Source organism: Eumetopias jubatus, unplaced genomic scaffold (assembly GCF_037043125.1).
Source record: "Eumetopias jubatus isolate StellerSeaLion01/CBP00866 unplaced genomic scaffold, mEumJub1_p1.0 scaffold_14, whole genome shotgun sequence".
In the NCBI taxonomy this organism is placed as follows: Eukaryota; Metazoa; Chordata; class Mammalia; order Carnivora; family Otariidae; genus Eumetopias; species Eumetopias jubatus.
In genome coordinates, this window is record NW_028274820.1 from 102099052 (window position 1) to 102225552 (window position 126501).

The 126501-nt window shown below is 47.6% G+C and overlaps 5 protein-coding genes and 1 long non-coding RNA gene across 22 annotated transcripts; 5 read left to right on the forward strand and 1 right to left on the reverse strand.

Moving 5' to 3' along the window:
* Nucleotides 1–7145: 7145 nt before the first annotated feature.
* LOC148162556 (uncharacterized) lies at nucleotides 7146–7757 on the forward strand. The gene has a single exon (XM_088018462.1). The coding sequence runs from the start codon at nucleotides 7146–7148 to the stop codon at nucleotides 7755–7757; it is 612 nt and encodes a 203-aa protein (XP_087874588.1).
* Nucleotides 7758–41299: 33542 nt separating this feature from the next.
* GIMAP8 (GTPase, IMAP family member 8) lies at nucleotides 41300–58962 on the forward strand. Of its 6 annotated transcripts, none has more exons than XM_088018292.1 (5): nucleotides 41300–41475; nucleotides 47299–47956; nucleotides 51366–51411; nucleotides 53942–54568; nucleotides 56516–58962. In XM_088018292.1, the coding sequence occupies exons 1-5, from the start codon at nucleotides 41420–41422 to the stop codon at nucleotides 57202–57204; spliced, it is 2076 nt and encodes a 691-aa protein (XP_087874418.1). In that variant the 5' UTR covers nucleotides 41300–41419; the 3' UTR covers nucleotides 57205–58962. The 6 variants fall into 6 exon arrangements, with proteins under 6 accessions (XP_087874418.1, XP_087874419.1, XP_087874420.1 ...); XM_088018293.1 differs by having other exon boundaries at nucleotides 47302–47956; XM_088018294.1 differs by having other exon boundaries at nucleotides 41300–41454.
* Nucleotides 58963–77941: 18979 nt separating this feature from the next.
* Nucleotides 77942–82715, reverse strand: LOC114204204 (GTPase IMAP family member 1-like). Of its 11 annotated transcripts, none has more exons than XM_088018603.1 (4): nucleotides 82605–82715; nucleotides 80437–80498; nucleotides 80216–80262; nucleotides 77942–79205 (listed from the first exon to the last, which is right to left on the reverse strand). In XM_088018603.1, exons 3-4 carry the CDS (start codon nucleotides 80256–80258, stop codon nucleotides 78337–78339), a joined length of 912 nt encoding a protein of 303 aa, XP_087874729.1. In that variant the 5' UTR covers nucleotides 80259–80262; nucleotides 80437–80498; nucleotides 82605–82715; the 3' UTR covers nucleotides 77942–78336. The 11 variants fall into 11 exon arrangements, 10 of the variants coding, with proteins under 10 accessions (XP_087874729.1, XP_087874726.1, XP_087874723.1 ...); XM_088018600.1 differs by having other exon boundaries at nucleotides 80437–80714; XM_088018597.1 differs by lacking the exon at nucleotides 80437–80498 and adding an exon at nucleotides 81126–81247.
* A 3245-nt stretch (nucleotides 82716–85960) lies between these two features.
* Nucleotides 85961–88056, forward strand: LOC114202944 (uncharacterized). The gene is made up of 2 exons (XR_003607895.2): nucleotides 85961–86507; nucleotides 87662–88056. It is a non-coding gene; the product is annotated as an uncharacterized LOC114202944 (long non-coding RNA).
* Nucleotides 88057–96148: 8092 nt separating this feature from the next.
* LOC114202942 (GTPase IMAP family member 7) lies at nucleotides 96149–105244 on the forward strand. Its single transcript, XM_028096332.2, has 2 exons — nucleotides 96149–96256; nucleotides 103765–105244. The coding sequence occupies exon 2, from the start codon at nucleotides 103805–103807 to the stop codon at nucleotides 104678–104680; it is 876 nt and encodes a 291-aa protein (XP_027952133.2). The 5' UTR covers nucleotides 96149–96256; nucleotides 103765–103804; the 3' UTR covers nucleotides 104681–105244.
* Nucleotides 105245–105333: 89 nt separating this feature from the next.
* LOC148162558 (GTPase IMAP family member 4-like) lies at nucleotides 105334–117198 on the forward strand. 2 transcript variants are annotated; one of them, XM_088018606.1, is made up of 3 exons: nucleotides 105334–108746; nucleotides 113380–113442; nucleotides 115425–117198. In XM_088018606.1, exons 2-3 carry the CDS (start codon nucleotides 113394–113396, stop codon nucleotides 116354–116356), a joined length of 981 nt encoding a protein of 326 aa, XP_087874732.1. In that variant the 5' UTR covers nucleotides 105334–108746; nucleotides 113380–113393; the 3' UTR covers nucleotides 116357–117198. The 2 variants fall into 2 exon arrangements, with proteins under 2 accessions (XP_087874732.1, XP_087874731.1); XM_088018605.1 differs by lacking the exon at nucleotides 105334–108746 and adding an exon at nucleotides 110692–110781.
* Nucleotides 117199–126501: the final 9303 nt, after the last annotated feature.

Genomic DNA, 126501 nt, shown 5'->3' on the forward strand with positions numbered 1-126501 from the left:
GTTTATTTCTCAGTGTGGAGGCAGGGAGTCCAAGATCAAGGTGCTGGCAGATTCGGTTATTGGCGAGGGCCCACTTCCTGGCCTGCAGGTGACCACCACCTCCCTGTGTCCTCACATGGCAGGGGGAGGGGGGAGCGGGGAGCGTGCCCTCCGGTATCTCTTCTTGTAAGGACACTAATCTCATCAAGGAAGATCCCAGTCTCACAACCTCATCGAAACCTCATTGCCCTGGAAAGGACCTAGCTCTGAATGCCATCACATTGGGGGGGAGGGGTTCAGGACTTCAATATATGAATTTGGAGGGGGACACAATTCAGCCAATAGCAGCCATGGTCCCTATTCCTTAAGGAGTTCACGCACCTTCATGGGAAATCACTAATACACCGTAGCTCAGTCAGCTCTTGAATAAATTGTCCCAGCCCCAGCTCCCTGACAAAAACTTTCTTGTTCACTATGTCATTTAGCCTCACCGTGAAGTCAGTGACCGTGGCAGGGCGGTGATACAGGGAAGGGGGATGCTGTGGTGAGAATGGCCCACCAGGTCATGTCACAAACCAAGGGCAGATCCCAGGCCTCCTGTTAGCCAAGCCCCTTCCACTGCCACAATTGCCGGCTTCTCCAAGGGTGGCCTGGCATTGTCGACTTCAATTGTCATCCCCCTTCATTGTAAAATAATAAAACTAGGCCAGGGAATGCTTAGGAAGAGGCACGTCATAAAATCAGACAAGAAGGTCAGATCTATCTTAGTGGTTTACAATCCCACATACTCTAGAGTATACTGAGATAAAAGGGTTTCACAGGCGAACAGGAAACAACCATAAGCAGATCAAGATCTTAAAGGACTTCTATCCCGTCCACTTCCAGGTAAGTGCAGGTCTGGGGTGGGGACCCACAGCCAAGCTTCTAACGGGCCAGCTGAGCTTGGTGGAGCTGCGGTTCCTGGAACTGCCTGCGTCATCCTGCGTTAGAAGCAGGCTGGGAGCTAAGAAAAATTACCTAGGAACTGGGAAAATGGTGGTTCTTTGGCAAGCAACCTAAGCTTCGAGTCGGCCAGCCAGCTGGCAGCCTCCTCAGGAGGTTTGGGCTTCCTGTTTGCCCAGCCCCAGCCCCGGGGAGCTGCCGGAGGGAGATGAGGCTGGGAGGCCAGTGGGCAGGTGCACGGACAGGGAGAGAGTGGGACCTTTTGATAAGAGGAGAAGAGTTGGGGCCAGAAACAGTATGTTCTCACATGTCACTGCTCCTACTGGATCATGGCAGAGAAGAAAATGAATGCCATCCTATAGGTTGTCCCTTGGGTTAAAAAGAGAGTGGTGCCTTCTAGGTTACTCAGATCTGGAGGGGGTGGGGCCCTAGACAGGCACTGTCCGGGTAGAAATTTCTGGAATGAGGAAAATGTTCTATAACTGGGCCATCCAATACCATAGCCACCAGCCACGTGCGGCTACTGAGTACTTAAAATGTGGCGTGTGAGGCTGAGGAACTGAATTTAAAATTTAATTTTAATTAGTTAACTAAGCCACGTGTGGCTCTTGGACAATATAGCTCTAGGAATAATGCTCCTATTAAGAAGTAGAAATGTTGTCTCTCTCCCTGCCACCACTCAAATCTAGAAAGAGCTTTCTCTTGTCGTTGGGAGCCATGGATGTAGCCAGACAGTTCTGGGGCTAAATTCTGGCTTTACCGTGTAGGCTGTGGAACCCTGTACAGGTCACCTCTGTAAAGCTTGTAGTACAGCGCCTGGCACAGCAAACACAATAAGTAGCAGTTACCATCATTATTTTAACAAGCCCCATGTGTGGCTACATGCACAGCATTTATACAAGTGCAAGTTTACTATGGAAAGAGAAGAACAGGGTTTTCCCCAAACAGAGCTCCATCCCATAAGGAGGAAGTCTCCACCTGTATTAAATAGGCTAGCTGCATGTTTAAGAACTTGGCTGAATTGACCCTAGGTCACATCTTGGGTTTTAATGTCAAGGAAAGAGAACTTTGGAGCAGATGAGACCTTGCACCCACAGCCCCACATATCCAATGGGGCGTCTGCAGTGTCTCCCAGTCCTCGATGCCGGGGCTGTGGCTTTGCCTGCCATCTTCCCTCCTTGGCTCGCAGCTGTGGCTTACGGACATGCATTCATTCATTCATCAGAGATGGGCTGCGGGGCTATTAGATGCTGGGGGCACTTGGGATCCAGAGATGCCGAAAACAGCCCCTGCCTTTGGAGCTCACAACCTGGTGGGAAAACAAAGGTGTGCCAAATCCCAATTTGAAGTCAACACAAGATGCTTTGGAAGGGGATATGTAGTGATTGCTGTCCAATTCGGGGAAGTGGGAGGAGTGAATCAGGAGGGAAGTGGTGGCCCAGCTGAGCAGGAAAACCCTGGGGATGCAGCCTAAAGCAAGAGGAGTTGGAGGAAGGCCAGGCTGGGATCTGCAGGAGCAGCCTGGGGGTGGGGGGGGGCACACGGGGTGACTGTCCATCTAGCACGGCCCCGGCGAGTGGGACAGATGCAGTGCAGGGCCCTGGGCAGGGCTCCCTGAGCGGTCCACACCTCTGCCCACAAGGGGGCCACGCCTTGTGGAGTGGCGGTGAGCCTGCCATGCCTGCCACGGGCCCCGCCTGTATGAAGAAGAATGTCTCCTTTTGCAGAAGTTCTCCCCATCTCCATTCTGTGGTGTTCACCACAGCACATGAGAACCGTGGGCGGGGGGTGGGGGAGTGTGTGTGTGTGTGTGTGTGTGTGTGTGTGCATGTGGGGGGGGTGCATGTGTACGAAACCAGAGAGATGAAGTGACTCAGCAGAACTCATTCATTGGCAGAGCAGAGAACGGAGGCCTCTGGGAGCCCCGGGCCCTGGGCATCGCTCACTGAGACGGGGTGGGTTTTAGGGGGTGTCACCTCCTTCCCACGCCCGTTCCCTCAGCTGTGTGCCTTGCCACTTTGGCACAGCTTACTTAGAAAATGCTGCTAAAAATATGGGTGACATCCTCGGGTACATTGTTGGTTTTGCTTTTGGAAAACCTGGTCATTGCCTAAGTGTCCCCGTTTCTCCTATAGCCTGTAGAAGGGATGGAGGCCCGTAGCTCTGGCAGCTGACAACTTTTGCAACAGGAGCTGGACAGGTGGGAGGTGTGGCTGTCCCGTGAGCAAAGCTCCAGCCCCTGGCCATCAGTGGTTAAGGGGGTCCTTTTGGCAATGTCACGGGAACATCTGTCCTGATGGATTCATTTCTTTTGGTTTCCCAGAATTCCCTCCCTGGTGCCTCTATTTTAAGTGCCAGTCTCCTTGGGATGTCTAGCTCAGGAAGCCCCACTTAGCTCAATGTGCTGCTATGGGAGCAGCATGGATGGGGTGGGGTGGGGGGTGGGTCCTGGAGAGGCTGAGAGGGCCAGGGGTGGACCTGCTGGGGTGGACTGGTCCACAGAGCAGGCAGGGCTGATCTTCAGGTCTGGTGTTGAGACTAAGAGATTGAGTGTATTTTCAGGTGGGCACCGCCCAGGAGGGCACACTGAACAACACCTGCCGGGTGACGGGAGCCGCCTCATGGGGCCAGGAGGCTTGCGGCTCCCAGGGCCCCTCGTCAGGGATGGCGCCACCCCAGCAGCCACATCCACCATCTGTTGTAAGGAGCTCTGCCTGGGCCCACCTGGCAGCTACCAGGGGCCACAGAGAAAAAGGCTACTTGATATTCCTCTAGCACTTTTCACTTAAAAAAAAAAAATCACTTTCCCTTTTGGCCTCAGTTTCTTTATCTATGAAGTGTAAATTCTGAGGCACTTTTTTACCCTGGACAAGATTATTTCCAGTCCTGATCATTGCACCCTGTTTCTGTTGGGGGTCTAGGTACCAGAATGGTGTCGGGGAGAGTGCGCCGGCTGGTGGGCCTGCCTTCCCATCTGGCTTCAGCCACTTAGGGCTGCAGGTCTCCGGGGAAGCTGCTCCGTTTCAATTTTATTTTATTTTCCCATCTATAAAATAGGATAATGATACCTGAACAACCTTGATGGCACACGGTTATTGGAAGGCTCCCACGAGATAACATATGCGAAAAAGCTTTGTAAAAAGACGAGTAATGTATAGGTAAGGGGTATTATTATTGAAGGACAGTTGAAAAGCTGGAATTCAGCCCAGCCCTGTCCACGAGGGTGCGATAGGTGTTAAAGGTAACTCTTTTATGGGCTATCTTTTATGGGATAGCTCTGGCTTGACCGGAATGGGTCCAGTTCGGAAGAGGCGGGGACAGTTGGGCTGTCACTTCCTCCATGTCCCCTGCCGTCCTGGGGGCATAAACCGAGCCACGGGGGGGTGGTGGTGGGGGACGGAGGCTTTGGCAACAGGGGTTAGCTCGGGCAGCTCTGATTCTGCCCCTTCGATGGCCGTCTCGCACCCATGACACCCCGCTCGGAGAGGCTCCGCAGCAGGGGCCCCTGCCTTCCCCCGCTGCTCTCTCTCGCAAGGAAAGTCTTAGGCCGCCTGCGCCCCCACACCCTGCTTCTGGGGCTCTGGGGGCAGTCCGTGGGCCTGGTCAGGGTAGCGCGGCTTTAGGATGAGGGAGGTGAGGAAGAGGCTCTAACTGCCGGCTGGGGGCCTTGGACGATCCTGAAAGGGGAATGGCTGAGGCCGGGGGCCGGGGAACTTGGGGTGTCCCGCCCGGCGGGGCGTTCTGCTCGCGAACCGGCTCCCGCCCGGTTCCCTCGCCTGCCCGGGCGGGCGCAGCGCCCGCAGCCCTCCGTTTGCTGCCGGCCAGGTCGTCGGCGAGTTAGACCTCCCAGCCTCACGGGGCTGCTGTGCGGCTGCGGCGACGCTGGTGACTGCGGCGCTGCGGCGGAGACAGAGGGGCTCGGGAGGCGGCGCCACGTGAGTCCCGGGCTGCCGGGGCTGGGGCCGCGGCGGGAGATTACCGTATTTATCGAGGCCGGTTCCGGACCCTTGGGGGCGGGTCACTGCGGGCGCGCTACCGTATTTGCCGGGAGCCGCGCAGACCCTTTCCCGGAGCGGGGAGCGCCGCGGCTTAATTACGTATTTATCCAGGGTTGCGCGGTCCTCCCGGGGGTGCTGCGGCAGCTGGGGGTGGGTTGCATCCGCGCCCCGAGGGAGCCGGGGCTTGCAGCCGGGTGGGGTGGGTTGCGGCAGCAGGGTAGGAGGCCTACGTATTTTCGTGGGGGCGAGGTTGCGGCGCAGAGTTTACCATATTTCTCCAGGGTCGCTCCGGCCGCGGGAGTTTGCACGGTTGTGTGCGGAGGTTGGGTGGGTGGGGTCAGATGTTTTGATTCATGAAGCTATTTCATAAAAACAGCGGTGCGGGAGGCTGGCCGTCTTTATGGGGGCGAGGGAGAAGGGGCGCGGGAGGCGCTGCGGGAGAGCTACCGTATTTGCGCTGGGCAGCGCAGGCTCTAGAGGAAAGAGCCACTGCTGGAGACCGGAGGAACAGGGGCGCAGCCTGGGCTGTGAGTGCGGGAGGGGATGGAGGAACTTGGGGGAGAAGAGGGGGCCGTTGCTTTAGACCTTCTCCGTAGTCGGGGCCTTAGTCAGGGATATAGCTGGGGAGAGCGGGGAGGCCGCCCAGAGACAAGGCCAGGCTGAGATTGGCCAAGGGACCGTGATGGTCTGTCTTTGCAAATGTCAATGCAGCTGGCTGGGGAAAGCCTCGTGGGTGGGGTCTATTGCAAGTAGTACATGCCCCTTCTCCAGGGTGGCTGTGTGTCCCACCCTGGCCCGAGGGGAGGGGGGGAGACAAAAGGGGTATCTCGGAGATCCCACTCTGCAGATAGGTCGACTGAGGTTGTAGTAAGCACTGCATGGAGGTCTAGGTCCCTGATGGGGATGGAGGGCTGCAGGGGAGTGCCCCCTCAGCCTACTCTGGAGCAGGCCCCAGTGCTCTGCCCCAGCAGGAGCCCTAAGTTTTTTGGGGGGCAAGGAGGTGGGGGCAGCAGACAGTGCTCTCCAGGAGCAGTGGTGCTTTGTGTGTCTCTAACTCTGGTGGTCAGGATAGTGGTGGTGGTCTTGTGTGTGTGTGTGTGTGTGTGTGTGTGTGTGTGTGTGTGTGTATTTTGAGGGGAGTTTAGTTGATGAGCAGCTGGTACACTGAGAAGAGCTTTTGCCAGTGAGTCAGGAAACTTAGGGCCTAGTCCTGGCTCACCTTGTGTGACCTTGGGCAAGAAAGCTGACCTCAGTTACCCCATCTATAAAGCAGGGCTCAGTAAGGCCTGCTCCTTCCCCGGGGTTGCTGTGAGGACAATGGGAAACAATTTAAGAGGAACGCAGTGCCCTGGAGAAGAGGATCCTCAGCAGAACCAGCATGAATGGGATGGAGCTGAACTTGGGGCTGTTTGTGGAGCATTGGGCCAGGCTTTGGTATCTTGGGGATGCCAAGAGGAATGGAGCTGAGACCAGCTCCTGGGAGCTCACACTCCCTTTCAGGGATTTGCAAGCCTTTTACAGGCATGCCTCATTCTGATAAACAAAGAGCTGCTGCTTTAATGTTTAATTGAGATTACTTTCAAGTGTACAGGGTTTTGTTTTTGTTTTTTCTTTTAAGCTTTTCAAAAATATCTGTGAACCACCAGGTGACCCCACCCTTCCCTCCAGATTGGGGATGCACCCCCCTCCTTGAGATTCTAGTTGGAGAGAGAAGACCTATCCAGGGGCAGGCTAACTTAAATACTAGAAGCCCCTGAATATTACCTATCGTCATTTATTCAATGCTTTGTGTGGCAGGCACAGTGCTTGGTGTTGGGAATAGAAGAAGGAGATAGCTCTGTCCTTAAGGCAGGCACAGGGCCAGGAGACTGAGGTGGCGTGACTGACCTGCCATGTGATGACCGAGGGTCATAGGGTTGGGCCATAGGGCTCAGGAGGGGCTGGAGGGTTCAGGGAAGGCTTTTGGGAGGAGGCAGCACTTGAGAAAGGCCTCAAGGAGCCGCAGGCTGTGATTAAGGGGTAGAGGAGAAAGAAGGGCATTCCAGCAGGGAAACACTGGCTTGAACAAGACTGTAGAGGGGCAGATGCTGAAGCTGTGGGGAGCCAGGGCAATGTCCTCCCTGAGGTTGGGGGCTGGTTGATCCTTGGATGCCCCCCTCCCCCGCTTCTGACTCCTCTCTCTGCTTCTGCCTCCCCAGGGGCTGGTGACTGCGGCTGGAAGTGCCCATGACAGAGCTGGCGTCCCCGGGGGGCGGGTCCCCTGCGGGGGACGGGGAGGAGGGTCTGGGGGACGAGCGAGGCCTGGTCATCCACCACCCCGCGGAGGAGCAGCCTCACCGCTGCCCACTGTGCGGCCAGACCTTCTCGCAGCAGCCCAGCCTCGTGCGGCACCAGAAGGCGCACGCTGGGGTGGGCCGCGCGGCCGCCTTCGTGTGCCCCGAGTGCGGCAAGGCCTTCAGCGTCAAGCACAACCTCGAGGTGCACCAGCGCACCCACACCGGCGAGCGGCCCTTCGCCTGCCCGGAGTGCGGGCGCTGCTTCAGCCTCAAGCAGAACCTGCTCACGCACCAGCGCATCCACAGTGGCGAGAAGCCGCACCAGTGCGCGCAGTGCGGCCGCTGCTTCCGCGAGCCGCGCTTCCTGCTCAACCACCAGCGCACCCACGCGCGCATGCCCGCGCCACACCCGCGCCGCCCCGGCGTGTTCGGGGAGCGGCGGCCCTACTTCTGTGCCCGCTGCGGCAAGAGCTTCGCGCGCGAGGGCTCGCTCAAGGCCCACCAGCGCAGCCACGGCCACGGGCCCGAGGGCCAGGCGGCCCATTTAGGCCGCGTGCTCTGATGCGCCCCAGGCCTGCTGCCGCCCCTCCCCCGCCCCGGGCCCGCGTCCACGACTCCCGGAGATGGCGCTGCCCTGCGGCCCCCGTTCTGGATGCGATCCCTGGAGACGGGGAGGGCTGGCTTGGGGTCTTGAAGGAGTGGGCCACTGCCTGGCTTGGGACGCCTCCTTCCGTGTCTCCACCCTCTGGCTGGCAGCGCACAGCTGTTCTGGGCCCCTGCATTGGTTTTGCTCCTCAGGCTCACCCGGCCTAGAGTAGGTGAGACCCAAGGGCCAGCCGGAGCCCCTCTCAGGCCGCCTGGGCAGGAGTTGGCGGGGGGGGGGGGGGGGGGGGGGGCGGGGGGGGGCGGGGGGAACAGGCAGGGGAGGAGGGGTGCACTGAGCTCTGAGTCTATGACTAGCTTCTGACTAGATCTTCCTTCCCAGAATGTCAGAGTTGAAAGCCACCTGGAGAGGGCCACTCTCCACAATGCCCAGGCTGCCCTCAGCCCCCAGGCCGTCCTGGCTCTAACACTTCTTGTGTATTTGAGAAGTCATTTCACTTCATGACTCAGTCTCTTCATCTGTGAATTGCATTTAACAATAGACTTCTCCCTGGGATATTGTGAGGATTGTAGTTAAACATTACCAGGTAAGAGAGGGTGACCTCACTGGTCCAGAAACATCTATTGAGCACCCCGGTGTGTCATGCACAGTGCTGTGCTCTTGGGAGGAGGTACAGACACAAAACGTTGGGAGGGGGGACACTTGGTACCTACACAGGGGATGCAGGCTATCCTGAGGGACGGACTAGAAAGTGCGCTGGGAGGTGGGGGTAGGGGGTTGGTGTCTCCAAGGCAGTCTGATGGCTTGAACTGGGTTCTGGGGATGAATAGAAGTGCTCCAGGGAGAGGGAAGGTGGAAGGTCTCTGAGGCAGGAGTTAGATAGAGAAGGCTCATATTTGTCCTACAAAAGACTTTGTGGCCAGGTAGAGAGGATACCAAGATGTTTAATGAGGAGAGCACGGTGATCTCAGACACGCAGCTCAAGGAGAAATGGGAGCACCGTGAGGAGTGGGATGAGCAGGAAACTCAAGGGTTGTGGGGTCGTCTGGGCGAGAGAAGATGAGACCCCTAGCTAAGGGGCTTGACCAAGGGGAGAGCCGGGACTGGCCCCCAGGCCCCTGATTCCAAGTTGGTGCTCCAGAGCACGGGCTTCTTCAGCCACTTAGCAGATGAAGAAACTGAGGCTCACCCAAGCCTGCTCCAAATCTCACTTAGTACTTAGTGGTAAAACAGTACAAGCCTGGCCCCCAAGACCCTGTATCTCTGCCACACCGCCTGTGAGGGAGGCTCTTACTGGTGGGAACGTGGAGTGTCAAGGATGTGGGAATGTGACTGGAGACCAGGTGGTAGGGTCCTGGGCAGGGGTGCCCCTGGGTGGTGTGGGGGCCTGGCGGGGAGCATGACATCCACAGTAGTGGATTGGGAGGAAGGGAGTTGGGGTCTTGGAAGGGACCTGCACTCACAGAGCCCTTGCTCTGTGCCCAGCCTGTGCCACCACCTTGCTGGGTGCTGGAGACCTGTCCCCACCCTCTGCCCTTCCTTAGAGCTTTGGGGCTCCTTGGGGGTCAGTGGCCCTCTGCTTGCCACTAGGTGGCTGCAGCAATGTGGCCGCTACGCTGTGGACGAGTACTCAGTGGCAGAGATGATGAGATTAATTGGGCCCCGGGACATCTGGAGCTCGAATGCCCTGAGTTCAAGTTGTCTCAGTGGTAAATGGGATCGATAGCCCTGGAGTACCTGGTAGGGGGCTAAGAAGACTGGCTCGGAGCTCCGGACAAGTGCAGGGTGGCCCAGATGACCGCTCCCGCCTAGCCGCTGGGAGGGCGGGTGTGACGGGGGGCTGGGCAGGGCCGTGTCAGAGCCCCGGACCTGACCCTGGTCTCTTTGTCTCCATGAACAGATGTGGAGTGGGCAGGCCCTCTGGGCGGTGTGTCAGGCACATCTGGGCACAGAGCCTAGGAATGGGGCCCTGTGGGGGCCTGCCCACTGGCATGAGGATACATCCCCTAAGAAGACCTACCTCGGGAGGTGCCCTGCAGAGGGGACCTGTGCAGCCTGGAACTGGAGGTGGGTTCTGTGCCCCTGGTGGAAGAACTCCCCAGACCCGGTGGGAGTGACAGCTGGAGAAGAGCTCGTCCTGGCTGCCCGGCCACAGTCCACTCTCCTGTGGCCGCAGGGACAGTGCCTGTGTGGAGAGCCGGCTTCTCTGCACCTGCATGGCCCACCGGAGACAGGGAGTAACTGGCCCTAAGAGAACACAGCGAGTCGGTGCCAGACCTGGCTCTAGAGGCAAAGCCTTGCCCCAGGGGTGACCCATACCTGCAGCAGGCTTCACTCTCAGAGCGATGGTTCTTAGTGTTTGGGGAGCATGAAGCCCTTTGAAAATCTCACAGACGTTATGAACCTTCTCGCCAGGAAAACACGCATACTCATGTAGACATGAGAATCTACAAGCCAGTTCAGAGGCCCCGGACCTAACCCGTCACTCCTTCCTCACCTGGCATAGAGCCTGGGCCACTGTACAAGTAGCATTTCTCCCTCCTCCAGCTGAACTTCCTTCCCTCATTCAGGAACAAAGGATTCTGAGGAGGGGACCCTTCCAGTCACTCTCTTCCCCTGGGCCTGACAGTGCATCAGGCTTCTGGAACCTTTCCTCCCTTCCGCGGACATTGCTGGAGGCTCCCTGGGCTGGGTTTGCTCTTCTCTGGTTCGGGGCTGCTTTGCTCTGGCTACCTGGCTGCTGGTTTTCGCCACGCAGCCTGGACTCCGATTTCACCGTGGAGGTGGAGAGGAAAGCTGGACCTTCCGTGGATGTGGGGTGAGCACGAGCCTGGGCCCAGTCTACCTGGGGGAGGGATCCTGCTTCCAGCAGCCAAGTGCAGCAGGGCTGTCTCCTGCCAGACCAGGGTTCAGCTGCAGCCGGGCATGGTGTGGGGAAGGCTGGGGAGGAAGACCGAGCCTCTCTCCTGGGGCCTGCCAGTGTAACGTGCGTGGACAGTGGGAGCACGTTGGCCTGGGGCTCACTGGCCTCCTCAGAATGAACCACTCAACCTGAAAAGGTGTGGCCGGGTAGGGCTGGGATGGGTTTTTGATGACAACCCAGGCGTCATGTTGCAGGTTATATTTAGTGAAACCCTTGGGGGTGGGGAGAGGCCTATAGACATGGGATTTAGATCATAGCCCAGCAATGTGAGTCGTGGGGGGCACAGTGGAGTTTGTTTAGGTGGGAGGTCCCAGGGCCAAGCCGGGGTTTGGTTAGGGTTGTCGGGAGGCCTCCCTGGCTCCCAGCCCGGGACCTTGCTGGGCCTGTCTCCCATGCGGTTTGGTGCAGAGGTTCTTATGGGCCATCTGCCATCTGCCTCGTCCTGGAATACCAAACCACTCTGGAGGAGCTCAGAGGAAGAGGAACAATCTGCACTCTAGAAGCTTTCACGTGCTCTGATCCTTGGCCCGCCTGGACGGAGCCTCACAGATGGCACCCCTTCTCCGTGGTTGTCCTCTCCTCTCCTCCCTTCCCTGTAACTGTGTGGCCCACAGCCGCTGTTGCCTTCTCCGTCTTCCCTGGAATTGCTCCAAAATGTGGACCTCCCCTGCCCTGCTGAGCTCTCTTCTCTGCCAGGCCCTCCATCCTTGTCCCCCGAACAGTCCCTGTGTGACCACGCCACCTCACCCTCGGGTAGCACGTGCAGCCTTGTACTCGGGTTTTCTGTGCACGTGTGCATGTGTGTGCTGAATCTCCAGCTAGACTGTGAGCTCCCTGAGGGCAAGGGACGTGCCATGTCTTCTTGAACCCAAACAGGGTCCAGCACGGGGCTGGGCTCATAACACTCAGGAAATACTTGTCGAATAGCTGATGGGTCAAGTGCTGGGGGCTGTGGGGTGACTGGTGGTGAGGAGGAGAGGGCCCGTGAATTCACACGTGGGTGCATTTTGCCTGGGCCATGAGCTGGCTCGCCTGGGGCGGTAATGGCTGTAGGAGCCCTCAGGCAGTGGGACAAGAGGGACCCCCCCCCATGGCTACGCAGGAGTGCGCGGGAATGGTGTCCAGGCTGGATATTTCTGTTGGTCACTAAGACCTGCCGGGGCTGACCAGGTGGAATAAATATTCTCTTGACATCAGCGGGAGTGAGCTGTGGTCATTTGGGGCTCAGCCGGGAGCAGGGCGGTGGCTTCTAGTTCTGCCTCCATCCTATCTCGAGGAGTTATGTTCCGTGGTTGCCAAAGCCTTTGGAAAACATAGCTCAGAAGGCACAGCCTCGCAACGATGAATAGCTTAGCCACCGCCACCCCCACCCCACCCCCGGTCTAGGTAACGACTACCGTTTGGATTTGGGTCATGGATACTGGGGCCCCTTCAAGTAGCTTCAGCTGCTTGCTCAGCCGAGAGTGAGGCCAGATCTGCTGAGAAGCTGCGTGGTGATGATCGCCATCACCCGTTGAGAGGTGAGCTGCTTGGGGGTGCTCCAGCTGAAGACCCTCCGTGCTCCAGTGCCACCCCCCCTCCCCCGGGGGCTTGGCCAGCCGTGTGTCCCTCCCGAGCTTCGTCACCCTATCCGTGACTGTCGTGCTCCTCCTACCTCAGAGTTGTGAGAGGCGAGTCAGAATGTGCATAAATTCTGCACATTCTGGGGAGAATGTGGAGGCAGGGGTTTGCTGTCATTGCCCTCAGGCTGAAGGTGGAACCTGGCAGCAGACCCCTTGGTTTCAGAGCCCAGGTGTCTTCTGGAGCAGAAGGTCCTGGAGGGCAGAGTTATGTCAGGTCAGGTCTGCCACCGGGTAGCCTAGACTGGGGTGAGTGATTTCCCTCCTGTGGTTGGTGAGGCGCTGGCCCTGATCATGGCCAAGGCTCACCCCAGAACATTGCTTCTGTGTCCTATTTTGTTTTTTAAGATTTGTTTGTTTGAGGGAGAGACAGAGTGTGAGGGGCGGGGCAGCAGGAGAGAGAGAATCTCAAGCAGACTCCCTGCTGAGTGTGGAGCCGGCATCACCCAACCCTGAGATTGTGACCTGAGCTGAAATCAAGAGTCAGGGGCACGTGGGTGGCTCAGTTGGGTTAGGCATCTGCCCTCAGCTCGGGTCATGATCCCAGGGTCCTGGGATCGAGCCCTGCATTGGTCTCCCTCTCCTCCCTGCTCATGCTCTCCCTTGCTATCTCTGTTTCTCTCTCAAATAAATAAAATCTTAAAAAAAAAAAAGAGAGCAAGAGTCAGATGCTCAACTGACTGAGCCACTCAGGTGCCCCTGTGTTCTACTCTTTGAGTCAGATTTGGGGCTGCATCAGTTGTTTCTATCAGCCAAGGAAGGTCCTGAGGGGACTTTGGAACCTGGGTCTGTTGGGGGTGAATCAGGCAGGGCTCTTGTTCAACTCAGATTGACTAATGCCATAATGGGGAAGTGTGGGCTCGTGGGGCAGCTGTGCAGTGACTTGATGGTGACAGCTGGGACCCCCAGCCCATCTTTGGCTCTGGCCTCCCTCTTGGGGGCCGCCTCCTCAGCTCGCACACATGGCAGGAAGAAGCCCTCGGCCTGCTGAGGCTCGGTCTTCCCCTAACGGTCTGAGCCAGTTGGTGGAGGGCAGTGATCAGAATGGGCAGGCCCGGCCCACACTGCTGCCCGATGGGTCAGCCCTGCCTGGAGCCCGTGGTCTGCCGGTGAGTGAAGGGACAGTTCACCAGGGGATGACCAGAAGGAGAAAGCAGTGAGTAGGGTCCAGGTGGGTAGACCGACGCTCCTGCTCCCCTCCGTCGGAGCCCCTTCCAAACATGGCCAAGCCTCAAAGTCCTCACGGTAATGATGCCCAAGTGAGATGAAATCTACCGCGGATGCTGCTGGTGCTTCGCCAGATGCCCTTTCCGAACTGTTCTGAGTGTTGGCTGCTAACGGTTCACAGCCGGTCTGCCCCAGCCAACCCCCACTGAGGCTGACATGGGAAGGGGGGCCAGCTCTGAAGTGCAGCCTGGGCTCAGAACTCCCCGGGGGTCAGAGGACACCAGTTTCCAGCTGAGACCCCATCACTGGCTCTTTTCCCCACCCGATCTTGCTTCCCACTCCCCTTCTCCAGAGAGCACTTCCCAGTAGTACTTATTCCCCTTGGACAGAATCCTTGTCTCAGGCTCTGCTTCTAGGAAGGCCCCAGACTAAGGCAATGTTTTGAGGAATACAGGCTTAAAGCACTTTGCACATGCAAGAGATCATGACAAGTATCTTTATTCAGTTCTGTGTAGGGCCAGTTACCCGTAGGTTTTTAGCGAAGAACTGCCAGTAGGTGAATAGATTGGGGTGGCCATCTCCTTTGTGAGGGGCCAGGCCAGAGGCCCTCGGGCTGGTGTGCCAGTTCCTCACCAGCTGCTCTAAGGCCCCTCCCAATTGGAGACAAGGTCCAAGAATCTAGATCAAGGGTCAAGGGTTGGGGCCTAGTATAGCTATGTGGCTTTGGCCAAGATCCTTACCGTTTTTAAATTTTTTTTTAAAGATTTGTTTATTCGTTTGAGAGAGAGATCGAGCAGGAGCGAGCCAGGGGAGGGGAAGAGGGAGAAAGAAAAGAGAGAATGTGGAACAGACTCCCCGCTGAGCACGGAGCCAGAGATCGTGACCTGAGCCAAAACCAAGAGTTGGATGTTCAACCCACTGAGCCACCCAGGCCTCCCAATATCCTTACCATTTTGAACCGCAGTTAGTTCTGATCCATGAAATGAGCCGTGTAGACGAGCCACCCCCTGAAGTTTCTTTTAGGGTTGAAGTTCCATAGTCGCTTCCTGACTGCTTGTGTGGGCTCTTTGAGGTTGTAAGGAGCAGAGACCACTCTGTGTGGCAAGGCCTCATGAGATGTGAGGGAACCCCTGGAGCTGTGTCCCCTCAGGAGGGCATTCCTCTTCCTTGGTCCCAACACTGTTCCTGTGACTCAGTCTTGCTCCTTCCTCTGGCTGTCACCTTCTCTACTCCGGAGCAGATGCTTGTAGAACTAGAACTAATTTTTTTTTTCTTTAGGCAAGATGACTGCAGTTTCTAGCGGCAGAGACAGAAAAACACCTTGGAGCAGACCTTTGTTTCTGGAAGGTCATCGTTTAAACCCATGTGAAACAAATTCTCACCGCTCATCCCAAACTAGCCTGGGACTTGGGCAGCGTTTCAAATGCAGATGATTCAAGACAGCATGTTAGCTGTTGTGTTTAATAATCATCATTTTTATTTTATTTTTTTTAAGATTTATTTATTTGAGAAAGAGCGAGCGTGTGCCGAGTCCGGAGCCTGACTCGGGGCTCGATCTCACGACCCTGAGATCATGACCTGAGAGTCGGACGCTCAACAGCCTGAGTCCCCCAGGTGCCCCTAATAATAATCATCATTTTTAAAAGGCTACTGTTAGGCAGAGCTCCTGGGGACAGGGGCCTCTGAAATGTGGGAAGGACCTGAAATTCTTTCATTCGTGGGGGGCTGAGCTGGTCCTTCTCCTGGCACGTGGAAACCTGCTAGGGACAAGCTGTGCCCCCGACATTGGGTTTAAAGCACGTGGGTTCAAGAGAGCTTTCGTTTCTAGGAGCAGTGGGAACTGTGTCTGTGTGTGGGGCTAGGGGCGCTCTGGAGGTGGGCGGCATGGGAGTGCACAGGGGTCCTGGGAGGTGAGAAACACAGGCTGAGGGACAGAGGAGACAGGCAGCCTCCTCCACAGGTGAGCACGCCCAGAAATCCCTGGGGGGGGGGGTGTGGCGTGGGACTTCTGGAGGAAAAATGGAACATATGGAGTTCTTGGGATTGGGGAGGGCTGGGTCTTGATGTGCACCTAAGAAGTGTATTTCGGGCCGGCGAAGGAGGACACACTGGCCATCTTTCCCACGTGCTGTCTGGTATTCTCTGCGGCGCCTGCGCCCTGTCACTCGTGCCGCTTTCTGCCACTGCCCTTGGCTCCCTCACCTCCTGCCCTGTGTGTCCTTCTCCTTGTCTCACAGGCAGAGTCCCCAGGGTGGCTTGGGGTGTGACTGTCCCCTGTCCCCTGAGGGAGTCCCTTGGATACAGTCCATTCTCCCAGCACTGCTGATGTTGTCTCTATGGCCAGGGTGGTGGGGGCCACAGTGTCAGTCCTGGGGGCTCAGGGGGGCATGCCCGAGCACGTGCCCCCGGGCGGGGCTGTCCAGCTTGTCCAGCCAGTACTCTGTTCTCTCCCCGACTTTTACTGTGCTAATCCCTCAGTTGGCAGATTATCCCATATGCCTCGTGCCTCTTTTTTCCTTAAGATTTAATTTCTTGGGGCGCCTGGGTGGCTCAGTCGTTAAGCGTCTGCCTTCGGCTCGGGTCATGGTCCCGGGGTCCTGGGATCGAGCCCCGCGTCGGGCTCCCTGCTCGGCGGGGAGTCTGCTTCTCCCTCCCCCTCTGCCACTCCCCCTTGCTCTCTCTCTCTCTCTCTCTCAAATAAACGAACAAAGTCTTTAAAAAGAAAAGATTTAATTTCTCATGTTTTTGGTTGATCTCCAATGACAGCATTTGAACATCATCTGGTGGTTCATTTTCTTGTGTGTAAAGCCCTCAAAGACTCAGGTGACATTCTGCAGGTCTGGGCCTGGGGTGTCTGACCCTGGGAGCCCAGGGTACAGGTCAGTGGCCTGGTCGCATGAACGTTGGCTTCGACTGGATTTGTGCTCTGGGTGTAGTGCTGGAGTTGGAACAAATATATCCTTTGGGGAGCTTCTTTCACTTCCTATTGCCTACCCCTGGTTGGTATGTATTTATAGTCTCCTTATTGCCTGGAGAGTGTTATAAAATGGGACTCTTTTCTTGGCCATCATTGGAGCATATTCAGGAAATCTTAACAATATGAGAAAACTGAGAAATAGGACCAGTAAATACAACAGTCCCATTTATTAGGCAACTCTCAGAAAACCCCCAAAGATCGCTGAAGGATCACATTCTGTGAACTCAACACAATAAAATGAGAAATAATGAATAACAAAATAACAAAAGTTTCTGTACATTCAGGGACTTAAAGACACAGATCACTGACGAAAATGTAATGGACATGACAAAATATTTATGAACGGATGGGTAGAAAAACACTACATTTCGAGACGTGTGCTGCACAGGGCCGCCTGGCTGGCTCAGTCGGCTGAGCGTCTGACTCTTGATTTCGGTTCGGGTGCTGATCTCGGGGCTGTGGGATCGAGCCCCGCTTTGGGCTCTGTGTTCAGTGGGGCGTCTGCTTGAGATTCTCCCCCTCTCCCTCTCCCTCTGCCCCTCCCCCATACACACACTCTCTCTCTCTCTCAAATAAACAAATCTTTAAAAAAGGGGGGTGTCTGGCTGGCTCAGTCAGTTAAGCGTCTGACATCAGCTCAGATCATGATCCTGCGGTCCTGGAATGGAGCCCTGTGTCGGGCTCCCTGCTCAGTGGGGAACCTGCTTCTCCCTCTCCCTCTGCCCCTCCCCCTGCTCGTACCCTCTCTTAAATAAATGAATAAAATCTTAAAAAAATCCAACTTGTGTTGTACAATGAAAGTAGTAATTAGAGGGAAACTTTAGCCTTAAACCACTCACTGAAGAGAAGAAAGTTTGAAAACCAAAAAGTGAAGAGCTCAGTTTAAAACGTTAGAAAACTTATAGTAGAATGTGCTTGAAGAAGAATACGGATAGAAGTTGATAGGGTAGCAGACAAAATACTATTAAAGACTCAATAAAACCCGAACCAGTTCTCTGAAAAGACATATAAATATAAAATAAAATATAATAAGACATATAAAATAAAATAGACAAACCTCTGGCTAAAAAGAGAGAAGGCACATGAAAATGATGCTGGAAACGGGAAGGAGGTTGTAGCTACGGGCACAGCGGAGATTCTGAAAAATCACAAAAGAATACCACAACTTATGACAATATACAGTCACAGGAAATGAATAATTTTTAAGAAGAACATAAATTATCCAAAGACACTTAAGCAATCTGAATATGAGCCTAGAGTAATTGAATTAGTTATCAACTATAACACCCCGCTCAAACCCCCAAATCAAGATGGGAGGCCCGGGTAGCTTTAACTGGGAAGGTGTTTCAAGCTTTCATGAAGAGATGATCCACAGTCTTGCGGATCTTCATCCACAGTCAGTTCCAGAGAATGGGAGAAAAACAGTTCCAGACTCTTAATGAGGTCAAGCAAAACCTGGAAAACGAAACCAAACAGGGACAACACAATGAAGGAAGATTTTTAGGTCAACGTCACTTAGGAATATAATCACACAAATCCAAAATAAATGTTAGCAAATCAAATCCTGAAATCTATTGAAAAATATGTCATGGCAAGAAGATTTTATTGAACAAATATATGGGTTGTTCAACATCTGGGAAAATCTGTTAGAGAGATATACCCCTTTAACAGATTAACGAGAAAAAACACGGTCATCTCAACAGATAAAGAAAAAGCTTTAGCTAAGCTTCAATACATTTGTAATTAAAAACCCAAACCCAAACCAAACCCAAACACATCTTTCCATCGTTACCTCTGTTGTCTGTTCCTATGAATTGTTTCAAATGTAATGACATATTTTTGAGACGACATTTCAAAGTTAGCAAATTTGATACACTGGTGGTTGTAGATATTTCACTGAAGATTTATTGATTTCAATTTTGCAGATTTCTTTTGGTATTTTGAATTAAAAATAGTCTTCAACATCCTTGTAATTTTCCAAAACCCGTAAGCCTTAGGCTTTGTACCTATGGCTAATGGATAAATGGACCTGTCTGGGGGAATTATAGAATTCCTATCTTTCCCTCTTTATCTATGCATCCAGTAAATATGGAGTTCTTTCTTTCTTTCTTTTTTTAAAGTGATAGCTTTGTTTTTTTTTTTTTTAAGATTTTATTTATTTATTAGAGAGAGAGAATGAGAGAGAGAGAGAGAGCGCATGCGGGGGGAGGGTCAGAGGGAAAAGCAGACTCCCCGCTAAGCGGGAAGCCTGATGAGGGACTGGAGCCCGATGCGGGACTCGACCCTGGGACTCCAGGATCATGACCTGAGCCAAAGGCTGTCGCTTAACCAGCGGAGCCACCCAGACGCCCAGGAGTTATTTCTTTATTAAGGTGCAAGATGTGTGAGATTCTTCATTTGGCTATGTGCTTAGGTATCCAGAACCTAAACAAGATAAAGGGGATCAGACTGACATTGTTTAAAGGGTACAAACTTGCAAGGCATAGTAAATAAGCCCCAGAGATCTAACCCCCAGTACAGTGAGTATAGACAATATTGGACTATAATTAGGTAATGTGATAGATATCAGTAGAACCGCAATCATATTAAACTATAGAAATATATCCAAGCAACACATTGTACCTTGAACTTCCACATGTTATGTGTAAAATGTATTCAAGTAAGAAAACCCTAAATAGGCTGCATAGTCACGCCACTTTCGTAGCAGAGGCGGATGGAAGAGTGGTGCCCTCTAGTGCACGTTTGGAGAACTGACGTTGAGTGCCTTCGACTTTGTAAGGAGGGCTGTTTCCCTGAAGGTAGCCCGGCGAAGTTCATATTAGAAGGCGCAAGTCAGGGAGCGTGTAGGCTGTCAACAAATATTTCTTGAATGAATAAATAGAACCATGAGGTTTTTCGGAAGGTTCCGTGGAAGTGAGTCAAAAAAGCCGGCTTGTCAAAGTCAGTTGTCCCCTTAGAGATGAACTGAAGGCTGACAGCTAATAGAGGAGAGAAGGGAAAATTCCAAGCACAGAAACTTGGTGCGTGTTTCTTTCCTGGGTTTCAAGAGGAAATAAGATGGAAACTGGAGTCACTTTCTGAAGAGCATTAGCCAAAAAAGCTAGCAATCAAAGTTTGCTCCAAATAGCCTAACAAGTCCTAAGAGGGCATAGGGGTGGATATGGGTTGGTGCCCCGAGTCCCTGGCTGAGCCAGCCTCAGGACCAGAGGGAGGGAAGCTTGCAATAAGAGTGGGGAAAGCAGTGACACACTCAAGCGCTGTGGGCTGTTTGCATCTGTAAATAAATCTTCAAAGTGTGGATGCTCTGCTCTGCGGGAAGTTTGAGTGCTTGGTGGGTATTTGATAATACAGTTTATTAGCTTCTTTTCAGTTATAATTGGGTTATTGTACTTATGTTAATAAAGGATCTTTAATTTCAGAGATACATACAGAACGGAACGCTGGCTGGGATTTGCTTGGACCAGGACTGGGGGATGGGTGCGAGGGGTGGGAACCGAGGGGGTGGTAATTTGCAGTTGGGCGACAGGTAACTGGGGCTTCATTCTATCATTGTTGTGCATTAGAAGATTTCCTAATAACAGCTAAAACAGTGCTTGCACTCAATTCTTCCAGCCTTTTGAAATTTCCCTTCTTAATACTGCTAGCAAAGTTAGTGTTGGTGGGGGAGAGGAAATGTTTGAGTTCAACCCTGCCTACCACTCGGAAGGAAGGCTCTGGGAGGCTCCGGGCCATCCTGGAAAAGAGCAGCTGTAAAGAAGCCAACACACACAGCTCGCAGTCTGTTTAAAATGGTAATTTCCCTGGTGAAGGTCCAAGTAGCGGGGTGGGCACCCATTCCAGCACCGCATCTTCATCAGGCTCTGTGAAGCCATCCCTAAAGGCTGGCGGTTTGGGGGGAGCATCCGATCCCCTGCCCGGCTCGGGCATGGGGGCGGCCCCTGGCACCCCAGGTGACCTGCCCATTGGAGCCTGGAGCTGGCCGTTCCACTGGCAAGAGATGCTGAGAGATCTTGAGTCAAACGAGAGAAATGCTCAGAGAGGCAGAGGACAGGGAGGGCTGCTCCCACTCTCGGCTCCGCCCTTTGCCTTCACTGGCTTTGGTGGGGCACCAGGACCCACTCCTCAAATTCGACACTCACATACTTCACCAGCCCCTCCGTGCCTGCTTGCTACTCCCTGGGCTTGGGTTACAGTCTGAGCTAGCATTTACTAGGGACCCCCACGGGATGGGCACTTGCTCACTTACAAGCATGGTCTCATTCAGTCCTCCCCCTGCGGCTCTGAAGTGTGTTCCACTTTCCCCGTTTTGTAGGAGAGAACGGACACATGCAGAGCGCCAGCACTTGGCCAGGGATGTGCCGTTCAAAAGTAGCAAAGGCAAGACGCAGACTTCCATCCACCAAGCAGTCATCACGTGCATCAGGAAACACAGGAAGTGGGTCTCCTTACCTCCCTTCTAGAAAGGGGCGAACCATGCTTGGACAGGTGCACAAAGTCCTGTGGGGTCCCACCTGGGAAGGCAGAGCTGGTGTCGGGCCCCTTCCTCCAGCCGTGGGCTTTCTCCTTTGTTCTCCTGTCTGGGGCTTATCCGCTGTCCAGTGTGGAGCAGCTGTGGATCCAGAGCACTCTGCAGGCTTTGGCGCCTCTCTGCCCTTTCCCACCAGATTTGAGTGCCCGCTCTGTCCTTCCCGGAGCAAATTCCCCATCTGGGATTCCACACTCCAGCAGGCAGGGCTCCTTGCGCTGTGGCACCGGCCACGGCCAGCTGGTAAAGCCCTTCCGGCTTTACCTCCAGTTTTCTGCGTCTGCAGCCCCAACGCCCACCTGGTCTGCTCTCAGCCCCCTGAGCTCCAGCTTTCCCTCTTCCTCCACTCACTGAAATATACTCGTCCCATGAGCCATGGCTGAGCCCCCTGCTAGGGCTCATGGAAGTTCTTTCAGGCCAAGGGGTCACAAACGATAGTGGCTTCATGTAGTAGCCCTCCTGCATGAAATTCGCATTCTCACTGGGCCTTTCATGCCTTAGACCAGAGGCCCGATGACAGGGTGGTGTTTGGGACATGGGGGAGAGAGATTTTAGGCCAGAGAGGCCTCTCTCGCGACCCCCACAGGCTATCACGTCCTGGGGTTCTGCCAGGAGACACCTGGGGGGCAACCTTCAGTCGCCTCACTCCACAGTGGAAGGCACACCCACTTCAGGGTGAGAGGACCCGAGGTTCAGCTGTGGAATTTTTGTAGGTGCCCCTTATCAGGCTCAGGAAGTTCCCTTCCGTTCCTCCTTTATAGAGTGTTTTTATTACCAAAGAGCATTGGGTTTTGTCAAATGCCTGTTCTGTGTCTATGATCCTGTGGTTTCTGTTGTTTATTCCAGTGATGTGGTCTATCGGGCTACTTGGTTTTAAGATGTCAAACCAACCTCGCATTCCTGGAATAAATCCCACTTTTTCATGGTGTATAATTTTTTTTTTGTATATTTATGGATTTGGTATGCTAGTATTTTGCTGAGGATTTGTGTGTCTGTATTTTGCTGAGGATTTGTGTGTCCGTATTTTGCTGAGGATTTGTGTGTCCGTATTTTGCTGAGGATTTGTGTGTCCGTATTTTGCTGAGGATTTGTGTGTCCGTATTTTGCTGAGGATTTGTGTGTCCGTATTTTGCTGAGGATTTGTGTGTCTGTATTTTGCTGAGGATTTGTGTGTCCGTATTCCTAAGATATATTGATATGTGTTATATTGGTATAATCGGTATATGTGGATATATCTATATGTGTATATATAGAGAGAGAGAGTGTGCGTGTGTGTGTGTGATGTCTTTGTTTGGGGGGGAAGTATCTTTTATTTTATTTATTTTTTAAGATTTTATTTATTTATTTGAGAGAGAGAGCACGAGTGGGTGGGGGGATGGTTAGGGTAGGGGCAGAAGGAGAGGGAGAAGCAGACTCCCCGCTGGGGAAGTATGTTTTAAACGTAGTTGACCAAAGATCGCTAATTTAGGATGACTGGTTGGTGTAACTGATGAGCGCCAGCAGGTGGCAGCAGAGAGTCCTCTCACCTGGGACTCAGTGCAGCTTTTTTTTTTTTCCTTTTTTTTTTTTTCCGGTCCAGCTTCACCTGCTTGGAAAGTTCAGGCCCTTTCCGGCTGTGTTGCACTGTCTCGTTAAGTAGACGTTTATGGCCCTCATGCTTCTAAGTCATTATGTTCTGGAACGCCTGGAATCAAATACGGGAGTGGTGTGGCAGAAAACATCGTGGGCTGGGAGTCAGGACACCTGGGTGTCACACCTTTGTGGTTAAATTTATTATTTATTTATTTATTATTTATTTATTTATTTATTTATTTATTAAAAGAAAGGGACTTTAAAATTTTTTAAATATTTTTCCAGCTTTATCGTGATATTATTGGCATATAATGTACATAAATAAGGTGTACAATGTGGTGATTTGATACCTGTATATATTGTAAAATGCTTACCACACTAAGGTTAGTTAACACCTCCTTCTCTCACATGATTCCCTTTTTTTTGGTGTGTGTGGTGATAACATTTATGGCCTACTCTTTTAACAACATTCAAGTATATAATGTGATTATTCTCTGCTTCTCAGAAAGGGTTGACTCAGTCTTTGGCCCAAGAGACAGGCATGGCGGGGGGTCCCAAGGCCACCCATCTGCAAACTAGGCTTTTTATTTAGCTCAGAACTTCTCACAGTGATTGATTCTTTATTATTTATCCATATTTGGTCCATCAGAGCCTTAGCGCTAGCCCTTAACTCATGGAGCAGGAGCCCCCAAGTTTGAGAAGCAGGAAGCAAGTGACTCTGAGGTTCTTTCTGGCTCGCGGCTGGTCTGTCGGCTCCCTTGAGTTTCAGCCCCGCTGTCGTTCTGGTATGCCATGTTGCCTCTGTCTGCTCTGCCGTATGGTAAATACCCACCCCACACCACTTGCTGCTGATGTCACTTTAGCGGTGCTAACGGTCTTGACACTGTGAGGTGTGTCTTCAGCAGAGCTGGCCCAGGGCCAGATGCCTGCCGATCTGCCCAGCCCTGATTATTCCCCGGGAAGGAGGAAGATGTAGCTTTCCTTCGGGTAACGTCTAGTTGGCGTGGGGGGTGGTTCTTTAAATGCTCGCACTCACATCCTTGGTCCCCCAAGCCCCACAGAGGGCTGCGTGGCTGGGCGAGCTGGATTCTACCGTCCACCATCCCTGGTACTGGGGGTACCAGGATGATAATACATATGGGTTGATATCAGAAAATGCCATTCTGGCCACATATATAATTATCAAATTATGATGACCCCAGGAGAGAAAGGATAAGAGTGACCACGAGTGATGACTGACTTGCTTCCTTGATTTCTTCTCACATCTTCTGACTTCTTGTCTGCAGGTACAGAAAAGCCACAAACAGAAGTGATTTTGATTAACAGGTCACATCTTAACAATGGGCAATGTGAGAAGGGAAAGATCTATTGGTCAAAAATACAGAGGGGAGGGAAGAAGAGGGAAGGAAGGGTTTCGGAAGCAGGAAGGGGAGCGTGTCCTTGGGGAAGGGGGACAGTTTGCACTTGGAGGTGAGTCGAGCGGTCCCTCTGTCTTTCTGCCCCTCTGCCTCTGTCGACATGAAGTCCCCGCGAGCTCACCTGCGGCACAGACCACGTGAGGCGGTTTGGGGCTGAAAGATGGGGTCATGGCTGAGGGGGTGGGAGGCGTTGGTTTCTACCACGGTGCAGGTTGGCATTTGACAATTGCCGGGCTTGGTTTGGGAACCCGCTGTGTATGTGTTCTGAGTCTCTTGGCTTTCTGGCCTTTTCTGGTTCCCCTAGAAATTACATTCAGTGGAGAACACCAGGATGGTCCACAGTTATAGCAACAATCATGAAATCACCGATCTACACCCCCAAATTGGGGTCAGGGCTGTGGTGGAGAGAGTCACAGCAAAGAAAGGTCCGAAATTTCCTGTCTGGGCTTGGCAAGTGAGGATGGGGCTCACGGTCAGAGAGGACCCATTTCCCGGGTGCTTGGGGCAGGGGCCTGACGCTGGCAGTGATCTGGGTCAGGCTCTCAGAGTAGATGTGACGCCTCAGGCAGTGCCTTGGGCTGAGGCCCAGGGCTCAGCGTCTGGTTCCCCAGCAGAGCGTCATGCTGGAGGTGAGGGAGGTCCCTGGGTCTTACGGTCTCGGGGTAAAGCTGGACTTGCCTCTTGGAACCCTCTTCCTCCAGACACTCATTTTCTGCCCCGCAGAGCTCAGTCCTGAGCTGTGGAGGTCTGACCCACCCCTGCCCTTCAAGCCCTGCAGGCCCGAGTCAGCTGCACTGGCCACTCAATCCCCGAGCCCTGCTTCCGGCAGCTTTTCGGCTGCGGAAATGGATTCAGTGATCAATTTCCAAATGTCATGCGGCCCCTGATCCGGCAGTGGTTAAATGTCATACGGACAGCGTCCTCTGGCTCCTGACAACTGATGAGCTAGGTAAGAGTTGTATCTCCATTATGCAGATGAGCAAACTGAGACCCAGAGTGGCTACAACATGCTCCGGTTCACACAGGTGGTGAGAGAGCTGGCGTTCAGATTCGGGGGCGCATGACTCTGCCCTGATCTCCGGCCTCTGCTGTCCCCAGGGCTCTTGGCCCCGACACTCCTTTCAAGATCTGGGGACCCTCTTGAGTATCTGTTAACAGCAACCAGTTGAGCACCCCGCATGACCGAGGACTTTGGGGTGACAGCTGCATCTGTCTCAAGCACTGACTGGGGCCAGGTGCCCGCTAAAGGAGAGCGTCACCAGGACTCCAAGTTCCTCCCAAGGGCAGTGTGGCTCCCCGGCACTCAGGGAGTGCTGGCCCGGGCCATTAGCCTCCACCTCGAATTCCGTCGCATGGCCACCATCTCCTCAAGTCTCGATTCCCCACTAAAGGACCGGGAGCCAGGCCAGCTACGAGCCCTAAGAGGAGACATCATACGCTCAGGAAGCCAAAATCAGGAGCCAGATGTCCATTTCCTTGCCTGGAGAACAAGTCCCCAGAGATTCCAGCGGCAGTGGCTCCAGACACGGCTGTGGAAGTGTCCTCTGGGGACAGGGGTGAGGGTCTGGTGGGAGCCCAGGAAGCTGGGGTGCTGGAGGAGAGCATGTGCTCATGGGGTCCCTGCGTGCAGCAGCTCGGGGTGCAGCGGGGTGGGGCCAGCACTGGGTCTGGAGCTCCGGGGAGCTGGCCTGGCGCAAGGATCCCAAGGAAAGCCAGAGGCAGAGATTTAAGGAGAGTGTCCTGTGGCTAATTGCATCCCCAGTGATTCGGGAGCTGGCTCAGGACCGGGGGAGGAGTCTGCATCAGGAAGAGGGGTGGGCGGGTGGGGCAAGGGAGAGGGTGCTGACCGCACCTGCTTCCACTGGCCCACCCAACATGCCTCCATCCCAGCTTCTGTTCTGTGCTTTTCTTCAGCAGGGAAGCGGCGGTCGGTGGGGAGTCAGACCAGCTCTCGGCAGCAGGGAGGGTCAGTCCCCCGACAGGGGGCAGAGAAACTGTTGCTTAGCCGCACACGTCTTCTTGCCTGGCTTTTACGCTGGCCAAGGTCAGCAGTCGGAGGGGCCTGGAGGCGACAGCAGAAGGAAGAGGGTGCTGGAGCTGTGGGCAGGAGCAGGGCCCTCTAAGAACTATGCTTCTGGCCACACAAAAATCCCCTCAGAGGTCCTGGGCCACTCAGTGATTGGCCTCAGGGCAGGTAGATTCAGGCCAGGTTTGCTGATGGGGCCTCAGGGACTTCCAGTTGTGAGGGGGTGACTGTTGTCCACGGGTAAATGCCTTCTCCCCAGAAGATTCTGGAACAGAGAGAAGAATGACAATTTAGTGGCTGCCTGAGCTGTTTGGAGCAATGACATTACTCTGGCCGCAGGTAAGGCTGGTCCAGGTGTGTGTAGGCTGGAGCCTCCTGTTCAGGAGACGCTTCCATTTTTAACCCACGCGGTGCCAAGACCTTGGCGGTACCTTCGCGCTGGGCCAGTGGACTGGAGGGCCTCACGGCAGAGCTGTGAGCAAATCCAAAAGCCACAGCTCTCCTGATTTTTTTCCCAAACTTTGGGGGTGCTGGGGTCAAGTGTCAGGGCTGCTGTGCCAAGCAGGGCCCGCAGGTTTTGGATGTACAGAGATAGAAGAGAGAAGAGAAAGAACTACACACCCCAGAAGGTGGGGGAATTAATCCTTGAGGAGACCAGGTGGTATACTCTACATCCACGAGGTGAAGGGGCGAGACCCCTTCCCATAGCAACCCATCTTCCTTTCCCTGGCACTGGCACTCTGTCCTCGTCATCCTGCTGGCTGGCCAAACTCCGAGCTCCCTGCTTCCTTCCTTCCTTTTGGGATAGAAGCTCTGGACACACCTATGGGGCCCTGAGGGAATTGCAGGTTAGATTATGGAAGAGGCACACATACTCTTTATTTATGTATTTATTTAGTTTTTTAAAGTGCATTTTTTTAGTCATCTTTTTTAAAAAAGATTTTATTTATTCATTTACCTGAGAGAGAGAGAATGAGAGAGAGAGAGAGAGAGAGAGAGAGAGAGAGCACATGAGAGGGGGGAGGGTCAGAGGGAGAAGCTGACTCCCCGCCGAGCAGGGAGCCCGACGCGGGACTCGATCCCGGGACTCCAGGACCATGACCTGAGCTGAAGGCAGTCACCCAACCAACTGAGCCACCCAGGCGCCCCTTTTTTAGTAATCGTTACACCCAACATAGGACTTGGACTCACAACCCTGAGATCAAGGGTCGCACCCTCTTCTGACTGAGCCGGCCAGGTGCCCCTACACACACTCTTTAAATACCAAACAAAGGCGGTTCCCCAGAGGACGCCTGCAGCCGGGCTTGGCCAGCGCGGAGGGGGTGGCCGGTCCTCCAGCCCAGAGAGGCAGAGACCGTCATCTTCCCCAGTGTTTTTTCATTTCATGCCCTCCCTCCCCCAGCAGGTCTAGTGGTGCTGGAGGGAAAGGCTTTGTGGAGAGGAGAAAAGGTTCTAGCTGTTCAGACAGTGGCCAAATCCTGGGGTCCCAGGCTGCACCCCTCCCCTTCACGGTCTTCTGAGCGGGTGGTGGCTGTCCCCTTACCACCTACCATTTGTGTGGTTGAGCAGAGTCAGCGTGTGCCAAGTCCTGAGGAAGGCAGACGGAATTTCTGTTCCTCCAGCCACACTATTGAAGGAGGCTCTGGGAGGAATGTGTAACTCCTGGGATGTATGTCAAGCAACCGGAATGAAGGAGCTGGAGATGCAGCTGCAAGCGAGAGGCCACGGGCCTTGCCCGCAGGGAGCTCTCCTCAGTGCGCAGCAGTGTTCTGAAGGTGTGGGAATGAACCAGACACCCCAGAGGAACAACTTGGGGTGGAAGTCGTGTCATGGCCAAAAGCCTTCCCTTTCCACCCCAAATGTGCCCTTGGGCAGGATTCACACAGTCACGGTCACGGTCATGTCCTGCAACCACCCCCGCCGCCCATCCCAGGCACTGGTCATCTGGTAAAGCTGAAACCCTGTGTCTGTTAAACCATAATTCCCCGTTCCCCTCTCCTGAAATCTTTGCTTTTTATAGGTGAACAACTCTGGAGAATTTGGAGAAACTTCTGGAAGAAGAACCAGTGTGACGCTGTCTCCCCTCAGGGGAAGCTCTGGGAGGCCATAAGCTCCTGCAGAATTTCACAGGAATCCCTGTTCCCTTTATGCCGACCCGCTCCTTCTGTCTGGGTGGCTTTCTTTACATCAAAATCAGGTCTCTCACTAGCTTTTAACCGCTCTTGACCTTTCAGAAGTCTGATGCAAACACACTTTTAACCTCCAAAAGGCTGTTTTGCTACCATTATCAATCACTTGGGGTTTAAGAACTTTCTATTTTCGCTGCCAATTCAGGTCTCTGGGACTCTTGTGCCTGGCCTGTGTCTCTCTAGAACCTTCCAGAAGCAATTCAACTCATTAATTTCTTTGCTGCCAGCCGAGGTGGAGACAGAATGACCATCACCATAACAACAAGGGAGCACTTTGTTTTGCTTAGCAATAAACGCAGCAAGACACAGCCAGCCAGCATTCAGGACAGGCCTTCGTGACCCTTCACTGCGGGGGACCACCCCCTGTTCTCCCTGCTCTGTGCTCTGGAAGCTCACTGGAAGAGGCCATCTTGGGCCTCATGGAGTGGGGAGGTGGAGTGTGGGGGGTGGGGGGTTCTCACAGTAACAGAGGCCACAGAAAGGTGTCCCGTGATTGTTTTCCCTTGGGATGTAGAGAAGTCGGAGCAAAACACATCTGCCTCTGGATTTGGGTCGCAGGTGTGTGGTAGGGGTTCTTCTTCTAGGCCTGCCGGGGGCCCCTGGCTAAACACCTCCGCCTGCTTAGCACCTGATGGTAGTGTGGGCAGCTTCCCGCTTCCCTGGGGGAGAGCAAGGTCAGCCTGGTGCTGCCGAGACGCCAAGCTCGCAGCCTGGTGTTCACCCCCTCTGCGGAGTCTCCTTTGGAGAAGGGACAGAAAAACAAAGATTTCAGGAACCCAAACCAAAAATAGCAGCAGCATCAGGGGAAAACAAAAACCACACCTAAACCACTCAGAAAGCCCTAAACCAAAAATACACAAGAAAGAAAACAAATTAAGAGCACCCTGGGGGAATCACAGAGCGGGGTTGGTGGCTGTGGCCCAGAGGCTCCGGGGCGACCCTAAGTTGGAAGAAAGCTCCTTGCAAATGCTGCTCTGCTTCTTCTCCAGCCAGCAGCCGGGTGGGGGCAGGAGAAGATGCCCTGGGGTACCGGAAGAAGCCCTGCTAGGTGCCAACAGCATCGTCTGTAGGTGGAGCAACCCTCCCCCGCAAACACCCCATGCCTAGGGGCTTAAAGCCTGGGGGCAGGGCGCCGGCAGGCTCAGTCAGTAGAATCTGCGACTCTTGATCTCTGGGTTGTGAGTTTGAGCCCTACACCGGGTGGAGAGATTACTTAAAAATAAAATCCTTAAGAAAAAAGTGAAAGAAAAAAAAAATAAAGCCTGGAAAGTTTGCCTCTTCCAAGGCGATCTTGAGTCTAGATACTACATCAGCAAAATTTGTGGTGAAGGAGAGAGAAATTGGGTGGTAGCCTGAGGGGAGAGTCGGGTAAGGGAGTTTTCTTTTTTAAAGATGGGAGGACACGCGTGGTTGCACGTTGTTGGCAGTGGTCCAGGAGAGAGGGGACGCAGATGGCCCGGGGAGAGGGGCACTTGCCAGAGCGAGGTCCCCAGAAGGGTGAAGAAGAGGGGTTGATGTACAATCAGAGGAGCTGGGCTCAGGCCGGGGTCTGGACAGGTCGGTAGAGATGATGGGAAGGCAGGTGGAGTCCGTGGGGAGGGGGCTGGGGGATGCAGCAGTGGGGCTTTTGGACCCACGTTTCTGTTTTCCTAAAGAATGAGGAAGTGAGGAGGAGGGAGCAAGATGGCAGAGGAGTAGGAGACCTGGATTTCGTCTGGTCTCAGGAATTCAGCTGAATAGGGATCAAACCATTCTGAACACCTACGAACTCAACAGGAGATCGAAGAGGAGAGTAGCAACAACTCTCTGAACAGAGAAGCGACCACTTACTGGAAGGTAGGACGTGCGGAGAAGTGAATCCGAGGCGATATTCGGGAGGATAGACGGCGGGGGAGGGGGCCTCCGTCGGCCGCTTCTGGCAAGTGCTAGAGCCGCGGAGCACAAAATCGGACCTTTTAGAAGCTGGCTCCGCGGAGGGACGTCGCTGCAGTGGCTAAGCGGGGGGTGGAACCCTCGCGGGACAGTGTGGTCTCAGGACCCTCAGGGTCACAGAAAGACCGGGGGTGCCTGAGTGCGGCAGAGCTCCCAGGGATCGGAGCGGGGAAGCCGGCTGCAGAGACGGAGCCGAGGCGTGGGCTCTCAGCCCGGGGTGGCCATAAACTGTGATCCGCGGCCCAGTCGGGCCACTGCTCCTCCAGCAGGGACCCAACAAGCGGCAGAGCCGGGGAGACTCCCCTTCCTCCCCCGGGAGGAGCGGCGCGGGAGCGCACTGCAGGGATCTGCTGGGTTTGGAGACTCCACACGGGGTCGGGTGCCAGAGATAGAAACGCTCGGTCACAGGCCGGGTGAGCACGGAGTGCGGCCGGAGACCGGGGACACGGGAGCGACTGCTTTTCTCTGGGGGCGCACTGAGGAGCGGGGCCCCGAGTTCTCGGCTCCTCCGGGTGGAGATTGGGAGGCCACCATTTTCACCCTGGTCCTCCAAGGCTGTACGGAGAGCTTGCAGGGAACAAAAGCTCCTGAGAGCAAACCCGAGCAGCTTCCTTAGCCCGGACCGACAAGGGCGGGGCAATTTCGCCTCCGGCAAAGACATTTGGGAACCACGGCAACAGGCCCCTCCCCCAGAAGATCAGCACGAACAGCCAGCAAGCCAAGACCCAGTTTACCGATCAAGGAGAACGGGCGAACTCCAGCGCTAGGGGAATACTGCACACAGAATTCATGGCTTTTTTTTTTACCATGATTCATTAGTTCATCAAAGTTAATTTTTGTTAACTGTTTTTTTTTCTTTTTCCCTTTTTCAACCAACATCTTATCAATCTCTTTTTAAAAAAAAATTTTTTTTAATTTTTCATTTTTAGAGTCATATTTTATCCCTTCATAGTAGTTACCCTTATTTTTGCCATACATATATAAGTTGTTCTCTCTTTAAAATTTTGAGATACAGTTTCTTCTAACAGATCAAAATATACCCTAAATCACTAGTGTATGGCTCTGTTCTAGTCTCCTGCCTGATCACATTCTCTCCCTTTTTTCTTTTCTTTTTTTTCTTAAATCTTCTTTCTTTTTTCACACAACTTCTTATCTAGTCCTTTTACAAAATCTTTTATAATTTTCATCTTTACAGTCATCTTCTATCCCTTCATTGTATCAACCCTTATTTTGTACATATATGTCTTTCTTCCTTTAAAATTTTAGGAGGCACTTTTTTCTAACAGACCAAAATACGCCCAAAATCTAGTGTGTGGCACTGATCTATGCACTAGCCTGATCATATTTGATCATATTCTGCTTGTTTTGTATTGTTCTGTTTTTGTTTTTATCTTTTTTTCTTTTTTTCTCTTTCTTTCCCTTTCTTTTCCCCTGGTTTCAGGTCTTTTCTGATTTGTATACAGTATATTTGCTGGGGACGTTGTAAACCTGTTAGCATTTTGTTCTCTCATTCATCTATTCTCCTCTGGACAAAATGACAAGACGAAAAAAATCACCTCGGCAAAAAGAACAAGAGGTAGTACCATCAGCCAGGGACCTACTCAATACGGACATTAGTACGATGTCGGACCTAGAGTTCAGAATCATGACTTTAAAGATACTAGCTGGGCTTGAAAAAAGCATGGAAGTTATTAGAGAAACCCTTTCTGGAGAAATAAAAGAACTAAAATCTAACCAAGTCGAAATCAAAAAGGCTATTGATGAGGTGCAATCAAAAATGGGGGCACTAACTGCTAGGATAAATGAGGCAGAAGAGAGAATCAGTGATATAGAAGACCAAATGATGGAAAATAAAGAGGCTGAGAAAAAGAGAGAAACAACTACAGGATCACGAGGGCAGAATTCGAGAGATAAGTGATACGATAAGACGAAACAATATTAGAATAATTGGGATCCCAGAAGAAGAAGAAAGAGAGAGAGGGGCAGAAGGTATATTGGAGCAAATAATAGCAGAGAACTTCCCTAATGTGAGGAAGGAAACAGGCATCAAAATCCGGGAGGCACAGAGAACCCCTCTCAAAATCAGTAATAATAGGTCAACACCCCGATATCTAATAGTAAAACTTACGAGTCTCAGAGACAAAGAGAAAATCCTGAAAGCAGCTCAGGAGAAGAGATATGTAACCTACAATGGTAAAAATATTAGATTGGCAACAGACCTATCCACAGAGACCTGGCAGGCCAGAAAGGACTGGCAAGATATCTTCAGAGCACTAAACGAGAAAAATATGCAGCCAAGAATACTATATCCAGCTAGGCTGTCATTGAAAATAGAAGGAGAGATAAAAAGCTTCCAGAACAAACAAAAACTAAAGGAATTTGCAAACACGAAACCAGCCCTCCAAGAAATAGTGAAAGAGGTCCTCTAAGCAAAGAGAGAGCCTAAAAGCAGCAAAGATCAGAAAGGAACACAGACAACATACAGTAACAGTCACCTTACAGGCAATACAATGGCACTAAATTCATACCTTTCAATAGTTACCCTGAATGTAAATGGGCTCAATGCCCCAATCAAAAGACACAGGCTATCAGATTGGATTAAAAAACAAGACCCATCAATATGCTGTCTGCAAGAGACTCATTTTAGACCCAAAGACACCCCCAGATTGAAAGTGAGGGGGTGGAAAACCATTTACCATGCTAATGGACACCAAAAGAAAGCTGGGGTGGCAATCCTTATATCAGACAAACTAGATTTTAAAACAAAGACTGTAATAAGAGATGAGGAAGGACACTATATCCTACTTAAAGGGTCTATCCAACAAGAAGATCTAACAGTTGTAAATATCTATGCCCCGAACATGGGAGCAGCCAATTATATAAGGCAATCAATAACAAAAGCAAAGAAACACATTGACAACAATACAATAATAGTGGGGGACTTTAACACCCCCCTGACTGAAATGGACAGATCATCTAAGCAAAAGATCAACAAGGAAATAAAGACTTTAAAGGACACACTGGACCAAATGGACTTCACAGACATATTCAGAACATTCCATCCCAAAGCAACGGAATACACATTCTTCTCTAGTGCCCATGGAACATTCTCCAGAATTGATCACATCCTAGGTCACAAATCAGGTCTCAACCGGTACCAAAAGATTGGGATCATTCCCTGCATATTTTCAGACCACAATGCTTTGAAACTAGAACTCAATCACAAGAGGAAAGTCGGAAAGAACTCAAATACATGGAGGCTAAAGAGCATCCTACTAAAGAATGAATGGGTCAACCAGGAAATTAAAGAAGACTTTTAAAAATTCATGGAAACCAATGAAAATGAAAACACAACTGTTCAAAATCTTTGGGATACAGCAAAGGCAGTCTTGAGAGGAAAGTATATAGCAATACAAGCCTTTCTCAAGAAACAAGAAAGGTCTCAAATACACAACCTAAACCTACACCTAAAGGAGCTGGAGAAAGAACAGCAAAGAAAGCCTAAACCCAGCAGGAGAAGAGAAATAATAAAGATCAGAGCCGAAATCAATGAACTAGAAACCAAAAGAACAGTAGAACAGATCAACGAAACTAGGAGCTGGTTCTTTGAAAGAATTAACAAGATTGATAAACCCCTGGCCAGACTGATCAAAAAGAAAAGAGAAATGACCCAAATCAACAAAATCATGAATGAAAGAGGAGAGATCACAACCAACACCAAAGAAATACAAACAATTATAAGAACATATTATGAGCAACTCTATGCCAGCAAATTAGATAACCTGGAAGAAATGGGTGCATTCCTAGAGATGTATCAACTACCAAAATTGAACCAGGAAGAAATAGAAAACCTGAACAGACCTATAACCCACTAAGGAAATTGAAGCAGTCATCAAAAATCTCCCAAGAAACAAAAGCCCAGGGCCAGATGGCTTCCCAGGGGAATTCTATCAGACATTTAAAGAAGAATTAATACCTATTCTCCTGAAACTGTTCCAAAAAATAGAAATGGAAGGAAAACTTCCAAATTCATTTTATGAGGCCACCATTACCTTGATCCCAAAACCAGACAAAGACCCCATCAAAAAGGAGAATTACAAACCAATATCCTTGATGAACATGGATGCAAAAATTCTCACCAAAATACTAGCCAATAGGATCCAACAGTACATTAACAGGATTATTCACCATGACCAAGTAGGATTTATCCCTGGGCTGCAAGGCTGGTTCAACATCCGCAAATCAATCAACGTGATACGATACATAACAAAAGAAAGAACAAGAATCATATGATCCTCTCAATAGATGCAGAAAAAGCATTTGACAAAGTACAGCACCCTTTCTTGATCAAAACTCTTCAGAGTATAGGGATAGAGGGTACGTACCTCAATATCATAAAAGCCATCTACGAAAAACCTACAGCGAATATCATTCTCAATGGGGAAAAGGTGAGAGCTTTTCCTCTAAGGTCAGGAACGCGGCAGGGATGTCCACTCTCACCACTGCTATTCAACATAGTATTAGAAGTCCTAGCCACAGCAATCGGACAACAAAAAGAAATCCAAGGCATCCAAATCGGCAAAGAGGAAGTCAAACTCTCACTCTTTGCAGATGATATGATACTGTATGTGGAAAACCCAAAAGACTCCACCCCAAAACTGCTAGAACTCATCCAGGAATTCAGTCAAATAGCAGGCTATAAAATGAATGCACAGAAATCCGTGGCATTCCTATACACCAACAACAAGACAGAAGAGAGACAAATCAAGGACTCGATCCCATTCACAATTGCACCCCAAACCATAAGATACCTAGGAATAAATTTAACCAAAGAGGCAAAGGATCTGTACTCAGAAAACTATAAAATACTCAGGAAAGAAATTGAAGAAGACACAAAGAAATGGAAAAACGTTCCATGCTCATGGATTGGGAGAACCAACATTGTGAAGATGTCAATGCTACCTAGAGCAATCTACACATTCAGTGCAATCCCCATCAAAATACCATCCACTTTTTTCAAAGAAATGGAACAAATCATCCTAACATTTGTATGGAACCAGAAGAGACCCCAAATAGCCAGAGGAATGTTGAAAAAGAAAAGCAAAGCTGGCGGCATCACAATTCCGGACTTCCAGCTCTATTACAAAGCTGTCATCATCAAGACAGTATGGTACTGGCACAAAAACAGACACATAGATCAATGGAACAGAAGAGAGAGCCCAGAAATGGACCCTCAAATCTATGGTCAACTTATCTTTGACAAAGCAGGAGAGAATGTCCAATGGCAAAAAGACAGTCTCTTCAACAAATGGTGTTGGGAAAATTGGACAGCCGCATGCAGAAGAATGAAACTAGACCATTTCCTTACACCACACACAAAAATAGACTCCAAATGGTTGAAAGACCTAAATGTGAGACAGGAGTCCATCCAAATCCTAAAGGAGAACACAGGCAGCAACCTCTTCGACCTCAGCCACAGCAACTTCTTCCTAGAAACGTCGCCAAAGGCACGGGAAGCCAGGGCAAAAATGAACTATTGGGATTTCATCAAGATGAAAAGCTTTTGCACAGCAAAAGAAACAGTCCACAAAACCAAAAGACAACCGACAAAATGGGAGAAAATATTTGCAAATGACATATCAGATAAAGGGCTAGTCTCCAAAATCTATAAAGAACTTTTCAAACTCAACACCCAAAGAACAAATAATCCGATCAAGAAATGGGCAGAAGACATGAACAGACATTTTTCCAAAGAAGACATCCAAATGGCCAACAGGCACATGAAAAAGTGCTCAACATCGCTCGGCATCAGGGAAATCCAAATCAAAACCTCAATGAGATACCACCTCACACCCGTCAGAATGGCTAAAATTAACAAGTCAGGGAACGACAGATGTTGGCGGGGATGCGGAGAAAGGGGAACCCTCCTACACTGTTGGTGGGAATGCAAGCTGGTGCAACCACTCTGGAAAACAGTATGGAGGTTCCTCAAACAGTTGAAAATAGAGCTATCACACGATCCAGCAATTGCACTACTGGGTATTTACCCCAAAGATACAAATGTAGGGACCCGAAGGGGTACGTGCACCCCAATGTTTATAGCAGCAATGCCCACAATAGCCAAACTGTGGAAAGAGCCAAGATGTCCGTCGACAGATGAATGGATAAAGAAGATGTGGTATGTATACACAATGGAATATTTTGCAGCCATCAAAAGGAATGAGATCTTGCCATTTGCAACGACGTGGATGGAACTGGAGGGTGTCATGCTTAGTGAAATAAGTCAATCAGAGAAAGACATGTATCATATGACCTCACTGATATGAGGAATTCTTAATCTCAGGAACAAACTGAGTGTTACTGGAGGGGTTGGGGGTGGGAGGGACGGGGTGGCCGGGTGATAGACATTGGGGAGGGTATGTGCTACGGTGAGTGCTGTGAATTGTGCAAGACTGTTGAATCACAGATCTGTACTTCTGAAACAAATAACGCAACATATTTTAAGAAAAAAGAAAAAGAAGAAGATAGCAGGAGAGGAAGAATGAAGGGGAGTAAGTCAGATGGGGAGACGAACCATGAGAGATGATGGACTCTGAAAAACACACTGAGGGTTCTAGAGGGGAGGAGGGTAGGGGGATGGGTTAGCCTGGTGATGGGTATTAAAGAGGGCACATTCTGCATGGAGCACTGGGTGTTATGAACAAACAATGAATCATGGAACACTACACCAAAAGAAATGATGTAGTATATGGTGATTAACATAACAATAAAAAAATAAAAAAAAATGAGGAAGTGAGGTCACCCACTGAATGGGGATGGGGAGGTGGGGGAGTATTAGAAGACAGGAGAAGCTAGGAAACAGTTGGCTGGGGCAGTGGTGAGGGGTTAGGGCTGCGACATGGAGCAGGTCCGGGACAGTAATCAAGAACCTGAAGAGGAGCCAGCCAGCAGATGTGTGTCCCGCGCCCCCCCGCCCCGCGTGCCAGGCACTACAGCCAGGCAGAGGCAGGTGAAGCCAGGTGTGTTCACACCCCCCGGGCCGACTAACCTTGAGACTGATCTGTCCTGACTCTTGGCTTCCCGCTCCCCCCACCCCCGCACCCCCGCCACTTAGCCAACCATATCCCCCTTCTTAGACAATTTACTTTAGAAAACTTGTAATTGCAGATTCTGTCTCTGCCCCTTGGAGATGTAAATCTGTTAAAAGCCTCCTGCCAGTGTTACAACCCAGAACTGTCTTTCTCAAGGATGTGGGCGCTATCCCTTTGACATGTACAAATCCGAGGAGATGCCAGCCCATCTCCCAGTCTCTGTGGGAGGGTAGAAGCCTAACTGATGTGGGTGCCTCTCCGCGAACACACGTGGCCTAATCATGTTGACCCGTGCCCCCGTCACATCTTCCAGCACTTTGCCACCAGCTCATGCCAACCCTTCAGCAGCGGGGCTCTTGTGACCACCACCAGAGCCCTGAACAGTCTTCCCTGATGGGGTGGCTTTGTCCAAGGAAGGTTTGCCCTGCCCCTTCCCACTGGGCTTTGGTTTCCGATCCCCCCTCCCAGGGAGGCTGCAAAGCAAAGGTTCTCATCTTTCCGGGAAGGGGGGTGGCACATGCCGCAGGGAAAGCATTCCTGCGTGCATTTCCATTCTTGCTCTGGCTCGGTAGTTCCTTATTGCTTTATGGCTTCCTGGATGCTTTTGAGCAGAAGAAAACATTTTTATCCTGCTTCATTTCAGTTGTTTCCAATGGAGGGTTGTTATGAATAACGTGGGAAGGAGGAATCAGTCATGACCTTTGGGACTTCTCTGCTTACCCTCTCTCCGGTGTCTGAGACCCGGTGTCCCCGAGCTAAAGTGCTCCTCTCTCCCTCCACCCCTCCCAAACATGGGCCTCCCACAGCGCTGTCTCCACGAAGGCCACTAGAAGTGCCCCACATCCCACAGCCAATAGGCCTGGGATGACCACAAGCCTCATTATGTGAATGAGAAAATTGTGTCTCTTCTTCAAGTGAAACATTTGTAAATAAGCATATTATTTCTTAATAATTACTGTAACAAACAAGGACTCTGTTTGAATAAGACTTTTCATTCCAACAGAAAACTGTCAAAATATACAAATTCAGTTACAAGAGACTTCACTACCATCTGCCAAAGTTGTAGTAAACATACAATTCCCACTGATGAAGTTAAACATATAACACAACTTTTTGAAATAAGGCATTGTCTATGCCGTGAACAGCACTCCCTTCGATGTGGTAGCCTGAACACTTGCAAGGGTAACCCTGGATTAGCCTCTTTAAAATTTACTTCATTGTTTTCATCTTTTAAATATATCATCAATCTGTTCCTCTTTCCATTGTGCATCAAGCTTGGACCGTTGCAGTACCCTCTAGCTGGTCTTCCTACCTCCAGCCTGACCCCACCTCCCCACATGCGCATGCTGCTCACAGCACGCTGAACCTGAAAGCCTTGTGGGGTCTGCCATTCTCCCTCCGCCTGAATGTCCTTTGCAGGGAAATTTCTACATACCCTTCACGACTTAGGATAAGCAGAAGCTCCACTGTGCAGATTCTCCTGTGTGTCTCATAATGTCCTCCCATGACAGTACTTGCCACAGAAAATGAATGGTTTATGGATTTGTTTCTGTTTGTTTCCCCACTTGGTTGTTTCTCATCTTGTAGGATTTATGGAGCTTCCTCTTTGCTCCCATGGTGCCCTGAGCACATCTCTATGACAGTACACGTTCTATTTTTCCTTAACCGTAGTTCAGTCCCTGTTCCCATCATTTGACTGATCTTCTTCAGTGGAGATTTGTCTTGCAGGTCTTTGAGCCCCTGTATCTAATATGGTGCCTGGCCTGGTAGACTCCTCCTTGTTTGTATAGTTTGTGTCTCCCAGGCTTACATGATTTTTAGAAGGCCAGCCCTCTCCCTCCTCACCCGCCCCGAGACTAAGTGCTGGGGAAACGGTCTTGCTGCCCCTGTCATTAGCCACAAAGCCACTAGGGGGCAGGAAACCCCCATCCTTTCCTAGATGCAAGCCCAACCAGCCTTCCCCACAGAATTCAATTTTCCACAAGCCCATGTGCTGAGAGATCATCTTGCAAAATGGTCAACTCAGCAGATAATCAGCTTGCTAAGTCCATGAGGAATTACTTGAAGTTGTGGTTTTACTCAGAATGCCCCCCAAATGCGTAATGTTTCAGAAGAAGCGAGCTTTTCCTGAACTCAGTCTACTATTTTCTCTATTTTGGGGAAATGATATTCCACAAGGCTATGACTCTCTGCCTCAACTGACCTCCACCTCTGGGAGTGGCACAGCTGGGATGATCACAGGGTGGGATTGAAGGCTTTTTGTCTGATTATTTTGATGAACTGATTTTAGGTGAATTGACCTAGCACCCCAAAGAGGGTGGGGATTGTTTCTAGAACAGGTCCTTCTTACTAGGAGCATAGATTGGGCGGGGAGTGGTAGAGCCTGCCTTTTTTTTTTTTTTTTAAGATTTTATTTATTTATTTGAGTGAGAGAGAGAGCAAGAGCAGGGGAGGCAAGGGGCAGAGGGAGAAGCAGACTCCCCATTGAGCAGGAAGCCCGACTCAGGGCTCCATCCCAGGACCCTGGGATCATGACCTGAGCCGAAGGCAGCCGCTTAACTGAATGAGCCACCCAGGTACCCCTGGGAGAGGCTTTTCTCACCAAGATGTAGTCTGTGTAGACCCGAGTCCTTGGTGGGCAGGGCCAGTATCTCCAGGTTTTCTTTGGCTTCCTAATGAGGTGGAACATGAAGACCAGCCCAGAGGGGAGGTGGACCCCCCTAGGACAGAGCAGCCCCTCAAAACCTGCTCAGTCCCCCCCCCCCCCCCCGGGTCTCTCTCTGGAATTCTCAGCACCATCTCAGACATTTCAAAGACCAAACCTGGTGTGATAGTGTGAGCTCAAGTCCATGGGTCATCAGCTTCTTCATTCCCATTAAAAGTGTGGTCACAAGGATGAACCTCCAGGACACACACGACCTATGCTAAGTGAATAAGCCTAGTCACAAAAGCGCAAACACTGTCTGATTCCACTCATATGAAGTATTTAAAGCCCTCAGAGTCATAGAAACAGAAAGTAGAGGGGTGCCTTTGTGGCTCAGCTGGTTAAGCATCTGCCTTTGGCTAGGGTTGTGATCCCAGGGTCCTCGGACGGAGCCCCTTGGGGGATGGAGCCCCATGGGGGACTCCCAGCTCAGCAGGGAGCCTGCTTCTCCCTTTCCCGCTGCCCCTCCACCAAGCTCTCTCTCTCTCTCTCTCAAATAAATAAATCAAATCTTAAAAGAAAGAAAGAAAGAAACAGAAAGTAGAGAGGTGCTTACCAGGGGCTGGGCGAAGGGGAGGGGAATTAGGGGTTAACGGGTACAGAGTTTCATTGCTGCAGGATGGGAAAGTTCCGGAGCTCTTTGCACAACAACGAATGTACTTGAGGCTCCTGAACGGTGCACTTAAAAATAGTTAAGATGGTAAATTTATGTAATGTTATGCCTGCGTTGGCCTTTTTAAAAAACCATAATAAAGTAAGTTTTTTATTCAGTGTTCGACTGCCTTCTGCAGCAGGGAGCTTTCCCAAACTATTAGCGCTCACAAAAAGGGTTTCGTTCATAAACCATTGGAAAGCATGGAAGCTCTAGCATTTCAAATGTCTTACTAGCGCTAAGAAGGAACCTCTTGGCCTGGGAAGCAGAGCGCTCCCCAGATCGGGTTGGAGGGTCCCCCTGGAGGGGTGTGAGGAATTGTTGGAGGTGGGGGTGGGAGAAAGAAAACAGCGGCTTCCCGGTTTCCGCAGTCTTGGGAAGGGGTCTCGGAGCCAGGGCGGTGGAGATCACTTGGAGAAGAACCGCCTGCTGGGCGCCGTCCCCGCGCTGGCCTGGCTCAGCTTCTGCAGGCGCCACGACGCCCGTCCCGGGGACGGGGACCCCTGCACAACGATCCTCTCGGCGGACCCTCCCGAAGCTCGGCTTGGGCCCCACCCCGGGCGCCGCAGCCCCAGACCGAGCCTCCGCTCTCCCGTCCCCACTTGCCTGCCCTTGGGTCGGCGGCCGCGCGAACCCGGCACCCGTGCTAACTCCACCCCCCAACCCACCCGACGGCCTGTGTGCGTCCCGTTTGCCCATCAGCCCAGCAACTTCTTCCGGCTCGGAAGTACAGTTTGTCAGAAGGATCCCGCCCCTGCCGCGCCGGGTTCGCCGTTGCTTTCTCTCCACACTGCCCGCGGGGACCTCAGCGACTTCTCCGGAGCCATGGAGCCTGAGACGCCCCCGGGGACGGGATCGAGGTGCGTGCGCGCCGGCGCGAGGTTCGAGGCGGCGGCAGGTGGCGGCCAGGGCGGGCAGGGGGGGTCCCCTGGAGGGCGGGCAGCGGCCTCGGGCTCCTGGGCAGCCAGCCGCTCAAGCCGGGCCTGGGGGGGTGGGGAGTGGGTCTCCGGGGCTGGCGCGCGGGTCGCGGCCTTCCAGGGGGACGGCGTCGTCGCGGGGCGCCCGCAACCCACGTGGGGGCCGATGGCAGGGCCCGATCTGGGCCGGAGGGAGGCCGCGGGAGGCTCTGCGAAGCTGGCAGCTCAGACGCCGGTCTTCCACGTTCACTTTTCTAGTATTTTCCTCCCCGTGCACTGTTGGGTCCCGTTAACTGAGCACTGAAGGTGCCAGTGGTTGCCAAAAACAAGACTCTGAGTTTATCTATATTTAAGCCTCCTAGGCTCTCACCTTTGAACTCTTTCTCCTCCTCCTGATGACTGACTTGCCGGGCTGGGACGGAGTCCTCCCCGGGTTGGGCTCTGGAAGCTTCTCTGGCCGTCTTTTTCTGTGGGTGTGAACTGCCCCTTAATGTGGGACAGATCCCCACACCATTGGGAGTTTGCTTGGATGGCTGAAGCCACGGCCCCCTTGGGCTATATCCTGAGAAGTGCAGGCTGCTGGAGGGTCTCAACTGAAGTTTTGGAGAGAAAGTTGTCTTTTTTCGTCTCCGTTAACTTGCTGGGGTCTCCAGAGCCGTCTGGGAGGTTTTCCGAGGGGCGTGTGGGTAAAGGAGAGAGTGAGGGAGGGGGGTGTTTTGGCTCCTTTTTGTCCTTAAAAGTGTGTGTGTGTGTGTTTTTTTAAAGATTTATTTATTTATTTTGAGAGAGTGAGAATGAGAGAGAGAGTGCATGAGAGCGGGAAGGGTTAGAGGGAGAAGCAGACCCCTCGCCGAGCAGGGAGCCCAATGCAGGACTCGATCCTGGGACTCCAGGATCATGACCTGAGCCAAAGGCAGTTGCTTAACCAACTGAGCCACCCAGGACACCCTCCTTAAAAGTGTTTCTGTATGCTAGGGAGAAAATGCCACAGGTTGGCAACTGTCCACATGGAGGTGGGTGGGTCCTGATGGCCGCCTGGCTGGGAATTTAGCAAAGACTAATTTAGTCACTGTGATGGACAATCATGTAAAACAGTGGAGCTGAGGTGGGAAATAAATTCTTTTCTTCTTCAGACCTGCTGGAGGTGTCTGCTCCTTCAGCTATTTACCCATTAGTGTCTTCTTTTTTTTTAACTTAAAAAAAATTGATGGGCAAAACATACCACTTCACTGGCTTGGGATACAATATAAAGTTTCTTCTCTTTTTTGTTTTTTAAGATTTTATTTATTTGGCAGAGAGAGAGAGAGAGAGAGAGAGAGAGAGAGCACAAGCAAGGGGAGCTGCAGGCAGAGGGAAAGGGAGAAGCAGTCCCCCTGCAAAGCAGGGAGCCTAACTTGGGGCTCCATCCCAGGACCCTGGGATCATGACCTCAGCCAAAGGTAGAGGCATTATTAATGGACTGAGCCACCTTGGCGCCCCCAAGTTACTTCTCTTTTATTATTCAAAGTGACATGACTACATCAAAAACTAATGATGTACTAGATGTTGGCTAATTGAACATAATAATAAAAAATAAAATAAATACCTAATAAAACAGAATGAAAATGAAGAAAAAAGTGACATCACTCCTATCTCCCTCTTCATTTCTAAAAACTGTTTTTCCTCCTTTCGTCACCCCTCTCCCCCATGATCATTCATTTAACACCACTTAGGGAGCATATGCTACCTGCCAGGCACAGTATTAGGACCTCGGGACACAGAACAAGACAGGCGTGGTCTCTGTGCTTATGGAGTTTCATACTAAGAGCGGAAGAGAGAAAAGAGAACATAGAAGCTAGACAGTAAATACTATCAGATAGTAACAGCATCATGAGCAAAACCAAGGAGACTAAGGGGGATGGAGAGTTGGGGAGAGGGTCTCTTCATTCAGGGGTGTGTCGTGGTACAAAGGTACTCTTAGAAGTGTCCCAACAGTGACTGGACCTCATCTACCAAAAAGCCTGTTTCTCCTTGGCATGACAGCTCTGAGGTGTGTGTTCCAGGCGAGGCGGCTTTGCCTCCTGCATCCTGTGGAGATCCAGAGATGCAGATCCAGAGAACAGCCCATCTGTGGCCCGATGAGCTTCTCTGCACCTCACTCAGTCCACTGCATTTGTGTGTGTGGGGGGGGTCCTGGGGGGAGGAGTCTGTGCACTGTCTTCCCTGGCTTCTCCCAGCCGCAGGGCTCTCCTGTCCCACTCTTCGGTTCCTCCAGCGGCTCATCTTTGTTCTTCAAGTCCATAGCCATCCGCTCAGTCACAAGCAGGTACTTAGCAGCGAATGCCTTCTCTCTAAGCTGTAGATGCGGTGGTGGACAAACCAGGGCAAGTCCTCCTTCTCGAGGGACTTACCTTTCAGTGGTGGGGAGACAAAAAAGAAGGCAATAAGCAAGTCAATGCACCGTGTGAAAGGTGGTTGCTGCGGTTGCTGGGGAGAAAAATAGAGCAGGGTGGGAGGGGGCATGGAGTGCTGGTGGGATGCAGCAGGGAGGGTTGCTCTTAATTATAGGTTGACTGCAGAAGGCCTTCTGCACCACAGGGACACTACAGTAAAGACCTAAAAGAAGGGAAGCTGCCGGGCGCCTGGGTGGCTCAGTTGGTTGAGCGACTGCCTTCGGCTCAGGTCATGATCCTGGAGTCCCGGGATCGAGTCCCGTGTCTGGCTCCCTGCTCGGCAGGGAGTCTGCTTCTCCCTCTGACCCTCCTCCCTCTCATGCTCTCTGTCTCTCATTCTCTTTCTCACAAATAAATAAAATCTTAAAAAAAAAAAAGAAGGGAAGCTGCCTTGCACAAGTCTGGGGGAAGAATGTTCTAGCTCAGATGAACAACCGGCACAGAGCCCCAAGGTTGCCTGTTTGGGGAACAGCAGGGAGGCTGATGTGACTAAAGCAGACAAAGCAAGGTGGAGGGGGTTGGGGAATGAGATTGGAGAGGCAGCTAGAGCCCAGATGGGGTAGGGTCTTGTCGACCACTGCAAAGGCTTTGCCTGTTACTTCAAGTCAGTGGGGAGCCATTGGGGGATTTCGGACTGATGAAGGACATTATCTGTCTCTTGTTTTGGTAGGAGCACACTGGCTGTTGATAGGCAGTAGGCTCTAGAAGGGTGGAAGCAGGGGTCCAGTGATGGTGGTTTTGCAGAAGTCCGGAAAAGAACTCATGATCAGTCCAATTTGGAAGAATCACAAAAGGCTTGACATGGAGGGGACACTTCAGCTAAGTGGGAAAGAATGGGGAGGAGTTTTCCAGACAGACAGGAGAGTGGTGCAGAGATGGGCATGTTGGACCTTCTGGATACCTGGAGCCTAGGTGGTAGAATTGAGGTGGGGTCCCTGATTGGGAAAGGCACCCCCAATTGCAGATTATGCATTCTTTTTAAGCCCACATGAAACATTTACAAAAATTTTACTGGGCTAAAAAGTAAATCTCAACCAGTGAGAAATATTTTATACAGATGTTGTTCTCTGACCAGAGAGTAATAATATTAGAAATAAATAAAAAGATAGCAAGTCTCCCAATACATTTTTAAATTTGATAATCTCTTCTCCTAATTTATGGATCAAGAAAAAATAATGGTTGAAATTAGAACATGTTTAAAGCTGACCAACAGAAAGAGTGGGGAGGACCACAATGCTCTGAAAATGTCAGTTCTAAAACTAAGCCACACATTCGATGCAATGGCATTCTAGCTTTCAACAGGGATTTCCTAAAGACAAAGACAACTGATTTTCAAAGTCCTACAGGAGATCAAAAAAACCAAGAAGAGTGTGACAATTTTGAACAATAGCAAGGTCTTGGGACCTACCCGATTGATCATGTAATGAAGACTTAAAGTTATATTTTAAGTAGAATAATATTAAGTCATTTTGGTCTTAGTAAATAAGATTTTCTGGTTCAGGAATAGACTGAGCGAGCATCTAATGGACAGAACAGACAACCTAGGCATAGACTTGAGGAAATTAGGGCCCATGGTATCTGACAGAATCATTTGGAAAAGGATGGACTCTTCAAGAAATGGTGCTGGGAAACTCGGCTCTTCAAGTGGATCCTGATTCAGTTGGGAATGCTGATCTCGGACTAATGGTGGCTTACACCAGTGCTTCTCAAACTTGAGTGTTCGTGAGAAGCACCTGGAACTTGTTCAGTTACAGATTCTGATTCAGGAAGTTTGGGTGGAGACTTGAGATTCTGCATTTCTGACATGGTCTCAATTACTGGCCTGTGAACCACGCTTTGAGTAGCAACAGCTAGATCTTTAGAATACCAGATGTTTATTTAACAAAACGGTGATCTCGGGGCGCCTGGGTGGCTCAGTCGGTTAGGCGTCTGCCTTCGGCTCGGGTCATGATCTCGGAGTCCTGGGATTGAGCCTCACATTGGGCTCCTTGCTTGACAGGGAACTTGCTTCTAACTCTACCTCTACCATTCCCCCCACTTGTGCTCTCTGGCTCTCTCTCTCTCTGTCAAATAAATAAGTAAATCTTAAAAAAAAAAAAAAGGTGATCTCAAGGGTGTTTTGGCAGCTCAGTGATGTCATCAGGGATTCTTTTATCTCTCTGCTCTGCAATCCTTCAGTGTGATGGCACACACTGAGATTCTGTTCTCTTGTTGGTTACCTCATTGCCTTCTGATATCTGCTGTGATTCCAGATATCATATTTATTTTTTTTAAAGATTTTATTTATTTATTTGAGATAGAGAGCGAGAGAGGAAGCACAAGTGGGGGGAGGGGCAGAGGGAGAGGGAGAAGCTGGCTCTCCACTGAGCAGGGAGCCTGAAGTGGGGCTTGATCTCAGGACCCTGGGATTGTGATCTGAGCTGAAGGCAGACACTTAACCGACTGAGCCACCCAGGTGCCCCCAGATATCACATTTAAATTCCAAATAAGAAGAAAGCCCAAGGAAATATTCCCTCAACTGTCATCATGTAGAACTGGGTCACGTGGCCACTCCCAGTTGAAAGGAAGCTGGGAGAAAGAGTGTATTAGTTTCTGTTGCTGCTGTACCAAATTGCCACACAATTAGTTGCTAAAAGCCCACCAAGTTATTATTTTACAGTTCTGGAGGTCAGAAGTCCTAAAATCAAGGTGCTGGGCGGCATCCTTCCGGAGCTTGTGTGGCAGAACCCATTTCCTTGCCTTTTCCAGCTTCTAGAAGCTGCCTGCAGTCCCCTTGACTGGTGGCCCCTTATACCATGTTCAAAGACAACAGTGTAGCACTTTCAAATCTCTCTCACTCTCTGACCTCTGCTACTGTCCTCACATCTCCTTTTTCTTGCTCTGACTTTCCTGCCTTCGTCTTGGCAGGACCTCTTACGGTGCGATTGTATTGGGTCCACCTGAATGAGCGAAGATTATCTCTTCATCTCACCATCCTTAATCACATTGGCAAAGTCCCTTCTCCCACGTAAAATAATGTAGTCACAGATTCCGGGGAGAATCTTGGGGAGGGGCATTATTCTGTCTATGGTAGTGTCTGCATTTCCTCCAGTGTGTATGTGGGGGATGAATATAGACAGAAGGGGGTTGTTGGCTTAGTCAACCAGCAGTGTGTGACATCTCACCAGTACGGATTTATTTCAGAGACAAGAGCACAGAGAGGATCCTGGGAAACAGGATTTCTTATCCTCATCTAGTCTGAGTTGACGTCAGTAGCCCCAATCCTTGGGGAGAAACTAAAAAGAGAATGCATTTTCTTGCTGTTCCTCTATGGACTGTTCATGAGTGGCGCACTAATGAGTTGCTCTTTGTCCAGCAGAACCAACGGGAGCCCATGTCAGCAGAGGGAGCCCGGCTGCCCCATGCAGGAACTGAGACTTCTCCTCTTAGGGAGCAGTGGTGCGGGGAAAAGTGCCACAGGAAACACGATTCTGGGCAAAACCGTGTTTGTGTCCAGCTGTAGTGGCCAGATGGTGACAAAAAGGTGCGAGAGAATGAGCGGGGCCACGGGAGAGCGGAAGGTTGTGGTCATTGACACCCCCGACCTTTTTTCCTCCCTGTCTTGTGCCGAAGACAAGCGACGCAACATCGAACACTGCTTGGAGCTCTCTGCGCCCAGCCTCCACGCCCTGCTGCTGGTCATTCCCATTGGCCATTATAAGGTGGAGGACAAAGAGGCAGTCAGGGGCATCCATGAGTTGTTTGGAGCCGAAGCCAAGAGGTATATCATTATTGTCTTCACTCGGGAGGATGACTTGGAGGATGTCTCTCTGCAAGATTACATCGAAGGGGAGGAGTGCCTCACCGAGCTGGTTGAAAACTATGGAGGCCGATACTGCGCTCTGAACAACAAGGCAAGCGAGGAGGAGCGGGCCCATCAGGTGAAGGGGCTCCTCTGCCAAGTCCAGAATTTGGTGGATGAAAATGGAGGACCATATATTGTGAACTTCAGAAATGAAGGCAGCGGATTCCTGGTAAGACATTCTTAAGTTCTGCAAGGATCTTTCTTGCTAGAGCTCGTGGTGGACGATGGGCACAGATAAGGGAGGTGTGGTGTTGTGTGATGGACCACAGGCTTTGTTTAAGGAGATATTTAACCACGATTTGCAAAGATGAGGCACCACACGGTAGGGTGGTTTGAGTATTAGCCTTTGACCTTTGGACTTTATTACCAAATTAATGGATACGTTTAAGTCCTTACCTGACTATATCCCTCACAGTATTGGACACACAAATGGACCCTCTCTTCCCTTGGCTTCAATACAACTGCACTGTTTTTGTTTTCTTCCTCCTGCCCTTTCTGGCTACTCCAGAGATTCCCGAGCTCTCCTTGCATGGCCTCTGAACACTGGCGTCTTCTAGGCTTTCCTCAACTCTGCCTTCCAGCTTTGAGCTCTGTCGATCGCTAACGGTTTCCAGATTCATTCCTCCAGTCCAGGCCTCTCCTCTGAATCCTATTCCCTTATCTGACTGCTATTTGACATCTGCACTTGGCTCCCGTATAGGATCTCAGACTTCATATGTCAGACTTTTGGTTTTCCCTCTGAAATCTTTAAGACTTCCGTTTTCCTTTCAGCTGGGTACATGGTCGTGCTGCTCACCATGCTCTTCGAAACTAAACCCAGAGTTCAGCTTTTCTGCCACCTACTAGTTGGCAGCTGTTATCTGAGAAGCCATAAAGTCTGGTGTGGTCACGGTGCCTGGAACCCTCCCACTTCTCTCCATCTCTGCTGCCCCCCCCCAATCCGGTCCAAGCCAGCCTCGGTTCTTGCCTGTCCTGTCTTACGAACAACCTTCCCCCCCTGTTCATTCTTGTGCCTTACCCCTCAATCCGTTTCATACACAACAGCCAGAGTGATATTTTATTTAATTTCTAAACCTGAATAGAAAGTGTATTTGTAGCTAAGGAAGATACAAAAATTCAGGCATTTGCCTTTGAGGAGCGTACACTTCGGTTTGAGTGACTCATGCATAAGACACAAACAGTTCCAGATGCAGCGTAAGTAAGTGAATGTTGGAACAGAGGATTCTTAACGCAAGTGCCAGCAGAGGTAAAGCAAGCAAACATCCAGCGTAGGGGGTGGTGTCGGTCGGAGTGAAACTCTGAGAACTGATGAGCATTAAGCCCAAACAGGATGGAAATGAGTACCTACTGAGTCCCAGACACATGAACGGATGAAGTCTTCACAAGCACTCTGTGTACTCATCTTCTACAGGTGAGGACCTTGAGGCGCGAGAGAACTTGTCACTCTCTTATCTCCTAGGTCTGCCCTCCCTCTCTCTCCTTTATAACCAGCTGTCTCTCTCTTGACGGCTGTCTGGAGCAGGGATGTCTGCAGAGAGGATCCGGGCCCAAGATGAGCTCTCTGCAATGTACCCTAAACACGACACCCTCTTGTTTAAAATGCTGCAGTGATTCTCCGCTGATCTTCGGATCAAGTTCAGAATCCCTGATCTGAGCTGGTCCCTCACCCTCTAACTTGCTCTTCATGTGTTGGTCTCACTAGCCTTCCCTGTGGTCCTTGACTTGCTTTCACGTCCACTCTGGAGCTTCCAACCTGTGATTTGGTTCCCCTGGACACTTCCCCTCTCCCATCCGACCCCGTACCATGTCTGCTTTTGTGTATCCATCTGGCTCAGCGTGAGCTCACTTCCTCAGAGGGTCTTCCCCGCCGGCCCCTCCTTCCATTTTGGCGCTCCTCGCGTGGCCACCACGAGTCAAGTGATTGCTGTGAATATACTTGCGGTGGTTGCCTCCCCACAGACTCCCCGAGAGACGGAACTCATATCCATTTCCTTGACCCAGGATCTTATTTTTGTCATCCGTAAAACAGAGATAATAATACGTATCTCAGAGATTTCTGTGAGGAGTCAATGAAATAAATGCTTACAAAGTTATTTGCTAATACTTGAGATGTAAGCATTTGGTGATTATCAGCTGCCGTTAGTATTGTTATTAGTATTGTTATGGATGTGTATAAGGGTCACATAAGTTATGGAGACATTAAGGACTTTAACAACCCAGAGACTGACCCACTTTTAGGGCTATTACCCGGAAATAAAAACATTCACATATATAAAGATGGATGTATAAGGGTATTTATCATGGCATCTTTTGAAATAGTAAAGCCAGAAATAACCTGATAGTCATTACATTAGTACAGGATGTTCCATGTCCATGCTGTGGAGCAAATAGCATCTCCTAAAAAAACGGTATTGATCTACGCACACCGACTTGTACAGCTGTACAGGACATATTATGAAGCAGATTGCAGAACAAGATGCCTAGCAAGTCTCCCTGTGTGTTCGTATATGCTTGAGTGTATGCGTATAAACTTAGAAAAACACAGAAGGATGTATGTTAATTAGCAGCTGCTCCTTTTACAGTGAGTTAGAAATTTTAAAACTATTAATTTTTAGATCGTACACATTTGCATTGTAACAACGCTTGGCATTTAAAACACATGAGAGAATTTGAGTTGTGCCAGGTAAGATGAAAGAAGTCTGATGGTCAGAGCTGCGAGGAGAGGATCCAGGGAGAGGAATCGTGGAAGGGATCCACAGCTTGGGGTACGGCCAGGTAAGAAAGCAGAGGGAAAATTTCCTTGGATGGCATGGTTACAATAAAGTATTGGAAGCTTCTAGGAATAGCAGATTCATCAGCATTGTGTATCGTTTTTACCTCCTCTTTTGATTCCATGACAATTTAAATTTTGGGAGCGAGTCTGCTTTGCCAGGCAGGGGAAAGGAATACCAATTGTGTGTTTGGCTCCACTTGCCCACCTGGATGGGGAAAGTTCCAAATTTCCCTGGTTCTTATGTCAGGAGAGGCTTTATCTCTATCCTGGGGGTGCAGTGTAGGCAGAAGACACCAGAGATGTGTGGGAGCTTCACACCCAATCTCCTCCCTTCCCCCGGTCCCTCAGATGAACATCCAGACATCAGTGGGCTATAGTTTCTTCTTCCAGGAAGTCCAGTAGCTCTTCTTAAGGCTCTGGATTTTCTCCAGGAACAGCAGAAACTCTGGAAGACTTTGAAAGGAATTGCCATTACTACTGGGGACTGGGGAAAAGGAAAGTTGGAGCTTCAGGCTCCATGCCTTGGTTAGATGGCATTTGTGGGGCTCCTCTGAGCAAGAACAAGACCCATCTTCATACTTCTGGGAAGCCTGTTGTGGTGACAGCAGTGGGGTCTCAAGATCTACTGTCATTGTGGATGAGTCTACAGGAGCCAACAAGGAACATGACCACGACCACGGCCTTGATCTGACCACAGCCTCCTCATCAAATTACTCTGAATTATATACTTGTATCTCCATTTCTTTACTTTGCAAAAAGATGAAATATTAGGTCCCTGTGCATCATTTTCACCTTCATTTTCTAGTATTGTGTGAATGAAGCCACGTCTCAGAAGGAGGACAAGCCGCATGGTAAGATGATCCTTAAAAATGCTAGGCTTACATCTGTATCCTTTTGAATGCATCATGCGTCAAAATGAAGTGGAGAAATTAGGTAAGTAGGAACAAAGATGTACTCTGGAGGCCTAGCTCAGGTTGGTGTCCACAGCCTATCCCCCAGGGAACTCCTAACACTTGGGAGTAGGTTCTGGACATGGCGTGGGTGTCCCGGGTCTTCCCTGAAATGTTATGGAGGTGGGCTTGCTCTTTGTGGCTTCTTTCCCGACTCAGCCTTGTCTTTCTGGCCCTGGATCCAGGACTATACAATGTTGACTCCCCCGGGGAAAGCAGTAATCACCTTCATGGATAACACTCATTTGTAGTATTCAGTGGTGGAGGTCAGGATCTGTGTGATGATTGCCATTAATGATACATCCTGCACACTGCACAAGTCCGTTCATATAGATCCACCTCATTCTGTTTGGTAGGTGCAATTTTGTCCACAGTAAGGGCGTACATGACTAATTCAACCATCCCTTTACTGATGGACTTTCAGGTTATTTCTGGACCAGCTCTGTGCAAGAACTGAATATTCAGCAGTGAATAAGATATATGAGTTCTCTGTCCTCATAGAACTCCCCCAAATAATAATGATAATAGTTATTGTTAGTTTAATTTTAGTGATAATAATCACAATTACCATTACGTACTGTAAAAAATATAAATAATTCAATCTTTCCCGCATATAACATAATTCTCATAATAACCATACACATATATTCCTCTTAACAGCCCTATGAAGAGGGTGGTATTATCATTATTCTCATTTACAGATGAATAAACTTAGCCCGAAATATGTGAACCCAGGCAGAAGTAGGGATTTAAAATTCTGTTGATGTCCTTTAGTCAAGACCTCCAGGAACTTTCCTGTTATGTCCCCACATGATCCTCGTGGCCCTGAGGAAATAGCATGCCATGAGGAGCCATGGGGTATCTCAGAATGAGGGCATTGGAAGGGACTTTTGATAGGATGCAGACTTGTATGAGGTGATTTGGGGGAAAGTTGGAGCTATCGAAGACAACATAAGGAGGACACGCCGTCACTGGTGTTTCAGTGGCTTTTTTTTTTTTTTTTAAAGATTTTATTTATTAGAGAGAATGAGAGAGAGAAAGAGAGAGAGCATGAGAGTGGGGTGGGTCAGAGGGAGAAGCAGACTCCCCACGGAGCAGGGAGCCCGATGCGGGACTCGATCCCGGGACTCCAGGACCATGACCTGAGCCGAAGGCAGTCGCTTAACCAACTGAGCCACCCAGGCGCCCCGTTTCAGTGGCTTTCTTTAAAGGATGTTCATTCCATCTCCCAGACCTGCGGCTCAGACACCACCTCCCAGACCTGTGGCTCATAGCGCCCAGGATGCCTCAGACTCTGAATATTCCCTGGAGTGGCTGACTCTGCCATTTGCTCAGCCTGTAGGTCTGGTGCTGACCTCGGATTGAGGAGAAGTGGTGGGGGCAGGGCATGAGGGCAGAGATAGTTTTGTGGCACAGGTTTCTACAGCCATTTATTGCGGTACAATTAACATAGAGTAAAAAGCACAAATCTTAAGTGTATTAGCTCAATGACTTTTTACATATCTGCATATATGTGACCACCATGGAGATAAAGATCTGGAGCATTTCCATCACCTCACAAGTTTCTGCTGGGTCTCCCCAAAGGGAACTGAATCCAGACTTCTGGGAACATAGACTAATTTTGTCTGTTCTTGAACTTCATAGAGCGGGACCCGATAGCGTGTGGTTTTGTGTCTGGCTTCTTTCATTTAGCATGTTTTGAAGATCCCTGCATGTTGCATATCAATAGTTCATTTATCCATTCGTTCTTTTTTTTTTTGATTGCTGAGTAGTATAACATTTTTTTAAAGATTTTATTTATTTATTCATGAGAGACAGAGGAGGACAGAGAGAGAGGGAGAGAGAGAGAGAGAGAGAGAGAGAGAAGCAGAGGGAGAAGCAGGCTCCCAAGGAGCAGAGAGCCCGATGCAGGACTCGATCCCAGGACCCCGGGATCACGACCTGAGCCGAAGGCAGACGCTTAACCATATGAGCCACCCAGGCGCCCAGTATAACATTTTTATAACATTTTATAAATATACTACCAAGGGGCATTTTATTTTATTTTATTCATTTATTTTTTTCGAAGGGGCATTTTAACTGAGATTCTCCCTTGTCCTGCTTTAGCCCATGGACTTCACAGCCCAGGCACTTACCTTTGGTAGCAAAATGAAAGGAACTCTAAGGACCAAGAACACTAAAGGCCCAGTTTAACATTTTCACGCTCCTGGGAAATCTGGAGCGTTTTACATCTCTCTTCACTTATTCATGGCCGCTTTTGTGGCTTTTAGTCGGGGAGGTAGCTTCTGACTGGGTCTGGAGTCCTGCTGCTCAGAACACTAATGGGCATTCTCTGTAAAAACTGACAAGAATGAGAAAGCATAGGACCTGTCCACATCTCTGCATTCAGCTTCCAGAAGAGACTCTGACTCTGCTCTTTTGTGCCCCCCAGGGCAAGAGGAGAAGGCGCTTCAGGCCCCAGGATGCAAGCCGGAACCTGGGCCGTCCAAACTGAAGGTCTTGCTTGTGGGCAAGCGCGGAGCTGGGAAGAGTACAGCCGGGAACCACCTTCTGGGGAAGCGACAGTTTGAGACCAAATTCAGCGAAGAGTCAGTCACCCAGAGGTTTGTGTCTGGAAGCAGAATGTGGAGAGAGAAGAAAGTTGTGATCCTCGATACTCCAGACATCTCGTCTTCAAAGGACATTAGAGCAGAGCTCCAGAGACATTACTTTGGGCGCCCCCACGCCTTCCTGCTGGTGACGCCGCTGGGCTCCTTCGCCGAGAAAGATGAGGCGGTACTGGACACCATCCGGGGCAGTTTTGGAGACAAATTCGTGCAGTACCTGGTCATTCTCCTCACCAGGAAAGAAGACCTAGGGGATCAGGATGTGGAGATGTTCCTGAAAAACAGAAATAAAGCTCTCTACAAGCTCATCAAGGCGTGCAAAGACCGGTTCTGCGTCTTCAACTACCGAGTGACTGGGGAAGAAGAAGAGCATCAGGTGGACAAGCTCCTGGAAACAGTTGAGAGCATGGTGCAGCAGAATGGGGGCAAGCCCTGCAGCTTCAGAGGGGAAGGTACACGGTGTCTAAAAACATTTTCGAGATGCTTTCAGAAGCTAGATATGACAGATACGAGAGGTGGGGAGAGGACATAGAAAGGATGGGTCCAGTCTACTGACTAACTTTGCTCTTTCTCCAAGGTTACTGAAGTTATGTGCCTTTCCATGCACATAGCTGTCTTTAATTCTCTCCTGACCCTTCTCCCTTCTCTCCAACTGGATGGTGAAGGTCTTGAGGGAAGGAAATGAGCTTTTTCCAATCTCTTCTTTTCCCCACTGTGTGTCTGTCGCCCAGGGCTCAAGACTCAGTGCTGGTGATGAGATAGATAGTTCTGGACCGTTGGTTTCATCTCTGTCTCTTTAGCCCGCTCTGACACTCCCTCCCTCTCTCTCCCTCTCTTGACTTCTTGGTTCTTTACGATTCTCTCTTTGGAGAGGGGAGGCCATTTTGAAGAGAGGAGGATGAGGACTGGGAGCCTGAATCCTCACATGGCACTAGATGGGTTTCTTAGCCCAGTCACACTACCCACGGCTTTAGCGGAAGTCCCCATGCCCTCGGGGCTACACGCTCTATTGCCCTGAGCTGAGATTCTTCCAGGGCAGCGTGACTCACCCCTTCGTCTTCACTTCAAATGCCCTCCCTTGAGAAGAACATGGACTCAAAGGAGTGTATCTGTTTACGAGCCCTCTCATTGTCAGCCCAGAGGGCCAGGTGCTGGGGGGGGCCTCCTCAAGAGGTATAGACATGCAGGAAGGTCAGGAGAGGCTGATGTGGGGAAAGCCCAATTTGAAATGGGCTTTGGAGAATGGGCAGGGTTTGGGTGGCCGGCAGAAAGCTGGAAGACGTGGCAGAGAATACTCCAGCAATCGGAAGCAAGGAGGTGGGACTAAGCCTACCGCCAACGGAGTGGCCATGATGGAAATGGAGGGTTCATGCCTCTACTCGATGTGGGATGGGTATTATAGACCAGATCACAGAGGTTCTTGAGAACCACCCCTCTGAGGGTGTGGAAGCAGGGACTGACATCCATGACAAATATGGGACTATTGGAAGATGAATCTTTAAGCATAACCATGAGATTGGGAGTTCAGGATAAGCAATCCAATAATTTCCCCTGGAAGGAAGAGCACAAGGTAGGCTTTCCTCCCTCTCTCTTTTAAGGTGGATATGGGTAACTTGGCAAAGAATGTATAATTGAGAGAATTGTGAAAAGGCCAGCATGGAAGAGAAAGACCACAGTACAAGTGCAGAGTCATAAGGAGCCCCCCCCAACACCCATTGCAAGGTCGCTAGCATCTGTCATTCCATTTTTAGGGACATCTGTTCTCCATCATCACTACAAAAAACAGTGTGAGTGCACATTCATTCTTATAACCACGAGGTGCCTTTTGACTCATCAATGAAAGACACAACTCAGTTTAATGTGGTTTTAATGAGAAATGAATTTTTGGTGATCCAAATGAAGGAACTAGGAATCTGTCAATGATATATGTAGTTGCTTTTTCATGAAAAGTCAATTCTGTGGAATAATTTTTCAAAACCATCAAGGAGATTTTGCTGCAGTTAGCATTAGCTAGCAATAGGAAGACATCGTTGCAGCAGGTACCGAAGACCAAGGGATGAGATGTGGGGGCTGGATGCAGCTGAGCGGGTGATGGGTAATAAAGCCACCAGCACTCACAGGGTGCCAGGGAGTCAGGGAAGTTACTAGAAGGAGGGAGTGAATTCAGAGATAGGAACAGTGCCATGTCATGGATGAGTGCGGGGCAGAGATGGTGGTCCAAGTCATGCTTCTGGTTCTCAGAGCGAGTGCCTGGAACCGTGCTTGGGGATAGAGCTGCCAGGTGAGAGGGTGGCCGGGGTACTCTCTGAGCATCTTCTGCCGTGACATCTGGCCGCACTTTGAAAGCTGCGCCCAGATCAGCCCGTGGCCACCAATCTTTCCTGCTTTCCTTTCGACAGATGCCCTGAGCATTGTCCTGGTGGGGAGCAGCGGCACTGGGAAGAGCGCCACCGGAAACACCATTCTCGGGAACCTCGACTTCTGCTCTCAGTTCCAAGCGCAGCCGGTCACCCAGACGTGCCAGAGCAGCAAGAGGATGTGGGGCAGGCTGCAGGTGGTGGTTGTGGACACGCCCTCGCTCTGCCTGATGACCAGTGCCGAGGGGCGTCAGTTCCCTCTGGAGGAGGAGGTCAGACGCTGTTTGTCCTGCTGTGAGGAAGGGAACAAGGTTCTGGTTCTGGTGTTCCAGCTGGGACGGTTCACTCAGGAGGACAAAAGGGCAGTGAAGGACTTGGAGAGCATCTTCGGAGAGGAAGTTTTGCAGTACACAATCGTGCTATTCACTCGGAAGGAGGACCTCGAGTCAGGGGACCTTAGAGACTATGTCCAGAACACAGATAACAACACTCTTAAGAACATCATTAACAAGTGTGGGGGGCGAGTCTGTGCTTTTAATAACAGAGAAACGGGCCAAGCCAGGGAAAACCAGGCAGTAGAGCTTCTGAAAATGGCTAATGAGCTGATAAAGAGCCACGGAGGGCAGGGATACCCCCACGAATGGGAGAAAGTCAGCAAAATCATTAAAAATGCCCAGGAAAAGTCCAAGCCCAGAAAATTGCTGAGGCATTTAAAAGACACTTTATTATAGGCAGCTGACGTGCCTGGGGATCTCTCTAAGGTAGAGACACCCTCACTTGGGAACGGGGTGTGGTAGGATTTCTGGGATGGGAGGGGGCTCCAGCACGCTGAGGGCTTGGCAGGTGCGTGCAGCTCAGCCTGTGCTGCGGTAGCTTTTTGTGGGTAAATGAATCATCAGGCTGGGGCAGGGGATTGATTCTAAAGGAGAAGGAAGAAATTAGGTGGGGAAATCTGGAAAGAGGCTTCAGAGCTTGGGTGGTTTTGGGGGCCAGAACTAAGTCACATGAATCACCATGCCTGTGTATGTAGAGTGGCATCAGGACAGACACCGCGACCAAGGCCAAGGCCAGCCTGCGGTCAAATACAGAGACCTACCCAAGGATCAGGGGATCCAGATCCATGAGAGCAGAGCAGTGAGCAGTGTCCCGCCAACTCCTGGCATGGCAGAACGGAGAAGCCGGACTCACGTGGGTCGCCACGTGCCCCGGGCTGCTTGCCTGGCCTGCTGCCCGCCCCCCGCTCCCCCCGCCCTCCTCGGGGCTGCCTTGGCACCACTGGGATAGGACTCGGGGCCAGCATGTTCCTTTCCTTACAGGGTGGCTATTCCAAGGCTGAATAGAAAGTGCGACCCAGTCTACTCTTCTTTCTTGTCCCTTAGGAAATGAACATGAGTCTGGGAGGTTTGAAAAGACTTTATTGCTAACCATCGCAGTGAAATAGAGTAGAACAAAAATCAGACACATGGTGAAATTGCCAATTAGCCAATTGGTGCTTACCAATTGGCTAATTGGTGATTAGCCAATTTTGCAAAGTTCCAGAATTCTAAGTAGAAGTCTCGATCACCTCTAGAAAAGTTTATCGAAAACTCCTTTGCACTGGGTAATGGACACTGGGGAGGGTATGTGTTGTACCGAGCACTGGGTCTTATATGAGACTGATGAATCAATGACCTGTACCCCCTGAGACAAATAATACATTAAATGTTAATTAATTGAATTTAAATAAATAGATACACAAAATTTTTAAAAAAGAAAACTGCTTTGCACTTTTCTCTTTTTTTAATCCCTGAGAGTTAGAAATTAGGGTAACGCTCATAGAACTCAAGTAATAATGTCTTGAACACACTAAGAGCTTATTGTGTCTCAAGTCAGGAAGTCCAAGGGGAAGCAGTCCGAGGCTGGTGTGGCCTCCACGCTTATGGTCACTTCTCGGGTCCAGGTGTGGTGGTTTCTGCCAAGGCCGAGCAGATGGTATTGAGGGCTGCCTGGTGTGGGCGATATACGAGGCGAGAATTATGGAGTCTTCTCCCAGGTAGGTGCGGTCAGATGTTATCACTGTTAACCATTTTGTGTATGCTTTGAGGGCAGGATCTATGTCATCTGCTTTTGTCTTTTCAAATTATCCATTGCCGGGGCGCCTGGGTGGCTCAGTTGGTTGAGCGACTGCCTTCGGCTCAGGTCATGATCCTGGAGTCCCGGGATCGAGTCCCGCATCGGGCTCCCTGCTCAGCAGGGAGTCTGCTTCTCCCTCTGACCCTCCCCCCTCTCGTGCTCTCTATCTCTCATTCTCTCTCTCTCAAATAAATAAATACAATCTTAAAAAAAACCAAATTTTCCATTGCCTTCAAGTTTAACCCATTTATCAGAGCATGGACTGTCACCATTAATACTGTTGTACTCTCCATAACCCTAAATATGACAAATTCTGGATAAGGGGTGTATAAATATATTGGGTTGAATGAAGTAATAAAGGTGAATTATTTTATAAACTCAGGTCCTCCTGATTGCTATTTTTCTGACTTGGGGGGAAGAGCCCTCCTCCATGGAGAGGCCATGCAGATGTTTATAGACACGCTGACTCTGGTGAGGTTTTTGGATCTTTGGGGCATGAAGACCTTCAGAGTGGGTGACAGCCACTTCTTTACTGGGCCTCTGCCAGCTCAGGAATCCCCCACTCCGGGCATTTCACTGTGGCAAGGACAAATAAATTAGAACCAGGACCGTGGGAGGAATAAAGTCTAGAAGGCATTTTGTGCCTCTTCCCAGAGCTTCCCTTCTGTTGGAAGGTAGGCACAAAGCCCAGTGTGCTACCCATGGTTGAGCAGGTGGCATTGGGAGCTGCATGAGGTGGGGGATGTGTGGGCTAAGCCATGTGACATTTTCTCCCAGGTAGGACCTAACATCCATCTCCACTTTCCTTTAGGACCATGCTTGAAGGGCAGGACAACACTGCTATGTCAGGTCCCCCAAGGGGCACAGGCTGGGAGCTAGGAGTGCAAGAGGTTTCCCAGGGGCAGGGGGCGAAGTAATGGCTATTTAAGACTAAAGAGGAAGCAGAATCGGGCTGAGAGAGCTTTCACACTGCGATGCAGATCTGACACTTGCCAAAGGGAAGGGGGGAGGTGCTGCCTGGGTGGGGAGAGTAGCGCCCTTGACAAGTCGGCACCGTCTGAATAGGGAGTTCTAGGGCAAAGACGGATGCATAGCAACGATATCCTGCGTTAGGTGGATGCTGGCGGCTCCTCAGTGCTCAGCCCTTGGCTAAGGGCTGCCTGGGAAGGGCATGGCTTTGGCCCAGAAGCTGAAGTGGGTCCTGAAAGTGTTGCAGCTGGAGACTGCCAGCTAACTGCCCTCCTTGGAGCAGAGTGGAAGTTTTCCTTTCTTTTTCTTTTTTAAATGCTGTACGTTAGATCCCCAGAAGTTATTCATCTTATGGCTGGGAGTTTGCACCTTTAGAATAACATCTCTCATCCCTCCACCCCCCCAACTAACCCCCAACAACCACCATCCTACTTTCTGTTTCTATGAGTTAGAGTTTTTTAGATTCCATGTGTAAGAGAGATCATAGAGTATGTCTTACTCTCTCTGACTTATTTCACTGCGCACAATGCCCTCACGATCCATCCATGCTGAGCTGCGCACAATGCCCTCACGATCCATCCATGCTGAGACAAAGGACAGGATTTCCTATTTTTTTTTTTTTTATGGCTGAAGAATATTCCATTGTCTATATACACCACATCTTCTTTATCCACTCCTCTGTTGATGGACACTGAGGTTGTTTCCATGTCTTGGCTATTGTGAATAATGCTGCAATGAACAGGGTAGGGGGTGCCGATATCCTTCAACACCTGATTTCATTTTCTTTGGATATACACCCAGAAGTGGGATTGATGGATCATATGGTAGTTGTCTTTTTAATTTCTTTTTTTTTTTAAAGATTTTTTATTTTAAGTAATCTCTACACCCAACATGGGGCTTGAACCTCACGACTTCGAGATTAAGAGTCCCACACCCTACCAATTAAGCCAGCCAGGCATCCCTATTTTTAATTTCTTGAGGATTCAGACACTGTTTTCTTCGGTGGCTGCACCAATTTACATTCCCACCAACAGTGTATAGGGTCCTCTTTTCTCCACATCCTCGTGGACACCTGTTATCGCTTGTCCTTTTGATAATAGCCATTCTCACAGGGGTGAGGTGATACCTCCTTGTGGTTTGATTTGCATTTCCCTGATGATCAGTGATGTTGAGCATCTTTTCATGTCTCTGCTGGCCATTTGTATGTCTTCTTCGGAAAAATATTTGTTCAGGTCCTTTGCCCGTGTTTTAACCAGATGGCTTTTTTTTTTTTTTTTTTGCTATGGAGTTGTCTGAGTTCCTTATAAACTTTGGATATTAACTCCTTCTCAGATATATAATTTGCAAATATTTTCTCCCATTCTGTACGTTGCTTTCTCATTTTGCTGTTTCTTTTGCTGTGCCAAAGCTTTTTACTTTGATGTTATCCCACTTGTCTGTATTTGCTTTTGTTGTCTGTGCAAAAAAAATATTATTATTTTGTGTGTGTGTGTGTGCAAAAAAAATCATTGCCCAGACCAATATCAAGGAGTGTTTCCCTGAGCTCTCTTCTGGTAGTTTTACCATTTCAGGTCTTACACTTAAATCTTTAATTCACTTTGAGTTAATTTTTGAATAATACAAGTCCAGTTTCATTCTTTTGCATGTGAGTATCCAGTTTCCCAACACCATTTATTGAAGAGACGATCCTTTCCCCATATATTCTTGGCTTCCTTGTCAAAGATTACTTGACTAAATTTTCTTGAAGGAAGAGCCTTCGAGAGTGGTGCACCTTTGTAGCTGTCACAGCTGGCTGGCATGCTTGCTCCCTGCAGAGCCTCTTCTCCATATATGTTTGGAGACCAGTTCCTGCAGGGTTCCACTGGGTCTCTCCTCCTGTGAGGCAACTAAAAGTGGAAGATTTCTAGGATGAACTGCGGCTCTCGTCACTGCATTCTATCTTGGGCAGCATGCAACTCGCGGTCTTCCTCTTCCACCGCTCCTTCCCATTCCCCTTGCCTTCAGCTTTCATTTCTGTTCATGGCCGTGTTTACCTGTTGTGTGACCCACACTCTTGTTCCTGAAGGATCTGAGACCCTGGTAAGACTCTAAGACTCTCAAGTGCATGTGTCTTAGCAAGGCCACTAAATGCTGGCTATGAATTTCTCATCCTGCCTGCTCAGTGAAGTATCATTGATGTAATGGGGTGGCTCCCAACTGAGAATGACCTTGCCCCACAGGGTAGGTTAAGCAACCTCTAGAGACATTTTTGGTTGTCACAGCAGGGGCGTGCTACTCGCCAGAGATGCTGCTAAATGTCCTACAATATACAGGACAGTCTGCATAACAAAGAATGATCTGGCCCAATATGTGAGTAGTACGGAGATTGAGAGACCCAATGGATACAATGGATCAATGTGGTGTCCAGATGTTGTAGCTCTCTTTGGATTAGAGAGTGGGAGGCGTTAACTTCTAATGAGGTGGTTTTTCCTTATTCACAGTGTTTCTGTTCAACTAATGCATTGTGTATATACCTGTTTGTCACACGGGGTCATCCAGTGTCCCCAGACTACCCCCCCAAGCCTCCCCTTCCTCATGGTGACCCCTTTCACTTCCTCCTCTCGCTCTTCCTGCCCTGAGAAAGACCTTGTGCAGAATGTGGCATTTGTGATGAGTTTAACTTCCAGAGTAAAAAACAAAGAAGTGTGCTGATAACAAAAAGACAGAAAATCTGAAAAAAACTTCATCTTCCTATCCCATCGTTACAGTGGTTGATGCCATGGACCCATTGGTCCAGCCTTCCCTACTGCCATATTATGCTTCTCCCCGGCAGACTGAGACATCAGCATGTCTCACCTTCCAGTTTTCCAGGAGAGGCAATGCGATGCTAACAAGAAGACTTTGTGGTCATAATTCTCACACTTACTTCTGAGAATAGACACAGGATGTACTCACCAGATCGGTGTGAAATCTACCTGTGAACAACATGATACACTTTGCTCTTCAGCTACCAACATTTCCTGTTTTTCTCTTCTCACTTAAACCTGTATTCAAAAATGTTAGTGGATGTTAGGGTGGCGGGCCTGTGTTTCCTGACCCCCAGATTAAAAGGGGTCAAGCCCGGGTCAGGTGTTATACCCCAAACATAGCCTTTGGAAATATATTTGTAATTTGTCTGTACTAAGGCTACAGTAATTTAAAATGAGGTCATTTACGTTGTGAATGTTTTCCTAGCTTTCACTCTTCCTGCTTTTGCAGCCCTCCAGAGCCCCTGCAAGTTCTGGTTTGTTTTCCTTGGGTATATTTCTGAGGTTCCCCAAAGGATGAATTCTATAAGCTCCTGAAAACTTCTGGGACCTGCCATGTGGTACTTACCTTGCTTTTCTTCTTTTCCTGATATGAGTCCTCTGCTGGGTACTGCCTACAAGACACTATTATCATCAGGCATGACTCTGAGGCTTACTGGTCACCATGTCTTCAGGTTGTCAACATTGCCAGGTCTACCAGGGGCTGGACCATCCTCCTGTTTGGAGGATGGTCCTCTGTATTTCTTCTGGGCTATGAGGTTCTTGTGGGCACCACTGTGGTTCTGCTGGCCACTCATCCCCTTCCTCCCCCGCTTACCTACCCTGGAAACGGTGACACACTCCATTGAGGCCCACACTAAAATCCTCAACAAAATACTAGCAAATTGAATACAGCAACTTATAAAAAGAAGTGTAGACCTTCTTTAGACTAAATCCTCAACTACACTAAAATCCTCAACAAAATACTAGCACTTAGACTAAAATCCTCAACAAAAATACTAGCAAATTGAATACAGCAACTTATAAAAAGAAGTGTAGACCATGAGAAGTAAGCACCATCTAAAAATACGTATACCTGGGATTTAACCCTGGGGATACAAGATTGGTTCAATATATAAATATCAACCTGTGGGTTTTACCACGTTAATAGAATGAAGGACAAAAATCACATGATTCTCTCAATAGATGCAGAAAAAACATTTGACAAGATCCAACACCCGTGATAAAACACTCGATAAATTAGGAAGAAATATAATCGTGGTGTGCTTCACAATTGTCCAAACTCCTTGGTAGTTGAAGCAAAGCTGTTCATACTGTGGCCTCCATGTAACTCTCTGCCCACAATTCTTACTCCTGTAGTCACCCCCCAGGGTCCTGTCCTCCTGCCTGCAGTGCCTCCCGCCGCAGCCCTCCCCGCCTCCCCAGACACACACTCATGCTGTGGATGACCGCTCCAACTCATCACTTAGATTTAATGATTCATCGTACATCTCATATGCAAGGACCCCAACGCCGGGCTCGAACCCATGGCCCTGAGATGAAGACCTGAGCTGAGATCAAGAGTTGGACACTTAACCAGCTGAGTCACCCAGGGGCCCCACATCTCATATTCTTAAGGAAAGTTTTCTGACCCAGCCAAGGATGGCTTAAGCCCCTCTCCTATTTGATTCTGTCACGTTCTGTGCATACCCAGATCCATGGCTTACTATTTCTTGTCTATATGCCCAAGTACGTTGTAAAATCCTTGGTGACAGAAACTCCTTATTGTTAAGTTACATCCTAATATTTGATCTGTCCAAGGCCCTCAATTTTTAATTTGTCACTCAGATGTCAGTTAACTATCCCCCAGTCCTCGATGAATTGGTTAAATTTGGTCCAAGCCATCATTACATAATATGTGAGGGCTCCAAGTCCTCCCTACTATTTCTAAGAGTTCCCTTCACTTTTTCCTCAGCCTTTTCTGTTTCCTCATTTCTATGAAATTATGCACCGTTTCTGTTTCAGCCTGTGCCCCTGAAAGCCTAAAGCACAGTGTTTTTACTGTTTCTTTTTAAAAAACTGTATTCAAACACAATTATCATATTCAGCTTTTTCTTTTTTTAATTTTAGGAACTTTACTGGAGACTGTGCAGAGTACAAGAGTCAGCCCACAGCCTTCCTCTCTCATTTTGATCACTTTTTTCGCTTCACTCTCCTCTCTTTTAAAAAAATTTTAAACATGCTTTACTCGTGTATATGAGATCCTGTCACGCTGTGGACAATAATGACATTTCTTTTTCAGTCTGCCAAGCTTTGGTGAAAAAAAGCCCCTCACCAGCGTCCCCCCCAGCACCCTGCCCTGCATATTATTGAAAAGTAGGAAAAGTCAATTTAATAAACTTAATTTAAATTTTAACAATTTCCCACATATTTAGAATATTGGATAAAGTATAGATAAATATTGAGTGTGGACCAAAAAATGTGCAAGGAACTCCATCAGGTTCAGCAAGAAGATACATTGGTACTTATTTTTGGTATCCCGCTTGTTTTCTATGAATACTTAAAAGACTCCAATCTAAATCTTCCCGCTCCTGGAGAAGGGCAGTCTTTTTTGGAATGCTCTCCAACTGTTTTATTTTTTTTTTCCTAGCTGTTTGCTCATCTCTGCTTGTTATTTCAGTTGTCTGCTGCCAATCCCTTCTCTAGGTTCTTGCTTTTCACTCTTTCTCAGGGTCTTGTGATGTGGGCTGAGAGATGTTTTGTGCTATGATCTTGTTTTGCAGCTTTTGGCCTCAGTCTTTCTTTGTCTTTTAGGAGCTGTTTTCGATAAGGGGTCATTACTTTGCTCTCGTCGTTTCATGTTCTGAGTGTCTCCTTATGCAGGTTGAGAGCAGGGACTTGTTTGTTTCTTATGCTGGGGTTCTAAAAGGCATTCCCATATTGGCTCTTCACTGGGGATTTTGCCTGGAAGTGCTTGAGAAGTTACTGATTTCACCGGAGATACTACATCTGAAGCTTTCTGCTAAGAAAATGACCATGTTTCTGCATTTGATGGCACATTACTCTTGTGCAGGAAGGCGCTCGTATAATGCAAAATCTTGTGCTTATCTGGACCCCAAGCAAACTTTGTAACATTAGAGGCCACTGGTTTGGAAATAAGTTTGTGTGTGTGTGTGTGTGTGTGTGTGTGTGTGTGTGTGTGTGTGTGTGTGTTTTCAAAGATTTATTTATTTATTTACTTACTTATTTATTTTAGAGATAGGGATAGAGAAAGAGCGAGTGTGCGAGCACGGGGAGGGGTCAGAGGCAGAGGGAGAGAGAGAATCCACAAGCAGACTCCCCAGCAGAGTGCTGAGCCCCATGCAGGGCTCGATCTCACGACCCTGAGATCATGACCTGAGCCAAAACCAAGAGTCGGCCGCTTAAGTGACTGAGCCACTGAGGCGCACCCCAATAAGTCTGTGTTTTTAAACACCACACAGCTCCATGAGTCTCCTTGTCTTCCAAACCCAGGCAGTACTAGAACGGCTATGCGGAAGCTCTAGTGGGCTGCGATATGAGAACCAGCTCCAATGTGAAATTTACAACCACAGAGCACAGGGCACCAAGCAAATTTTTGCTTTGACAAGAGTTTGGCGGTGGGCGCCTGGGTGGCTCAGTTGGTTAAGCGACTGCCTTCGGCTCAGGTCATGATCCTGGAGTCCCGGGATCGAGTCCCACATCGGGCTTCCTGCTCAGCAGGGAGTCTGCTTCTCCCTCTGACCCAACCCCCTCTCATGTGCTCTCTCTCTCTCTCTCAAATAAATAAAATCTTTAAAAAAAAAAAAAGAGTTTGGCGGGAAGGCCAACGTCATCGTCACTAGGGTCATCTTCTGGTAGTTGCACGGTGGCTCTTTGTTCATTTGTGCGGTGTAGAAGAATGTTTGTCATCCACAGGAGAAAATGGTTTTGTTGACATCTGTACTAGCTATTGTCAACTCGCCTGAAGCTCTGAATCCTTACTGGTCTTAGACACTTAGTGGCTAAAGATTCATGATAGCGACCAAAGAAAGGTACAGATTTACTTCAGTTAAAGAAGGCACAGTCTTATTTTCAGGAACATTGCATGATGGAGGTCCTGGGGAGAATATAAAAACACTGATCTTTTTTGCCAATTTATTCATGTCATATATAATCTTATATAGTCATAATGGGTTTGTAACATTTCCTACATTTCATTACCTCTCAAGAACTGGGTTGACTGGGCTTCTGGGATGATTCTACCTCGTGTACCTTGGTGGGAGTTGCAGTCATGTGGTGTCCCAGCTAAGTTGCCATGTACGAGATGCTTCACTCATAGGCCAGGAGTGGATGCAGGCTGTCGGCTGGGAGTCCAGCTAGACTGTGGACTGCAGTGCCTTCGTGGGGTCTTCTCCTCCAGTCTGGCTTTTGAGGGAGACTGTTTAAAAAGCAGCATTCTATGAGTCCCCTACTCTTTTCAGGGAGAATCTCTTGCTCCTCAATTTCCAAAGGAGAGAATATTTAAATTCCACTCTCTGGGAAGAGCATAATATTCACTCCTTCTCATAGAAATAGAAGTAATTTGGGGGAAAGAAGTTGGCGGAAAGCCTGACATCCACTGTTTCCAGACACTGGAGTAGAGTTTCTTTGCCTCAAAGCAAGAAATGAGTTCCATGTCCCCTCGCTTCAGTTCCCGGTCACCCTGGACCCATGCATCTCCTGCCTGGGGCTTCCTGTGTCCACACTCTCAGCTGACCAAAGAAGGCCTGTTTCTGGCTGACTCAGGTGAGTCTTCCTCTTCAGGTTTACCCTTCTCGGTCTCATGTGGTGTGGCCTGACTAAGGGTCCACTCTGGCCCCAATTGCCTCCATTCAGGGAGAGGGTTTGGGGAGCTCCATTTTGACCTTGATTCCTGCTACACTCTCTACCGCAGCATACTAGGGGTGCTGTCCTTTGGATGCAAAGGTGATAGTTTGCCCAAATGACTCCATTCTCTGTGTGTATATGCTTTTATTCAAAACTATGGAGGAAAGAAGGGGCTCCTTGGCATTCTGAATGGAAACAGTGACATCTGGAATAGCAGTTCAAAAATTACTAACACGCTTACTCTTTTGTCTTTCTAAGCGTATGACCATGGCTAAAATCCGTCAGAGGTATACTTTTGGGTTTTACAAACTGGATGGAGGAGGAATCATATCTGAATGCAATTTGATATGCATTTCTTTCCATATGTGTGTGATTAGGCATCTTTTCATATGTTTTTCTGCTGTCTTCTTTCGTCTATTTTTACAATGGGTTGCTGCTCCCTTACCTTTCAATTTCCCAGAAACTTTACTTATTAGGCAGATTAGTCATGTGTCTATTATATGGCTTATAAACGTTATTTTCTAGTTTGTTATTCAAACTTTACTTTGTTTTTGTTGTTGTTGTTGTTTGTTTTTAATGATTTTATTTTTAAGTAATCTCTGCACCCAGTGTGGGGCTCGAACTCACAACCCCGAGATCCAGAGTCTCACACTCCATTAACTGAGCCAGGCAGGCGCCCCTTTACTTTGTTTTTTAACAAAGTAGATGTGTATTGCTATTATGTAGGGATATGAATCCATACATTTGTGTGCTCTGGTTTTTGAGTCATACTTAGAAAGACCTTCCACATGCATCAATTATGGTGGAATACTTTTCTGTTGCCTTCTGGACCTTTTTTCTTTGTGCTAACATTTAAATCTTTTATTCATTTGTAATTTATTCTGGTGTTTATCAAGCATTGATCCTGCATTTCTAGCATAGACTGTACTTCAGGTTACTAAGTAAGTGAAGAGGGAAAGCATATCCTAATACAAAATTCTAGCTACATATTGGAAAGGAAATAGGAGAATAGAATATTACCATTTTGCAACACTTAATAATGGTTTACTCAGTGATCATCACTAAGTTCCCCCTGATGGAAACACAGGGCACTGTTTATGAGTAACATTGCCAAAAATACTGAACTTGATTCTGATGCGTCTGATCCAACCAACCACAGCTAAGTTCCAACTTACAGAAATGTATGAGACAGAGGATCATATTAAATGACATCGTGAGGATGCAAACAGCAAAGTTCAGAATGTGAGAAAGTCAATAGTACAGATGTCCGGTGTCTTCCACAGATAACTCTGCAAAAGAAGACAGGTGGGCGGGGTCTTCTGTTTCAGGGCATGATGGAATAACCGAGGTTATTATTTACCACCCATCCTGTAATACTGTGAATTATAAGACATATGTATTTGATCAAATGACCAAAATATATTTTTCATATGTATTTGGTTTTTGTCCATGGTTCATGGCTCACAGCTCTTAAACCCCTTGAAATTTTCTGTCATACTGGTGATAAAGGTGTCTTTGTTATGTTAATGAAGGCGACTTTCAGACCCACCAAGGTGGGGCACTTGTTGTCCAGAGGACCAACAAGGTGATTAGAGGATTGGAACTCTCAGTCCCAGCCAGACTTCCCAGGACCAGAGAGATGAGGGGTGGAGGTTGAATCAGCCAATGGCCAACGACTTAGTCAATCAGGACTATGCATCAAAGCCTGCACAGAAACTCAAAAGATCTGGGTTTAAATATAAAGACACAGATAGGTTAAGTCGACGAACTGGAAAAGATAGAGCGTACATGAAGTATACGAAGCCTGCAGTGGCTATATTGCTATCAGACAAAACGGGCTTCAGAGCAACCCCATCTCTCCTCCAGGGATAAAGAAGGACCTTTCTCAGGGATGAGGAGGTTAATTCATCAACAAGACACAATAATACTGAAAGTACGTGTGTTACAGGATTTTCTCCTTCGGTGCCCGCAGTTCTCGGTCACGCCCCTTCGAAGAATGAAGAGGGAGACCAGGCAGAGTGGTGGACAGCAGAGCAAGGGTTTATTGAGTTTAGCAATAGTACAAGCTCTCAAAGAGGGAGGGGACCCGAGAGGCTTGCCACCGGAATTTCTAAGTCTAGGGGGTTTTATGGGCTTGTTGGCTCGATGGTTTAATCTGATTAACCCTCCCTGTGCCTGTCATCCAATCAGGTTTCCGTCATCTATCTATCACGCAGGAAAGGGTGGAGGGCTCCTTCCAGGGTGGTGTAAAATCCTCTTACAAGTGGTTTCCTCTTAGGGCGGGGGGCCCCTTGTCCCTGCCTGCCTTTCTTCAACTGTCCTTCATCGCATGCACCTCATAAGTAACCGAGTTTCAGAAAAACAAGAAAACTTCAAAATTAAAGAAGTAAAACTGGCAGAAGTGAATGGAGAAACAGACACATCCATGGTTATAGCTGGAGATTTCAACAGTCCTTTTGCAACAGGGTGTATTATTTCCTTTTCTCCTGAAAACTGAGCAAGATAAGGGAAGAGAAATCGTGTTTCATAATTCAGATTTCTTCCCATTGAACTCTGACTTGAGATTTCACTTCCACATTTCCCACAGTCTCATCGTTGAGTGGATAGGATGGGGTCTGGAGAGGAGTGTGGAGGGACAGACGGAAGGTGAACTGTAGGACTCAGATGATGGTTCCAGGTCTGGTAGGCAGGGTGGCCTGGTGCATGCTATCTAAGCTTTCTGGGCCTCAGGGTCCTCTCTTGTCAAAAAAAGGGAGTCGTTTTTCTCCTGTGTGAGTGGAGTTGGAGTCCCTGACATCGCCGTGAGTGGATGGAAGAGACTGTTGCCAGTGCCCCAGGGCTGTGAGCCGTGGTGTGCCCAGCATCCTGGAAGGCCTGTTCTCACACAGCCTGGAAGGTGTCTGGCCCGACCAGGCAGCTGCCATCAGAATTTCCACCAAGGGGCTAAATTACATAGCTGAGCTGATCATGCCCAGAGGGTTGGCCAAGCCGGAGCATGGGCAGAGGCTGGGGACCGGGCAGAGTATTGGGGCCGGGGACAGACATGCAGTAGGGAAAGTATTCTCCCCTCTTCTCTTCAATAGCAAAGGAGGTTGGCTTTAGCAATGGGTAGAAAAAAAAGAGGAAATGGGTCTTTACCACTTACTTTTCCATCCTTCAGTGACAGAGTCTTGAGTGTTTTCCCAGCCCAGAAAATCCCCTTTTCAGCCTTAGAATTCGACACTGGAGGGCCATCAATAAGGCCTTTGCTCAGATTCCGATGATGGTTTAGGGAATCATGAGGCTGCTAGGGCAGAGAAGAAGACATTTCTGGTACCTCTCTATTACTGATTTCTAGCTGGATTCCACTGTGGTCGGAGAACACACTCCATACGATTTCAACTCTCTTACATTTGTTGACATTTGTCTTGGAGCCCAGGATGTGGTCTATCTAGGTCCGTGTTCCATGTGCACTTGAGAAGGATGTGTCGGCTCCGCTTGTTTCTATCAATATCAGTTAGATCCTGTTGATTGATGGTGTTATGGGGTCAATTCTCCCATAACCTTGCTCATTTTCTCAAAATTGCACTATCAGTGGTTGAGAGAGGGATATGCAGTCTCCAAATGGAATGGTGGATTCCTCAATTCTCCTTTCGATTCTTTCAGTTCTTGCCTCACACGCTTTGTAGTTCTGTTTTTGGGAATACACATTTAGGATTGCTTTGTCTTCTTGCTGGAATGACCTTTCCATCACTGCATAATGTCCCTCTCTGGTTTTGGTAACTTTCTTTGCTCTGAAGTCCACTTTATTTGATATTACTATACCCATTCCTTCTTTCCTTTGCATGTTTAACATTTGCACTCTTTGTGTTTTCTCAGCCTTTTCTTTTCAACTGGTTTCTACCGTAACATCTGAAATTATTTTCTGGGAAGCAGCATATACTTGGGTCACATGGTTGAATCTACTCTCCAGTTTCTATCTTTTAATTTAGATCCCTACATTTAATAGAATTAATCATCGAGGCGTTAGTGCATAAGTCTGCCATTTTTATTTTGTTTTTTCCTTTGTTCTCTCCAGTTTTCACTTCTCTATTTTCTCCTCTACATTCTTGTGGGTCACTTGAACAATTTCGTAATTCTATTCTGATTTTAATATAGTGTTTTTATATTTATTCATTCATTTTAGTTTTTATTTAAATTCCAACGAGTTAACATACGGTGTATTATGAGTTTCAGGTGTACAGTTTAGTGATTCAACACTTCCATACAACACTGGGAGCTCATCCGCCCTCCTTAATCCCCATCACCTATTTCACCCAACTCCCTACCCCCCATCTCCCCTCCGGTAACCATCAGTTTGTTGTCTATAGTTAGGAGTCTGTTTTTTGGTTTTCCTCTCTCTTTTTTCCTCCCTCTGATCCTTTGTTTTGTTTCTTAAATTCCATATATGAGTGAAATCATATGGTATTTGTCTTTCTCTGAGTGAGACTGACTCTGACTTTTACTTAGCATAATACTATCTAGCTCCAACCATGTTGTTGCAAATGGCAAGATTTCATTCTTTCTGATGGCTGAGTAATATTCTATTACATATATGGGCTCTTTTCATAATTTGGCTATTGTTGATAATGCTGCTATAAACATCGGGGTGCACGTACCCCTTTGAATAGTATTTTTGTATTCTTTGGGTCAATACCTAGCAGTGCAATTGCTGGGTCATAGGGTAGTTGTATTTTTAACTTTTTGAGGAATCTCCATACTGTTTTCCAGAGTGGCTGCACCAGTTTGCATGCTCAACAATAGTGCAAGAGGATTCCCCTTTCTCCACATCCTCGCCAACACCTGCTGATTCCTGTGTTGTTGATTTTAGCCATTCTGACTGGTGTGAGGTGATATCTCATTGTAGTTTTGATTTGTAGTTCCGTGATGATGAGTGATGTTGAGCATCTTTTCACGGTTCTGTTGGCCATCTGTCTTCTTTGGGAAAATGTCTATTCATGCCTGTTGCCTGTTTTCTAATGGGATTATTCATTTTTGGGGTGTTGAGTTTTATAAGTTCTTTATAATTTGGATGCTATCCCTTTATCAGATATATGTCACTTGCAAATATTTTCTCCCATTCTGTCAGTTACCCTTTAGTTTTATTGATTGTTTCCTTTGCTGTGCAGAAGCTTTTTATTTTGAGGAAGTCCCCAATAGTATATTATTGCTTTTGTTTCCCTTGCCTCGGGAGACAGATCTAGTAAGAAGTTGTTATGGCCAATGTGAAAGGGGTTGATGCCGGTGCTCTCCTCTAGGATTTTAATGGTTTCCTGTCTCACATTAGGTCTTTCATCCATTTTGAATTTATTTTTGTGTATGGTAGTAAGAAGTAGTCCAGTTTCATGTTTTTGCATTTTGCTGTCCAATTTTCCCAAGAGCATTTGTTGAAGAGACTATCTTTTCCCCATTGAATATTCTTCCCTGCTTTGTCAAAGATGACTTGACCATATAGTTGTGGGTTCATTTCTGGGTTTTCTCTTCTGTTCTGTTGATCTGTGTGTCTGATTTTGTACCATAATACTTAGAACAACCACTAAAATAGTTATTCAGAAAAGAACACTTTAGAAACACTGTTTAAAAAACACTGTTTTAAAGTGTTCCTTTCTGAATAGCTATTTAGTGGTTTAGTGGTTGTTCTAGGTACCACCGTCCATTGGTATTATCATTTTACCAGCCAGGGTGAAGTATATGAACTTAACCCCTCTTCAGAACATTGAAACTCCCCTGTCTACAATGTAATTGTCCTTTTTTAAAGATTTTTATGTATTTATTTGCCAGAGAGAGACAAAGCGAGAGAGGGAACACAAGCAGGGGGAGTGGTAGAGGGAGAAGCAGGCTTCCTGTGGAGCAGGGAGCTCGATGCGGGGCTCGATCCCAGGACCCTGGGATCATGACCTGAGCCGAAGGCAGACGCCCAACGACTGAGCCACCCAGGCGCCCTACAATGTAATTGTGTTGAATTTATTTCTTCTACATAAATTTAGAACCATATCAGACAGTGTTGTAATATATTCCTCAATCATCAACCATAATTAGAACTCAAGGAGAAGGAGAGTCCATTCACCTACATTTTTGCTACTTTCTTTCTTCCTGACGTTCCAAGTTCCTTTTTATTGTTTCTTTCTGTTTCAAATCTTCCTTAGTCTTTTCGAGAAGGTCTCCTGGTGACAAATTCCCTTAATTAGTTTTCCTTCACCTGAGAATGTCATGATTCCCCTTTTATTCTTGAAGAACATATTCTCTGGCAACAGAGTTCTGGGTTGTCAGTCCTTTTCTTTCAACACTTGAAAAATGCTTTGTCACTTCCTTCTGATGTTCATGGTTCCTGATGAGAACTCTGGAGATGACCCTGTACCTCTCCAGGTTCTGCCACTTCCACAGCCCCTGTCTACAGAACGGTAGGAACCAGGCACCTAGCCCCCATCCCACTATGTGTTTAGGGTTAGGGCAGGTATCTTTCCAGGAACTTCCAATTTGTCCACATGTATGATCACCTTGTGCTTGAATGTCACCCAGCTCCACAGTGGGGCTCAGCTCGCTTCGGTTTTGATCCACAGCTACCCCTTTGGGACTGATGTCCTCCCTAGGTCATTACTGCCACCACTGGGACATCCTCAGAGGAGAGTGATACTGGGGCAGCCTGCATTCCCTTACTGCCCTGCCTACTCACATCTATGTGCGACCTGCCATTTCATCTCCTTCAATGGCACAAACATGTAATCCTCGTATGTTGACCAGGGTTAACGAGAGGGAATCACAACATGAAGGATGTTCAGTTGGCTCTTGAACAACGTGAGTGTGAACTGCGTGGGTACACTTCTATGTGAATTTTTTTCAGTACATACTGTACAGTACTATGTGGGGCGCCCGGCTGGCTCAGTCAATGGAGCATGTGGCTCTTGATCTCAGGGTTGTGGGTTCGGGGCCCATGTTGGGCCTAAAGATTACCTAAAACTAAAATCTTAAAAAAATTAAATAAATACTGTAGAGTACGGTAAATGTATTTTTCCTCATTATGATTTTTTAAAAGATTTTATTTATTTATTTGTCAGAGAGAAAGAGAGAGCACAAGCAGGGAGAGGGGCAGAGGGAGAGGGAGAAGCAGGATCCCCGCTGAGCAGGGAGCCCAATGCAGGGCTCGATCCCAGGACCCCGGGATCATGACCCGAGCCGAAGGCAGACCTGAGCCACCCAGGTGTCCCTGCCTTATGATAACATTTTCTTCTTCTAGTTTACTTTATTGTAAGACTACAGCATGGAATACATATGACATACAAAATATGTGTTAATCAACCATTTCCATTATTAGTAAAATTTTGGGGGAGTTTAAAGTTATACTCAGATATTGAATTTAAATAAATTTTGTTTTAAATTGTATCTGGAAAAAAAAAGTTATACTCAGATATTCAATTGTGGGTGAGGGCGACGTCAGTGCTGTTAACCCTCCCCGCCCCCGCCCCGCCAAGTTGTTCAAACATCAACTGTATTATTATTTCCTAGGGCTGCTATAACGAAGTACCACTAACTGGGTGGCTTATGAAGACATAAATTTGTTTTCTCACAATTCTGGAGGCCAGAAATCCAAAATCAAAATGTTGGTAGGGCCATACTCCCTGTGAAGACAGAAGGGGGTTCCTTCCTTGCCTCTTCCGGGTCCCGATGTCCCCAGGGGTTCCTTGGCAGCATAGTCCCATCTCTCCCTCCATCTTTATGTGACTGTCTTCCCTCTGTGTGTGTCTGTGGCCACATTGCCCTCCTCTGATAAGGATACCAGTCATGTGGATTGAGATGACCAAGTGGTCTTATCTTAACAATCAAATCTGCAAAGACCTTGTTTCTAAATAAGGTCACATTCATAGGTACTGCGGGTTAAGACTTGAACATATCTTTTTTGCGGGAACCCAATTCAACCCACAGGAGGGGAGAAAAGCTTAAAAAGTGAAGTTGAGGGGCGCCTGAATAATTCAGTTGGTTGATCTCCCGACACTCGGTTTCAGCTCAGGTCTTGATCTCAGGGTCGTGAGCTCAAGCCCCATGTTGGGCTCCATGCTGGGCGTGGAGCCTACATAAAAAAACAACAACACATTTCAAAAAGTGAAGTTGAATATAAGTGTTGACAGAGTACAAGGAACTAAGGATCAAACCCTCTCAAGGACACTCTCATGAGCCCACTCTCGTGTTTGGACATTCCGTACAAATGGAATCATACCTTTATGTTATTTTTGTGTGTCTGGCTTCTTTCACTTAGCATAACGCTTTCAAGGTTCATTCATGTGGTGGCCTGGATAAATAATATTCCATCCATCCATCCATCAGTTCATGGACATTGGGTTGCTTCCACTTTTTTGGCAATTATGAATCATGCTGCTATGAACATTCAGGTACAAGTTTTGGTGTGAACATGTTTTCAGCTCTCTTGGGTACATACCTAGGAGTGGAATTACTGAGTCATGTGGTAACTCTGTGTCTAACTTTTTGAGGAACTGCCAGACTCCTTTCCATAGTGCTTGTTCCCTTACCAGTAATGTATCAGGGTCCAATCTCTCCACATCTTCACTTGGATTTGTTAGTTTTTCTTTTCTTTCTTTTTTTTTAAATTATAACCATCCTGCGAATGTGAAGTGGTATCTTATTTTGGTTTTGATTTGCATTTCCCCACTGACTCATGATATCGAGCATCTTTTCATGTGTTTATTGACTATTTGCGTATCTCCTTTGGAGAAATGCTGAACCATTTTTTTTACCTATTTAAAAAACTGAGTTATTTATCTTTTTACTATGGAGTTGTGAGAGCGCTTTATATATTCTGGGTACTAGATCTTTATCAGATATAGAATTTGCACATATTTTCTCCCCTTCTGTGGGTTGTCTGTTCAGTTTTGATGGTGTTCTATGGTGGGCAAATGTTTTAATCCAGTTATTCTATTTTTCTTTGATCGATTGTGATTTTGGTGTCATATGTTGGAAACTATTGCCTAAGTCATGGTTATAAAGATTTACACCTGTGTTTTAAGAGTCTTACAGTTTTGGGGTGCCTGAGGGGTGCAGTCAGGTAAGCGCCCATCTCTCAGTTTCAAAGGCTTGGGTCCTGATCTCAGTGTCATGGGATCGAGCCCCACATCTGGCTCTGTGCTCAGTGCGGTGTCTGCTTGAGATTCTCTCTCCCTCTCCCTCTGCCCTTCCCACTTGGGTTCTCTCTCTCTCTCAAACAAATAAATAAGTCTTTAGAAAAGAAAAAGAGTCTTACCGTTTTAACTCTTATGTTTAGCTCTTCGATCCCCTTTGTATACTACTATTTCTAGATAACATGATACAGGGATCCACATTCACATTTTGCCTGCGGATGTCCAGCTATCCTAGCATGCTATGCTGTTTTTACCCATTAATATGTTTCAGATATTTTTCATGGCATCCTTTATCCTTTCGCATATATCCCAGCTTGTAACACACTGCCCACAAACACACTCTCTTCCCAGTGTGTCCTGGATTGCAGCCTTAGTGGGACCCCCGGAGTGCTCCTTCCCACATTTCCATCAGCTCAATCACTGCCCCTTGGGAGCTCCCTGGGATCCCAACCTCCCCAACTAAAAAGAGAAGAATCCAACTCTTCTAGTTCGGTCATGGGTTAAAACTTTCCATTGTTCACACTGGACACCTTGCTATTCTTTTTTTCATTTTTATTTTTTGTATTTATTTTTCCGGTGACCCTTTTCCTCTTTCTCAGCAGAGAGACAATGCCAGCGTTCGGTTTGATTTTGTTTGTTTCTGTTTGTTCATCACAAGAGTCTACTGAAAAGTGAACATGACCAAAATCAAGATTCCCTATCAGGGCTCCTGCTGGGACCTGCACACAACCCTTAAACCAAATTGACCTTTGCAGCTGAGGGAATTTCAAATCTTGGCACTGGGCTTCGGCGTTCCTGTTAGTGTCTGCATGACTTCCATGCAGGACTGTGGGCCTCTCTCTGCAATTTGTGCTCAGTTGTTGCAGCGAGATTGTCCCTTTGTAAGCATCTCATGAGTAATCTGAGGTCATCAGTCATCTGAGTATCATTGGCTGAGAGGCCAACCTGGCAGGGGGCACGGGAGAGGGGAGATTTGGAAATACACAGCAGTATCAGAGAGGAGCTTGAGTTTGTGCGTCAGGCTAGAGGTGCTGGAGAGACAGGGAGGCACAATCAGGATGGACGAGACAGGCTAACCGGGCTCATTTGACCTGGACCAGAGCGCTGACCCTCCCAGAGACACATGGGACAGAAGATGACTTCGCACCTCACCTCACTTCACCAGTTGGCCCCCAAGACTGTCTGCTCCTTTTTTCGAGATTGAAATAAAAGAGAAATTTCCAAACCTCTCCAATGTTTTTTAATTCATCCCTGAGTTGGAAAGTGTAACCTTACCCTGTGAGTGTGTAAACCAAGGAAAACACTCCTCTTCGGAAGGTGAGTCTCTGCAGGGTCTCAATGGCCCCTAAGGAACCCATCTGCCTTCAAGCTGCAGAGGGGTGGGAATGGCCATGCCCAGGGAGACATCGCCTGACTGGTAGATGGACAGGCTTTATGTATTTTGTTCTTCTGATCACATGCCCGAATGTGTGTGGGTGTGTTTGTACTGGGGTGTATGGTCTTTGCAGACGGGGTTAGGAATGACAGGAGTTAGTGTCTGTTCAACAAGAATATAAGGCAGAACAAACATTTACCATCTAAAGGAAATACCGATTTCCTTTAACACAATGTGATTGTTTCCTATATTTATTCAACTCAGAATGAACTCAAATAAACGAGGATGGACTGAGGTTCTGCTCTGTGTTGGCTCTCCCTCTCGGCCTTTTGGGGAGTCCGCGAGACATGAGGGCAAAGACAGGAGGGAAGACAATCCAATGACAGGGGAAGGCAGCCTGAGGTCAGGGAAAACAGATAAAAGCAACTCCGGTTGTTTGGCTTCAGTGAAAGGAGAGCACAGGGAGGGCCAAGTCCCAAGGGTAGGTTTTGCTGAGTCCGGGCCGGGCGGGACGCTGCCTAGGCAATCCCCGCCAGGGAAGGAGGAAAGAAGAGCCTGTGGGCCCCGAAGGCACACCGCACGAGCGGCGAAGTGATCATCAGTCGATGGGCCGAAGTCGTCCTTGGACTGTCAGTCGGGACTGACCTCCTGCAAGGCCTTTGGTCTCAGGCGCCAGAGCAGCAGGCCGAGGAGCAGCGCGCCCCCGAGCAGCACGAGCGCCCGCCGCCACCCGCGCGGCGCCACCTCCAGCCAGCGCCGCCCCCGCACACGCCCCCGCGCCAAGCCGCCGGCCGCCAGCAGCTGGGCCACCCGCCGGAGCCTGAGGTCGGGGGGCGCGTGGCGCAGGGACTCCGCCAGGCCGTACACGGCGTTGGTGAAGGGCGCGCCCGCGTGCTCCCGCGCCAGCCGCTCCACCAGCGCCAGCAGCTCCTCCACCTGCGCCTCGCGCGCCGCGCCCGCGGCCCGGTTGCTCAGGGCGCACACGCGGCCGCCGCACTCGGCCACCAGGGCCCGCAGCGCGCGGTTGTCGGTGTCGCGCACGTAGTCGTGCAGCGAGGCCCCCTCCAGGTCCTCCCGGCGGGTGAAGACGAGCACGGCCCGCGCCAGGACGCCGGCCCCGAAGAGCTCGCGGACGCCGCGCACGGCCTGCTCGTCCTGGGCGGTGAAGCGGCCCAGCTGGGTGACCAGCAGCAGCGCGTGCGGCCCGGGCGCCGACAGCAGGTAGCAGCGGCCCCGCTCGGCGCAGTCCGGGTCGGCGCGGCGGCCGTCGGCGCTGAAGAGGTCCGGGGTATCGGTGACCTCGACGCGCCAGCGGGCCCAGCGGCGGCTCCCCAGGGCGCAGGTCCTGGTCACCGGGGTGGACGCGAGCCTGGACGGGAAGCGCCCGTGGCCCAGGATGCTGTTGCCCGTGGCGCTCTTGCCCGCGCCGGTCTTGCCGGCCAGGATGAGCCTGAGCCGGGGCTCCTGCGCAGGCGGCGCGTCGTCCGGGTCCTCGGAACCTGTGAGGACACAGCAGGCGTGGGCTGCCCGCCTCGGACCCGCCTCCCGCTCCCCGGGGCCCCGGGGGCGCCTGTGGAACACGGCAGAGCACCAGGCCTTGGGCTTCTGCTTCTCCGACCGAGCCTTTCCTAGGGGGTCTGGTCAGAGCTTGTTCCGCCCCGGGGCGTCTGTCCCCATGTCTCTTGCGTCTTTGGCCTCAGCACAGGCCCCTGGCCCCGCTCCAGCAGCTGGTGCGCATCTCTCTGGAGGGCACCGCTCCGTGATGGCAGGCCCTGACTCCGCGGACGTGCTGTCTGGGCCCGCACGCGGTGCAGACCTGTTGCTGCTTGACACCTGCCCTGGCCTCTGGGATGCTTCTCCGGGGCGCCGTCCCCGCGTCCCAGCCAGGAGAGGCGGGAGGGCACGGAGGCCTGGGAGTGAGGGGCTGTGTGCAGTCCCGGCCACCGCGCGTTGGAATCACAGCCGCAGCGTGTGCCCGCCGTGTAACCGTGGGGAAGTTGCTCCATCTGAGTGTTAAACGTCTTCCGCACAGATGGGAGTGGTGACAGAGAGTTGTTTCTCCCGGGGTTGCTCAGAGGATTAGGGGGCTGGTCTCTTTCCTTCTTCCCTCCTTCCCAATTGCCCTCCTCCTCCCCAGCTCTCACACCTGCTGCCAGGAAGATACCTGTTAAGCCCCCATCCTTGTTCTCTAGCACATTCTACCTGGTAAATCGTGTTCCCTCTAGTCCATGGTCTCATTCCCTCCACCTACTCTTGTGTGGGGGTCAGAATAGATTTCTCATCCGCGGTTTACCCTCTGGGTTGGGAGGCACAGACTAGTCAAAGCACTTAATATCTCACAGTAGGGCGGGGCGGAGATGCAGCACAAAGGCAAATCTGGGCTCTTGCTGTTTCAGCCCAGCATGGAGACACCTCTGGGACTTGTGTCTGTTCAGTCTTGAGTTGGCACATCCCCTTGTTCCCCAGAGCTGACCCCCGAGGCCAGTATACACCGCGAGGAAATTCTTACCATAGGCATTTTCTTCATCTCTTGCCATCTTCCGTCCTCCCATTTGCCTGAAAGAGCCCCGAAGACAATTTGTTCATTCATTCATTCATTCATTCATCCATCCATCAAATAGGTATAACTACCTTCGTGGGTCAGGCAAGGTCCAAAACGCTGGTAGTACCCCAGTGAAAAGGTCAAGGCTCCTGCCTTCCCCTGACATCAGCATATGGGGAAGAACCAACCTGGGAGGACCTGGCTGGCGTTGGCCCGGTACCGGGAGAGCATTTGGTGACTTTTCAGGGACCTCGAATGCAAAAAGCAGAGGGCAGATGATAGCAGCTCCTCTGTATCAGAGAGTGAGCTTTAGATGCTAATGTTTTCCCAGGTGATTCTGTGTCAGTGACATAAGCTGTAGGTTCTGAGTTTTCCCAGGAGATGCCACAGCCAGGGGAGACTTTGGAAAACCCTGAGCATTGGAAAGTTTGCTCAGTGACTTAGGAACCACCTTAGGGCAGTCGGCCTGGGGCAAAAACAAGAAGAGAATTTGCATTTTGTTTGTGGAAATTGGAAAGAAAACATCCCTCCCAAGCTGATCTGAAGAGCCTGTGATCTGCTCTCAGCAAACCGAGTAACTGGGCTTGTGTCATTTGTCCAAGTTTGATCTGTGCGCCTGGGGAGACGGGCCACTGCCCTCCAGCTCCTGATGGTCTTGCCCCAAATCTGAGGCCTCTCCGACTAAGTGATTATACCCAATTCCCACGTGGTTTAATACAGTGAAACACTTCGCGATGACGTTTGTCTGAGCACACGAGAGCCTGAACACAGGCGCGCAGCCCGTCCCCCGTCCGCCTCCCCGGCCCCCTGTCCCGCTCGCCCCCTACTCGGTGGGCTGCTCCGCAGAGAGCGGGATTCGGCACCTTTCCTTTCCCACCTGTGTGCTTGCTCCTCTGACCACTGATTCTCTCCCACGTGTCTGAGTCCTGTCTGTGCCTCACCATCCATTTCACGTGTACCTCTTCATGGCGACACCTGCTTACTGTGGGTGATCGTGTTCTGTCCCGTGGGCACCACATGAGGAAAAGCAGAGGCAGGGGCTGCTGGATAACTTGTCTCTGGCCAGAGGACTCAGGTGACAGGTTTGCCTGGTACTCAGTCCAAAGTGTTTTGTGTTTCTGCAGCAAACCCTGCCACCCCCCCCAAAGCCCTCAGTAAAGGTCACCCCACACGCCTTAGGTGAGGAGTGGTCTTGTGCATACAAATCAGCGAACTCCCATAACTGACCCCAGAGCAGAAGTGAAGAAACAGCCAGAAGATTCAGTGCAAAGACCAAGCATGTAGCTAAAGCCGGAAGCCCTTGTCCATGCTGGAAATGAGAGGCTGTGGTATAGAATATTCACGCAACTGCTGGGCCCTTTGGAACCTCCCCCAGGGTTTGGATGGGGATTTGGAGCGTTCTTCCAGAGTTTCTGAAAGCTGAAACCCGGGGTCACAAAGCTGTGTAGTCAGTGAAGAATGTAAGACATGGAGACTCCTGTTATCTTAAATGGGATTGTAGATGATTTATCTAGTCCAGTGCTTCTGAACCTGCTATTTTTTGGACATATCTAAGGATCCTTTAAAATATATCTATTTCTTTGACATTTGGATTCACAGATCTGTACTTAAAAAAACAAAACCAAAAAAGGTATGTCTCGCCCCACCCCCCTGAGTGATTCTAATGCCTTTGGTGGGTGCTCTGAGTTTCTGAGCCATTCACCCCGTCCAAGCCCTTCATTTCCAGTGGGGATGAGGGTAGGAAGCGGGCTCGCAGCCCACACAGCCCTGGGCGGCTCGGGCTGGGGGGAGAGACGTGCAAGGGCACGTGTAGGGCAGGGGTTTGAAGACGGTGTTCGTCATGGTCGCTGGCTCCTGCTAGTCCCTGTCGCACACAGGGCTGAGGAGGTGGAGCGTTTGAGGAGGATCCAGCTCATAGACATAATTTTCACTTTGTACCACGGTCTGAGGGTAGACCGGTTTCTTTGTCCTCAGAAATATCTTTCAGCTTTGCTGCATCTGCCCTCGGGGAGTGTCTGCCGGCTTCTCCAGTGTGCTCTGCTCCTGGAGTCCTTCTAGCAAACACCTTTATTACTAGTGGGGGAGTAGGGAAGGAGAAAGGATTTAGTCCCAGATAGGAGTGTGTGCAGGCCACGACTGGAGAAGATGCTTAGCACTTCTTCTGAACTTACTTTGAAAGTCAGAGCATCCTTCCAAGCCTAGAAGTGTGAAGCGCGAAGTTACCTTTCTAGAGCCAGCTCCCCTTCCTCATCCTCAGCGGTAGTAGAAGGCAGGTGCTCGCTCAGTGAGCTCACACAGGCCCCCAAGTCCTCACAGCTCCCACTCCCCAGGCGACCCCCTTGCCCTGTGGGCTCACCTTTCCCGCAGCAGTGGTGACAGGCTCTGAGGGTGGCAGAGAGGCCCCTGGCCTAGTGCTTTCCCTTTGGCTGTGAGCTCAGAAGGATGCCCCTCCCAGCACGGGGAGGAAGTGTCCCAGCCTCTCAGAGCTCAGAGCCCCCGGAGGGAGGGTGTCAATTTAAAGGGACAGGACTGTGGCCAGCCTTTCCGATGGGAAACCCAACCCCTGCTTTGGACTGGGGCCATGTTTTCCAAAGGTCCCTGTAACCCCCATCTTGCCCCCAGTACGGGGCTGTAACCTCAGAGAAGAGCAGTTGAGATTTCTGAGGCCTGTTTCAGTTCCAACCTCTGCCCACTAATCTTACCTCCAGTTGCCTTTTGGTTTTTTTTTTTTTTTTTTTTTTAGGTGTTTTCCTATGAAATGGCCTCTTGAGAGTCTCCTTCCCTCGACTGGACATCAGGTTGGACAGGGTCACCAGCATGGTCCTATCTGCCAGTCCCGTCATTCTTAAAGAAAAGGAGGACTTTTCCAGTCATTAAAGATCAGACAGCAGGCAGAGGAAGGAGATTTTTCATACGAGGCTTAGTCTAGCCTCAGTTGCTCTCTCTGACCCAAGTTGCTGTTTCTTCTCTCAGGAGGGTCATGAGAGAGGTGAGTAAATAGCCAGCTGTTGTGTGGAGAGAAGGCTGCAACAGCATATGGTGATATGGGCCCCGGACCTGGCTAGGTCGTTAATCCACTCTGTGATCTTGCCTAACTCACTTAAACTTTCTGGAGTTAACTTCATCTGAAGCTAATTGGTTGGGGTCTGATTTTTACCCATTCTTGCTAGCTTCTTCTCTCTAGTGACGAGAGCCAACCCACTACCCTCCACCGGTCCCCCCCCCCCCACGCAGCTTTGTTGAGATATAATTGAATTGTAACACTGTGTAAGTTTAAAGGGCACAATGTGTTGATTTGATACACTTACATATTGCAAAATGCTTACCGCTGTAGTATTTATTAAATAACACCCGCATCACATCACATCATTGCCATTGCTTTTTTTTTTTTGAGTGACAGCATTTAAGATCAACTATTCTCTTAGCAACTTTTAATGTATGATCCAGTGGTATTAACTCTAACCACTGTGCTGTGCATTAGACCCCCAGAACTTCCTCATCTTATAACTGGAACTTTGTACTCTTTGACCAATGTCTCCCCATCTCCCTTCCTCCAGCCTCTGGTAACCAACGGTCCACTCTCCATTTCTGTGAGTTTGGTTTTTTAAAATTCCATGGAGAAGCGATATCATACAGTATTTGTCGTTCTGTGTCCGACTTATTTCACTTAGGACAATGCCCTCACGTTCCACCCATGTTGTTGCGAGTGACACTATGTCCTTCTTTCTTGTGGATGAATAATTTTATATATATATATGATTATAAATAAATTATATTAATATTATATTAAATTATAGATAGATAGATTTTTATCCATTCATCTACAGATGGACACTTTGGTTGTTACCAGGTCTGGCTGTTGTGAATAATGCAGGGAACGTGGGAATCCAGATATCTTTTCAAGACTCTGCTTTCAATTTCTTTGGAGAAATACCCAGTAGTGGGATTGTTGGATTGAGCGTTCCGACTCCTGTCTTGTGGGCTTCGACCAGCAAAGCCCACGGTGGCAGAAATAATTACTCCAGACTACGGATCAGTCAAGAGAGGTGAGATGGAGCCTGGGGATAAGAGTCCCTGAGCCACTCCTAGACTCTCCTGTTTATTAATACAAAGACTTCAGGTAACAAAGTAACATACATCATAGGAATTCACGGAAAGTGCAGAGCAGGGGGGTTACAAGGTTCTTGAAGCAAACAAGGCAATTAATCTTAAGCAATTCAAAGGGTAGACTTTACCATTTCTGGAGATGAGTTTTCTATAGGTAAGGCAAAGGCAGGCAAGCCTACGAATCCCCCAAATCTGGTGGAGCCTGTTCTAGATGAGCAAAGCATGTCCTGTTGTTTTCAACAAGACAGAAAGCAGGTCTCTGCTGGGCTATGCGGTCCTATAACTTAGTAACCCATGATTGTATTCCCATACTGGGTCACATGGTAATTCTAGCTGTAATTTTTGGAGGACCCTCCATACTGTTTCCCACAGTGACTGCACCAATTTACATGCCCACCAACAGTGCACGAGGGTCCCCTTTTCTCCACATCCTCGCCAACACCTGTTGTCTCTTGTATTCTTGATGACAGCCATTCTGACAAGTATGAGGTGAGATCTCATTGTGGTTTTGAGTTGCATTTCCCTGATGATAGTGACACTAAATCTCTTTTCACGTACCTATCACCATTTGTATGTCTTCCTTGGAAAAATGTCTATTTAGTTCCTCTGCCCATTTTTTAACTGAATTTATTATTGGTGTTTTTTTTTTTTTAAAGAACGTATTTATTGATTTGAGGGAGAGAGAACACGAGCGGAGGAGAGGGGCAGAGGAGAAGCAGACTCCCCACTGACCAGGGAGCCCGATGTGGGGCTCGATCCCAGGACCCCGGGATCATGACCTGAGCTGAAGGTAGAAGCTTACCTGACTGGGCCACCCAGGCGCCCCTTGAATTGCTTGTTTTTTGATGTTGAATGATATGAGTTCTTTATAAATTTTGGATATTAACCCTTTATCACATATATGATTTGCAAACATTTTCTCCCATTCAGTGGATTGCCTTTTCATGTTGTTGATGGTCCATTACTGTGCAAAAGCTTTGACTTTGATGTTGTTCCATTATTTATTTTATCTTTCATTGCCTTTGCTTTGGGGGTCAAATCCAAAAAATTATTGCCAAGGCTGATGTAAAAGAACTTACCCCTGTCACACTGTATGTTTTCAAGCCTCTTAAATTTATTGAGGCTCATATTGTGGCCTGTTGATCATATTTAGGAAAACATTCCTTGTGTGCATGAAAAGAATGTGTTTTTTACTTTGTTGGGTAGAGTGTTCCAGTGGTAGCCCAGTTGGTTTATAGTCTTGGTCACATCTTCTCTTTCTCTTTTGACCTCTGATTAGTTGCTGTGCCCATTGTTCAAAGTGGGGTATTAAAGCCTACGGCTTATTGTTGAATTGTCTATTTGTCCTTGACTTCTGTTATTTTTGTTTTGTGTGTTTGAGGTCTTGATTGTGAAGTTCACGTATGTTTATAACTATTATATCTTCAAATTCACCGATTCTTTCTTCTACCGGCTCAAATTTATCATTGAGCCCCACCAGTAAATTTTCTCATATCAGTTATTATACTTTTCAACTGCAGAATTTCTGTTTTGCTCTGAAAATAATAATTTCTGTATTTTTTTAAAGATTTTGTTTATTTGTCAGAGAGAGAGAGTGTACAAGCAGGGGGAGGGGCAGGCAGAGGGAGAGGAAGAAGTAGGCTCCCCACTGAGCAGAGAGCCCGATGAGGGGCTCATCCCAGGACCCTGGGACCATGACCTGAGCCGAAGGCAGACGCTTAACGACTGAGCCCCCCATGCGCCCCTGAATGAATATTTCTTTATTTGCTATATGACCTTAGGAGAACTCCTAGGGACTTTAATCATTTTTTTAATTGAGTTTCACCGGCTGTGGCTTCTCCACCGGTAAGAAGCCTGCCGGGTTCCTCACGGTGCGTTCTGGAAGTGGAAGTGCGTCAGCCATTCTAGATAGAACCCCGGCTACATTGCTGCTCCCTTCTTCTTCCTTCTTCCTGGGTGGCTGGATTTTGTATAGTTTTTTTGTTGTTCTCTGTTGTAGCTAAGGCACTCTCGCTGAGTGGGGAGCCAGGTGGCAGGATTACATGCAGACCTGCTCTCCTGCTAAGTGCAAATACCGCATCCTTGTAGAGGGGAGAGAAACGCGGCCGTCGCCCTCCATTTCCAGTCACTTGCGCTCTTCGAAAGCCTACAAGTGAGTCACGTAAATACAATTTTCAAGTTATATGTCTTCCTGACAAATAATAGTCAAAAACAATGAGGCTGCTCAGCTGTTTCTTAGCTACTTGGGCTTTGCGTTAAAATTTGTTAAAATTTTGAAAGATAGCCACCTCCACGTGCACCTGTACCGATTTAGAGCAGAGCTGATTTTGTTCAGTGCACGTCAGAGTCAAAAGTGCTAACCACAGTGCTCGCTCTGACCCCGGCCCCAGTGCAGGCTGGAGATTTCCAGGAAATCCCGCAGCTCATCCTCAGGCCAGCACCAGCCTGCGGAGGGGTGGGGAGAGTGTCCCAGGAAGAGACCAGTGCCATCGCCATCCCGGGATTCCTCCCAGGCCCGCCTTCCTCCTCCAGTGCCCTGGGAGCACAGCAGTGGGCAGGAATAAAAGGACAGTTGGGGGGCGCCTGGGCGGCTCAGATGGGTAAGCATCTGCCTTTGGCTCAGGTCATGATCTGGGGTCCTGGGATGGAACCCTGAGTCAGGCTCCCTGCTCAGCAGGGAGTCTGCCTCTCTCTCTCTGCCTCTGCCCCTGCTTGTGCTCTCTCTCTCTCTCTCTGTCAAATAAATAAATAAAGAAAGAAATAAAATCTTAAAAAAAAGGACATGGGTTCATGACCTAATCTTGTGGTCGTGTTTCCACAGCTCAAAGTGGTGAGGAAGACAGACTCGGGGGAGGTGAGGGAGGAAATGGCTGTGGGTGAGATAAGATGTATGTTTTTCTGTACACACGTGAATTTACAATAAATCACCCTGTTGCTCATTTATCGGAAATGTAGGGGATTATGGAAACAACAAGAAAAAGCCATGCTGTGGTGTGCTGACAGACACATTACAATCGTTCCTTTATCCCTGTAAAAGTCTTTTTAAAGATTCATTCATTTATTTGAGAGAGAGAGAACACGGGGGAGGGGGCAGAGCGAGGGAGAGAGAGAGAGAGAGGGAAGCAGACTCCCCACTGAGTGGGGAGCCAGATGCAGGGCTCAATCCCAGGACCCTGAGATCATGACCTGAGCTGAAACCAAGAGTCGGACCCTTAGCCAACTGAGCCAACACGTGCCCACTTGTCAACGTTTTATTGATCACATTTAGCATGTGCAGTAAAGCACTTAGACGCTCTCTCTTTACAGGAAGATCGGAGTGAAGCAGCAAACGATGTTAAGTTGAAACCGAAAGAAAGGAATGAAGGTAATAGCACCAACTGTGCAAACTTACTTGTAAATCCCAGCAAGTCACTCAGTGCTGTGAGCTGGATCTGGCAGCCGCTGGATTCTTTCCTCGATCCCTGTTCTCCGGAGCAGGGCCTCTTCCACCGTGGAATGCCTAAGAATCCAGGTGCTGCCAAGCAAATGCTGTGGGATTTGGAGGTGTGGGGAGGAAAAGTCTAGGTGGACGAGGAAGGAAGGGAGCTGTGTGTGTGTTGAGAGAAGCCGAAACCTGGTGGGGAAACCTGCCTGTTTTCTTGCTTCTTGCTCCTTTGGCTGTTGGTGCCAGGTGGTAAATAAAGCTGGTATCGGGAACTGTCCGGAACTGTCCGTTACTCTGCGGCCCCAGGGAGTCAAAAGCAGTGGGAGAAGAAGGTGCATCCTCGCACTGCTCCCCCACACCAGACCCCTCAAGCCAGGAGCCTGGGACTGGGTCCCCCTCGTGCTCTCCCTCTGAGGACCACGGTGCCCTGTTCTGCCGTGGAGGTTTTATAACTACAAGCAACCAACATGTGAGAAGATCTGCGGGTCCGCGGGCCCATGCTTCGTGCCAGTGGGAGAGTCCGGGGATTTGTCCTCGCTGGGCGAGGCCCCAGTATTCTCCTATGATACAACTCTGGAGTTGGCCTCCAATTTAGATAATCTAGGACTTCCTCATCTTCTTCACGTAAAGATACTGGGCCTCACGTGGGTTATGGTTTTGTTGGGGGTTTTTTTGGTCTCCTCGAAGCCATAGACAACGATAAGGGGAGAATCAGACCCACACGCTTTTCCACTGCCTGCATTTCATATATTAACAGGAGACATTCAGTGCTGATTAAGATAAAATAGTCCTTTTGAGTGTTTTTGGTACTGTGTAAAGAGCATGGGATTGACTCTTGCTGCTGGGACTGGGTATGCATTTACCTTTTAGGCCGAGGGGGCTCATCACCTCCTCAGCTCACCCCACCTGGACAGTCTGCCTGTTCCCCTGAAGAGTTCAGGAGGCTGCACCTGCACTGCCAGGCCTTAAGTTCCTCTCTCTCTCTCTTTTTTTCTTTTTGTTAAGATTTTACTTGTTTGAGAGAGAGAGCACAAGCAGGGGGAGGGAGCGGGAGAAGGAGAGGGTGAAGCAGACTCCCCACTGAGCAGAGGGCCTGACGTGGGGCTCCATCCCAGGATCTGAGATCATGACCTGAGCCAAAGGCAGACGCTTAACCGACTGAGCCACCCAGGCGCCCCTCTATCTCTCTTTAGAAGAAACAAATTTTTGGTTTTTGTTTTGGTGTTACATAAATTGTTGACAACAACTACATTCTCCAGAGGATTTAAATCTAAATTCTCCTGAGAAGGCTTTCTTCTCTCATCGCTGAGACTTCCGTGGTCTATCTGGGCCAGATACCTGGTGGGAAATGAGGAAGAACATAGTCCAGCGTATTCACCCTGCTCGCATGGTGTGATGCAGGGGGGAGATCTTTGGGACAAAACACGGGCAGGGGGAAAGGTGGAGGAGAGGAGAAAGGGGACATAGTCACCTCCTAGCCCTGTTCTTGCAGATTTGCCCCAACCTCGAGCTTGAAACAGCCGAACTTGATTTCTCGTCGCCCCGAGTCCAAAAGCAAGATGGCCGCAGAGCCGCGTTCTCTCTGCAGGCTCTAGGTGACGACCTTGCTTGCTTCTTCCTGGGCTCCGCTGGTTGCTGGCCATCTTGGTGCTCCTTGCTGGCGCATGCGTTGCCAGTCTCTTTCCTCTTGCATTTTATGAGAAGCAGCAAGGAGAAACCAGCAAGGTGTGCACCTTCCACACTTTTCTCGAAAACCTCCTCTGCTGAACATTCCAGTTCATGACTTACACGGCCTACGGTCCACCCTGCAGTGGAACTCAGTGCAGCCGACTTCTCGCCACTTTGTGCCAAGTGCGGTCTTTCCTCCGGTGTCCAGCAACCTGGTCCCCACCTCTATCTGGGACCTCACCACAAAGTGCCCTTATGTTCATCTTTCCACCAGCATTCTCTTCAGGGAGATCTAGGCCTTTCCTGTCCTGTACCTCAGGATTCTTCCCGCCTCTATCCGTTAAGGAATTTCAAAACCACTTGTAGATGTTAGGTAATTTTAGAGCAGCCACCCATTTCTTGGCCCCCAAATCTATAGTAGTTTCCCAGGGCGGCTGTAACAACCGCAAACCGTTGCTTAAAGCAGCAGAAATTCATTGTCTCATGGCAATGGATGCTGGAAGTCCAATATCAGGACGTTCTCAGGGCCGCACGCTCTCTGAAGTCTCTGGGGAAGGATCCTTCTTTGCTTCTTCTTAGCTTCTGGTGGTTCCTGGCCATCCTTGGCGTTCTTTGTCTCCTAGGTACATCACTCCTTTTGTCGCATGGGATTCTTTGTGTATCTGCGTTTGCTTGTTTATTGGTTTTTAGAGAGAGTGTGTGCAGGAGCAGGGGGCAGAGGCAGATATATATATAAAATCTTGAAGCAGACTCCCCACCTAGCACAGAGCCCAACGAGGGGCTCCATCTCACAGCCCCTAAGGTCATGACCTGAGCTCAGATTAAGAGTTGGATGCTTAACCCACAGAGCCACCCAGGCGCCCCTGTGTATCTGTGCTTACATTTCCTTCATTTTGAAACAATTCCAGTCATTGGATTAGGGCTCACCTTAGCAACCTTAACTGAACTTAATGACGTGGCAAAGAGCCTATTCCACAAAAGGTCACATCTCAGGTACCAGGAGTTCAGATGTGAACGTATCTTTGAGGAGGGCACAATTCAACCTAGTGGGTGGTAGGCAAGGGACAGTGCATGCTGTTTGAGGGTAAAATACCCCCCAATCTCTTCCTTTCCAGTCCTAGTTGCAGTTCTCTGTAAACCCATTGGGATAGTTTTCTTATGTCACTGGTTCTGGGGAGACTTCTACTGCCTAGGGCTGAGAGTCCACATTCCTTGGCCTGGTACTCAACAATCATTACAGTCTGTCTCAGCTTTTCTTCCAAAGCCAATCTTCTACTTCTCTCCTTGAGAAGCAATGTAATACAGTAGTTTCAGCGGAGCTCTCTGTACCCAAATTATCAGTCATTGTTCCTGTTCATATCTGTTTTACACGGTTGTAAGGAGTCAAGGTGGTAATGATGTAATGGCTGGTGCCTGGAACACAGGAGGCCCTTAAGGGGGCTGGCTGGTCACGATTCCTCTTCTCCAAATTGTTTGCTGTTCTCTGCCTGTGCCCAGTAAAGCTCCACCTCCAAGGCTTTGCTCCTGCTATTTCTCCCTGTCTTTCTTGTTACAGTGCTGTTAAAATAAAACAAAAACAAAATCATGGGGCTCCTGGCCGGCTAAGTCAACTGAGAGGCTGACTCTTGATCTCAGCTTGGGTCTTGATCTTAGGGTCATGACGTAGGTCTCTACGTTGGGTGTGGAGCCTACTTTAAAAAAACAAAAAAGGCAAAATCACGGACTCTTGTGCAAGTATAAACAAAGATTTTGCTCGCCTCCTTGGTTAATGAGGGAACCGGTAGGATATTATAATTGGTTCAAAGTTCATTTGAGAATCTAGGGTTGACTCTCCAAGAGAATTGTAAAATGTAACTTCTGAGTTACACTTTCTACTAGACAGAAAATTATTTGCATATCTATAAGGCAGAAATACGCAAAATACCTCTCTTTCCTTATAGAGTTGTAAAGTATCTCAGAGCATAGTGAAGGAAGCACAGCATCACACAGAATGAAAGAACACTCAGTAATCTCTCTTACCTATTTCTAAATTGTGGACCATTTTAATGGTGTTGTCTACTTTGTGATCATAAACAGTCTCCAACAATTATTGTTGGTCCCAGAAGATTGGCTGTATTACGCATGGCCTGATGACTTCCATGGATGCAGCAAGAACCTTAACTGGAAAAACCTCCTTGAATTTGCTCAGCCTAACAGTATTAAGCAGCTATTAATTCCAAAGAACAGACTTCTTTTGGAAATTTTCAAAATGCATCTTGAGTCAGACTTTTCAAAGCCTCTCTCATTCTTCTGTCCAAGGGTAGGAAACCGAGACCCAGACACTTTCTCCAATAAAATTGGCATGCTGTGCCTATCCATCTCCGTGAATTTTCTTTTTTTTTTTTTTGAGATCTCCAAAATTTGCCAAGTTTTCTGAACTGCCAGGGAGTGGACTTTATTTCCTGAGAGACAGGGATCCTGGAAGTCAGATGTCATGTTTTCTTGGGAAGGTTTTGTAGGCATTTGCTCCGTATACAACACCAACCATTGCTCCTTAGTAGTGGTCTGGTTGTCCTTGGTTAAATAAAAATCACTCTCAGATATCACACTTGTAGGGGTCCCTGGGTGGCTCAGTCAGTTAAGCATCTGACTCTTGATTTCGGCTCAGGTCATGATCTCTGGGGTCTTGAGATTGAGCCCCACAACGGGCTCCACCCTGGATGTGGAGTCTGCTTAGGATTCTCTCTCTCCCCCTCCCTCTGCCCCTCCTCCACTTAAAAAAAAAACCACACTGTACATATGATCTTCATGCAGAATTGGTTTTTCCAATTGTATCTTTGTAAAATGAGAGATTTTTACTGACTCTATACAAATGATTCTATCATCATCAAAGTGAACGAGTCTCAGCAGAAGCATTTGTTTGGGAAATGCTGAGGGTAAGTGAAGATCAGATAACATTTTAAAACGGTTGGGGGGGGTGAGGCGATTGGGTGGCTGGGTGATGGACATTGGGGAGGGTATGTAGTTTGGTGAGCGCTGTGTATTGTGTAAGACTAAGGAATCACATACCTATATCCCTGAAACAAATAATACATTATATGTTAATAATAATAAAATAGTAAAAATAAAAATAAATCACTAATTTAATAGGCAAAAAAACCAAAAATAAAAACAAAATAGTCCCTTAATGTTAGTCTTGTGACTAGGTGGATTTTGCCTTGATTTTATTATTTTAATAACTTTATGTTTTCGGGCGCCTGGGTGGCTCAGATGGTTAAGCGTCTGCCTTCGGCTCAGGTCACGATCCCAGAGTCCTGGGATCGAGTCCCACATCGGGCTCCCTGCTCCTTGGGAGCCTGCTTCTCCCTCTGCCTCTCTGTCTCTCATGAATAAATAAATACAATCTTTAAAAAAAATAACTTTATGTTTTCTAAATTCACTTTTTACAATTAAAACGATTTTTCACTCATTTGGTTTGGTATAAAAAAGTTTGAAAAAAAATGGTTGATATCAGTTGACAAATTCATAGTCTACTAAATTGTGGATTAGATGTAGTTTAAGGAGAAAGAAATCAGGTTTCCTCGTATATCCATACAAGTAGAACATTGAAAATAATGCCATCAATATTCAAAACAAATAACCACAATGAATTTCCTTAATCCATTCGTTCAGTCCTACGTAATTAATTCTCACTCTGCTGGATCTTGAGTCAGTCGTCTGATTTCATGAGGGACATATGCTTCCAGAGTGAGAGTCTCAGCAGTCCTGGTTCTGCTCACTGGCCCAGTCTGAGCGTTGACTAAGTGCTGCCATCTTGGAAACCTGCTCTGAAGAGTCTACTTGGAGTAACAATAGTTGGGAGTACCTCCTACAGTCCTCCCCTCCCCAGAAGCTCTGAGGCTGTGTTTCTCTTTTGAAGATACAAATTCTGAACAGTAGCTTTTGGCAGAGCCTTCAGGCAAGGCTTAGAAGGAAATGGAGACCTGTTTGATAGCAGGACTGAGTGGTCATGGTTAGTTTATTAGAATAACCGAATATATCAGAGTGGAAGAGAGCAAAAGTTTCTAGGGGGCTGGTCTGTATTTCACCAGGCTTTGATCAGTGTTTCCTTTGAGGGATCCAGCCCCAAGCACACTGGCACACCTAACACCTGTATGTCTTTTGTGACAAGGCTGACCTCAGACTGCCGGAGGCAGCTCTTCTTGCCAGTCCTTGGAGCCGGAAGACCATTTCCTTAAAGACGTATAAGTGCAGGGATAGAGATAGTCCAGGTCCCTCGCCCCGGTAGACAGGCTGTGGAGGTGCTGAGTCTTCTTTCTCAGGCAGTGCCCTTTGGGGGAGGAGTGAGTGGGGAGAACCCAGAAAGCTTGAGAGATAGCTAACAATTCACTTAAAGGGGATTCTTAGAAAGGGGAGTTAACTAATTTTATTTGGTGACAAGATAGCTGGCTCCAATATCCCCGGCCGCTTTCCTCACCCATGATCTGTTTGACCTTCTTGCTAAATGACAAACTGGATCAAGCCCTGTGTCTGTCCCCAGATTGATCTCTGGCCAAAGGAAGTGGTGTTCCTGGCAGAAGTTTGTGATTTTTATTTCTTGAAGATGTAGGAAGGAAGTACTTTCAGATGTATAGACAGAGGATGAGAAGCTGGGCCAGAAGTCAGTAGAATCCTAGAACTTTCATATCTGCCATTCTCCGGGTGTGAGGACAGGCCCTCTGCAGGGACAGAAAACATGAAGTAAGGATCTGCCAAGCTCTCCTCTCCCTGAAGGGTCTTCAGTTCTGTTCATGTATTCGGGTACTGTTGTGGACTAAATTGTGTCCCTGTCCCCCAAATTCATATGTTGAATCCCTAACCCTCAAGGTGACGGTATTTGGGATAAGGAGTTTTGGAGGTAATTAGGTGTCCATGAGGTCATGATTGTGGGGTCCTCATGATGGGATCCTTGTAGGAAGGGATAGCAGAGAGCCGACTCCTCATGCCACCCGGTGTGCACACAGTGAGAAGGGGCCGTCTGCAAGCCAGGAAGTGGATCCTCCCCAGGGAAACGGCTTGGCTGGCGCATTGACCTTGGGCTTCCCAGCCTCCAGAACTGTGGGAGATAAATGCCTGTTGCTTAAGGCCCCAGGCTGTGGTGTTACGGCAGCCCAAGCTGACGGATGCAGACCCCTACGATGTGAAATCCTACCGTAAGCCAGCTGTTGGAGGATAATCGCGGACCCGGGACTAGCATCAGGGCTTTTGTCCCTACTTTTACTTAACACTTAGTGATCACTGTGATCCAAGTGCCGATCTAACAGTACCACATGTACTAGTTTATTTAGTTTCAAACAACGCCCTGAAGTAGGTGCTCCATTTTATTTATTTATTTTTTAAATTTTATTTTATTATGTTATGTTAGTCACCGTACATAACATCATTAGTTTTTGATGTCGTGTTCCATGATTCATTGTCTGCTATAACACCCAGTGCTCCATTCACGACATGCTCTCCTTCATACCCATCACCGGGCTAACCCATCTCCCCACTCCCTCCCCTCTAGAACCCTAAGTTTGTGTCTCAGAGCCCATAGTCTCTCATGGCTTGTCTCCCCCTCCGATTTCACCCCCCTTCATGTTTCCCTTCCTACTATCTTCTTCTTTTTTTTTTTTTAAATATATAACGTATTATTTGTTTCAGAGGTACAGGTCTGTGATTCATCAGTGTTATATGCTTCACAGCACTCACCATAGCACATACCCTCCCCAATGTCCATCACCCAGCCACCCCAACCCTCCCACCCCCCACCCCTCAGTTTGTTTCCTGAGATTAGGATTTCCTCATACCCGTGAGATCATATGATAATTGTCTTTCTCTGATTGACTTATTTCGCTTAGCATAATACCCTCTAGTTCCATCCACGTCATTGCAAATGGCAAGATTTCGGTGCTTTTTTGATGGTTGCATAATATTCCATTGTATATATACACCACATCTTTATCCACTCATCTGTCGATGGACATCTTGGCTCTTTCCATAGTTTGGCTATTGTGGACATTGCTGTTATAAACATTGGGGTGCGTGTACCCCTTCAGATCACTACATTTGTATCTTTGGGGTAAATACCGAGCAGTGCAATTGCTGGGTCGTAGGGTAGCTCTGTTTTCAACTGTTTGAGGAACCTCCATACTGTTTTCCAGAGGGGTTGCTCCAGCTTGCATTCCCACCAACAGTGTAGGAGGGGTCCCCTTTCTCCGCATCCCCGCCAACATCTGTCGTTTCCTGACTTGTTAAATTTTAGCCATTCTGACGGGTGTGAGGTGGTATCCCATTGAATGAGTAACTTGAGACCTTCATGAAAGACTATAATAAAAACCCATATCAGACAATCCCTGGGTAGTATCCCCAGGCTCTAAATTTGGAAACACAAAGCCGCATATATGAGTTCCTTCTTCCCAGAATCACCCGAAAGTCTCCCACTCTATCTGGGGAAGATGATCAGACACTGTGGCTGGCTGTGTGTGCATGATTTGGGTCATTTAATAAGGGCCTTTTGATCCACCACTATAACCCCACACAACAAATATAGCTTTGGAAATTTTGGTGTGAAAACAGGCACACGGAGAAAAAGGTTTCAACTTGGCAAAACTAAAGCAGCCCCCAAGTTATGGGGCAATATTTCTGTCTCTTTAAAGGCAAACTCTTCCTTCACTAGCTCCACCCAATCAGAACTTCCTGGCTCAGAGGTTTCAAAGGGTACAAACACTTTTTCCTTACAGTTACAGCAAAAGCACCAGCTCAAACAGCTTCTTTGGAAAAAACCTGAGAACTCATCAGCTCTTCCAAAGGTGAGCCTGGCCTCAGAGCGATGGAGCTGTGAGATGCAGCGGGACACAGGGCTATGCATGGGGGTGGACTCTGGTCTGAGAGGGGACCAGGTACTGTGCCAAGCAGCCCAGCAAGGAGGATGCTGCCAGAGGGGTAGTGGTGGAGGGTAGGGTGGGAATAAAGAGACTGATTTGCCCAATGTCGCCCTGTCTCGTATTTACGGGACAAACTTGCTGAATAACACACGTTCCAGCAGTTGCTGTTGTGACAGACATTGAGTGCTGCCTGACGAGCCATCCATTTCCCTTAGTGGGAAATTAGTGTCCTCAAAGTAGGTCTTTAGAGCCGGAAGGCAATGTAAAGACCACTGGGTCCGAATCCCTCTTTTTCCTGAAAAAGGGTCTGAATCCCAGCCTTGTGTGAATGTGGTTTCATTAATCTCCCAGGGGTACCTTAGTCACTAATGGCACAGGAAGCCAAAATCAGTTTACTGAGGAAGGACTCAGCAACATTTAAGGGGCGCAGCTGTGTGACTGGCAGTGTAGCAGATGAGGTGAGGAGGGAGTGCCATGGGGGTGGAGAGGTAGCTATTCTACAGACACAGTGTGCCTGAAACCCTTTTGTTACCTTCCCTAATTCCAGGCTTGCTACCACTTCAGTGTTTCTGAAAAGAGTGTGTGCTATCTCCCTTGGTCTCCCCCGATCTATTTCTGATTCAATGTAAGTGGAAATGTAGAATCAAGGACCAGGAGCGAACCAGGAGGAGGCCATAGTGTGCAGTGGTTATTACGCATGAACATGGTGGTCAGACAGACTTTGAATTGGATCCCTCCTCTGCCCAATGCCTATTAGCACTGTGACCTTGGCAAGTCTCTGAGCATTTCTGAGCCACATCAATTTCCTCATTTAAACAATTAGAATAGGGGTGCCTGTCTGGCTCAGTCAGAAGAGCCTGTGTGTGACTTTTGATCTCGGGGATCATGAGTTCGTGCCCCACGTTGGGTGTAGAGATTACTTAAATAAAAAATAAATAAACTTTTAAAAATTAGAATAAGAAAACTGGCTTCCTTGCAGGTAATTTTGGGGAGTAAAGAAGAGAATGTACAAAACCTATTTACCGGGGTGCTTGGTATAGAGTATACATTCGGTAGTTGCTAAACTACGAAGAAGTTAAATTTTTTATTGTGGGAAAATTTTTTTTACTTCTTTTTTTTTTAAGATTTTATTTATGTATTTGATAGAGCACAAGCAGGTGGAGGGGCAAGCAGAAGGAGAGGGAGAGGGGAGGGAGAGGGAGAAGCAGGTTCCCCGCTGAGCAAGGAGCCGAAGGTGGGGCTCAAACCCAGGCCCTGGGGTCCTGACCTGAGCCGAAGGCAGACGCTTAAACGGACTGAGCCACCCAGGCATCCCCAGTTGTGGGAGATTTTTAACTCATTCAAAGATAAAGAGAACTTCCATGTGCCTTCAACAATTACCAATTTGTGTAAATCTTGTTTCATCTATAAGCCCCTCCCACCCATCCCAGATTATTTTGAAGCAAATGTCAGACGCTCTATCACTTTATCAGTAAAAATTTGAGTATGTATGTCTGAAAGATAAAGTCCATTAAAAATGTGACTTTTTCAGACTTTGAAAAGGAATTAGAAACTTAAAAAAAATTACCAGATGTATTCAGATTCCCCAATGGTCTCATAATTTTAAAAATTGTTTGGAAATCAGATCCTAATAAGGTTCAGAAATTGCAATTATTTGATATCTCTTGAGTTTCGCTTAATGTGAAAGTTTCCACCTTCCTGTTTCTGTCTGGGAAATTTTTGTTGTTGTTGTTTAAGAAAGGGGCAGTCTTTTGTCCAACAGAGTTGGACAGTATACATTTTTTTGATTAAATCCTCAAGATGTCCTTTAGCATGCTCTTCTACTTTCAATGTTTTGTATGAATTTATATTTAAGGAGAGGCTTGATCAGATTAAGGTTTTCCTCGTTTTTTGGATGGGACTATTTCATAGTAGCCGTTGTAAACATACATCGGAAGGCACATTATGTTCGCTTCTCTCTCTCCCTGTGATTTAGCAGACACTAATGACAGCCTAGAGTAAAATGGTTTCATTAAGGGTCACAAATTATGATATTCTAATTCTATCATTCTTTCTTCATTTATTAGATGGAATAACCCTATAAAAAGAACTTCCCCTCAACAGTTCTTTCATTTCCATGAGGTCCAGTTATGTAACACAAAAGGCATGCTTGATTCTTTCCCTTTATTTGTCCATGTTCAGAATGATGGACTTATTTCCTAGCATTCCCCAAAAGGCAAAACTGACTTCTTTAAACATGATGATATTGTTATGAATTCGTGGATTTCAACATATTTGATCTATTTCAATCCATTGGAAATATTATTCTATGGATCATCAAATTGCCCCATCTCTGTCAGAGCCTCTTCAAGTTGACTCTTTAGTCCTTTTGATAAGATTTGAGTAATTCTTAATTTTAATATTTTCTTAAAGATTGATTATTTATTTATTTATTTATTTGACAGAGAGAGACACATCGAGAGCGGGAACACAAGCAGGGGGAGTGGGAGAGAGAGAGGCAGGCTTCCCGCCGAGCAGGGAGCCCGATGCGGGGCTCGATCCCAGGACCCTGGGACCATGTCCTGAGCCGAAGGCAGACGCCTAAAGACTGAGCTACACAGGCGCCCCTCGAGTAATTTTTTAAAGTAATCTCTACACCCAGTATGACCCTGAGATCAAAATTGCGTGCTCTGCCAACTGAGCCAACCAGGCGCCCCATGGTCTGAGTAATTTTTGATAGCATCCTTGCTTAATAGTATGACGAGACAGCCTAGGATCCACTTGCACATTTCCTAGCCCAGACCTGCGATCAGTACTTTTTTCCTAAGAGTCCTAATGTTTTTAGTGGGAAATGGCATTTGAAGAGCACAGTGTGGGCACTCAGGATGCTCTTTGCCACTGGGCTTGTCACTGGCCTTCAAAACACACACACACACACACACACACACACACACACACACACACACAAAGCTAAGAACAAGATAGGATTCCTGAAAACAATTTCAGATTATTTTTGGCAGGTTTCTTTCCCTTTTTGGCCTCATGGTATATTCCACTATGGATGGACAATGAAATTACTGCATTCTCAAGTTTCTTTGGCCAATTTTTATGTGGTTTATCCATCACACCAAATACTATATGTGTCATTTGCTTTTTATTTTTACGAGTATTTAAAAATATATATATATTTATTTATTTATTTAAAGTAGGCTCCACGCTGGAGCCTATTGTGGGGCCTGAACTCATGACCCTGAGATTAAGACCTGAGCTGAGATCAAGAGTTGGATGCCTAACCAACTGAGCCACCCAGGTGCCCCTTACTAGTATTTTAAGATAAAGGTTTTGTTGTATAATTATATAAACTATTTACAGGTTTCCCCTACTGTCTGAAAGCAGAATGCTCCTATAAAATCTTTCATAAACCAAAATGCAGAGAAACAATTTCCATTAATTTATATGGAAAAAAATTTGGGGTATTCCCAGATCCCCCCAAGACCACCTCCCTTATGCATTTCTGATGGCTTTAGACACAACTTGCTAACAAATGCACAGAATCAATTGAGGTAAAGCCCACGTGCTCACATGGTTCAAAGCTCTGGCAGCTGGATGCTGAGATGCTGTGTGGGCTTCCTAGGGAAGGGGCTTGGCAGCATCATTCTCACGGCCCAAGATGTGTGCTGCCTCTCAAGTGGTTCATCTAAATGGAAAACAGACGCTGAACACCGTTTTTGCTTTCAGCATTTTTTGTAAAAATGAAAATCCTCTTCGAATTTACTTTGGCTAGCAAAAACAGGTCCACGTGTAGGTGTTTCATAAAAGCAAAGTGATGTAATTCGAACTTTGTTTTTTAAATTTTTAAAAAGATTTATTTATTTATTTATTTGACAGAGAGACAGAGAGCACAAGCAGGGGAAGCAGCAGAGAGAGAGGGAGAAGCAGGCTCCCCCAGAGCAGGGAGCCCAGTATGGGGCCGGAGCCCAGTGTAGGGCCAGAGCCCGATGTGGGGCCTGATTTCAGGACCCTGGGATCATGACCTGAGCTGAAGGCAGATGCTTAACCGACTGAGCCCCCCAGGTATCCAAGTAATTCAAACTTTAAAGAAGCAGGGAATACCTGTACATGCTGCATGGAGCACTGGGTGTTATACACAAACAACGAATCATGGAACACTACATCAAAAACTAATGATGTAATGTATGGTGATTAACGTAACATAAAACAATCAAATCTGTGAAATCTAAGTATATTTAAAGAAGTGTAGTTTCCAGCTTCTACCCATGTCCCCTCCACCCTGCTCTTCCCATCCCCATCAAAGAAGCTTCTTTGTTTACTTTTCAGATTTTCCTGCCATTGCTTTTTCATGTACATGAAATATGTATATTATAGTTTATACATATACTTCATGTTCCTCCTTATTAGAGAAATGGTAGTAAACCGTGCATTTTTTTTTTTTCTTCGCTTTGCCTGTTTTCCCTAATGAAATATCCTGGAGATCTCTCCATACGGACATATAGAGGTAGTTGTCACTGCCCTCTACACTTCACGGTGTGACTATACCTTAGTTTATTCAACCAGTCCCCTATTTATGGGCATTTGATAGATTTTTGGTCTTTTCTTTTGCTATTATAAATAGTGATGCAGTGAATAGACTTATGCATGTTCTTTTCCCTGTATTTTTGTCAGCGTAGCTTTGGGATGTAGGGAAGGAAAAATTGGTCCTCTACCCTTCAAGGTCCTCCAGCTGGACTAAGAATGACATTTACTTGAGGCAGATTAAGAGGAGAAAAAAAACAGAGTGTGCAAGAAGGCCAGTAAGGAAATTGAGACCAAAAGAAATGACCAAGCCAGGCAGTTTTTATGCTTTTTAGACCAAGAGACAATGAATCTGGGAGGAATTGACAAAACAAAGAAAACTTAACTTTGGGAGCTTCAATTAGTAAGGAATTCTAAATAAACTTTGGGCTGTGGTAGTAAATGAGTAAAAAGTAACAAGAGTTGTCTGTGCAACCTTCTTGGCTCTAAATCTCCCATCTCTGGTCGTAAGGATGTCTCTTTAGCTCCTGGGACAGGGAGGGCATCCTTCACATGGGAGGTTAGTTTCCAACTTGCAGGGGGACAGAGGAGGGTCTGAGTGTCCTTCTTGCACAGGCTGTTTCTTTAGTAACTTCTATTTAAAATAATCAGCATGCCAAAGTGGCACATTTTGGGGAGGCCTGTCCTCATATACAGGCATATATCCTAAAATTGGGACTAATACTCCAAGGATACATGCACATGTACTTTTGCAAGATAATGCTAACTTCTTCTCTGTAGGTTTTGGACTGTTTTTCCATTCCTATTATCCATGGAGAAGAGGACCTACTGGGGCACCTGGGTGGCTCAGTCGTCTGCCTTTGGCTCAGGTCACGATGCCAGGGTCCTGGGATCGAGCCCCACATCGGGCTCCCTGCTCCGCGGGAAGCCCGCTTCTCCCTCTCCCACTCCCCCTGCTTGTGTTCCCTCTCTCGCTGTGTCTCTCTCCGTCAAACGAATTAATAAAAATATATTAAAAAAACAAAGAGGACTCATTTCCTCTAAACCTTTCCCAACAGAGTATACCAGCAAATTTTTCGATTTTTGCCAAACCTGTAGGTGAGAAATAGTATCTCGGTGTAATTTGAATTGTCTTAATTTAGTTATTTTGTTTTTTCTATGTTTGATTTCTTTTTCTCTAGTTTGAGGGAGTGTTAATAATCTTTTAATATATTCAAGGGACATTTACACTTTGTCCTTTGAACTCTTTATTCATATGTCTTACTCCATTTTCTATCAAGCTGTTGGTCTTTTGTTTCTCTACTTTTAGGAATTCTCTGTATAATAGGCTAATTTTCTCTTTTATTCATCATTATTCTTTGTATAGTAGGAAAATTAACCCTCTTTGATATTGGCTGAAAAAATTTTCCCTCAGTTTGACGTTTGTGTTTTAACGTCTGTAGTGTTCTTTGCCTCACATTATCTTTTAGATTTTTATGTAATCAAGTTTATGAGTCTTTTTCCTTACTCTCTTTAAAATCTTAGAAATATTTTATCCAGTCCAGGTTACAAAGAATTTACCCACATTTCTTCTAGTATTTATATGGATTGTTTTTTATATTTAGATTTCTAATCTATTTAGAATTTGAATGGCATAAGAAAGTGGATGCAGTTTTGTGTTTTTCTGTATGGTTTTATAGTTATCTCAGTGCTGGTTATTAGTCTGTCTTCCCCCATCCTCCCGCCATTGATGTGAGATGCTGCCTTATTGAATATAAATGTAACGTAATATAATTGAATTGAATATTCGTGAATCTAGTATGATCAATTTGGTCTGTTTCTGAATTTTCTGGTTTGGTTTCACTGTTCTGACTCTCTGTTCATGCACTGACATCATAGCGCCTTAATTATAGAGGCTACAATGCTTTGTCACCTGGTAGAGCCTGTCCTCCCTCATGGTTCTTATCTTTCTTGATTGTCCAGGATAATTTTCTTTTTCATTCATCCAAATGAATTTTGTTTTTTTTCTTAAAGATTTTATTTATTTGACAGAGAGAGAGACAGCTAGAGAGGGAACACAAGCAGGGGGAGTGGGAGAGGGAGAAGCGGGCTTCCCACAGAGCAGGGAGCCCGATGCGGGGCTCGATCCCAGGACCCTGGGATCATGACCTGAGCCGAAAGCAGATGCTTAACGACTGAGCCACCCAGGCGCCCCCCCAAACGAATTTTATAATCAACTCTTCTAGCTGCAGTGGAAAATAAGTGGTGACAAAAAACTTTAAATTTATATGTATATAAAATCACATTAAAGAAGTATCTAATACCTCAAATTATGAAATGCTTTAAACACGAATTAGTATTGCATTTGGCGAAATGTTTTTTCTGCATCTAGGTATTTTTCTTCTTAATCTATTCATGAGAATGTGTCGTAACAACCCATTTTCTCCTACTGAAGCACCCTAGGATTTCTGAAATAAATCACATTTAATCATGGTGTGTTACTTTTTACTGTCTAATAATTTATTTAGGATTTTGTATTAGTATTCACAAATCAGACAGGCCTGTAGCTTTATTTATTGGTGAAATCTGTGTTAGTCTTCGGGATCAGTATCATACCTATGTCATAGAAAGAATCAAAAGTTTTCCTTCTTTTTAAATCATCAGGAATAGCTTAAGATGCACGGAGATTCTTAGATCTTTAAGGGTAGAAGTGAGTTCCCCATGAAACCATCTGGACCTGGTACTCTTTGGTGTGGAAACTCTTTATCTATTTTATTATTGCTTCCATGGTGATTGAACTGTTTCATCTTTCTGTCTTTATGGGATCAACTTGGATAGTAGACTACTACACATTTTCAACGAGGAACAGAAAAGAGAAAAGAGGAGGTAATGTTTTCCACTTACTTCCATTGACCCTTTTTCTTCTCCTTGCCTTCCTTAAGGTCTGCGGATACCTAAGCCCCGGAGCCTCGTGATACTGACATGGCTCACTTGCCCGACAGGACTCTGAGGATTGTTCTGGTAGGGAAAACAGGAAATGGGAAGAGCGCAACAGCAAACACCATCCTTGGGAGAAAAGAATTTGAATCCAGAATTGCTGCTCACGCTGTTACCAAAGAGTGTCAAAAAGGATCCCAGGAATGGAACGGGAGGAATCTTCTTGTTGTTGACACCCCGGGGCTCTTTGACACCAGGGAGACCCTGGAAACCACCTGCAAGGAAATCAGCCTTTGTGTCCTCTACTCCTGCCCCGGGCCGCACGCCATCCTCCTGGTTCTGCAGCTGGGCCGCTATACAGAAGAAGAGCAGAAGACCGTGGCATTGATCAAGGCTGTCTTTGGGAAGGCAGCCTTGAAGCACATGATCATTTTGTTCACTCGCAAAGATAACTTGGAGGGTCAGAGCCTAAGTGACTATATAGCAGGTGCAGATGTAGCCCTCAGGAACATCATCCAGGAATGTGGGAACCGCTACTGTGCCTTCAACAATAAAGCCACGGAAGCCGAGAAGGAAGCTCAAGTGCTGGAGCTGATAGCGCTGATAGAGGACATGGTGTGGAGCAAGGTCGGGGCTTACTTTTCTGATGCCATTTACAGGGATACAGACGAAAAGCTGAAACAAAAGGCAGAAGTCCTGAAGAAAATCTACACTGATCAATTAAGTAATGAAATTAAACTGGTAGAAATGGAATATGCTCATCAATCACAGCAAGAACGGGAGGGAAAAATAAAAGCGCTGAAGATGAAGTATGATGAAAAACTAAAAAATCTAAGGGAAGAAGCTGAGAAGGGTATACTTGCAGAGGTTTTAGATAGGATTATGAAGGTGCTTTCAAAAATATGGCATATGTTTTGGTAGTCATGTCAATTTCACTTTTGCTCCTGAATTTACTATGATTTGTAATAGTGCTAGACTGTATTTTCCAAAGATGGCTTTGACAATAGATTCTATCCTCCTCATTCTTCTTACAATCTGACTTCGTTACTTCTCCCACTAAGTTGCGGGGTCTATGTCCCCTACCTTGGAATTGAAATTGGATGGACTCTGTGACTGTTTTGGTAAATAGCAGATGGCTGAAGCAACCCCTTGGGACTCTAAGGCTAGACACGGAAAATGCCCCCCTGCCCTGCTGGGGTGCTTGCCCTTGGAAATGGGCCATCATGGTGTGAGAAAGGCCATGTTGCCCATTGAGAGGCCCCCAGCTTGACGTCGCTGGCCAGCTCCCCTTTTATCTTCTTTTATCTTTTATCTTCCAGCTGGACCAACTTGCTAGCCCTACAAGCAAGGTGACTTGGAAGCAGGTTCTCCAGCTGCCCCACCCCCTCGGACAGAGTTGCCAAGAGCAAAGATGAGCAATCCCCACTGAGTCCTGCCCAAACTGCAGATTGATGAGAAAAAAATAAATGATGGTTGCTCTTTTAAGCCACCGAGCTTCAGAATGGTTTGTTATGCAGTGACAGCTAACCAGAATGAAACCTCTTCCCAGCTTGGTCCCCACCACCTCCCATTCCGTGCCCCCCCCCCGTCCCTCTTCACAGTGCCGACAAATTTAAGAAGTTACAAAATTGGCATTCTCAGGCAATGATGTATAGACTTGAAGGACTCAGTTTAGGAAAATTCAAATACGAAATCCTGCCTACATTACGTGGGCGCGCCACTGGTGGCATGTGCTGCTGCAGGGCTGGTCTATGAGTAATTTGTTAGTGAAGCATCGGGTTTCTCTGGAAAGCTGCTTCTGTCGTTCACGGAGATCTCGAAGATGGTAGATTCTCTTAATGCTTTTCTCTCTTTTTTTTTTTTAGGTCCCATCCTAACTGAAAATGTGTCTGACTGTAACTAAAAATCTCTTCTGTGCCAAATGTTTTTCACTGGCCTCTGCAGACCCACGCTTCCGCCTTCTTCACCCTAGCTCTCTGCCCCAGGAGGCTGATCTCTATGGACTACATTGGTGGGATGTCTCGCTCTCTGACTTCTGCTTGGCCTGGCCAGTGGGAAGTCCAAGTAGGAGACCCCGGGGGAGTAGAAAAACAAGACTGGGTCTTCGTTCTCCTGCCTCTCTCCCTGCAGGGCCATCTCTGACCAGCCACAACCCCAAGCCAATGGTGAGAGCTCCTCCCAAGACAGCCTCTCTACCCAACTCACCTTCTGGGTTCCAGTCTTTGTTCACCCCCTTAGGGTTGGGATATCATCTTCTCACCGTTACTAGCACTCCCCCTTGTCATTCCCAAAGCCCTGAATCCAGAGTTTGTAGGAAGTCCCTTCTCTGAACTTTCCCCCTGGGACCCGATGAGAGTAGGCCATCTTTTTGCTGCTAGAGTTCTGATGGATAAATCTTAAGATTCCTACTTTTCTTTCAGAGCATGCCCTGATCTTTATGGCTGTTGTTGGTTTGAAATTCCCTCTAGTCTTTTCTGCCACCAGAAAAAGCTCTTCCTTCCCCTTCCAAGCTGTGACATTGGCAGTGAGTATTTGAAAGGTTGTGTCTTGCTAAAACAATTGAGAAACTTCGAAGTTGGAGGGGTGACTTTCTATCACGTACAGTGATTGCAGACATCCCAAATTCAAATCATTAGAATTTTTTAAAAAAGATTTTATTTATTTATTTGAGAAAGTGAGAGCCAGAGAGCAGAAGTGGGGTGAGAGAGCACGAGCAGGGTGAAGGGCAGAGGGAGACGTGGACTGCCCACTGAGCAGGGAGCCCAGTGTGGGGCTCGATCCTCTGACTCCAGGATTAGGATGTGAGCTGAAGGCGGATGCTTAACGACTGAGCCACCCAGGTGCCCCCAAATCATTGGAATTTTTACAGTCGTCTTTGTTTTGACTATGAACACGACTAAGAGTATTTACTGTATCCATGAATTTTAGGGAGACGGATTAGAGATTACGTCTGGAAAAAATAAGATCCTAAATCTCTGCTCATTCTAAGGTTCATCACAAGTATTAGGAAGGGAGTAAAAACAACACGGAAGAAAAAAACTCTCATAAAGCAAACATATTCATAACATATGTCAAATAACACCGCTGGACCAAACTGCTCTTTGCCTTCATGCGATTCTTATATTCAAAAATACTTCCTTGTGAGCGACTCATCTGTGCAGTAGTATTCATGCCGTGTCCTGATGTTTTTCATTTAAAAACCATTTAAAAGGCATTTTCCCTCCGAGATGTGCAGAAGCATTATGAATTCGATTAACCTGTGTTAAGGCCTATTGAACATGCAACTTCTGTGAGCTGATTTCTTTTCTCTCAGCCCTATATTCTATTTTGGAAGGTAAGACATACTCAGCGGAAAAAAGGAGTAAATCAAATAAATCATTGTCTTTTTACTTGACAAATGAAATATTGCTCACTCATCTGAACATATTTTATATCCGAGTTTTCTGAGTGCTGAGGACTCTGGAAGTTCCAGACTTTAATGTGTGCATGATCCCCGTTATTGAAATATGTGCTAGTCATGATCCATAATGCAGAATTTAAACTAGGATTTATAGAGGAAGACCTGAGGAAGAATTCAGGGCTTGAAGTCTACTGTGAAGGATGTGTGGGATGCGTCCACGTGGGTGATGGGTCCGACGATCATGCTTCTTTTCAGAAATAGGAAAGTTAAGGGTGACAGGTAAGGTTGTCAGGGGAAGGGTAGAGTCAGGAGCAATAGCGTTCAGTTAGGTTTGTGACAAGTTGAATATCATTTGTCAAAGGTAGGGTCCAATGTAAATGATCTGCATTAACTTGAAATTTGGGTCTGAAGATTATGTGAAAGGCTTGGGGTGAATGTGGCAGGATAGCAACATAAATATCTCCCTCAACTGCAGCTGAGTCTTCAATAATTGCCAATATCCCCACCGTCCAAAGCTATACGCTAGAAGATCCGTACAGGACTTGCAAAGGAAGGAGCGAGAACCAGTTTTGTGAGGTTTAGTTCTTCAACTAATTTGATAGGTATTTGAAGGGGTCAAGAGGAAAAGTTTGTTTGTTTGTTTGTTTGTTTAAAGATTTACTTCATTGAGAGAGAGAGAGAAAGGGAGAGAGAGAGACGGTGTGCGGTGCCCAAGTTGGGGGAGGGGCACCGGGAGAGGGAGAATCCGGAAGCAGTGCCTGCCGAGCAGGGAGCCCGACTTGGGACTTGATCCCAAGACCCTGAGATCACGACCTGAGCCAAAATCAAGAGTCAGACACTCAACTGACTGAATCATCCAGGTGCCCCGGATTTTTTTTTTTTTTTAAGTTTTAAAAAACAGAAAGAGAGAGTGTCTACGGTCTACAATGTCTATGAATCCCCTTTCTACAATGATTAGCCTATGGCCAGTTTGCCATCTTGAATTTGAAATCCCCGGTCTCTTGTTAAATAGAAATAAAATATAGTAAGAATGTGCAAACTACTTTTACATATTTATATTCACACACCATCACTTGTGGCCGTTCACAACTTGTAAAAAGAAATTCTAATTCAAAGTACAAGTTGTTAATACTTCAAATAAGCAATAATAAAATTAATAAAAAAATCAACGTCCGAAGTTTTCTGTAAACAGTCTGGGCTTTTGAAGCTCCACCGTCAGGACTCTGAAGATCAGAGTCAGGCAGGACAGCCTGCGCTGGCCATTTCGCTCAGCTCAGGTCGGAGCTGGGACGGTCCTTCACTAGGCAGCCGTGGCAGGGCTGGGTAGGGGGCATGCACCTTGCACCTTAACCTCATATCCTGTGAAGTGCCCGCAACCCCATGTGACGGGTGAGATGAGAACAGGGCAGGATATGGTTGTGGGGAAGACAGAAAAGAGGTGCGGTCGTGCACAGGTAAATTTACAACAAATTTGTGTTCTTGTGAGAAGTTCTTGTGAGAAGCTTGTGGGTGTTCTTGTGAGAGGCTTCTGAGAACCGGGCTGACATCGACCGTGGACCACACACTTCCTGGGGGCTGTTCTGTGAGGTGTGTAGGAATCATCCTCCGCTCTCTGTCCTATGTAATTTCTCTTTTTCCCCCAATATTTTTGTGCACTCCACCAACTGTGCCGGCCGGGTGCCCACTGATTTCTTTCTTTTCCTTTAAAAATTTTATTTATTTATTTATTTATTTATTTATTTATTTATTTGAGAGAGAGAGAGAGAGAGAGAGAGAGAGTGCGAGCAGGGGGTGGGGTGCAGGGGCAGATGGAGAAGCAGACTCTCTGCTACGAGCCCAGGGATCCTAACCTGAGCTGAAGGCAGACGCTTAACCGGCTGAACCACACAAGCGTCCGTCCACTGACTTCTTCACAGTCAGGAGGAAGCCAGGAAAACAGTGGAGGCAGATTTTCAGTGTGCTGAGAGAAAAGAACAGCTAGCCTGAAATCCTGCACTCAGGGAAAATAGCCGTCAAAAATGAGAGCAAAGTACACATATTTCAGGGGCGCCTGGGTGGCTCAGCGGGTTAAGCATCTGACTTCGGCTCAGGTCGTGAACCTGGGTGTCGTTAACAAATGTCAGCCATAACAGAGAATTCCCTATGTATGTAGGGAACATATGTAGTGATCCTTGTAACCCCAATAAGGAATCTCTAAGTAATGGCTTGGGGGTTTAATAGTACTTAAAATTTCAATTGGATCATATTGTACATCAATCTCTGCTCTCACTCCCACACTTAAATAAACAATGATACAAACCTTCTGGCTGGGCTTACGCTTAGTAACAAAATATCATCCTACCCGTTCTCTCTTTAAATCACTTCGGAATCACAGACATGTGTTTACACCCTGCCTGTTCTTTTGACTTGCTTTTTTTGCCTATCTCACCCAAGGGCTGAGTCGTCCTTGTTATTTGGGTTATATTGTTCTAGAATGTTCTTTATCCCCACTCCTAGTGCACACTTTATTCCATTGCCCCGTATCCTGTTTAGGAGTAGTTACCCTGTGCTTGTATGCACAAGGCCGACCACATACTATCCTCGGAGATATTTATGTCTTCTATTTTATCTCTTTGGATTTGTTAGCAGTTTGTATAATTACTCAAGTGTTATGCAACTTAAAATAAAGTCTCAGTTATGGGGTATGATTGTAAATTGGCACCTCTTTCATAATGGAATCCATGTCTCTAGAGAACTGGGATCCATGCTGCTCACCACCCCCCTAATAGTCTCACAGTTTACATTTTCATGACAGATAGTGTCAGATGCCAAGGATTAGCCTATTGCAAATGGTCTGAGCACCATCTCGCAGGGTGACTCTGGACCCGTCTCATTAGTTAAAAGCAGATCAGTTACCCTCACTTGCTTCAAGCAGAGGAGACCTTGGAAATTGCAGCTGTCTCTCCCCCAGTGACTGGGAGGGAGGAGAGGAGGTAGGACTGCCTATGCTGATACAGGCCTAAAGCTCCAGGGGCAGGTGTTGGGCTGGAAGGCCTGATGTGCTGAAACGTGGGGTCCGGGACCGCAGGCTTTTCGCAATAGCTGGCAGCCTCTGGTTTCGACTCAGCGGTTTTTCCAGAATGTCACAGCATAACCCATATTTTATCCCTCACGGTAGAGTGTTTGCATGGCAGAATATGGTAGCTAATAGGCAGATGCAGCTATTTAACTTTAAATTAATTCAAATGGGGTGCCTGGCTGATTCCATCAGTGGAGCTTGCAACTCTTGATCTCGGGGTCGTGCGTTTGAGCTCCCCGTTGGGTGTAGAGATTACTTAAAAATAGAATCTTTAAAAAAATTAATTCAAATGAAGTAAAATTAAGAATTCGGTTCTGCAATCACACTTAGATCACATTTCATGTGTCAACAGCCCATGTGGTTAGTGGCTACCCTATTGGACTGCACGAATCAAATCCATGATTGAGAAAGTTCTATTTCCGGGCTAGATGCTGAAGCGGGCAGGTCTCTTACATGAAGATGTTTGAACAGCTCCTCCCCTCACTTCCTCTCTCCTTTTTCTCAACATTGCGGCTTAGCATTGCCTTCAAAGTTAGAGAAGGGAGCAGGACTCAGATTTTCCAGGTAAGAGAAAAGGGGTATTTGGGGGAGGGGACAGAGTGTAACATGTGATTTGGTGGAGAGAGGACCCCTGCCCTGGGTGTAGATCTTAAACCTACCGGCATACTTGTTCTCAGAAAGTATATTTCTTGTTGGTTCCTATTTCCAGTATTTGCTGACGTTAAGCTGTAGATTTGGTGGTTTTTTTTTTTTTAAGATCTTATTTATTTGCGAGAGAGAGGGAGTGAGCTCATGTGGGCTCGTGAGAGAGCACCAATGGCGGGGAATGGCAGAAATAGAGAGAGAAGCTGGTTCCCCACTGAGCAGGGAGCCCGATGTGGGGCTGGATCCTAGGACCCCGGATCATGACCTGAGCCGAAGGCAGACGCTTAACCAACTGAGGCCCTCAGGAGCCCTGTTTTTTATGTTTTGTTTGGTTTTGTTTTTTTGTTTTTAAAGCAGGAGGGGGCAGGTAGAGACAGAGGGAGAAGGAGAAAGAGAATCAGAACATTAAACAGGCTCCATGTCCAGTGTGGAGCCCAACTGGGCCCTGAGATTATGACCTGAGCCAAAATCAAAGAGTAGGCCACTTAGCCGACTGGCATGAGCCAAGCTACTCATGCTGTTTGACAAAGTCCAAGTATGGGGGACAATCCTGAAAATCAAGAGACTCCACCGCTGGCTCCTGCTACTTCCTTTCATTTTATTTGAGGCAATCTTTATAATCATGGGATTTTTTCTGGGGTTTCATGATAAAATGATTTATAAATTTAGTTATGCCTATGTAAGCAATCACAATGAAACTGATTCCAAAGGGGCTGACGATGGGCCAAGAAGTAAAAATACCCAACGTCCTCTAATCCGTAATTCATCTAACATGAGCAACGCGGAGTTCTTTAATAAGTTTCGCTTAAGGGAGCTGTTGGATCCAGGCCTAGTAAAAGTCCCTATTGATGAGATTCCTCGGGCACCTCTGAAACATCAGAGTTCTAGGAAAGGAAAATCTCATGTCATTCCCACAGCACAGGGACCTCCCTATGTTATTTGATAGGATAGGGTGCACACATTGTAAGTTGCCTTGGGAGCAAGAATAAACTTTAGATAATCTTTAAGCAAGAGTAAAAATATAACTTTTTCCGCATTAGCACACAATAGCAGATAGGTAACGCTTCGCCTCACACGGTCACGCTCTGTCTAGTACCTTTGTTTTTAAATCCAAAATGATTTAAGATGATTGTAATAAGATGTAAAAAATAAAATCACATGTTATGAAAGAATGGAAAAAACAAGGAAATATTCTAATGTATAAATAAAGTCCCTCCGAGGCTATCGGGAGGAGATGCTCGCAGCCTGATCCTGTGTCCGTGTCTCCTCACTCGCCGACGCCGTCCTTTCCTTCAAGGACCCTTTCCCTGCTGGAGCTGGACTCCGGCAGCCGACTGAGCCCCCCAGGGGCCCCTGGATACTTGTTCTTCAGGCAGTGGAAGGACTCAGCCACCAGGGCCAGTACCACAGAAGTGCAGTCCTCTGTTTTCACATCTAAACTGGGAGAAACAGCACATCATTGCAGAATGAAGAGAGGGCCCAGGGGCATCACAGTGGCTCAGTCTGTTGAGTGTCTGACTCTTGACTAGGGCTTGGGTCATGATCTCAGGGTCCTGAGTCTAGCCCCACATCGAGATCTGGGCTGGGCATGAAGCCTGCTTAAGATTCTCTCTCCCTTCCTCTCTGCACCTCCCCCAACTCACTTAAGTAAGATCTTTAAAAAAGAGAGAGAGAGAGAGAAAGCCCACATGCTGGAACAAGGACCTTAAGAAACACCCCAAACCCTTTTGTTTTCCTATTTCTGTTCTCCTACTTACTCCCTAACACCCATCACCAACACCAACTTTGTGGCCAAAGCTGACTTTGAAAAAGTCTGTGATTTCTCTTCTCAGTTTACAAGAAGGTGTTTCTTACTCCCTATGCATAAAGGATAAAGAAATAACTCTTCCTACAAAAGGAGTGTCTGTCTTCCTAATACTGTTTTAAATGTTTTTGGATGGCTTCTTATCAGATGAACCTGTCCCTAACAACTAGTATTTTCAGCCAGTCCTAACCAAAGTCTGCTCCAGTGAGAGTTCTTTGTTAGGAAACAAAATTCAACCAAGCAAATTGGAAGATCCAGTTGGTTTTATGGAGCATTCATGAATCAGGCAGCAGCCCACCCTGCAAGGAGAGGGGCCCTCCACAGAGCCACACAAAAGAAAGGCATAAAGGCACAGAGAGGACATTAAAAAAGAAGAAGCAGAAAGGAATTTATTAGCAAGGAATGCATTGTTTAGGCACACTGGCTTCCATAAGGGGGGCGGGTGTATGGGGTCTGTCAGTAAATCCCTAGGATTGCTGGGGAAGGGTGCCCAGAAGCAGTACCAACAAAGCCCTCCAAGCATCTGTTTGTGTAGAGAAAAAGGAACAATCTGAAGATGAGCCATTCTGGAGAGTGGAGAAGCTTTGGGAAATACGGGAGGAGAAAGCAAGCAGCAAGTTTACAGGAAAAAGCAATTCCTGGCCCCGGAAGGCTGAGGTTTCCACTTACTTTCCATGTCCCTAAAATGACTAGTTGTGTTCCTTTCTGTGCAGGAGTTCCCGCTACAATGTCAGCCCTGAAGTGTGGTGGATACTCCAGCAAACCTGGGAGCCTTGGTGAGAGGATGTTGGGGGGGGCGTTGCCTGTGTGTGTGGGGGGGAAGGAAGGAGAGATAGCAGCCAGCCCTCATCCTTGCTGGAGCAAAATATCCCACCCCCATATCAGATTTCCTTTCCATTTACTTCCTCTAGACCCCCTGCACCTTCTCCTGCTACAGGGCCTTTCTGTGTCTCTTCCCCTGACTTGCTGCTCCCTCTCACTAGGCCTACAGATGCCCTAGGGATGTCCCCAGGTTGGAGTCTTCCATTGTCCTGCTAACTGAATAATCATCTGAACTCCCATCCACATTTTTCCCTTAGATAATCCTCACCATCCTGTATTCAGTGCTCTTGGTTTCTGGAAATCTCCTTCTCTCACCCAGGATTCTGGTGATCAGATGTGAGAAACTGCATCAGGGATGGTTTTGCTAATGCTCAGAAGCGATGGGGGTGATACCTACAGATTTTGTGGAAGGCAGAGTTGGGGGTTCTGCAATAGCTCTCCTCTGTTTGCTCTTTTTAAAAGAATATTCCAATTTACAGAGTAGAACGAAGGGGACAAAATGGAAGCAGAGAGACCAACTGGGAGCCTCCTCCGGAGGCATGGATGCCGATGGTAGCTTGAGCCAGTGTGCTGGGCTTCACAGTGGAGAGAAGCAGACAGATTTGCAGGTGGAGCCAAGAGAGGTTGCTGATGGGCTGGATGGGGAAAGGAAGGGAAAGAGAAGAATCAAGAGCAATGCCTAGATTTTTGGTCTGGGCACCTGGGTAAACGGCGATACCCTCTCTGAGAAATAAAACGGAGTTTATAATAGTGTCTGGAGTTGTGAGTGTGGGAACGTATGCATCACCTTCAAGCCGAAATGGATGGTTGTAATACAGGATTCCTCATGCAGGAACCAGACTCACTCGAGGGCCGGGCCAGCAGGGTCTGCCTTCTCGGAGAAACAGGCTCCCAAATGAAATTGCCCATTGTCTTCCATCCCGGGGTTCCCAGTTCTACGCTTAACAAATCCTGAAGCCCAGGACCCTGTAGACACAGGAAGGAGATATGCAGAGAAATAGTGAAGACAAATGTAGAAGAGCTGTATGGATGATTTGGTGTTTCACTCAAGGCTCGGTCATTCTGAGAACAGAGTTTCTATTGCTAAGCCGTGCTGTGCTGGGATTAGCTGACCACTTTCCTAGGAAGGAGAATGCGCTTCATCTAGTGGAACTAAGAAAGGATAACTCCACCGGCACTAACCTGTATGGGTTTCTTTCTTTCATTTTTTAATGTATCAAGGGATTTTAAAGTCACTTCAGCAAACTGTCAGCATTTTCTGGCTAGCATTCTTTAATGTATTGATTTCGAATGTAAAAAATGTCACCAGATTCGAAGCTAAGGTCTTTAATTTTAAATGGAGGAATGTTGTCCTCTCTCGCGTCACACTCCCTGACAGGGTGGTCCCGCACAGGAACTAGAAAGGGACGCTTGGTCTTTCTGCCCAGGCATCCCTATTGTACCCTGCCAGGATGGGATGGGCTGTAGAACCCCCTACCTGGCTTCTTAACGGGAAGAAGAAAAGTCCCATTTTGACTACAAACTGGGGGAGGAGCGCCCACAGAGACGTCCCAAAGTCGGATTTCGAGTTACTTCCTGCATTGCTCTTATGGGGAAGAGCTACCTGCAGCAGCTCAGAATTCTCCTCTTGAGCTCTTTTGTTTCCTCTTCTGTGGGCTACTTAGCTACAAAAGGTAAGAGTAAGAAGCCCGACGGAATCCTGGAAAGTCCTTGGGCCTTCCCCACGTGCGGCAAGAGGAACATCAGGCTTTCTATAGACTTTCAATAGGGCTTCTGCAGAAGGGCCTTCTGTAGCGTTCCTGCGAGTGCAGAGGTCACTCACGGGCGGGGAGCCTAGGGCAAGAGAGGAGGAGTGTGTGAGTGGAACAGGAGCCCTGCTGGGGAAGGGGCCAGAGGTCCATCCTGATGCCTTGGCTTTTGTTTCCTGATGTCCCAGGGCTTGGAAGCCAAGACCACAGAGATTCACAGCTGAGACTTGTCTTAGTGGGTAAGACTGGAGCAGGAAAAAGTGCAACGGGCAACAGCATCCTTGGAGAGAAAGTGTTTCTTTCCAGCCATGCAACAAAATCAGTCACCAAGGTCTGTCAGAAAGGAGCCAGCCGGTGGCAAGGGCGAGAACTTGTCGTCGTGGATACGCCTGGCATTTTCGACACCGAGGTACGGGATGCTGACACTGGCAAGGAGATCGCTCACTGCATCCTCCTGACCTCCCCGGGGCCTCACGTTCTGCTCCTGGTCGTCTCACTGGGCCGGTACACGCTGGAAGAGTACAGGGCCACGAAGAAGGTTCTGGAAATGTTTGGAACCCAAGCTAGGAGATACATGATTCTCTTATTCACCCGGAAAGATGAGTTGGAGGGCATGAGTTTCCATAAATTCTTAGAGGACGCTCCAGACGGCATCCGAGAGCTGGTGGATGAGTTTGGGGATCGCTACTGCCTGTTCAACAATCGGGCGACAGGAGCTGAGCAGGAGGCCCAGAGAACGCAGCTGCTGGCCCTGGTCCAGCGCGTCGTGGTGGAGAACAAAGGAAAATGCTTCACCAATAAGATGTACCGAAAGGCCGAAGAGGAGATTCAGAAACAAGTCCAAGTGACACAAGAATTTTACAGAGCAGAGCTAGAGAGACGGATGGTGCAGATCAGAGAGGAGTTCGAAGAGAAAATCAGAAAGCTGGAGGACAGACTGGAGCAGCGGAAACAAAAGGAAGAAATGGAGCGAGAATTAGCAGAGAAGGAGGCTCTCTATGCTCTAAAGCAGCAAAATGCCAGAGATGAAGTTGAGAGTCAAGCTGGGATACTTGACTTAATCATGCAAGCATTGCAGATTGCTCGATTTGTTTTCTCACTTCTGTTTAAGGAAGATTAAAAGGAATGCAAAGATCTATTTCCTGCATGTTTCCTGGTGATCCTACCCCCACACTCATTCACCAAAGTCAGAGTGCTCTCAGCTGCGTCTCCCAGGCTCTCCCAACTAAGCGATGTAATAAAGTTCACCGTTAGCGATTGGCAGAGGTCTGGTTGACTTAACAGGGGAGGGCCAACTTGTCAATTTGTGGAACTCCAAAGCAGAAAGTATGGATGCTCTCTACCTTGTGAATTCTTCAAAGAAGATGACCCCAAACTTTCTCTTTTGCTCCCTAGTAAAAGTTTCTCCTCTAGATTCTTTTTAGATTGCTGGATCATCTGCCTCTGTGACTTCTACTCCCTTATTTTTGCCTTTAGGACACAGCGATCACCTCACCCATATGGTTTATTAGAAAGATTGGTTTTGTGTTGGGTAATCTATAGATGGAGAGGCTTATAGAATTCTTTCCAGATGATTGGAAATTTGTTTAATTACAATTTTGCAGAAGGACTCAAATTGATCCTTATCGTCTGCGCGTTGAAGAACAAAGGGTCATCTGGAAAATAGATCTCTCGGAACTCAACTAAGTGAAATGCCAGAAAGAGTGGATGACAGACAGAAATTGAACACATAAGGGAACAATGTTTGCTGTGTTCAGACACATCTATAGCAGCTCTTTGACTAAATTCAATGCAATATATTTGCTGAATTAACCAGTTCTCTCCTTTTCTTGTGACACTAACTGTTGCTACCACACCTTGATTACTTGCTGCTTTTTGTAGGTCATCTGCACACTACCACCCCCCACCCAGCTGAATTGCTTGCTTCTTGTTATGAGAATAAAACTTTTCTGTTCTCTCATACTTGTACAGAATTGGAGTCCACTTTTTCTTGGAAAATACCACTGCTCCTTCTTCTAAGAACACAGGGCAAGTTTCACTTTTGGGTAAAAGTTCAAGATGATTTGGGAGCTGGTCTTGGTCAACCCTCAAGACATCTCTCCTCCTTTTCCCGGGAAGATTCTAGCCACATTCCCAACCCCTCCGCCAGTCAACCACCACATCTCCTTGGATTCATTCATTCTGCCCTGATAGAAAGCTTGTGTAACCAAGGTTCCAGAAATCATGTGTAACGAAGGTTTCATGTGTAACCAAGGTTTCATTCTTCACTGATAGAAATCGTGTGACCTTTCTGGTTTTCCCGGGGCAAAAATTCCCCTTTAAGGTATGGGTAACAGTAGGAGGTGTCTCTCTCCCTTTTCTACTGGGTACTTCTCACCTAATCATTTCCAGAGCTTCCCGAAGCACATTTTCATGTTCTACGAACATGCCCTGGTGGTCATATGTGACTTATGCCAACTCTCCTTGCTCTGCCATCTTGAAATGGGCTTCTCCATGCTCCAAGCCATTTTGCCCCAAGGGACATTTATCTCTCCTTCATTTTCCCAAAACGCATATGAGTTTAGACTGTACATTTAAAAAAAAGCTTTTATTTCTTTATTTGAGAGAGAGAGAAAGTGAGAGACGGAGCACGAGTGGAGGGGGAGGGGCAGAAGGAGAGGGAGAAGCAGACGCCCCATTGAGGAAGGAGCCCCATATAGGGCTCCATCCCAGGACCCTGCTATCATGACCTGAGCTGAAGGCACACACTTAACTGACTGAGCCAGCCAGGCCCCCTAGACTGTACATTTAATAAAAGTTAGCAAAGCCTTGAGGATAAGAGAAGCACAGCACAAAAAAGCTGACAATTCCTTTCAAAATCGTCACTCTGAGTGAGGCAGATTTGATTTCACACTCTAGAATGTGGGTGCGCTTTGAATCTACTGTTTTTATCATTGGAGTTTCAGCCAAAATTCCATTATGAATTTAAGATCCTATTGCGTTATGGCTTTCTGTAAGTAAATATTTAATCAAAGAGCCACATCTACCTCCTAAGAAAAAGGAAATACAGGGTCATGACATGGGAGGCCCACATGAAGTACCCTGAGAGCAGCGTTGCCCACTTGTCTCCCAGGGCAGAAGGCAGATAGAAGGTCCTTGATAAATACTACCCATTGTGGTTCATACAACAGGAGGATGAAACATGTGGCATATTCCCATCTCTGGAGGTTTAGGAGCTTATATCTATTCATCCATTCATTAACATTCATAGATTGTTTGACTTCAGGGTAGATTTCATACCATAAGAAAATGCAGAGCATCTAGAGCTAAGTAAAACAAAGTCCCTTTGGAGACTGGTTTCACTCAGTATAAAGATTCTGAGAATCGTCCAAGTGGTGTGTATCCGTAGCTTGTCCTCTTTTACTGCTGGCTAGGATTCCATCTCATGGATGAACCACACTGTCACTTCTTCTGTACTTAGTCTTACGTCCCTAATTGTCTTCTCTCATCTCATTGTATTGGCTCAAACCTCCATCTCGATATTGAATGGTAGTGGATAGACACACTTGCTTGGTTCCCAATATGTCCCAGTGAAGTAAGTGAGATACTCAACTACAGTAGTCTATAATTTGTGTGTGTGTCATTTTCAGCAAGTATTCTCCAGCCACTTTCTTCTCGAGTGAACAGCTATTCTATTATTTATCGTAAATAGCTAATACATTCTGTCAAAGGCTTTCAAAAATCATCTATGGGAATAACCTTATGGTTCCTTTTCCTTCTACCTATGAATAAGGTGAATGATATTAATAGATTTTCTAATAACAAACCGATTTTTCATTTCTGTTTAAATTCTATTTGGTCAGGATGTATCACACTTGACAATGTGGTGCTGGAGTCTATTTGCTAATAATTTATTGGATATTTTTTGTATGGATACTTATGATAGATACTGGTTTATAGTTTTATCCTTTCGTACATTGTTTGTCAGGCTTAGGTATTGATGCTATACTTCCTTTTAAAAAGCAATTAGGGAAATTTCCCTTCATTTCCAATATTCTGGAACAATTTAAAGAGCACTGGGGCTATCTGGACTTAGGAGGTTTGGAAGAATTTCCATGCAAAACCATCTGGCCCTTGTGCTTATGTTTTGGCATGGTTCCTGAATGGCTTTCTCTATTTTTTTCCATGTAAATTGGTCGATTTCAACTTTATCTCTCTGGTGGAGACAGTTTTGGTGATCTGTATTTCTCTAGGAAATTATCCATTTCATCTAGGTCTTCACATTTATTTGCAAAGAGGTCTTAAATTTTATTTTATTTTTTTAAAGATTTATTTTTATTTTGAGAGAGTGAGAATGAGAGAGAGAGAGAGAGAGAGAGTACATGAGAGGGGGGAGGGTTAGAGGGAGAAGCAGGCTCCTCGCTGAGCAGGGAGCCCGATGCGGGACTCGATCCCGGGACTCCAGAATCATGACCTGAGCCGAAGACAGTTGCTTAACCAACCGAGCCACCCAGGCGCCCGAGGTCTTAAATTTTAAAAAATTTTCTCTAATTCAGGGGTCATTATCTCTTATCATTTTGAAAATTTTATTTGTGCCCCTTTCCCTTTTTTTCTCGAAAAAGTAGTTTAATTTTTTTCAACAAATAAGAATTTTAATGTGTTAACTAAATCTAGTGTTTTGTATTCTCTACTATATCAACTCTTGTTTTAATCCTTATTATTTCCATATTTGTGCTTTCCTTTTGGTTTCCTTCATTGTACTTCTCCAGTTTTCTCTTGAGGAGGGATTTGAATTGATTCATTTCCATTATTCTTATTGAAGAAGTCTCAGGTGCTGTGCATTTTCCTTTCCTGGTTTCTTTTTTTTTTTTTCTTAGATACTCGTTTATTTGAGAGAGCGAGCACAAGTGGGGTGGGGGCAGAGGAAGAGGGAGAGCCAGACTCCCCACTGAGCTTGGAGCTTGACATGGGGCTTGAGCCCACGACCCTGAGATCATGACCTGAGCCGAAATTAAGAGTCGATTGCTTAACCAAGTGCACCCCCAGGAGCCCCAGTGTGCACATTTTCTTAAGCATTATATCTCCGATATAGATTTGTGAGTAGGGACATGAGATAGGGAACTTGTAATTTTATTTTTAATTCCGTTTGAGTTAGTAGTTGCTTTTATAGGAAAGATGCTTGGAGCAAGCTTATGGAAATGAGTCCCCTAAGACTTTAAGTCCATTGGTTCTTGTGGAGTAGTGTGGATAGCATTGGAAACAGCCTACATAGCGAAATTAAATGTAAACTACACTTAATAGAAAGAGAAATTGTAAAAATTTTACTGTTACTTTTAATTTTTCTAGGCTTTCCTAGCTCCTATCCATTACTTCTAGGGAAAGACTATAACTAAATGTTTAATCTTGTTTAAAGCAGTCCAATCTGATCTGTTAAAGAGACCCTTTAGACAGGGTTCAGTCTCTCTATGTAGGTGACTTCAATAACTATCCCCCAGCCACGGTGTTCCTCTCCTTCGGTGGGGGATAGATGCCTACGTGACATTGGAATTTGTTGAGAAATCTGTTGTTTGACAGAATTTGGGACACACCTCTCATTGCTTTATTCCCCTTTCTTCCTCTCTGGTTTCTTTCCCCTGTAAGATGATGGAGTATTCCCAACTCCACTTATCTGGACACCTACTGCATAAAATGTTACTGCACAGCAAATGAGACCTGGACCTTGTCATGCCAGTTGGAGGAGTGATAGAATATAGACAATCCATTCTAAAGAAACACCCTGGATTACGAGGCCGCCACCTTTTAACAAAACCCTATTACTATTTTTTACTATCAGAAGCTGATTCTTCAAAATGGGTGCATTCCTAGAGATGTATCAACTACCAAAATTGAACCAGGAAGAAATAGAAACCTGAACAGGCTATAACCACTAAGGAAATTGAAGGAGTCATCAAAAATCTCCCAACAAACCAAAGCCCAGGGCCAGATGGCTTCCTAGGGGAATTGTACCAAACATTTAAAGAAGAATTTAATACCTATTCTCCTCAAACTGTTCCAAAAAAATAGAAATGGAAGAAAAACTTCCAAACTCATTTTATGAGGCCACCATTACCTTCATCCCAAAACCAGACAAAGACCCCATCAAAAAGGAGAATTACAGACCAATATCCTTGATGAACATGGATGCGAAAATTCTCACCAAAATACTAGCCAATAGGATCCAACAGTACATTAAAAGGATTATTCACCAGGACCAAGTGGGATTTATCCCTGGGCTGCAAGCCTGGTTCAACATCTGCAAATCAATCAACGTGATACAATACATTAACAAAAGAAAGAAGAAGAATCATATGATCCTCTCAATAGATGCAGAAAAAGCATTTGACAAAGTACAGCACCCTTTCTTGATCAAAACTCTTCAGAGTACAGGGATAGAGGGTACGTACCTCAATATCATAAAAGCCATCTACGAAAAACCTACAGCGAATATCATTCTCAATGGGGAAAAGCTGAGAGCTTTGCCCCTAAGGTCAGGAACGCGGCAGGGATGTCCACTCTCACCACTGCTATTCAACATAGTATTAGAAGTCCTAGCCACAGCAATCAGACAACAAAAAGAAATCAAAGGCATCCAAATCGGCAAAGAGGAAGTCAAACTCTCACTCTTTGCAGATGATATGATACTGTATGTGGAAAACCCAAAAGACTCCACCCCAAAACTGCTAGAACTCATCCAGGAGTTCAGTCAAGTAGCAGGCTCTAAAATCAATGCACAGAAATCAGTGGCATTCCTATACACCAACAACAAGACAAAAGAGAGACAAATGAAGGACTCGATCCCATTTACAACTGCACTCAAAACCATAAGATACCTAGGAATGAATTTAACCAAAGAGGCAAAGGATCTGTACTCAGAAAACTATAAAATACTCATGAAAGAAATTGAGGAAGACACAGAGAAATGGAAAAACGTTCCATGCTCATGGATTGGAAGAACAAACATTGTGAAGATGTCAAGGCTACCTAGAGCAGTCTACACATTCAGTGCAATCCCCATCAAAATACCATCCACTTTTTTCAAAGAAATGGAACAAATCATCCTAACATTTGTATGGCACCAAAAGAGACCCCCGAATAGCCAGAGGAATATTGAAAAAGAAAAGCAAAGCTGGCGGCATCACAATTCCAGACTTCCAGCTCTATTACAAAGCTGTCATCATCAAGACAGTATGGTACTGGCACAAAAACAGACACATCGATCAGTGGAACAGAATCGAGAGCCCAGAAATGGACCCTCAACTCTATGGTCAACTCATCTTTGACAAAGCAGGAGAGAATGTCCAATGGAAAAAAGACAGTCTCTTCAACAAATGGTGCTGGGGAAAATTGGACAGCCGCATGCAGAAGAATGAAACTGGACCATTTCCTTACACCACACACAAAAATAGACTCCAAGTGGTTGAAAGACCTAAACGTGAGACAGGAGTCCATCCAAATCCTAAAGGAGAACACAGGTAGCAACCTCTTCGACCTCAGCCGCAGCAACTTCTTTCTAGAAACGTCGCCAAAGGCAAGGGAAGCAAGGACAAAACTGAACTATTGGGATTTCATCAAGATAAAAAGCTTTTGCACAGCAAAAGAAACAGTCCACAAAACCAAAAGAGAACCGACAGAATGGGAGAAAACATTTGCAAATGACATATCAGATAAAGGGCTAGTATCCAAAATCTATAAAGAACTTATCAAACTCAACACCCAAAGAACAAATAATCCAATCAAGAAACGGGCAGAAGACATGAACAGACATTTTTCCAAAGGAGACGTCCAAATGGCCAACAGACACATGAAAAAGTGCTCAACATCGTCCGGCATCAGGGAAATCCGAATCAAAACCTCAATGAGATAGCACCTCACACCAGTCAGAATGGCTAAGATTAACAAGTCAGGAAACGACAGATGTTGGCGGGGATGCGGAGAAAGGGGAACCCTTCTACAGTGTTGGTGGGAATGCAAGCTGGTGCAACCCCTCTGGAAAACAGTATGGAGGTTCCTCCAACAGTTGAAATTAGAGCTACCCTACGATCCAGCAATTGCACTACTGGGTATTTACCACAGAGATACAAAGGTAGGGACCCGAAGGGGTACGTGCACCCCAATGTTTATAGCAGCAATGTCCACAATAGCCAAACTGTGGAAAGAGCCAAGATGTCTGTCGACAGATGAATGGATAAAGAAGATGTGGAATATATACACGAGGGAATATTATGCAGCCATCAAAAGGAATGAGATCTTGCCATTTGCAACGACGTGGATAGAACTGGAGGGTGTTATGCTGAGTGAAATAAGTCAATCAGAGAAAGACATGTATCATATGACCTCACTGATATGAGGAATTCTTAATCTCAGGAAACAAACTGAGGGTTGCTGGAGTGGTGGGGGGTGGGAGGGACGGGGTGGCTGGGTGATAGACATTGGGGAGGGTATGTGCTATGGTGAGCGCTGTGAATTGTGCAAGACTGTTGAATCACGGATCTGTACTTCTGAAACAAATAATGCAATATATGTTAAGAAAAAAAAAAGAAGAAGAAGAAGATAGCAGGAGGGGAAGAATGAAGGGGAGAAAGTCGGAGGGGGAGACGAACCATGAGAGACGATGGACTCTGAAAAACAAACTGAGGGTTCTAGCGGGGAGGGGGTGGGGGGATGGGTTAGCCTGGTGATGGGTATTAAAGAGGGCACATTCTGCGTGGAGCACTGGGTGTTATGCACAAACAATGAATCATGGAACACCGCATCAAAAACTAATGATGTAATGTATGGTGATTAACATACCAATAAAAAAATTAAAAAAAAAGAAGCTGATTCTTCAGGTTTTTCTCTGTATTTTGTGAAGCATTCGCATGCGTCAGAGCCGGCGGGAAGGCATGCTAAAGGACAAAGTTTCTGAGAATCTGCATTCCCAACATGCTCCCAGGTGCTGCTGAAGTGCTGGCCTGGGACCACCATACTTTGAGAGTGACTGCCCTGGAGCAAAGATTCTGTGATTGAATGGGAAAAAGGCAAAGTCACTTCAATAATGTTCAAGGCATTTCCCTCGTTCCAAATGTGACCCGCTGGATTCGGGGCACCAAAGACTCCTCCTCTCCGAGATTCTGATGGAAAAGCATATACACAAAGAACTAAACCAAATAGGGCAGAATACCGGATTTCTACCAGAAGTCTAGGACTCCCGAGTCAAGAGAACTGGAGACTGTAGCAGGGACCAGAATCCAAAGTTAGAAGCCTTCCTTCTTCTCCCTGAATGGAAGAGAGCTAGTTGCATCTAATGGGGCCACCTGACCACCGGAGAGTTACAGTCCGAGATGACTCAGCTGGACCTGCCAGAAAGAGAACTTCTTTGGTGTGCATATAGGATGGAACAAGGAACCAAAAGTGAGGGTCATGTCTGGTCACAGCAGGTTAAGAGGAAGAGAATACCATCTGTTTCCTTTTCTTGAAAAATAAAAATATTCAGCAAGTGCCTCAGGGATGCGGGGAATTTGGTGCACAGCCGTGAACAAGGAAGTTTGCCGCCGCCCACTACTGTGACACCGTGTGTCAGCCGACTGAGACCCAAGTAACTAAAATACCAGATATTAAATTAATTCTTTGTCCCAGGCATACCCAGCATGAAAGAGGTATAAGTGTTTGGGGTTTGGTTTTGTCTTGTTTGAGAGAGAGAAAGAGAGAGAGCGCGGGCCGGTGTGCTGGGGAGGGGCAGAGGGAGAGAGAGAGAATCTTAAGCAGGCTCCAACCTCGGGCTCATCTCCGGACCCTGAGATCAGGAAAACAGGTATAACTCTTATTCGATGTCTTGGATGCGATAGGAAACGTTCCCATAAGATTGGATAGAAGGTGAACCTTTCCCTATGAATTTTTCACTGTGCTGAGTCCTCTCTTGTCACTGTGGCACCACTGATGCTCCCCGAGGCTCCCTTCTCTGCATCCCGGGGAAGGAGCCTAGAAGGACATTCCCTATCATTCCTTCTCCCTTAGGTCCTGGTTAGCATCTGCCAAAGAGAGGCACTCCCTCGAGATTCGGAACGTGGATGAGAAGGAGCACCATTGTCCGGAAGCCTTTGCAAACACACAGCGGTTGTGCTTCGGGGCTGACGACATGAGAACCGCCTGGCTCAACGCCCCAGTTCGCTCCCCGGACGCTTGCATCCCCAGCCCTCCCGGGCTTGGGCAAGCCTCTCATTTCCTAGGTGGACTTCAGTTTTCCTAATCAAATACTCTGTATAAGTGATGGGAGCTGCAATATTTCTGGAAACAATCGAAGCAAGATGAAGGAGGATCCAGAGGTGGAAAAGAGCACGGTCCAGCAATTCTGGGGCGTACGGGATGAGGCTCAGACTGGCGTCCTGTGCAGGTGTTTCCATCACAAGAGGTTTGTGCCAAATATCTATGAAAATTCTCATCTGACAGGCTTAAAAGATTCTGAGATAGCCATCCCACCAACCTGACTTTTTGCCCTGAATTTACAGCATGTCTTCATAGATTTGGGAATGTGTTAAGACACACTCAGAATATTATTTGGGCAGTGCCTTATATCACACCTCTCCTATAGCTCTAAAGAAAAATACTTGCAGCTTTTCAAATTTCAAATTGATTCATCTTTGGTATCATTAAACAGATCTTGTCTTTTATGGACGATGGTTTGCTGTCTTAATATGTCTTTCTTATTTTGATACTTTAAAATTCTTGGGCTTTTCTGAAAAATTTCCACCAAAACTTTTCATACCCACAGTAGTTATTTATTTATTTTTCTCTCTCTCCAACTAAAAGTGTTGTTTTTTGTGTGTGCAATAATCCAAGCTGCTTTTAAGTGGCCCAGGTTACAAGCTCAGACCCTGCTAAAAATTGTTTAGAATGGTTTTGTTGGACGTTTAATTCTGGCTCCAGTTACTCGTTTTATCAACTTTGTTTCTGATTGTTGAGAGGAAACATTTTATCAGAATTCTTATGTGTATGCTGAAAATGTCTCTAACCACTTTTTCTCTGGCCTTGCTGGACTGCAGGAAATTGCAATTGTTACCGGTCAAGAATTTTGTAACGTATCTTCTTCTAGTCTCTTTCTCTCTCTCCATTTCTGTCATAGCGCTTGCCCGGTCATCTCCGTTTGTTCTGCATCGGTGTTATGCATTCATTTTGTAAAATATTTGATTTATTTAGAGCGAGGGCACGAGCAGGGGGAGGGGCAGAGGAAGACGGAGAGAGAGAGACTCCCAAGCCGACTCCATGCTCTGC

Bases quoted from the DNA above. Each gene is read 5' to 3' on its own strand.
- LOC148162556 (XM_088018462.1), top strand. From the start codon at position 7,146: ATGACAGAGCTGGCGTCCCCGGGGGGCGGGTCCCCTGCGGGGGACGGG.
- GIMAP8 (XM_088018290.1), top strand. From the start codon at position 43,629: ATGAGCTTCTCTGCACCTCACTCAGTCCACTGCATTTGTGTGTGTGGG. The intron at 47,957-51,365 runs GTAAGACATTCT...TTCATTTTCTAG, and splicing joins ATGAAGGCAGCGGATTCCTG to TATTGTGTGAATGAAGCCAC. The intron at 51,412-53,941 runs GTAAGATGATCC...TGTGCCCCCCAG, and splicing joins GAAGGAGGACAAGCCGCATG to GGCAAGAGGAGAAGGCGCTT.
- LOC114204204 (XM_088018595.1), bottom strand. From the start codon at position 80,420: ATGCTGATGTCAGGGGAAGGCAGGAGCCTTGACCTTTTCACTGGGGTA. The intron at 80,263-80,337 runs GTAGTTATACCT...GGGCTCTTTCAG, and splicing joins ACCTTGCCTGACCCACGAAG to GCAAATGGGAGGACGGAAGA. The intron at 79,206-80,215 runs GTAAGAATTTCC...GTGTCCTCACAG, and splicing joins AGATGAAGAAAATGCCTATG to GTTCCGAGGACCCGGACGAC.
- LOC114202942 (XM_028096332.2), top strand. From the start codon at position 103,805: ATGGCTCACTTGCCCGACAGGACTCTGAGGATTGTTCTGGTAGGGAAA.
- LOC148162558 (XM_088018606.1), top strand. From the start codon at position 113,394: ATGTCAGCCCTGAAGTGTGGTGGATACTCCAGCAAACCTGGGAGCCTT. The intron at 113,443-115,424 runs GTGAGAGGATGT...CTGATGTCCCAG, and splicing joins CAGCAAACCTGGGAGCCTTG to GGCTTGGAAGCCAAGACCAC.